The sequence below is a fragment of the Balaenoptera physalus genome, assembly GCF_965194825.1.
Source record: "Balaenoptera physalus genome assembly, chromosome: 2".
NCBI classification, from domain to species: domain Eukaryota; kingdom Metazoa; phylum Chordata; class Mammalia; order Artiodactyla; family Balaenopteridae; genus Balaenoptera; species Balaenoptera physalus.
In genome coordinates, this window is record NC_138883.1 from 171,103,221 (window position 1) to 171,247,399 (window position 144,179).

Here is a 144,179-nt window from a genome sequence, read left to right on the forward strand (position 1 = left end):
CACACTTAATAGACTGCAGTATAGTATAAACATAACTTTTTAAATCATTTTTAAAATTTTTAATTTATTTTAATTTTTTTATTATTTTTGACTGCATTGGGTCTTCATTGGTGCTCACGGGCTTTCTCTAGTTGTGGCAAGCAGGGGCTACTCTTCCTTGCGGTGTGCGGGCTTCTTATTGCGATGGCTTCTCTTGTTGCGGAGCATGGGCTCTAGGCGCGCAGGCTTCAGTAGTTGCAGCACACGGGCTCAGTAGTTGCAACATGCGGGCCCTAGAGCGCGTGGGCTTCAGTAGTTGTGGTGCGTGGGCTCAGTAGTTGTGGCTCACGAGCTCTAGAGCGCAGGCTCAGTAGCTGTGGTGCACGGCTTAGTTGCTCTGAGGCATGTGGGATATTCCTGGCCCAGGGATCGAACCGGTGTCCCCTGCATTGGCAGGCGGATTCTCAACCACTGCACCACCAGGGAAGTCCCTAAACATAACTTTTATATGCACTAAGAAACCAAAATATTTGTGTGACTCTCTTTATTATGGTGATTAGAACCAAACCCACAGTATCGCCTAGGTGTGCCTGTATGTGATAATTAGTTGAAAATATTTATTCTAATATAATTCTGTGAACCTTGTAGGCTGGTTCTTCCTGCCCTCTGGTGGCCGTTTCTCAAAATGCAGACAAAGTTGTGTTAAGATGACAGTTTTAACTGTTAATATAACACAGGTATATGAATCACGCTCCAAATTTTAGATATTTGATGAGCCTGAGAAATCATCTGACTCAATTTTCTAATTTTGATTTTACTACATAATCACAATATCTCAATTACATAGGCTTACTTCGCATTACAGACATAAAGTTGAATTTTGGCATCTCTTGTCTATTTGACTTAGATATTAAATAATCCATAGCTATAGTAACTTCCTGTAAAATGTTTGCAACTATAGTATAATCTGAGGCCCTATAAATATCTCATAAGGTATGCTTTTCTAATTAATTAATTAAATACTTTAAAATTAGTCTCTTTCCTACTGTTAGGAACTATATACTCTACCATTTGAATTTCACAGGTAAACACAGCAATGCTGAGGGTAGCCAAATTAACTTAGTAACTGGTGGACCCAGAACTTGAAAACAGTCTGACTCCTGACTTTGCCTTCCTTTTCCTTTTTCTTTTTCAAATCTGTATAGTTAATTAAGAATAGATTTTAAATTATTTAATTAGAATAAGTTATTAGTGTGTAGCTTGTGAAGTGTCATATAGCATATTTTAAGTCAACATTTGTTTATCATATTTATCATGTGCTAATATATATGTCAGCCTCAAATATCTGGGTTTTTCTATAAAGTTTAAGTACCAATATTCTATTTTGGATTGATGATGGTGGGGAGAATGGATTCAAGTGGGAATAAGACTAAAGCAAGAAACTAATGTTGCAGCAATGCAAGTATTTCATACACTACTTAAGAGGATTTGAATTATTCTAAAAATAATTTTGGAGGCAAAATTCTTATTATTTTCCCTAATCGATTAAAATAGGATAAGGAAAGAGAAGTTTAGCAAATGGGTCCTGATTTCCTTGGTATCATAATCAATGGTATAATAAATGGAACAGGAACCACAAGGGACTGGGCAATAGGAGAAAAAAATAAAATAATGCTATTGGAGCATATTAAACATGAATTGCTTACAGGACATCCAAATGGAACTATCCAGCAGACATAGGCAATGTGTCTGGAGACCAGGTAATATCATTCTATCATTGTCAGACATTTACTCCTCAGCTACCTCTCATTCTTTATTTACTAAAAATCTTTTAATAATAAACATATTACAAATAGTGATTAAGAAAGGATTTTCATTATCTAAAAATTGGGCTTCTCAAATTCTGAAGATTAGTGATACAGTACACATCAGTACTCTTTTTTTTTTTTTTTTTTTACCACTATGCACTTTCCCATTCTTTTTAAAATCAAAGTTCTTTCACTTGGCCGGCCTGGAGAGGGTTGTATGTGGCTCCATCCCAGCCAGCTGGGAGAGGCTGTGTGTTGCTCCATCAAAAAGAAGGCGGTGTGTTGCAGAGGTGGAGATCGAAAGCACCTAGTGACTCAGAAGAATGAATTGGATTCTTAAGAACTGAAATTTGGGAGATTAATGTCGGGACAATGAAGAACTGGGTAAAGTAGGAGTAAAAATCAGATCTATGTACTCTTGGGTAGGATGCATTAGGAGTTGGGCACAGGAGCTTGGAAGCAGGTTGAAAACAATGGGAAGATTCTGGGCTGTGCAGTCTGGCATCAAGGCAATTCCTCGTGATCAAAGCAAACCCCCGTAAGAGAAGTTCTCAAGATTGTCTCTCTGAGGGAGATTAGCTACTGTCTCTGCTAAGCCTCCTGAGTTACTCAAGCTAGAACATAGAGGCAAGATGCATCACACCTCTCATTAATGAACACATCACTACCCACCCCCTTCACCAAAGAATTACAGTATCTGCACTGGGTTGGTCCTTTATTCCTTTAACTTTACAGATGAGCAGATGGAGGCACTCAGAGAGGGAGAACCTGACCCCAGATCCCCCAGTCAGTAGCACATGTGTCAGGACCGGAACCTGGCTTTCTGTCTTGTGGTCCAGTGCTCTTCTTCCTCCCTACTTGGTCCTGATATAAAAAATATTTTATGCAACCCCTTGTTCCATAAATTCCATGTGGAAGGTGCTTACCCCAAAAGAGTTCAGGGAAACTCATTCAGATGCAAATACAAAATATCTTAAGGTAGGCAACTCTTTTCAATTAAACAATACATTGGCATGCATGTAATTTCATTTCTCTCTCATTTTAACACAATGTGGTCATTACCAACAATGAAATGGACTGAAGCAAGGCTTGTCTCCATTTTTAGGTGCTCCTCGTCATGGAACGGAGGATGAACTCCACTGCATTCTCAATGATCTCCTTGCCCACAAGGTTTAGGAATTCGGAGAACTCTGGCTCTGGTTTTTTGCCTGAGCCATCTGGCTTTCCCTCTGGCTTGTCACCTGAAAAACAGAACAGAATCTCAGGGATGATTCTCAGCTGGAGGAAAGGGAAGTTTCTTTCACTGCAGGGAGCCCTAGAGCCTTTTATACCCCCTCTCACTAATTCTATAGCCTCAGATAATTATCCTTATTGCACATTTAATGCCTGCCTAGTTAACATCTTCACGTGCATTATGTCATTTATTCCTAAAACTAAACAGACCAACAGATGTTGCTACTTAGGTAGACATTGGTCCTCTTTCCAGATGAGAAAACTGAAGCTCACGGAGGTTAAGTAACTTGTTCAGAGTTAAACAGCTAGGAAATGCCAGTGCCGGGGCTGAAATTCAGAATGCCTCATTTTAATGTATTTTTCTCATGTAATCCCTGGGCCTGTGGTCATGATAATAATGAGGATGATAAAATCATAGGTAACATTTACTGAGCACACACCTGTGACAGGCAATCTACATGCATTATCTCATTTTATTCTCACAGCAACCCTACGGGGGAGGCAAAATTATTATCCCAAGTTAAACGTAAAGGAATGGAAGTTGTGAGAGGTTTAGGAGCTGGTCAAAGTCACAGAGTTGATAAGTGACAGAAACAGAATTCAATTCCATGTCTGTCTGGTATTAAAATCTGGATTTTTAAACACTCTGTAATGAGCTACATTGTGTTTGACAGAAAAGTTATGATCTAACCACAAGTGTATTATAAGATTGAAAGTAGTATAATGATGATAAGGAGAAATTCTATCACCTGTATATCATCTGATAGTTCTGTAGATAATGATTTTACATCTACTGTGTAATTTCACACTTGACCAATCTTGTGGAGTATGCAGATTTTAGCTCACTGGACTAACAAACTGAGAAGATTAAGCGACTTGCAGAAGATCTCACAAATAGCAAGAGAAGATGGAACTGTAGCTGCAGGTCTCTTACTCTTGACATTTAATCAAGTGCCCACATATATGGACATGACTCTCACATAAAACTCAGGGCAACCACGGTGACCAGAATTGCTTTGTTTTCGTTACAGGAAGGGGAAAGAAGGAAAAGGCCTATTTGTGACGTGCAAGTGCTGGCTAGTGCATTCATCACACGGCCTGATCCTTATTCAGTTCAGTGGTAGGAGTACAGTTTTACAGGAAAGAAAACAGATGCTCAGAGGAATTGAATAACACACCTAAAATCACAAATCTAGCAAGTGGCTGAGTCAGGGTTGGAACCTACATTTTTTAAAAAACTCTACAGAGCATGTTATTTATATGATATAATACTGCCTTCAAGCAATTGTCCCTGGAGACATTTACCAGGTGCAAGCCAGAGATTCCTTGCATGAAAAGTGAGTTCCTTTTTTCTGTGTTTCTATGTGCCTACTTGCATAACAGTTTAATTTTATCAACTTTTTATTTTATCATGACACTAAATGCTAACTTTTCAATATGAAAGGAGCCCTTGATTGGAGTGTGTGTGAAGGTTGAATCCTTGGCCACAGCCCTTGGATCACATATATAATGAGAGGTATTAGAGTGTGGTGGGTCATGTTTTGGAGTCCTACATACCTGAGTTTGAATTGTGTCTTCAACAAAAAATTCACCATGTGACCTTGTAAACAATGCTTAACCACTCTGTTTCCTCATTGTGTTATTGTCAAGATTAAAGGATACTTTATATATCTCTAATATATACCATATATGTATGTATATATATGCATATACATATATCTATATATCTATATTATATAAACCACTTACCACTTAGGCTTACGAGGCCTAAGGTAAGCCCACAATAGATGCTCACTGTAGTATTATTACTATTATTAATAATAATAGCAACAGAATGATTCATAGTAGCTTTCTCCTCTAGTGCTTAGAGATTATGAAAATTTTGAAATGCTGTTAAAATATTAAGAAATTTGAAACTGTTGAAAAAAATAATAAAAATTAAGAAATTTGGCATACCAGAAACAAATCAACAAATACAATAGTTGAATGTTTTCTCCTTTCAAATATAATATGAGGTAGCCTTTATTTACATTAACTGCCTGACTGAGTTTCTTAGTCAATCTAAACACAAAGTTCTGAAAAAGTACAGTAATGCTGATATTTATACAGTTTTTACGGTTTACAAAGTGATTACAAAAGCATGTTCACTTGACCTGGTGAAGCTGATAGTTATCCCATTTTACAGATGAAGAAACTGAGGTTCAAGCTGTGGACTGATTTAACCACTTTCAGAGTTCATGAGAGACCGACCTGGGACTGGTCTCTAGGATACAACACTCACCTTTCACTTTACCACAGTGATGGACACAGTAGTCTCTGAAGCCATCCCTGCAGTAACTCTGTTGGAGTGTCTGCCTGTGTGTCATGCTGGTAGACAGTGGGTGGCCGACGGTGTGAGTTCTGCCAAGTTACATTTAGAACAACTCATAAGGCTCTGTTACTAAATATTTGCACTGTCTGGTTTTCTGACCTATCATTCTGAATGGAGACGGGTTAAGAGCTCACTGCTTCTGCAGAGCAAAAATTAATGGGAATTCTGCAGGCTGCCTTGTGGTCCTCTATGTGCTTAGAACAGACATGAAAGAAGTAGATGCTTTATAACAGAAGGAATTGAAGGACTTCTTAGGTTTCAGCCCCAGGTGTGCCACATCTACCTGTGTCCATGCTCAAGTAACTTTCCCTCTGCAAGATCGATTTATTTACCTGCAAAAGTGAAATGATAATCTGCCTGTTTACTTAAAAGATTATGAGAACTGGATGAGATAATACATGATAACAATAACAGTTAATATTTACTGGGTGCTTATTATGGACCAGATACTTTTCCAATTTGTTTTGTCTCTTTTATTTAATTTTCGTGACAACTAAATGGGAAAGTTAACTATTGATATTCCCTTTAAGTGTAAGGCCCATAGGCGTTAAATAGAATGCCTGAAGTCATATTTCTTTTTTTTTTATTGAAGTAGTTGATTTACAATGTCTTGTTAGTTTCTGGTATACAACGAAATGATTCAATTATATATATACATATATATGTGTACATATATACACATATATATTCTTTTTCATGATGGTTTATTACAGGATATTGAATATAGTTCTCTGTGCTATACAGTAGGACCTAGTTGTTTATTTTATATATAGTAGTTTGTATCTGCTAATCCCAAACTCCTAATTTATCCTCCCCCGCCCCTTTCCCCTTTGGTAACCATAAGTTTGTTTTTCATGACTGTCTGTTTCTGTTTTGTAAAAAAGTTAATTTGTATCATATTTTAGATTCCACATATAAGTGATATCATATATTTGTCTTTTTCTTTCTGATTTACTTCACTTAGTATGTTAATCTCTAGGTCCATCCATGATGCTGCAAATGGCATTATTTCATTCTTTTTATGGCTTAGTAGTATTCCATTGTATATATTACCACATCTTCTTTATCTATTCATCTGTCAATGGACATTTAGGTTGCTTCCATGTCTTGGTTATTGTAAATAGTGCTGCAATGAACACTGGGATGCATGTATCTTTTCAAATTATGTTTTTCTCCAGATATATGCCCAGGAGTGGGATTGCTGGATCATATGGCAATGGTTTTTTTTAGTTTTTTAAGGAAACTCCATACTGTTCTCCATAGTGGCTGCACCAATTTACATTCCCACCAGCAATGAAGGAGGGTTCCCTTTTCTCCACACCCTCTCCAGCATTTGTTATTTGTAGACTTTTTAAAGGCAGCCATTCTGACCAGTGTGAAGTGATACCTTATTGTAGTTTTGATTTTCATTTCTCTAATAATTAGTGAAGTTGAGCATCTTTGCATGTGCTTATTGGCCATCTCTATGTCTTCTTTGGAGAAATGTCTTTTTAGATCTTCTGCTCATCTTTTGATTGGGTTATTTGTTTTTTTGTTATTGAGTTGTACAAACTGTTCATATATTTTTGAAATTAAGCCTTTGTCAGTTGCATCATTCGCAAATATTTTCTCACAGTCCATAGGTTATCTTTTTTTTTTGTTTATGGTTTCCTTTTCTGTGCAAAAGCTTATAAGTTTGATTAAGTCCCATTTGTTTATTTTTGCTTTATTTCTATTGCCTTGGGAGACTGACCTAAGAAAACATGGCTATGATTTATGTCAGAGAATGTTTTGCCTGTTTTCTTCCAGGAGTTTTATGGGGTCATGTCTTATGTCTAAGTCTTTAAGCCATTTTGAGTTTACTTTTGTGTATGGTGTGAGGGTGTGTTCTAACTTCATTGATTTCCATGTGGCTGTCCAGCTTTCCCCACGCCACTTGCTGAAGAGACTGTCTTTTCTCCATCGCATATTCTTGCCTCCTTTGTCGAAGATTAATTGACCATAGGTGTGTGGGTTTATTTCTGGGGTCTCTATTCTGTTCCACTGATCCATATGTCTGTTTTTGTGCCAGTACCATGCTGTTTGTTGTTGTTGTTGTTGTTGCTGTTTTTTTTATTTATCCTTGGCTGTGTTGGGTCTTCGTTTCTGTGCGAGGGCTTTCTCTAGTTGCGGCGAGCGGGGGCCACTCTTCATTGCAGTGAGCGGGCCTTTCACTGTTGCGGCCTCTCTTGTTGTGGAGCACAGGCTCCAGACTCGCAGGCTCAGTAGTTGTGGCTCATGGGCCTAGTTGCTCCGTGGCATGTGGGATCTTCCCAGACCAGGGCTTGAACCCGTGTCCCCTGCATTGGCAGGCAGACTCTCAACCACTGCGCCACCAGGGAAGCCCACCATGCTGTTTTGATTACTGTAGCTTTGCAGTATTGTCTGAAGTCTGGGAGGGTTATGCCTCCAGCTTTGTTCTTTTTCTTCAGGATTGCTTTGGCAATTCTGGGTCTTTTGTTGTTCCATATAAATTTTAAGATTATTTGCTGTAGTTCTGTGAAAAATGTTATGGATAATTTGATGGGGATAACATTAAATCCATAGATTGCTTTGGGAAGTATGGCCATTTTAACAGTATGAATTCTTCCAATCCAAAAGCATGGGATATCTTTCCATTTCTTTAGATCATCTTCAATTTTCTTTATCAGTGTTTTATAGTTCTTAGCATATAGGTCTTTCACCTCCTTGGACAGGTTTATTGCTAAGTATATTTTTTTAATGCAATTTTACAAGGGATTGTTTTTTTACTTTCCCTTTCTGATATTTCATTGTTAGTGTAAAGAAATGCAACAGATTTCTATATGTTAATCTTGTATCCTGCTACTTTGCTGAATTCATTTATCAGTTCTAGTAGTTTTTGTGTTGAGTCTTTAGGGTTTTCTATGTATAGTATTATGTCATCTGCATATAATGACAATTTTACCTCTTCCTTTCCAATTTGGATACCTTTTATTTCTTTTTCTTCTTTGATTGCTGTGGCTAGGACTTCCAAAACTATGTTGAATAGAAGTGGTGAAAGTGGGCATCCTTGTCTTGTTCCAGATATTAGCGGGAAGGCTTTCATCTTTTCACCATTGAGTATTGTGTTGGCTCTGGGTTTGTCATAAATGGCTTTTATTTTGTTGAGATATGTTCTCTCTGTACCCACTTTGGTAAGAGTTTTTGTCATGAAAGGATGTTGAATTTTATCAAGTGCTCTTTCTATATTTATCGAGATGATTATGTGGTTTTTGTCTTTTGTTGATGTGGTGTATCACATTGATTGATTTGCATATGTTAACCATCCTTGTGACCCTGGGATGAATCCAACTTGATCATGGTGTATGATCATTTTTATGTGTTTTGGATTTGGTTTGCTAATATTTTGTTGAGAATTTTTGCATCTATCCTTGTTTTATATAAGGACATTCAAGCTTGGAGAAGTTAAGTAATTTGCCTAGCATTACAAGTCGTGAGTGAACCAGAGCAAGGAATTGAACTAAGGACATGTGACTTCAAACTTTGGGGTCGTAACTATTACATTATTTTGCTCAGTGCTGCTACTGGTAAAAAAGCCTGGGTCAAGCAAGGACCCTGTAGTCACCAGCCTGTTTTTGCACAGATTCATCTGTGTCTGCTCTGCTTTACCCACTGACCCACATCAGTCACCTCTGTTTGAGCTCAGTTTGATATATCAAAGGTGCAGGGTACAGAGTGCCTTCTTAATCCTTGGCAGAAAGTGAGCTAGAGACAGGGCTGCAGAATTAAACACAGGATGGGATGCCTCATGACATTTGAATTTCAGATAAACAGTGAGTAATTTTTTTTAGCATAAGTATGTCTCAAATATTTCACAGGACATACTTTATGAAAAGAAATTTTGTTGTTTAACTGAAATTTAAATTTAAATGGCACCCTGTACTTTTATTTGCTGAATCTGGCAACCTTACCTGGAGAGGCCCTCATCAGAGTTTTCTTACATTAAACCTCAGATCAGAAAGTAAAGGACAGGACTGAGGGAGATCCAAGAAATGATGAAAGGGTACCATGCGAGAAGTTAAAATCATATATGGAAAGTGGAAGTTGCTGAAAAGCCCCAATTCCTCTTTAATATCACATCTGGGGCATATTTCACCCCTGAATTCCTCCTAAGAAAATCATTAGCCCCTCTCTTGTTCTTGGTTCATTCTACCTAAAGTTTCAGACCAGCCATGGAAGGGATTCATGGGGCTACAGGAAGGGCTCCCATTCCCATGGTACCCATATGCTGAGAAGGAGCTACGGTCTTTGTCACCCTAATCCCCTTTCTACATATCGCTTATAACTTAGTCAATCCTCATGCCACTCATCAATTTATTAATTTCTTATTCAGTGGACATTTCTTGAGCTTGCACTATTTGCCAGGTGTTCTGCTAGGCCCAGGGATAAGAAAATGCAAAACACCAGTCCTTGACCTTGCCTTTGCTGAGGAGGCAAACATGTCACCTAACAACTGCAATTTAAATATGAGAAGTGCTAGTGGAGGTATGAACAGATTCCTACTGAAGGCTATCAGGAGGGGTAACATTGCCTGGGGATGCAATCATGGAGGTGTTGTGTGTTTGAGGCCTCGAAAAGTGGGTCTGTAGGTATTCAGTATGCAAGCAAGGCATGACGGAGACACTTTAGGTAGGCAGAACGGCATCTGCAAAGGCACAGAGGTGTGGAAGAGCAGACCGTATATAAGCCCTCAAATTCTTGAGTGTTGAAATTAGAAGGGAAAATGAAAGTGAGCTAACTGAATCTTGAAATATGTTTTAATTAATGAACATGCAAGGGAGAGATAATAAAGAGAGAGGGAGGGAGAGGAGGAAACAGAGAACACTGTGGGGAGTAAGAAATCACAAATCACTAAGTATCAATATTAGCGCTCATAGTTCTTCCTCTGCTTTTGTTTCCCTGTTCCAATCTCAGAATGCACATCACCATCCATCCAATTATCTGAAGTGCAAGTTTTCTTTAACTCTTTTCTTCACCACAGAACTCATTTGCTCACACAGTCCTATCAATTCTCCACTCAGATATCCTTCCGATTTATCAAATTCTCTTCATTTCCACAAGAAGTGTCATAGTTTGGACCATTGTCTTGACTATTACAATAGCATTCTGGTCTTCCTGATGTATGCCTCCCCCATCTCCTCAACATTGCTGTCATTTTTGTCTTTCTGAAACATAATATTGTTTACATCCTCTAATGGTTTTCTTAGAAGGAATTCAGGGGTGAAATATGCCCCAGATGTGATTATAAAGAGGAATTGGGGCAATGTGTCGCTCCATCCAGGTTGGCCAGGAGAGGGCTGTGTGTTGCTCAATCAAAACCAGCCAGACAGCTGTGTGTCTGTGTTCAAAACTGGCCAGGAGAAGGCTGTGTATCTCTCCATCACATCAGCTGGGAGAAGGCTGTGTACCTCTTTATCAAAGCCGGCCAGGAGAGATGGTGTGTCGCTCCATCCCAGCCAGCAGGCAGATGGCAGTGTGTCTCCCTACATTTAAAAAGGCCGGGAGAGAGCTCTATATCTCTCCATCAAAACAGGCAGGGAAAGGGCTGTGATTTGCTCCTTCAGAACAGGCCAGGAAAGGGCTGTGTATCCCTCTATAAAATCTGGCCTGGAGAGGGCTGTGTATGGGTCCATGAAAATGGGCCAGGGGAGTGCACTCTGTTGCTCCATCCAGGTTGGACAGGAGAGGGCTCTGTGTTGCACTTTAAAAACTGGACGCTAGATGGTGGTATATCCCTCCATCCCAGTGGTTAAGAATCCACCTGCCAATGCAGGGGACACGGGTTCAATCCCTGGCCTGGGAAGATCCCACATGCCGCGGAGCAACTAAGCCCATGTGCCACAACTACTAAGCCTGTGCTCTAGAGCCCATGAGCCACAACTACTGAGCCCATGCACCTAGAGCCCGTGCTCTGCAACAAGAGAAGACACTGCAATGAGAAGCCCGCACACCACAACGAAGAGTGGCCCCCGCTCTCCACAACTAGAGAAAGCCTGTGCACAGCAACCAAGACCCAGTGCAGCCAAAAATAATAAATAAATAAATAATTTCCATTAAAAAAAAAAAAAAAGACATGCCTTGAGAGGGCTGTCTATGTCTCCATTAAACCAGCTGGGAGAAGACTGTGTATCGCTCTATCAAAACAGGCCAGGAGAGGGCAGTGTATCATTCTATCAAATACAGATGGGAAAGGATGGTGTGTCACTCTATTTGGGCCGGATGGGAATGGCAGACATGTCGCTCCAACCTGTTTGGCTGAGACAGGGCTATGTTTTGCTGTATCAACACCAGCCGAAGTGTATTGCCGTGTGTTGCTCTATCAAAACCAGCCAGTAGATGAAGGTATGTCCCTCCATCCAGGCCGGCCAGGAGAGGGCTGAGTTCCCTCCATCCCAGCGAGCTGGGAGAGGGCTGTGTGTCACTATCACAGCAGGCAAGGTGAGGGCTGTGTGTCACTCCATTAAAACAGGCCTGGCGAGGTTGTGTTTTGCTCCATCAAAACGTGACTTGAGAGGGCTGTGTATCTCTCCATCAAACTGGCAGGGAGAAGAGTGGGTATCCCTCTATCAAAACAGGCCAGGAGAGGGTGGTGGGTCACTCTACTGTGGCAGGTAGGGAGACGGCTGTGTATAGCTCCATCAAATCCAGATGGGAGAGGGTGATGTTTCACTCTGTTTTGGCCAGACGCAAGAAGCAGGCGTGTCCCTGCATCCCATTTGGCCAGGAGAGGGCTGTGTGTTGCTCTGTCAGAACGGGCCAGGAGAGGGCTGTGTATCATCCGTCAAAACCCAGCTGGGATACAGCTGTGTATCTCTCCATCCAAACCAGCCTACGAGGTCTGTGCATGGCTCCATCAAATGGGCCAGGAGAGGGCGGTGTGTTGCTCCATTCTGTCCACTTGTAAGAGGGCTGAGCATCACTCTATTCCGGCTGGCCAGCCAGGGGCTATGTCAATACATCAAAGAGAGATCAGAGGAGAAATTAATGAGATAGAGACTAAAAAAAGGCCAATGAAACTAAAATCTGGTTCTCTGAAAAGACAAAATTGAGAAACATTTAGCCAGACTCATCAAGAAAAAAGAGGAGAGGGCCCAAATCAATAAAATCAGAAATGAAAAGGTTACAACTGATGCTACAGAAATACAAAGGATCATAAGAGAATACTACAAGCAACTATAGGCCAATAAAATGGACAACCTAGAAGAAATGGACAAGTTCTTAGAGAAGTACAATCTCCCAATACTGAACCAGGTAGAAATAGAAAATATGAACAGACCATTTACCAGTACTCTAATGAATCAGTACCACACGAAAGTCCAGCACCAGATGGCTTCACAGGTGAATTCTACCAAACATTTAGAGAAGAGTTAATACCTGTCCTTCTGAAGCTATTCCAAAAATTTGCAAAGGAAGGAATTCTTCTAAACTCATTCTGTAAGGCCACCATCACCATGATACCAAAACCAGACAAAGATATCACAGCAAAAAGAAATTTACAGGCTAGTATCACTGATGAACATAGATGGAAAAATCTTCAACAAAATACTAGCAAACCAAATGCAACAATTCATTAAAAGGATCATATACCATATCAAGTGGAATTTATCCCAGGGATGCAAGGATTTTTCAGTGTCCACAAATCAATCAGTATGATACCCCACATTAACAAATTGAAGAATAAAAATCATATGATCATCTCAATAGATGCAGAAAAAGCTTTTGATAAAATTCAACGTCCATTTATGATAAAACCTCTCTAGAGAGTGGGCATAGAGGGAACATACCTCAACATAATAAAGGTCGTATATGGCAAACCCACAGCTAACATCATGCTCAACAGTGAAAAGCTGAAAGCATTTCCTCTAAGATCAGGAGCAAGACAAGGATGTCCACTCTCGCCACTTTTATTCAACATGGTTTTGGAAGTCCTAGCCACGGCAGAGAAGAAAAAGAAATAAAAGGAATCCAAATTGGAAAAGAAGAAGTAAAACTGTCACTGTTTGCAGGTGACGTGATGCTATACATAGAAAATCCTAAAGATGCTACCAGAAAACTACTAGAGCTCATTAATGAATTTGGTAAATTTGCTGGATACAAAATTAATATACAGAAATCGGTTGCATTTCTATACACTAACAACAAAGTGGCAGAAAGAGAAATTAAGGAAACAATCCCATTTACCATCACATCAAAAGAATAAAATATCTAGGAATAAACCTACCTAAGGAGGCAAAAGACCTGTACTCTGAAAACTGTAAGACACTAATGAAAAAAACTGAAGATGACACAAACAGATGGAAAGATATACTGTTCTTGGATTGGAAGAATCAATATTGTTAAAATGACCATACTCCTCAAGGCAAACTACAGATTCAATGCAATTCCTATCAAATTACAAATGGTATTTTTCACAGAACTAGAACAAAATTTTTTTTAATTTGTGTGAAAACACAAAAGACCCTGAATAGCCAAAACAATCTTGAGAAAGAAGAATGGAGCTGGAGGAATCACACTCCCTGACTTCAGATTATACTACAAAGCTACAGTCATCAAAAGAGTATGGTACTGGCATAAAAACAGATATTTAGCTCAATGGATAGAAAGGATAGAAAGCCCAGAAATAAACACACACACTTATGGTAAATTAACCTTTGACAAAGGAGGCAAGAATATACAATGGAGAAAAGAGAGTCTCTTCAATAAGTGGTGCTGGGAAAACTGGACAGCTACAAGTAAATGAATGAAATTAGAGTTGGCTGAGAGAGGTCTGTGTATCGCTCCATCAATACAGGCCTGGAGAGGGCTGAGTGTTGTGTTTTATGTTTTGGAAATACTGCTAAATTCAGTGACATCAACAGTTTAAAAGAGATCAAGCAGGATTCAATATTTTCCACCTTCTGCCTTTTATTTTTTTCAGTTTTTGAAATAATTATTATAGTATTTTGTTTAATTAATTAATTTTAAATTGATATAGTTGATGTACAATATTATATAATTTTCAAGTCTGCAACATAATGATTCACATTATTTAAAGTTTATACTCCATTTATAGTTATTATTAAATATTGGCTATATTCCCTGTGCTGTACAGTATAACCTTGCAGCTTATTTATTTTATACATAGTAGTTTGTACCTCTTAATCCCTTACCCCTATATTGCCCCTCCCTACTTCCCTCTCCCCATTGGTAACCACTAGTTTGTTCTCTATATCTGTGAATCTGTTTCTTTTTTGTTATATTTACTAGTTTGCTTTGTTTTTTAGATTCCACATATAAGTGATATTATACAGTGTTTGTCTTTCTCTGTCTGAGTTATTTCACTTAGCATAATACCCTCCAAGTCCATCCATGTTGTTGCAAATGGCAAAATTTTATTCATTTTTATAGCTGAGTAGTATTCCGTTGGTATGTATGTGTGTGTGTGTGTGTGTGTATATATATATATATATATATATATATATACACACACAAACCACAAGATATATATATATATATATATATACACACACAAACCACAAGAGATATATATATATATATATATATATATATATATATATATGTATATATGTATGTATATATACATACAACTTCTTGTTTATCCACTCATCTGTTGATGGACACTTAACTTGCTTCCATATCTTGCCAATTGTAAATAATGCTGCTATAAATTGGTGTGCATGTAGCTTTTCAAATTAGTGTCTTTGGGTTTTTTGGAGATATACCCAGGAGTGGAATTGCTGGGTTATATGGTAGTCCTTTTCCTTATTACTACATACTGGTGGATGGCTACTTCCTAGTGGTATTAAATACTTCAGCCCCTTTTGCTTTCCTTCCTGGGGGAAAATTTTGTTTGTTGGTGTGTTTCTATTCAAGTTCATTTTCTGAAGTGTCTTCCCAAGTGGATCCAGTTCCAGGGCACCTTACGTCAAGCAACCATGAATTATGTATGCATGGTTACCATAAGACTTTGATATTCTTTTCTTTTTAAATAATATATGTTTTATTGAGATATAGTCAACATATTTTATTAGTTTCAGGTATACAACATAATGATTTGATATATGTATTTATTGCAAGATGAGCACCACAATAAGTTTGGTTAACACACACATCACCACACATAGTTACAAAAAATGTTTTATGAGGATGAGAACTTTTAAGATCTACTCTCTCAGCAACTGTCAGATACACAATTCACTATTGTTAACTAGAGTCACCATGCTGTACATTACATCCCCAGGACTTATTTCTCTTAAACTGGAAGTTTGTACCTATGGACCATCTTCATCCATTTCACCTACTCTTCTACCCACTGCCATTGGCAACCACCAAACTATTTTCTGTATCTATGAGTTTAGTTTTTGTTTTCTAGATTCCAGATATAAGTGACATCATATAGTATTTGTCTTTCTCTGACTTGTTGACCTAAAACAGGCAGTTATTTTACTAACAAAATGGTTTATTCAGGAACAGCAAAGAATCGCAACTCAGGAGTTGCAATCTATGGTGAACCACTGGCAAGTCTGGAGAACAAAGGAGAGGAAACTTCTCTTACAGAGGAGAAGGGAGAGTTAGAAGGGGCTGTTATAAACAAAGAGCCCATTGGAGGGAACTGAGAGTTTGGTGAAGTGTAGTGGCTGTTTATTGGCTGATTTGTGACAGTTTATCATCAGCTGGGCTGGTACCAGGCAAGGAGAAATTCTTCCTTTCTTCTGCTGTGTAGTAAATTAGTAACCTTCTTCCTGTTGGAGATGAAAATGTACCTCTCTTCTTGTTGGGTCTGCAACTGACATTGAATGGTTAAGTGTAACAGCTCCCCCTTCTGACCCCCAACTCCATTTTAAATGAGGTTTCTGTTTATTAATTTTCACAGACTTATTTCACTTAGCATAATTCCCTCAAGGTCCATCTATGTTGTCCTGATGGCAGGACTTCCTTCTTTTTTATGGCCATATAATATTCCATTATATATTTATCACATTTTGTTTATCCGTTCATCCATCAATGACCCTTATGTTGTTTTTATATGTTTGCTATTGTAAATAATGCTACAGTGAACATGAGGGTGCAGATGTGTTGTCCAGATAGTGATTTTGTTTCCTCTGGGTAAATACCCAGAAGGGGATTACTGAATCATACGGTACTTCTATTTTTAATTCTTTGAGGAACCTCCATACTGTTTTTCACAGCAGCTGCACCAGTTTATATTCCCACCAACAGTGCACAACAGTTCCCTTTTCCCTACATCTTCCCAGACACTTGTTGTTTCTAGTCTTTTTGATAATAGCCATTCTAACAGGTATGAGGTGATATTTCATTGTGCTTTTGATTTGCATTTCCCTGATTACTAGTGACGTTGAACACCTTTCCATGTACCTTTCAGCCATTTTGTATGTCTTTTTTTGAAAAATGTCTATTTTTCCAAATAGATCCTCTGCCCACTTTTTAAAAAAATATTTATTTATTTATTTGGCTGAACTGAGTCTTTTTGCGGCATGCAGGATCTTTGTTGAGGCATGAGGGATCTTTCATTGCGGCCCGTGGGCTCTTCATTGCAGAGCGCAGGCTTCTCTCTAGTTGTGGCACGTGGGCTCAGTAGTTGTGTCACACGGGCTCTCTAGTTGTGGTGCACAGGCTCTAGAGCACACAGGCTTAGTTGCCCGATGGCATGTGGGATCCTAGTTTCCCGACCAGGGATCAAACCCGCGTCCCCTGCATTGGAAGGCAGATTCTTCCAATTCCAGATTCCCTGGACCACCAGGGAAGTCCCTGCCCACTTTTTAATAGTATTGTTTTTTTTCTATTGAGTTGTATGAGTTATTTATTATTTTGGATATTAACCCCTTATCACATATATGGTTTACAAATATTTTCTCCCATTTATTAAGTGACCTTTTCATTTTGTAGATGATTTTCTTTGCTGTAGAGAAGCCTTTTAGCTTGATGTAGTCCTACTTGTTTATTTTTGCTTTTGTTGCCTTTGCTTTTGGTGTCAAATCCAAAAATATCGTTGCCAAGACTGATGTCATAGTGATACCCACTATGTTTTCTTCTAGGAGTTTTATGGTTTTAGGTTTCATGTACAAGTATGTAATCCATTTTGGGTTGATTTTCGTGTATGGCGTAACATCAAGTGTCATTCTCTTGCACGCAGCTGTCCAATTTACCCAGCACCATTTATTGAGGAGACTGTCCTCTGCCCATTGTATATTCTTGTCTCCTTTATCATAACTTAATTAGCCATATATACATGGGCTTATTTATGGGCTCTCTATTTCATTGAGTTATGTTTCTATTTTTATGTCAAAACCATACTGTTTTGATTACTATAGTTTTGTAATATAGTTTGAAAGCAGGACCTGTGATGCCTCCAGCTTTGTACTTTCTTAGGATTGGCTATTCTATTTCATACAGTTCCACTCTATACTAATGTTAGGATTGTTTGTACTGTTTCTGAGACAAATGCTATTGTAGGGATAACATTGAATCTGTAGATTGCTTTGGGTAGTTGGACATTTTAACAATATTAATTCTTCCATTCTAAGGGCAAAGAACAGCTTTCCATTTTTTTGTGTCTTCTTTAAGGTATTTCATCAGTGTCTCATAGTTTTCAGTATACAGGTCTTTCACCTCCTTGGCAAAATTTATTTCTAGGTATTTTATTCCTTTTGATGCAATTATAAATGGGATTGTTTTCTTAATTTCTCTTTCTGATATTTGCTGTTCATGTGTAGAAATGCAAGTGATTGTTGTATATTGAATTCGTATCTTGCAACTTTACTGAATTTTTTATTAGTTCTAACAGTTTTTTAGGAGTGTTTAGTGTTTCCTGCATATAATATTATGTCATCTGCAAAAAGAGACAGTTTTACTTCTTCCTTTCCAATTTGGATTCCTTTTATTTCTTTTTCTTGACTAATTTATCTGGCTAGGAGTTCCAGTACTATTTTGAGTGAAAGTGGTCATAATGGACATCCTTGTCTTGTTTCTCATCTTAGAGGAAAAGCTTTCAGTTTTTCACCATTTTGTATGATGTTAGCTGTGGGCTTGTCATATATGGCCTTTATTATGTTGAGGTACATTCCCTCTATACTCACTTTGTTGAGAGTTTTTATCATGAATGGATCTTTAATTTGGTCAAATGAATTTTCTGCATCTGTTGAGACATTCATATGATTTTTATCCTTCATTTTGTTAACATGGTGCATTATATTGATTTTGCTGATGTTGAATCATCCTTGCATTCCTAGAATAAATCCCATTTGATCATAGTGTATGACCCTCTTAATGTATTATCAAATTCAGTTTGCTAATGTTTTGTTGAAGATTTTTGCATATATGTTCATCAGGGATATTGGCTTATAATTTTCTTTTCTTCTAGTGTCCTTGTCTAGTTTTGGTATCAAGGTAATGATGGCTTCATAAAATGAGTTTGGAAGAACCCACTTATCTTACATTTTTGGAAAAGATTGAGAAGGATTGATATTCATTCTTCTTTAAATGTTTGGTAGAATTCACTCATGAAGCCATGTGGTCCTGGACTTTTCTTTGTTGGAGAGTTTTCATTATTAATTCAATCTCTTTACTAGGAATTGATCTGTTCAGATATTCTATTTATTCATGATTCATTCTTTTTAGGTTGTATGTTCATAGGAATTTATCCATATCTGCTAGGTTACAGATTTTTTGGCTTATAATTATTCATAGCAGTCTCCTATGATCCTTTGCTTTTTGCATGATATCACTTGTAATGTCCTTCATTTATAATTTTATTTATTTCAGTCCTCTCTTTTTATTGATTAGTCTAGCTGAAGATTTGTCTGTTTTGTTTATATTTTTAAAAAACAGCTCTTATTAGTTTCATTGATCTTTTATATTGTTTTTTAGTTTCTATTTCATTTATTTCTCGTCTGCTCTTTATTGCCCTCCTTGTACTAATTTTGGGCTTAGTTTGTTCTCATTTTTCTAGTTCCTTATTAGGTTGTTTACTTGAGATCTTTTTTTTTCTTAATGTAGATTTATTGCTATAAACTTCCCTCTAAGAACTGCTTTTGCTACATTCCATAAGTTTCAGTATGTTGTGTTTCCATTTTCATTTGTCCTGAGGTATTTTTTTAATTCTCTTTTGACTTCTCATTTGACCCATTGGTTGTTCAGTCACATGTTGTTTAATCTTCACATATTTGTGAGTTTCCCAGTTTTCTTCTTGTAACTGATTTGTAGTTTCATACCACTGTGGTCAGAAAAGATGCTTGATATGATTTCAATCTCAAATTTATTAAGACTTTCTGTGGCTCAACATATTATCTATCCTGGAGAATGTTCCATGTACAGTTGAGAAGACTGTATATTCTGTTGCTGTTTGATGGAATATTCTATAAATATCTCTTAAGTCCATCTGGTCTAAGGTGTCATTTAAGTCCAATGTTTCCTTATAGATTTTCTGTCTGGGTGATCTATCCATTGATGAAAGTGGGGTATTGAAGTCCTCTACTATTATTGTATTGCTGCCTATTTCTCCCTTTATGTCTGTTAATATCTGTTTTATATATTTAAGAACTCCTTGATATTCTTAATATTATTTTAAAAATGCCTTTGGATTCCTTAACATGAGTCAAACAATCAGAATATACTTGGTTCACTGGAATGTGTATAAACATGATATGTTTCCTGCCCTTAACAATATCACAGGTCTAACCAAAAAGACAATGTAGAACTACAGGAAAATTGAAACTTTTTGAAGGGTCACATAGGATAGGAGATCTGTCTTGGCAAAATGTTTTTGAAGGATATTGCCATTCATTCCAGAACCAAGTTGAGACTTGTCTTCTCTTGCTCTTGTCTTCTTTACCAGGTAGTGTTCATTTACTTTTTTTTTTTTTTTTTTTTTGGTTGCTAATATCTATTGTTTAGCTGCTGAGCTACAAAACCTATCACAGCAGTCATGCCAAAAGGTGAGGGTTTCTTTGGTCTGGCTTTTAGGAAGTTAGTAGAAAAAAATAATGTAAGACGTACTGGACCAAAACAGGAGCAAAAAGCACTGAAGCCAGGCAGAGGCCCCTTACATCTAGTCCCCATATGTAAGATTGCCACCCAGAAATATAGAGAATAATGGTGCTCTCTTCTTGAGAAATCCTGAAATAATGCCAGAACTGAGTTTTGTAGTGATTTCCTTCAGTCCCTCCTATTTTTAACCCAAATGGACAGGTTGAAACTGTTTCCTGAGGCTGTATCAAAACAGCTTTCCTCATATCACAGAAATTTCCAGAAGTTTGAGATTTAGAAGTAGAATCTGTGATGGGGCAGTGGTATCAGAGCCCACTGCAGGAGCACAGGGGAGAGACTGGCATCCCATCAGCAACCACCTTCATCCTTGATAACACACCGCACACCTTGTTTAGTTGTTGAACAGGTTACTCTAAATCAGCGGGAAATTCCACACACTATTAGATTATGCAATGATCCAATCAGTATCTGTTGAGAGGTGACGATATGGCCACCACTTTGCAGGGTACAGTGATGTGGGAAGGACAGAAACACCATGCTTCCTGTCCTTGTGTCATTTAAGGCCCAGCAATGTCTGGAGTAATACCTTTTTTGTAAAGAGGCAGAAACTTGGTTTTGGTGGATTTGACTATCAGAACGGGAGACAGTGCCCTTTGGATTTTTCTGCCCTCTGTTTTCTATATCTGTGTTTTTGTATCAATTTGTCCTGCTAAGACTCCAACTCAGACCAGTTATTTAGTGCATGGGGCCAAGAATCCAGCAGTAGTCTACAAATTCACTACAATATCCATTTCTGTGGGTGAAATAGGATAATCCACTGAATCCCTACGGTTTGGTTCTGCTCTGTCATCTGTGGGTGCTGTGGGTGCGCTATGAACTGAGAATTGAGTACTCACGTTAGAAAAAAATAAATTTGAAATCCCAGTGAGGTTGTTCAAGTGTCTGGGTGGTCTGGGTCCCATGTGTTCCAAATCCTGTTCTGAGCTATTCCACTGACTTACTGACATTGAGCCACTGTGTCTTACATCAGCCTGGCCATTGTAAACCAAGGGGTCCTGGTCAAACGTGTGGTAAACATTCCACTGCAGAATCATGATATCTCCCTAAGAGGAATGTTAACTTTGGTTTCCATTACTAATTGAGAAGAACGAATACCAGGTTAAAATGCTGGCTCCAGCATTTACTAGCTGTATGACCATGAGAACTTGGGCAAGTTAATATAACCTCTCTGAACTATTGCTTTAGTTCATTATCAGTAAAATGGGGCTAATAATATTTACCTTGTAGTGTTGTAGTGGTTAAATGATAAAGTCCCCAGTAGAGTGTTGACATATACTGTGGGCAAGTGGTAGCTGCTCCATGAATGGTAGCTGTGAATGACTTAACGATCAGTGTTTTAGTGCAGTGAGGAGTCAGAGAGAAAGGGGACCAAGGGGAAGATTTCATATTATTATGGGATGCGAAGGAATTCCTGATAAGGCATGACAAATGGGAGCCATTCCTGAAGGAAGACATTGAATCTCTTTCTCATTAGATTCTTTAAAATAAGACAATATCCATCTGTTGAAAGAATTCACTACAGAGTGGATAACCCTCTGAGGTGTACGTTGGGTTCTGGGAAATGTCTGTTAACAGAGGAATTGCTGTTGAAATTTACCCATGAACCCAGACCCTGACCCTTGTTATAAGCTCATCCCTAATCCTTCCAGCTTGGTGATAGACCAGCTCACTGGCCTTCAGCAGTTTTGTTTTCAAGTTTGAGAGAAGCAGAGCTGATACTGAAGCAGAATTTATAGGTCCTTTTTATAAAAAAAAAAAAAAAAAAAAGCAAAACAAGATTGCCATGGAAACTGAAGGCAAAATGACAAAACTCCAAGGGGTGGGGGGGGCTATCCTTTGTTAATTGCTTATGAAGATATGAGAAAGGAACAGAAAGTTCAGGCCTGGTAAAATGACTGATCTATTCCAGAGGAGGAAATGAAAGAATAGGTAACAACACCCTTGGGGAGGCCCCAGAGAGCACTGTGGAAGCATTTGATTAGAGAGTTTCAGTTACATTGCCTCTCAGATTCATGCTGAGGTTAAAAAAAAAAAGCTTGAGTTACATTGACTATTATATGATTAAACTGAGACTCTCTGGGGAGGAAAACAAAATGGTCAGCATACATGCTTCTTGGCTGGATTTTAAATCCCTTTTTAAAAATTACCTGTCATTTCTTCAAGGATTAAATAAGAAAGTAGAGTGTTTCTTAAGTTTCAGTGAATTCAAACACTTCAGATTTTTTTCTCTCTATAAAAAAGACATAGCCCAGGTATTAAAAGCTAAGTGTAGACTGCACAGCATTATAAAACATAAAGTACTCTTATTCTTTACAGCTTCCTTTAAAACTTAAACATGTATCAGAGAACAAAATTAAACCTCTATTTAAAAAGTACACCTTTGTTCAAAATGTTCTTTATAGGACTATAGGCCTTTCAGAACTAATTTTTGTAGAACTCTCATACTGAAGCAGTTTGTAAGAGCTATAGGTTATTAAGGCTTCACAAGGAAAGTATTATTGTATATAATTTAAAGCCACACCTAGTTATCAGTGCCTAGTTAGAAAGCTGGTGGGAAAGTGACTATTTATTTCTTCTTTATGAGTAAAGTAAGAAAAGATACGTCAGGCTGAGGGGTGATGTTTTGGTGCTATTAGGATGGTGTTATTTCTATGGACCAGCAACGCCCAAATTCTGTTTTGTGACTAACTCTTCCTCTGCAAAGTATTCTTGACCTGAGAGTGAGACTGAAGGAATAAAAACTAAATAGGAAACAAAACACAGGACTCTTTATATCTGAGGATAACTAATATTAGAAAAAGGTCACTCAAATGGAATCCACTTAAAGTTAGGACCAAAACAGCATAGTAGACAACATAAAACCTAGAGATTATCATATTAAGTGAAGTAGGTCAGACAAAGACAAATATGTGATATCACTTATATGTGAAATCTTTACAAATGATATAAATGAACTTATTTACAAAACAGAAATAGATTCACAGACATAGAAAACAAAATTATGGTTACCAGAGGGAATAACGGGGGCAGGGGTGAAAGGTAAAGTAGGAGTTTCAGACTAACATACACACCCTACTATATTTAAAATAGATAATCAATAAGGACCTACTATATAGCACAGGAAACTCTAGTCAATATCCTGTAATAACCTAAATGGGAAAAGAATCTGAAAAAGAATAGATAAGTATATGTAAAACTGAATCATTTTGCTGTACACCTGAAACTAACACAACATTGTAAACCAACTATACTCCAATATAAAATAAAAATTTTTTAAATAAAAATAATAAAAAAACAGGTTTGATAGGTATGATTTTTGACAAATAAAATGAAAATTTATAAAAATGAGTTTATTTTGTTTTATAATTAACAAAATGATCTTATAATGACAATTGTGCACTAAATCATTTGCTCAACCAAAAATAAATGGAGTGTTGATTTGAAGGATGTGATAGACTGTCACTTTGGTGGCCCTCAATGAACCATGCTTCTTTTTATCTGTACCCCTGTGAGTCCCTTCACACATTGATTCTGGTCTTGGCCACGTGACTAGCTTTGACCAATGGAACATTAGTGAAAGAAGTGAAAGACTGGTAAGTCCTTGTGCGTTGGACCTTGTCTTCTTAGAATGCTTCTTCTTGGAACCCATCCACCATGCTATGAGAAAGCATAAGCAACCATATGGAGAAGCCCACCTGGAGGAGAATCGAGACCCCCTAGCCAAGTCCAACTGGGCTCCCAGACTGTAGCCAGTACCAATTTCCATCCCTGTATGTGAGTCCATTTTAGATCTTCTAGACATCCCGTCTCCAAGCCAACAACATGTGAAGCCCAGTAACCTCCTGGTCAACCCACAGAGTTGTATGAGGTAATAATAAATTGTTAGAAGCCATTAAATTTGGGGTGCTGTGTTATGCTGCAGTAGATTAGCTAAAGCAGAAACTATTACCTCCAAGTGGGGTCCTGCCATCACATGTGGCATTGATTTTGAGTCTGGGAGAGGAATGGAGAAATTTGGAGGAATGATGAAGAGACTGTTTGTTGGAGGCCGAAAGGTAGTGAGGAATATCCTATAGGAAGCTGAAGGAAAGAGAACTTTCAGCTTCCAATAGGATATAGGCAGAAAAATTAGCAAAACTATTAGCAGTATTGGCAGAAAAACTAGCAAAACTATTAGCCTGTGGACATATGGGAAATAGAAAGGGTACCTCATGAACTTGTGGATCTGGCTAAGGAGATTTCTGGACAGAATGTTGAAGGTGCCATCTGGCTTCTTTTAGATGCCTATGGTAAAGTCCAGGAGGAGCCAGTTGAGGCAAAGAGGAGACTATTTAGATTTCAAGCAGAATTAGAAGAACTAAAAAAGCACTAGAACTTGTGGGCTTGATAACAAAATTGCATTCAACCCTAGTCTCTCCAAGAAAAAATTTCTCAATGTAAGAAATGGCCTTGGTTTGCAGATGAAATACAGGGTGCTGTTAGTAAAATATGACCTCAGGGTCAACGTCTCTGTTAAGGCATCAGAAAGATTTAAGTAGTATCTCAAGCATCCTCTCAGCTACACAAGAAGACGTCTAAGAATTTTAAAGGTGTTTTTCCATAGCTTCCTGATTTGCAGCCCCAAACAGAAAAACACTTTATTTATTTATTTACTTCTGCACTCTCTATTCTATTCCATTGGCTTATGTGTCTGTGTTTACACCAAAGCACACTTTATTGATTACTATAACTTTACAGTAAGTCTTGAAACCAGGTAATGTTAGTCTTCTAAATTTCGTCTTTATTTTTTAAGTTGGTTTGGCTAAGTTCTTTGCATTCCATATGAAATCTGGAATCTGCTTGTCAATTTCTACCAAAAAGTCCACTGAGATTTTGATTGAGATTGCATTAAATTTGTATATTAGTTTGGTTAACATTGACACCTTAACAACACTGAGTCTCCTGACCTGTTAGCAAACTATGTGTGTCCATTTTTCACAGACTTCTTCCATTTCTCTCAGTAATATTTATAGTTTTCAGTGTATAGTCCTTTCAGCTTTATTCCTAAGTATTTTATATATTTTGATACTACTGTGAATGGTATTGCTTTTTAAATTTCAATTACCAAACGTTTGTTGTTATATATAGAATACAGTTGATTTTTGTATGTTGATCTTGTATTCCATACTTTGTTAAACTTGCTTATTCTAGTAGCGTTTTTTTGTGGATTGTATGGGATTTTCTATATAGATGATTATGTCAGCTGTAAATAAATAGAATTTATTTACTAAATGAGTTAAAACATTTCATAATATCACTGTCTTAGTCTGCTCAGGTAAATGGTTTATTTATTAAACCTTTTTTTTTTTGAGAGAGAAGATTTTTTTTTAATTTACTTATTTATTTACTTTTGGCTGTGTTGGGTCTTCGTTTCTGTGCGAGGGCTTTCTCTAGTTGCGGCAAGCGGGGGCCCCTCTTCATCACCGTGCGCGGGCCTCTCACTGTCGCGGCCTCTCTTGTTGCGGGGCACAGGCTCCAGACGCGCAGGCTCAGTAGTTGTGGCGCACACGCTTAGTTGCTCCGCGGCATGTGGGATCTTCCCAGACCAGGGCTCGAACTCGTGTCCCCTGCATTGGCAGGCAGACTCTCAACCACTGCGCCACCAGGGAAGCCCTAAACCATTTTTAATGAAGTATAGTTAATTTATAATGTTGTGTTAGTTCCAAGTGTACAGCAAAGTGATTCAGTTATATATACGTGTGTGTGTATATACACACACACACATATATATATACACGTATATATGCAGATTCTTTTGCATTATATGTTATTACAAAATATTGAATATAGTTCCTTGTGCTATATAGCAGGTCCTTGTTGGTTATCTATTTTATATATAGTAGTGTGTATCTGTTAATCCCAAATTCCAAATTTATACCCTTGACTTTCCCTTTTGGTAACCGTAAGTTTTCTCGCTTTGCCTGTGTGGACTCTGGAATCTGATGCTGGGGTTTGAATCCTTGCTCAGTCACTTTCTAGCTCTGTGATCTTGGGTAAGTCAATTAACCTCTCTGTACCTAAGTACCTTATCTCTAAAATGAGGACGATACCAATACCTACTCTGACGTGTTGTTTGGAGAATTAATTAAGATAACATATGCAAAGCCCTTACAACAGTGCTTGACCTGTAGTATGCAATGTATAAGTGTTAGCAGTTGTTAATATTATAATTTGGCAATGCTTGCTTGCTCTAAGTCGGCTTGCCAGGAGTGTAAACCGCTTCATATCCTCTCTCCTTTTTTCTAGCAAACCTGCAAAACACCTGCTAAATAACTGTTATGGACTGAATTGTGTTGCCCTCCCCCCACTCCCCACCCCCTACCCCAGTCCCGCCTCCTTCTCCCTGCCCGAATTCATATATTAAAGCCCTATCCCCCAATGAGGCTATATTTGGAGACAGGACCTTTAGAGAAGTAATTAAGGTTAAATGAGGTCACAAGGTTGGGTCTTAATCATCTTTATAAGAGGACACACCAGAGATTTCCCTCTCTCTCTACATGTACACAGAAAAAGGCCATGTGAGGACACAGCGGGAAGGCGGCCGTATAGGAGCCTGGAAGAGAGACCACACCAGAAAGCAATCCTGCTGGCACCTTGATCTTGGACTTCCAGCCTCTCACTCTGTGGTATTTTGTTATGGCAGCCTGAGCAGACTAAGACAGTGATACTATGAAATGTTTTAACTCATATATTCCATGAGAGGCAAATAAGCAGTCCTGACATACAACGCCTGATGCCAACCTCGGGTACCATTTCCCCGTTGTGGGAGAGTCTGGCATCTACCATGGTTGGGGTGGGGGAGGGCTGCGGAGGGTCATCTACCATTGGGACTACTGCCCACTTGCTTCCCTCAATATAGCTGTTTTTCCTACAAAATTTGTTGAAGCCCCAGGCTGACTACTAGCTATACAGGGGTTAGCTATTAACTGCAAGAGCTGTTACTCTTATTTCTTTCTTCTTTCAGGCTCATCACAGAGCCCACTGAGTCGCTGATCAGATTCTGGACTAGTGTGACCTCGTGTAGGCTGTAGCCTTCCATTCCCTCCCGAGCTGGGCAGCACTGGCTGGGGTCCTGGTCATTCCACTTGTTGGGATGCCCAAAGCCCTCCCGATCTGGGGGGGCATGGGAGGGGAGGCCCAGCCTTGGAATGTTCTCTCCTGCTTCTCTATCCTCTTTTCTCTTTACCTTTCCTTCCACAATTCCCTAAGAACTCTTTTCCCTTCAGTACAGAGAAGAATTCAGCTGGGTTCCAAGGCTTAAACTTGCAGACACCCTGGTTAATAAGATGTTTGCAGAACAAAGAGCCTGCCATTTTAAGGCAGTTTTGCTTGTAAATTTATTATAAATATATATAACATGTATGATATATGTATGATGGTATGTATATTATATGCATGATATTATGTATATGTGTGCTGTATTTAATATATAAAATATACATATTTCTAAGTAATATCCTTTTTTTTCTTCTTCTTACTACATTAGGAACAATTAAAGCAAATTGGAGATAAAAGGAACCTCCGAGTTTAGAAATAAAGAACTGTGAGTTTGGGTCTCCTCAGATTCACTCACTGACTTGTGAAAAGCTGTTTGAAATTTACGTCTGAATTTATTTCTCAGGTGTAGGGTGTTCAGAATCCGAAAGCAGCAATTATGTAAATCATGAAGTCAGGTGGCTGTAGGAAAATCAGAGCACTATTGCTTTGGCTAGTCAAATCTTTTATTAAGACTTTCCAAAGACCATCATTAAAAAATAAAAAGAGAGAGAGTGGAGGTCCAGAAAAGTTTATTAGATCACACTTAATTTCCTAGTTAACCTCTGCGAAGGTAAAGTCAGATTTCTATATATTTGACTCTAAATGAACTACATAGAAAATGCAAAAACATATACAGAGTAATCGTGGCAATTGACAGCGCTCGTTTTAAGGAGGCCGTGGGTCTGCAACAGGGTTTGCGCCTGGAAAGCTCTGACTCAGTCTGTCATCGGGGCGCAGGCAGAGGGCTGGGCCGCCGCTCCCAGCACTGGCTTTCTCGAGCGCTGCCCCCGAACACCGCGCCCCGCCCCCCACCCCCCCCCGGGGCGACGCATCCAGCGCCGCGCGTCTGCCGAGCAACGCGAGCCCTCCACCCACGGCCGGCGTCCCGGCTCCGCCCCTCCCGCCGCGGCCCACGCCCCAGCCCCGGGGAGCAGGAGGAGGCGGCGGGCCGTCCTCCCCGCGCAGCTTTGGGGCGTCACGGGCTGGGACGGGCCGGGTGAGCCTGGCGGCGGAGAGAGCGGCGCGCCGAGCTGAGCGCCCAGGGCTGCGCTTCTCCGGCCGGTGGGGCGGCGCCGTGGGCCGGACGCTCCGGGCTCCCCGACGCCGCCGGCGGCCCAGCTCCGCCCCGGGCCTCCCCGCCCCGCGCCCAGGCAGTGCGCCCCGGGCGCAGCGCCCACCCGGCCGGTCCCAGCCGGCACGCTGCCCTCGCGGCTGCTCGCCGCGCTCGGCCTGGCCGAGCGGCTCGGGGCCGCCTGCGGTTGCCAGCTGCCCTCCGGGTGGAGACCCCTGAGCGAGGGCTGCGGCGCCGAGCTGGCCGAGACCATCTCGTACGCCAAGGTGCTGGCGCTGCACCAGGAGGTGACGGCCTATACAGCTCCTGCCCTGGCAGTACGAGGCCGGCGAGGCGGGGCGCCTGTACCGGGCCGAGATCAAGATGCTGTGGACCAGGCGTGGGGCAGCGTGCTCGAGGTGCCCGCGGGCTCCAGGGTCCACCTCCGCGGCCTGGGCTACTTCTCCTGTCACTCCCGCACCGTGGTCCAGGATTACGCCTGTTTCTTCTTCCTCAGGTGAGCCTGTCACCTCCCGCCCACACCACCCCCTCGGCCCATTTGCGTGACCAACTGAGGTCGCCTTTATCCGGAGCCGGATCGGGAACTCGCAGGGAGTCCTGTCTGTGCGATGTTAGATGATGTCTTGGGCTCCTTCGCGTGCTCTTCGTTCTTTCCTGCTCCTCCCGACGTGTCTACAACATCCTGGGTACCTCTGGCCAAGGCTGTTGGAAAAACAGGGAGGATTCCTGTGCTTTAAGGACAGAAGAGTGTTTCAGGCAAAAGCTCCAGGTGGTTTCCAGCAACAAGTAGCCAGCCTATTCCAGATGGCAGAGGTTTATGCGGGGGGCTCCGGGGGGAGACCCTGGTCGCAGTGCTTTGAGGAGTATAAAGGTAAATCAGGCAGGACCCTCTCTGACTGAGTTCATGAAAGTTGGTCTGTGGTCCACATGAAACGCTTGTGCGTAAGAATTCAGGCGACGGGTTTGACTAAGGTTTGAAATAACAGCAGGTGGAACCCTAATTGAGGTGGAATCCTAGTATACTTGGAACTCTATGTTTTAAACCGGATTTGGTGGGAGTAGTTTGGGATGGGTGGTGGTCAAACCAAAGCAGAATCCCTTTGAAATCAGACTGTGGTTGGAATTCTGGCTCCTCTCTTCCTGTGAGTTTGAGCAAGTTACTGACCTTGTCCAGAATCTCAATAGCCTCACCTTCATGATGTGAGAAACAAGGTTGCTTGAGACTAAAACCCAGTCACTCACACAAAACACCTGGTGCAGGTTAGATGCGGACCAGTCACTATTCTGCACACCTGCTTAAGTGCCAAGATGGCGCTGGTGTGGAATGCAGCCCAGCTGTCCTCCCGTTTCACTCGCGTTAGCTCCTATCAGCTGCTGGCAGACCTCAATGCCAGGCTCTTCCAAACAGATTTATGGAGGAGGGGCGGGGTTTGGGGTGCTAGGCGGGGTCAGGGCCTTGGGGGTCACAGGGCTTTGAAGAATATAGAAGTGAATTAGGCAGGAGGCCCTGTCTGATTGGAGACTTCTGGAATCTTGGGCAATTCCGTGGAAGTTGGTCTGTGGTCAAGATGAAACACATGTGGATAAGAATTTAGGCAATGGGTTTGACTGAAGTTTAAAGTAAAAAAACAACAGGTGGAACCCTAAATGCATTGGTTGTCTCCAGTTGAAGGAGGAGACTGAGAGGAACCTCAAAATGGAATCGAATGCATCTTTCGAGATAGCGATTGAATCTACAGCTGTGATGGGCGATAGATCCAGTCTTCCCAGTCTGTGGAGTAGGATTAAAGATATTTGGAATGACCATGACCTTGGTCTGCAGACTCACTTTTAGCTCTTTAGATTTCATGTCACTGAGAAAGAAAAGAGTGAGTTCCACAGAGGGCTGTCCGTAAGCTCATGGCAACATGTTTTCCATGTTGAAGCCGGAATAGCTAAGATTAGAACACGTGGCGTGCTTTGTGTTGGCTTGGGTGGCTTAGCTAGATTCAGTTGAATTTTTTTTTAATTGCTGGACAAGTACAGTTTCTAAGTAAACTCGTCAAGGAGTGAGACAGTATCTTCTTGATACTGAGAAACTTAAACTAGATTTTTCATGTCTTTATTTAAGGAAAACACTGGGGACCCAGCTACAAAACTAATGAAACTTCATTTTCCAAAGAAAAAAACCAGAGTACTTCAGAAGGTGTTATTTTCTTTTCCGATTTTATCATGAAATACTGTTTTGTCCACTGGTTCTGTGGTGGTCAGCCAACTCTTTCATCTTCTCTCTGACATGTTTATAAAACGTTTATAAAACGTTAGGGCAGAAATACAGAGTCAAATGGTAGTCTGATAGATTTCTATTTCACAGAGTTATGTTGCCCTGATGTGTGTTAACAGCTGCATACAAAGCATTCCTCCTCTGTTATTCTGGGACCCATTGAGAAGAGAACAGATTCTGGTCAGCGTCACAGGAGAAGGTGGCACTGGAGACTCCCTGGTGAGCCCCACATGCCCCCCATGGGCTGGAGAGTAACTCGTATCTCTCCTTTTCCTTTTCTTGACTTCTTCGTCTTGACAACAGGCATTTTCTGCGAGGCTCAATAGAAGTGTTAACTAACTTTTATACTACAGTTACTCTGGCCAGAGACTTTTTTTTTTTAATGCAATCCTTACATCACCATCAAAAAGTAAGGTGCTTTTGTCATCCTCTTTTTATAGATTGTAATACTGAAGCTTAGAGAATTTAAGAAATTCGTTTCCTGTCAGACAGAAGTAGTAGTGGTAGGACTTGAACCCGGGTCATTGCAACTGGCCTCCCTTTCACCAAGAAACAAGGAACACACTGTCTGTGAGAAGGAAGGCCACCTGGGAGATAACACAGATACACAAACGCAGACACATGCACACACTCCCTCTGCCCCCAAACTCACCTTTTTCAACAGCTTAAGAATAGACTCATGAAGTAGGAGGCAGAGAAACAACTAGAAATAATGAGAGCCGTTGGAGACTGTCACAGTCTTCTGTTGACTCGTGATTCAAGATGGTGCACCCCATGGCTGTCCAATCTACAGCTCCACTTTCTTCCCCTTTCTTGTTAGGATGGATGAAAATTATAACCTCATGGAGTCAATTTCCAACATGCCATCTTTCCAGACACTCAAGAGAACAGAAGGATGTTTTCCAGTTTTTGAACTGTTCCCAGTGGCAGCAATGGTGACTTTTTCCAGTGACTGGGAGATCCAAGAAGACAATTGGTAAGAATTGGTACCCTGTGCCAGAGCAAAATAATAGAATAGCTACATTTTGACCCAGAGAGTCAAGAGTGCTCTTCCAGAAGCTCAGACCAAAGAGTATTTTCCTCCGTGCCCCCGACCCCCACTCCCAGCGGTTAACAAACCCTGCTCATAAACTGTCTATTCCTGAGGCTTTACTATTGGGCGTGGAGTTCCTCACAAAGTCAGGGAACAAGATGGGATGAAGGTTGACACACTGTGCCTCAATTGCCTCTTCTGTAAAATGGAAACAATAGTAGCATCTACGCTATAGGGCTGATGCCATAGGATTTAACATTTAGGAAATGTACATGTGTAAAACCCTTAGCATAGCGCTTGACAGAGAAAGTACTCAATACATGTGAGCTGTTATGACTACTACCATTATTATATTATTATTATAATTGATAGCATAGGGCTACTCTTATTATTATTGATAGCATAGGGCTCTGAGGAATTTTCTAAGAGGAAAGAAAAGTCCTCAAGAAAATGAAATGAAAGAATTGTAGTAGCTAACACTTCTATGATTCTTATTTATAGCTATTAAGATGTAGAGGTACAGGGTGACCGAGGTAGTTGTGGAACATAAGGGTCAGGATGATTTGGGGCATGAAAATATAAAAGGTGTATTCCATTCTGAGGCATTAGCCAGAGTTGTGGGGACATTTTGAGGATTGTCACTTTCCCAAAGCAGTGGCATTGACACAGTTGAGCTGGGATGACTGTGGGACCAGGTCGGAGAGGTGGTGGCCCATGGCTCCCAGTCTCCCATCTGAGATGTTTTTAGGACCACATGACAGACTACTGGAGAGGGTTCTGATGTGGGTGTCCCCCAGGACAAGGACTTTTTTTGTGGGTTAATGAACCAATTTGCACATGTTAGGTGGCTTCCTTCTTTCCACCCATCTGTGCTGGCCTTGCGAAGAGTGTCTTTCTCTCGTCTGGTGGGTTGGCCTAGGGGGACGGCCTTGTTCTTCCAAACCTCCTTATCTTCTGCCCTGGGCTCCCTGGCACCTGGAGGCCTTCTTCATGTTCTTTGCACAGAACCTGTTCTCACGATGGGCAGGGGCGTCCAACTAAGGAAAAATGTTGGTTCTTGCTTCCTAGACATTATCAAGGGTCCCTTCCTCAGGCCTACCCTACTGACAGGTCTAGACTCCTCTGACCCCTCCTCCATGGTTTGCCAGAATTTTCTGAACTCTTGCTCCCAGCGTGGTTCCAGGCACCTGTTTGTTTTTCTGCTCTTAATCTGTACTGGTACCCACTCCACATTGAACTGGACCTACCCGGTGTCAGCCTGAGTATCCCCGGCTTGAGTCAGACCTTCGCATGTTCCAAATGAAATCTTTTTAGTCTCTGTCCTTTGGTTCTCCATTTTTATGGGAGTTTGCTTATTTTACTAAATCTTTGGTAACAGTAGATTTGCATCAAAAGATCAGATGTTGTTCCAAAAACACCTTATAGCTTAGCCCCCAAACTCTTTAGGTACATCAGTAATTAGCCCTATGGTCACACAATGAAGCTATTAATATTTCCCTGGAATTAGATATTCCATCATTAGAAAAAAATAGAACAACAGGACCATGGAGAATTGTTTCAAGGTGAAGGCAGTCCTATTTCAGGTGATCAGATGTTGATCTTGGGGAGACTCTCTTTTCCCTTTCATCACCCTGGTCTCTTAGATAACAAGGGGTGGGTGTGTGCGTTGCCCTGAGAGTCAAAAGCTTTGGGGGAGGAAAATTAATTCTTACAGATTGCTGAGCTGCTGTGTAGCTGAATTTACACGTTGGAACTGATGGACCTTGCACTTTTCAACACCTTAGCTCCTTCCATTTTTATCCCCTGTCCTCTTTGAAAGGTACCACATCAGACCTAAGTTAGCTTGTTAGTTTCAGAATTTAAATTTAAACTAAAAATAAATTGGCTTTTTGGTAAATTTTAGCATTTACATTTTATGATACTCCTTGAGAAATTTTTACTTCCTCTGCAGTGAGTAAAGTACTTGTAAATTGAAGATCTGAGAGTTAGATGAAGAATTGACAATTACTTGCTCTCTTCTTCCAAAAAAACCACAAAAACTTCTCTGCCTTTTCCTTTTGAAGGTGAGCATCTTATTTTCTCTCCTACCCAGAATAAATGCATCACGTTACATCAGAAGCAGTCTGTTTGTCCTGTGGTGGTGGGTCCTCAGTCTTAGGAGGGATCAGAGGGGCTGTTCACGTCCCCTTTTGTTTAAAAGTTTATTTTACTGAAGTCTAGTTGATTTACAATATTGTGCTGTTTTCTGTATAGTAAAGTGATTTTGTTATACATATATATACATTCTTTTTCATAGTCTTTTCCATTATGGTTTATCACAGGATATTGAATACAGTTTCCTGTGCTATCCAGAAGGACCTTGTTGTTTATCCATTCTATAGATAACAGTTTGCATCTGCTAATCCTAAACTCCCAACCCACCCCCTCCCCCTCCCCCTCCCCCCCTTGACAACCACAAGTCTGTTCTCTATGTCTGTGAGTCTGTTTAGTAGATAAATTCATTTGTGTCATATTTCAGATTCCACATATAAGTGATATCATATGGTATTTGTCTCTTTCTCACTTGCTTCACTTAGTATGATAATCTCTAGGTCCATCCATGTTGCCGCAAGCAGCATTATTTCATTCTTTTTTATGGCTGAGTAATATTCCATTGTATGTATGTACCACGTCTTCTTTATCCATTCATCTGTCGATGGACATTTAGGTTGTTTCCATGTCTTGCCTATGGTGAAGAGCGCTGCTGTGAACGTAGGGGCATGTATATCTTTTTTGTTTTTGCTGCTGCTGTTGTTGTGTTTGGCTGCACCGCGCAGCCTGTGGGATCTCAGTTCCCCGACCAGGGGTCAAATCCCTGCCCCCTGCAGTGGTAGCATGGAGTCTTAACCACTGGACCACCAGGGAAATCCTAGGAGCATATGTATCTTTTTGAATCAGAGTTTTGTCTGGATATATGCCCAGGAGTGGGATTGCTGGATCATATGGCAACTTTATTTTTAGTTTTTTGAGGAACCTCCATACTGTTTTCCAAGTTACATTCCCACCAACAGGAGGGAGGGTAGGAGGGTTCCCTTTTCTCCACACCCTCTCCAGCATTTTTTATTTGTAGACCTAATGATGGCCATTCTGCAGGTCAGCTTTTTGTTCCAGTTAGATGTTTGCTAATCAGAACACGTGACTCTTCCGCATGCTCTGAGGCCTGTATGAATGGCCCTGGGCGTTGTGCGTTACACGGCTTCGCTGTGTTCCATGCTGTATCCTGGAGGACGATAAATCCTGGAGGAGCACTGCCGAACTCCTGTCCTTTCCACCGCTGCTGCTGCTCTCTAGTCCCCCAGTCAGCCTGGTCGGTGCATCTAGGCCCTGCTTGTGAAGGGCGCATTTCATTCTTTTCCCTCGTAGTTCTCACTCTCTCAGCATCACGTGAATCTGGGACTGCAGTGTCAATCCGGAGGTTAAGAAATGGAACCAGAGGACGATCTTATGTAGGGAAGCTTTTCGTGATGCACACCCAGGGTGACATGCAGCTCCGTCCTCAGCAGGCAAATAAATCCTCCCATTCTCTAGTTCCATCCTCAGACATCCCACCCACGCCTCAGTCAGTGGAAACACAGTCTTGCTTTCAGAAGTTGCCGGGAAGTCAGCATCATCGTTACTAAATAGTCAGCGTCCCTCTGGTGCAGTATCATGGTGTTAATGGGACCGCAGGGGATGTCTGTGGCTAGTTAGAGCATCCATCCCATTTACTGGCAGGGTTCTCTCCACACCAGCCAAGAACGTTTTCCTTCCTCTTTTCTTCTCTGCTGGGTGAGTGTAACACAAAGCAGAAGTTGGCTGTTTTCCCCTCTCTGCAAGTCCTGTCCCCTAGGACCAAAACCCACACTGACCCACACTGACATCGGTCTGTCCTAGAATGTCATGGGGTTGAAACAAAGTCTGTGAAAGACCTGCTGCCATTTTTCTTTTCCTTTTTTGGAATCTGGAAGGGTGGTGGGGAAGTTGTCGTCCTCCGAACTGCATGGGAAGGAACGTCGACTTTTCGTCAGAAGATCGAAATTGACTCTGACATTTCCAGAGTTGTGACCTTGGGCAGGACCCTTTATTTCTCACAACTTCAGTTTTCTCATCTATAAAATGGGGCTAAAAACATGTAAACTGTCTCAGGTTGTTGTAAGGACCTAATTAGAGAATATGTTTGAAAGCACTTAGTAAACTATAAAAAGTGATGCAAGGGTTTATGACTGTGAATTGATAATTAGAGAGTATGGCTTTAAATGTTAAAGAATATGTAGCTTTTGAAAAGCTGCCTGCTTCTCCCCAGGGCGGTGGCAGAGTGGTGGCAGCAGTGATGACGGGGGTGTGTGTTAGAGGTGGGAACGGTGATGGGGAAGCTGTCACGTGTGCTGTAATACATTCAACAGTTTATTGGGCTCTGGCCAGGGACCACTTCTTTAAAAGTTCATCTCTTCAGTTATAAACATATAACACATTCAGGTGGGTTCCCTAATCTAAGTATAAAATGATAGTCAGTAGAGTTTTTTCCCCCACCTCTGACATCCATCTGCCCAGTTAGTTACACCTACCCTCTAAACAAGTAGCCACTGTTAAGTTTCTCAAACATTCAATAAGTATTTTCATCCAACAAGTAATTCAAATGTGATTTACTGTTGTCTTTGACACCTGTGGCACTTCACTATGCACTATGCGCTTTGCTATGCCCTGCTTTATTCACAAGTAGAGCTTGAAGACCTTTCCATATCAGTGCATGTAAATTGCTCTAAATAGTATTCCATTGTATGAATGTCTCACCATATATTTAATCAAGTCCCCTGTTGATGGGTAGTTACGTTGTTTCCAATCCATTGCTATTACTAAAGAGTGCAGACATGTATGACATTATACATACCTCATTTTGTGGGATTGTTGATTCCAATCTTTAGCAGATATTTATTGAGTGTGTACCTTGAGGCAGCTACTGTGTTAGATACTAGAGTTTCAGTGTTGGGCAAAATACAAAGTCCCTGATCATGGAGTTTATAGTCCTAGTGTTGGTGGTTGACACGATCAAAAGACCACATTAATGACTTTATAATTTTATTTTTTAATTAATTTTTATTCGAGTATAGTTGATTTACAATGTTAGTTTCTGCTGTGCAGCAAAGTGAATCAATTATACATATACATATATCCACTCTTTTTTAGATTCTTTTCCCATATAGGTCATTACATAGTATTGAGTAGAGTTCTCTGTGCTATACAGTAGGTCCTTAATAGTATAATTTTAAGTGGAAATAAATACTCCAAGGAAAAGAAAGGAAATCAGGAAGTCTGATGTAAACTTCGGGGTAAAGAAAACGTTTTCTGCTGAATTGATTCTGGGACTAAAATCTGATGGAAGAGAGGTATCCTAGTTAATATTGGGGTAATGGAGTCATGAGAGCAATCCAGAGAAGGAGAAGAATCTGTGCAAAGGCCCTGTGGTAGCAGGGTCCATGGTACCTTTGAGGGAATCAAAGAAAGCCCCTGTGGCTGGAGGAAAGGGAGTGAGTGAGAAGGATGAGGCCAGAGCACAAGGTGGGGCCAGACCATGCAGGGGTTGATAGATCCTGGTGAGGATTTGGGCTTTGTTCTAACAGTAATGGGAAAGCTTTGATGTTTGGAAAGCAAAGGGTGATGGGACCAAATTCACATTTATAGGAAAACAAAGTGACAGGAGTGAGGAACTGGATTGGAGGGGATCCGGGTGATATAGTAATAAGTAGTGGTGGTTAGAAAGCTACCAGATAGATGTTGGACTAGGACGGAGGCAGGGGGCATGGAGCGATGTAAGCAAACTTGAGAGATATTTAGGAAATTAAATCAGTAGATGTTGAATTTGGGTGGTAAAGGAGGTGGAAGGGTCAAAGATTAGTCCTGTGTTCCTGGCTGACGGCATGCCAGGACCAACACTGATAAATGGGAATAGGACAGGTTTGGTAGGAAATTCATGAGTCCGGTATTGGACATCTTGAGTTGAGGTGCCCTTGAGCCGTCCAGGTGAGATCTTGACTAGGTGGTTGGATCTATAACTTTGCAGCTTTGAGAAGAGCTCTGAGTAGAACATACACCTTTGGGTCTGAGCCATAACTAGGTGTCAGCTGAAATGGGAAATGGGTGACATTTCCAAGGGAGAGGGCTTAGAGTAAGAGTAGAAGCCCTAAGGTAGGACCGAGTGGTGTAGAACGCTAACACTGGTGGAGAAGGAGCAGTCAGACAGATACGAGGAAAACTAGGAGTCAGTGGCACAGAATAGCTCCGAAAGGATGAGCGATCGACAGAACAAAAGCTGTTGAGAAGTCAAGATGAGGACTAAAAAGTAACCAGTCGACTTTGGCAGAGATGAGGACAGTTCCATGGAGTGAGGGAGTAGAGTCTAGGCTGTGGAGGTGGGAGGAGGGAGTGGGACAAGAGGATATGGAGATGGTGGGGTGGACAACAACTTCAGGACGTTTGGCTGTGGAGGGTTGAATACAGATGAGGCTGCAGGTACAGGGCGCAGAACGGTTGAAGGAGGGGGTTTTGTTGTATTTAAAGATGGCAGCCATCTGGTCAAACCATCTTGGTCCCTGTTTTCCTGCTTATCAGATGCTGTCTTCCCAAGTAGACTAAACTACTCAAGGGCAGGGATATCTATTTTATTCCCTGTTGTATATTGTTGTGCATTTTTATGGTGTCTTACACATTTATTGAATAAATTATCTCTCATCCAGAGAGCTCTGAGGCCTTAGGAAGCAGAGGTCTTCTCTCTCTCCCTCTCTATTTCTATTTTCTAAATTAATATTTAAAATCCACATACAGTAAAAAAATTTTTAATATTTATTTATTTATATTTATTTTGGCTGCGTTGGGCCTTCGTTGCTGTGCGGGCTTTCTCTAGCTGCTGCGAGCGGGAGCTACTCTTTGTTGCGGTATGTGGCCTTCTCATTGCAGTGGCTTCTCTTGTTGCAGAGCACGGGCTCTAGGCACGCGGACTTCAGTAGTTGCAGCACGTGGGCTCAGTAGTTGTGGCTCTCGGGCTCTAGAGCACAGAGTCAGTAGTTGTGGCACATGGGCTTAGTTCATCTGTGGCACGTGGGATCTTCCCGGACCAGGGATTGAACCCGTGTCCCCTGCATTGGCAGGTGGATTCTTAACCACTGTGACACCAGGGAAGTCCGCATACAGTAAAATTTGCTTTTTTCACGTATAGTTATAAGTTTTGGCAAATACACATGGTTGTATAATCACAACTACAGCCACAATATAGAAAAGTTCCATCATTGCTAAAACCCTCCCCTGTGCTGTCACTATATAGCCAGACCCTTCCCCAACCTCAACTCCTGGGAACCACTGATTGGGAACCTCAGTGTGGACTGTCGTCCATAATGACTGTACCAATTTACATTCCCACCAACAGTGTACAAGGGTTCCCTTTTCTCCATATCCTCAATAACACATCTTATCTTTCAAGTTTTGGATAATAGTTTGGATAATAGTTTTGGAGAAATGTCTATTTGGGTCCTTTGCCCATTTTAAAATCAGGTTTTGTTGTTTTGCTATTTACTTGCATGAATTCCTTATATATTTTGGACGAGATAGATGGCTTTCAAATATTTTCCCCCTATCCATATGTTGCCCTTTCATTTTAATTGATTGTTTCCTTTGCTGTACAGAAGCTTTTTATTTTGACACAATTTTTGCTTTTGTTGCCTGTGCTTTGGGGGTCATATCTAGAATATTATTGCCCACACCAATGTCAGGAAGCTTTTTTCCTATTTTCTAGTAGTTTTATAGTTTTGGGTCTTACATTTAAGTCTTTATTTTGAGTTAATTTTTGTGTATGTGTGTGAGATAAGGGTCCAGTTTCATTCGTCTGCATGTGAATCCAGTTTTCCTAAATCAATTTATTAAAGAAAATATTCTTCCCCATTTTGTGTTCTTGGCATCTTTAGTGAAGCTCAGTTAACTGTAAATCTGTGGATTTGTTTCTGGGCTCTTGATTCTATTCCGTTGGTCTATCTATCTGTTTTTATGCTTGTACCATACTGTTTTGATTACTATAGCGTTGTAATATAATTTGAAATCATGAAGTGTGTTGCCTCCAGCTTTGTTCTTTTCTCAAAATTGCTTTGGCTATTCAGGAGCTTTTGTAGTTCCACACAAATTTTAGAATTGTTTTTTTCCACTTCTGTGAAAAATGCCATTGCAATTTTGATAGTGATTGCTTTGGGTACTATGAACATTTTAACAGTATTCTTCCAATCCATGGACATGGGATATATCTCCACTGATTTTTGTCTTTCTCTCATCAGTGTTTTAAACTTTTCAGTGCATAGGTCTTTCACCTCCTCTGTTAAATTTATCCCTAGCTCTTTTGTTCTTTTTGGTGCTATCATAAATGGGATTGTTTTCTTCATTTCCTTTTCAGATAGATTGTTGCTGGTGTAAAGAAATACGACTGGTATTTTTGATATGTTGATTTTGTATCCTGCAAATATACTGGATTCATTCACTCTAATGTTTTGTGGTGTCTTCAGGGTTTTCTACATATAGAATTGTGACATCTGCAGACAGAGAATTTTACTGCCTTTGTTCTAATTTAGATGCCTTTTATGTCTTTTTCTTGCTAGTACTTCCAGTATTATGTTTAATAGAACTGGGAATAGGGGGAAAAGCTTTCAGTTTTACGAATTGATTATGATGTTAGCTGTGGGGTTTTCGTAAATGGCCTCTATTGTTTTGAGGAAATTTCTTTTATATCTATTTTATTGAGCATCTTTTATCATGAGTGGATGTTGAACTTTGTCAAGTGCTTTTTCTTCATATTGAGATGATCACATCATTCAGATCTTTCATTTTGTTAATGTGCTATATCACATTGATTGATTTGCATATGTTAAACCAACCTTCCATCCCAAGGATAAATACCATTTATTCATGGTGTATAATCTTTTTGATGTGTTGAATTCAGTGTGCTAGTATTTTATTGAGGATTTTTGCATCTATGTTTATCAGAGACATTTGTCTGTAGTTTTGTCCAGCTTTGATATCCAGTGAGGCTGGTGTCATAAAATGAGTCTGGAAGTAATCCCTCTACATCTATTTTTTGGAAGAGTTTAAGAAGGATTGGTATTAATTTTTGTTTGAACGTTGGTAGAATTCAACTGTGAATCCAGTTGGTCCTAGGCTTTTTGCTTTTGGGAGTTTTTTGATTACTATTTGAATCTCCTTATTTGTTATTGGTGTGTTCAGTTTTACTGTTTCCTCTTGATTCAGTCTTGACAGGTTGTATATTTCTCAGAATTTTTCTGTTTCTGCTAGGTTTTCCAATTTGTTCACATAATTGTTCATAAATAGTCCCTTATGATCCTTTTTACTCCTGAGGTATCTATTGTAATGTCTCTTTCATTTCTGTATTTATTTATTTCAGTCTTTTCTCTTTTCTTCTCAGTTTAACTAAGGGTTTATTGATTTTGTTTCTTTCAAAAATTCAACTTAGTTTTTTTCTGTTATTTTCTAGTCTCTATTTGATTTATTTCTGCTCTGATCTTTATTTTTTCCCTTCCTGCTGCTAACTTTGGGTTTGTTCTTTTGTAGTTCCTTGAGGTGTGTAAAGTTTGGTTGTTTACTAGAGATCTTCTTTTATAATGTAGTCATTTATCACTGTAAACTTTTCTCTTAGTACTGCTTTTACTGTGTCCCATAAGTTTTGGTATGTTGTGTTTTCATTTTCATTTGTTTCAGCGTTTTTAAAAATTCCCTTTTAATTTCCTCTTTAACCCATTGGTTATTCAAGAGTGTGTTGTTTAATTTCTGTGTATTTGAATTTTCCTCTTTTCCTTCTATTATTGATTATTCCATTGTGTTCAGAAAAAAATGCTTGGTATAATTTCAGTCCTTTTAAACTTGTTAAGACTTGTTTTGTAACCTAACGTGATATATCCTGGAGAATATCAGTGTGTGCTTGAGAAGAATGTGTACTCTTCTGCTGTTGGGTGAAAAGTTTTCTATATGTCTGTTAGGTTCATTTGGTCTATACTCTTGTTCAAGTCTACTCTTTTATTTAAAAATTATTTATTTATTTACTTATTTGGCTGTGCCAGGTCTTAGTTGTGGCACACAGATCTTCGTTGCAGCATGCAGGATCTTTAGTTGCAGTGTTTGGGATCTTTTAGTTGCAGCATGTGGTATCTTTTAGTTGTGGCATGTGGGCTCTTAGTTGCGGCACATGAGATCTAGTTCCCTGACCAGGGATCGAACCCAGGCCCTCTGCATTGGGAGCCTGGAGCCTTAACCACTGGACCACCAGGGAAATCCCCTGTTTAAGTCCACTCTTAATTGATTTTCTGTCTAAGTGTTACGTCCATTATGAAAGTGGGTTACTGAAGTCTGCTACTATTACTGTATTGCTATCAATTTCTCCTTCAGATCTGTCAATATTTGTTTTATATACTTAGGTGCTCTGATATTGGGTGCATATATATTTATAATTATTATATCTTTCTATTGAACTGACCCCTTTATGATTATGTAATGACCTTCTTTATCTCTGGAGACAGTTTTTTAATTTTTATTTATTTATTTATTTATTTTTGACTGTGTTGGGTCTTCGTTTCTGTGCGAGGGCTTTCTCTAGTTGCGGCGAGCGGGGGGCCACTCTTCATCGCGGTGCGCGGGCCTCTCACTATCGTGGCCTCTCTTGTTGCAGAGCACAGGCTCCAGACGCGCAGGCTCAGTAATTGTGGCTCACGGGCCTAGTTGCTCTGCGGCATGTGGGATCTTCCCAGAGCAGGGCTCGAACCCGTGTCCCCTGCATTGGCAGGCAGATTCTCAACGACTGCACCACCAGGGAAGCCCTGGAGACAGTTTTTAAAACCTACTTTGTCTGATACTAGGATAGTCACTCCTGCTTTCTTTTGGTTACCATTCATATGGAATATCCTTTTCCATTCCTTCGCTTTCAGTCTCTGTGTCTTTGAATCTAAAGTGAGTTTCTTGTAGATAGCATACAACTGTATCTTGGTATCTTGATTTTTTTGTGTCTCTCCAGCTACTCTGTATCTTTTTATTGGGGAGGTTAGTCCATTTATGTTTAAAGTGATTATTGATGCAGAAGGATTTACTATTGTCATTTTGTTAACTGGTTTTTGTTTGTCTTATAATTCTGTTGTCCCTGTTCTTCTCTCTTGCTATCTTCAACACTTTGTGCTATGGGGTTTATTTTTTATTGATAGGTTTTGATTTCTTTGTCTTTTTTCTTTTGTGTAACTTCTGTAGGTATTTTCTTTGTGGTTACCAAGGGGCTTACATAATATATTGTATAGTTATAACATTCTGTTTTAGGCTGACAACTACTTAACTTCACTTGGATACAAGAACTCTTGTCTTTTACCTCTCCTCCTCACTGCATTATGTGTTCCTGATGTCACAGTTTACTTTGAGTTTCACATATTCATTAACATTTAGTTGTTTCTAATGCTTTTGTCTTTTATAGTCTATAGTAATACAGTATGGTCTTTGTTTATATATTTACCTTTACCAACTAGTTTCATACTTTATTATGCTCTCATATTTTTGATTAGTGTCTTTCATTTCAACTTGAACTACCTTTAGCATTTCTTGTAAGGCAGGTGATAGACTTTCTTAGGCTTTGTTTGTCTGAGGAAGTCTTTATCTCCCCTTTGTTTTTTGAAGGACAGGTTTGACAGAATTGTGTTCTTGGTTGGCAGTTCTTTTACTTTCTTTTTCTTCTTTTTTTTTTTTGGCTGTATCGGGTCTTAGTTGTGGCACGCAGGATCTTCATTGAGGCATGCGGGATCTTTCCTTGTGGCGCACGGGCTTCTCTCTAGTTGTGGCATGCAGGGTTTTTTTCCCTCTCTAGTTGTGGCACGCGGGCTTAGTTACCCCACAGCGTGTGGGATCTTAGTTCCCCAACCAGGGATCAAACCCATGTCCCCTGCATTGGAAAGTGGATTCTTTACCACTGGACCATCAGGGAAGTCCCTTCTTTCAGTATTTTAAATACATCATTCCACTCCTTTTGACTGGCAAGATTTCTGATGAAAAATCCTCCGATAGTCTTATTGGAGGGGGTTCAGAGTTCCCCTCTACGTAGCAAGTTGCTTTTCTCTTGCTCCTTTCAAAATTCATTCTTTGTCTTTAACTTTTGACAATTTGAATGTAGTGTCTTGGTGTGGGTCTCTTTAGATTCATCTTATTGGTGTTCTCTAGGCATCCTGGATCAGGATGTCTATTTCTTTCCCCAGATTTAGGAAGTTTTCAGCCATTATTTCTTTCAACAAGCTTTTTGCCCCTTTCTCTCTCTTCTCTTTCTGAGACCCCCATATTGCGTACATTGGTCCACTTGATGGTTCGCCATAAGTCTCTTAAGGTATCTTCACTCTTTTTCACCTTTTTTTTTTGCTCCTCTGATTAGATGATTTCCACTGATCTGTCTTTAAGTGTGTTGGTGCTTTCTTTCATTTTATCTGGTATGCTGTTGAACTTCTCTATTGAATTTTTCAGTTCAGTTATTCTTCAGCTCTATGATTCCTGTCTGGTACATTTTTTATATTTATGTTTTGAGCATACAGATCCTGCCCATATTTTGCTAGATTTATACTTCATTATTTATTTGTATTCTACAATTAATGATAATGCTTTTAATTTTTTATTTTTATTTTTTAATTTTTATTATTTTATTTTATGTTTTTATTTCTAATTATTGATTGCTTGTCTGTGGAAATACAATTTTTTTTTATATTTACCTTGTAACCCACAATCTTGCTAAACTCACTTATTAGTTCTAAGAGCTTTTATAGATTCCATGGCATTTTGTATGTAAGTTGTTATGTCTTCAATGAAGAGAGAGAGTTTTATTTCTCCCTTTCAAGTCTGTATGCCTTTTTTTTCTTATTGCATTGGCTAGGACTTCCTGTATGAGGTTGCATAGGAGTGATGAGAGTGGACAGCCCATTTTAAGTATGCTATTTTTAGTTTTTGGTGTTCATGCCTTTTATCAGGTTAAGGATATTTTCTTCTGTTCTTAGCTTGGTAAGAATTTTGACCATGAATTGAAGTTGAATTTTGTGAGATGCTGTTTCTGCATCTGAGATGATCATGACATCTTTCTTCTTCAGTTTGTGATAAAGTGAACTACATTGATTGTCAAATGATGAACCACCCTTGTATTCTCAGGATAAATCCCATTTTTTATATATTGATGGACTTAATCTGTTAATATTTCGTTGAGAATTTTTTACATTTATGTTCATGAGGAATATTGGTCTGTAGTTTTCTTATAATAAAATAATCAAAAAGTGGGCATCAGGATAATATTGGCCTCACAAAGTAGGTTGGGAAGTGTTCTTTCCTCTCCTTTTTTTTTAGATGAGATTGTGTAGAATTGGTATTTTTTTCCACTAAATGTTTGTGTATCAGTCTTCTGTAGAAAACAAAATACCACATAATGGGTGGCTTAAACAAGAGAAATTCATTCTCTCTCAGTTCTGGAGGCCAGCAGTGCAAGATCAGGGTGCTGGCAGGGTTGGGTTCCTCTGGGTCTCTGTCCGTGGCCTGCAGAAGGCCACCCTCTTGCTGCCTCTTCACAGGGTCATCCCTCTGTGCGTGAACATCTTTAGCATCTCTCCCTTTGTCCTAATCTCCCCTTCTTATAAGGACACTAGTCTGGTTGGATTGGGGCCCACCCTGACAGCCTCATTTTAACTTAATGACTGATTTAGAAGCCCTATCTCCAAATACAGTCACATTCTGAGGTACTGGGGGTTAGGGATTCAACATACAAATTTTGGAGGGACACAATTCAGTCCATAACAGTTTGGTAAAAATTTATCAGTGAATAATCTGGGCCTGGAGTCTTCTTTTGTTGGAAGTTTCTAAACTACTCACTCAATTTCTTTAATAGATAGGACTACTTAGGTTGTCTATTTTTCTTGTGCCACGTGGCAGTGCAGATCTAAGATTAGGGTTGGCCGCAGTGCAAGGCTAGGTGAGGGAAAAAAAGAAAAAAGAAGAAAACCAGGGACTTCCTCCATACTCTCTAGTACACTGGGGCTCCTTTTCTTGGTCTTCTGGATAGAAATAGATTTCTCCTAGAGTTTTTGCTGCATAGGTCAATGACTCAGCCCCCTTTGATTCAGGTCCCATTGCCTTTAGTTGTTTTCAGAGTCTCCGTGTATTATGTGCAGAGATTTTAACATATAGGAATCATAGGCTATGTTCAGTTTACTGCATCTTGACTGGCACTGGAAGCGGATGTTTCTCTTTGGCCCCATTAAGAACATCTGGTCAATCTTGCATAGGACATACTGCAGGGAGGGAAATAACAGTATTTAATTTTTGATGATCAAAAGCAAATAGGAATGGGAAAGAGGATTTGTAGTTTTTAAAGTGAAGTTTGAAACCAAATGGGTCAAGAAAATCATAATTCAGTTCATCAGTATCTTCCATGAAGCCCTAGAAGTATTTGATTTAAAATGTCCCTGGAACTTTGTTTTGCCTAGACAGTCTAGTTAACCAGATAATTTGTTCAAGAACAAAGACATCCCTTAGGGATGGAGGAGTATAACATCAGTTTAACAAGTATGTGTCCACTTGTTAAATGTAAGTTAAATACTTTTTCTGTATTTATTCTTCTTTGATACCACATCAAAACTCGAAAAGTAATAGTTTCTTAAAAGTTAGTTGCAGTACAGAATCTAAAACCTTATCAATGAACTTTTTGAATTCCTACATGAAAATCCAATAGTCTTTCTTGCACTTTGAATGGATTTTTTTTCTTTTTTCTTTCTTTCCTTCTCCCTCTCTCCCTCTCCCTCTCCCTCTCCCTCTCTCCTCCTTCTCTCCCTCTCTCCCTTCTCCCTCTCCCTCTCTCCCTCTCCCTCTCCTTCTCTCCCTCTCCCGCCATCTGTCCCGCTCCCTCTCTCTGAATGGATGTTTTTAATTCGTGTGTGATTTTGTAACGTGATGAATTGACCATGTGAAAAATATTAGTTCAGAGTTATACAGATATTGAAAATGTTGAGATTTTTAATTATACAATATTTTAAAAAGTCCTTTTCATCAATATCACCACTGATCGCATCAGGAAAGTCTCAAAGTAATGGAAAAACATCAAGCACAAAGTTTTCTAAAATTCTAAATTTTGCTTGAAAGCTCAAATTTTATCGCTGGCAACAAATACTGCTTGTTTTCCTTGAAGTGACAGACTTACTTTATTCATTATCAAGAAAATGTCTATCAAACATTCAAATCTACAGTTTGTCATTCATTCTTTCAAGGAAAAATAGTCTTTCACAAAGAAAGCTACTAGTTCAGCTCAGAACTCAATCACCTAAGTGCTTTTCCTTGAGACAACCATTGTACTTTGATAAGCAGCAGAAGTGCTTTGTGTCAGCTTCTGATTTCTTCACACAGAGTATTAAAAACATGTGTCCTCAAGGGTCAGGATTTAATTAATGATTTTTCACTGATTCATCAAGGACATTCTTAAATTAAACTGCCTTCTTCTTTTTCTGCCCACACAAGACACTGAAAATAGGTCATTCATTTGGCCAGACAGAGCCAGAACTATGAAGTAGGCAGGGTTAGGGTGGTGGTCTTTTTCATTTATTCAGACCTTCATAGTACACATATTTATTGAATACCTGCTATATGTCAGGCACCGAGAATACAAAAGAAAACAAGCTCCTGCCCTCCTGGAGCTTATACTGTAGTGGGATGAGGGAGAGATAGTCAATACATCAGTCAGTACATCAGCCCATTAAAAATGGCAGATAATGACGTGTTTGGCAAAGAATTAAAAGAGGGTGGTAATTGACAAAGAGGAACTAGTAACTACTTTAGGTTGAGGAGGTAACCCCTACACTGAAGTCTGAATGACACAGTTCCAGCTGTACAAAGATCAGGCAGCAAAGCGTTCCAGGGAGAAGAAAAAGCCGGTGCCATTGTGCAAGACAGACCCCGCTTGGCAGGCTTTGGGGGTGGAAAGGTGTGAAGGGGAGCGATATTGGTGGGGAAGAACAGAATGAGATGAGTTTGCAGAGGTGAGCAGGAGCCGGACCATTTAGAGCTTTCTAAGCAAGGGTAAGAAGTTTAGATCTTTGTGCTTCGGGGAGCCGTTGAGTGGAATGATGTGCTCTTGAGTGACGGAGTCTGGGCCTAGGGGCCGGCAGGTGCTGGACAGGAATGGCTAAGTTCAGGGGACACTCGGAAGTGGGGCTTTTCCTGTGTTCCTCCAATGTTCCCTGATCACAGTCTACTCTCCTATCCCCACTTTTTAAGGCTTTTCCTCTTCTTGCTCTTCCTAAAGAGCCTCGGCCACCCCCAAGGTGTTGGCCTAGTACCATATTTTGTGCTGCACAATTTACACTTTGTTTTGGGAATATTTGCATCTTAATTTACTAATAATTTGACTTTTTACAAACAGAGTTTTAAAGTGGCAATTTGCCTCTCCATAGGGTTTTAGGATGAGTCTTGGGTTCTAACCTTGATTCAGTACCAATTGTGACTTCGCATATCACTTAACCACTCTGAACTAAGGTTCCTTACCTGTAAAATGGGTCAGATTATACCTCCTATGCTTTATTCATAGCACTGTAATAAAAAAACAACTGAAATGACATATTTAAAAGTACACAGTTGTGATTACGTGTGAGACATTGTGTCTTGGCTTTCATGCCCCTGTGTGTACCCATTCTCCATCACGTAGCTCACAAGAGTGAGAATAAAAGATCTTGAGGCAGGCTTGCCTTTATTCCATCAATAGAGATTTTTGATACTCCCTACATTCTCAGCATTGTGTCGTGTATTATGGGGGATGTGGTAGAGGAAGACGACCTGGTGTCTGAACTCAAGCATCTAGTTAGAGAGGTACAGTTAACCCACGTGGAAAGGTGGATACTGCTGCAGGGCCTTATGACCCAGTGGGAAGGATTTGGATAAGTGGCGAGAAGAGGGAATCAGACAGGGAAGAGCATGAAGGGAAGCCCAGAGATGAGGATGTGTTAGGACAGCAGAGCTGCATGCGGGGGATGGGAGGGCAAGTGAGGACACTTGTTAGCAGGTCCACGCTGGAAGTTCTTGGTTTGTTGTCAGGTATATGCCGTTCATCTAAAGGGACGATTCCCTCCAACATGTTGTAGGGGTGATGGTTTGTGGCTGTACTGTGCAGTCTGTCATTTCCTCTTGACTTCTGCCTTCCACTCTGAGCTTTACTGAAATCCTTCCATTACTTTTGAACATTGGCTAATGCTCTGACTGTATAGTTAAGTTTGTGAGCTTTTTTTTTTTTATTTTGGAATAAATATAGATTCACAGGCAGTTGCAAAGAAATGGAGAGAAGTCTTTGGTACCCCTTGCCCATTCTCCCCAGCTGAACATCTTGTGTAACTAGCGCAACAGCAAAACTGGGTAATGACATTGGAAAATGCACAGAGCTGATTCAGATGCTACCAGTTATACGTGCACTTGTGTGTGTAGCTTCCTGTCAAGACTAACAGAGTCAAGATACAGAACCATCCCATCACCCCAGGCTCGCTCCCTCGTGCTACTCCTCACAGCCACACCTTCTCCACTGCCCATTCCCAAACCCTGGCGGCCACTCATCTGTTCTCTATCTCCAGAATTTTATTTCAGGTGTTACATGAATAGAACCATATAGTTTATGGAACTTTCTGAGATCATCTTCCTTCACTCAGTATAATGTCCCTGAGGTTAATCCAAGTTATTGTATTTCTTTTTATTTACTGAGTAATATTCCATGTTATGGATGGACCATTGTTTGGTTAACCATACGCCCCTGAAGGACATTGGGTAGTTTCCAGTTATGAGCTATAATGAAAAAAAGCTACTCTGAACATTCATGCATAGGATTTTGTGTGGACAGAAGTTTTTATTTCTCTACAGTCAATGCCCAAGAGTGTTGTATGCTGGGTCATCTGATAAACCCATTTGTCATTTCAAAAGAAACTTGCAAAATATTTTCCAAAGTGGCTGAATCATTTACAATCCCACCAATAATGTATGAGTGATCCAATTTTTTGCATCGTTTTTGCAATTTTTTTTTTAATTTTTATTTATTTATTTATTTATGGCTTTGTTGGGTCTTCGTTTCTGTGCGAGGGCTTTCTCTAGTTGCGGCAAGCGGGGGCCACTCTTCATCGCGGTGCGTGGGCCTCTCACTATCGCGGCCTCTCTTGTTGCGGAGCACAGGCTCCAGAGGCGCAGGCTCAGTAGTTGTGGCTCACGGGCCTAGTTGCTCCACGGCATGTAGGATCTTCCCAGACCAGGGCTCGAACCCGTGTCCCCTGCATTAGCAGGCAGATTCTCACCCACTGCGCCACCGGGGAAGCCCCCATTTTTGCAATTTTTTGCAGCATTTGCTATTATCATATTTTACTTATATAGTCATTCTGATAGGTATGTTCTCATTGTGTTTAAATTTTTTTGAGATATAATTCACATACCATAAAACCCTTTTACAGTATATCATTTGATGGTTTTTAGTATATTCTCAGATATTTGCAACCATCATCATTATCTGTATTTCCAAAGTGTTTTCATCCCTCCAAAAAGAACCCAGTACCCATTACCAGTCACTCCCAATTCAGCCCTCTTCTCAGCCCCCAGCAACCACTATCCTCTGTCTCTATGGATTTGCCTATTACAGACACTTCTTATAAATGAAATCTTATACTATATGGCCCTTTGTGACGGCTTCTTTCACTTAGCATAATGTTTCCAGGGCTCATCCACGTTGTAATATGAATCAGTACTTCCTTTGTATGGCTGAGTAATATTCTATTGTATGCATATACCACATTTTCTTTCCATCAGTTGACGGACATTTGGGTTGTTTCCACTTTTGCCTGTTAGGAATAATGTTTCTAACAACATTTATGTACAAGTTTTTGTGCATATGTCTGTTTTCATTTCTTTTGGGTATTTTCCTAGGAGTTGAATTGCTGGGTCGTATGGTACTTATATGTTTAGCCTTTGGAGGAACTGCCAAACTCTTTTCCGAAGCAGCTGCACCATTTTACATTCCTACCAGCAGTGTGTGAGGGTTCCAGTTTCTCTACATCTTTTTCAACACTTGTTATTATCTGTCTGATTGAGTCTAGCCATCCTACTGGAAGTGAAGTGGTCTTTCATTGTAATTTTGTTTTTTCATTTCCCTGATGACTAATGATTTGAGCATCTTCTCATGTGCTTACTGGCATTTGCATAGCTTCTTTGGAGAAATGGCTATTCAAGTCTTTTGCCCAGTTTTGAATTGGGTTGTCTTTTTATTGTTGTGTTGTAACAGTTCCTTACACATTTTAGATACTAGACCCTTATCAGATATATGATTTGCCAGTATTTTCTCCCATTCTGTGGGCTGTCTTTTCACTGTGGTTTAAATTTGTATTTCCCTGATGACTGCTGACGTCGGTTATCTTTTCATCTGCATGTTTTACCATCTGTATGGCCTCTTTGATGAAATGTCTGTTCATATCTTTTGCCCATGTTGGTCATTTCTTCTTACTAGAGCTATGGCTGTAGACATTTTCCTTTAGAGTGTATATGTCTTCAGACTCATCTCTGCAGCAGCACTAAGATGGATCAGAGACACAACTGTTAAGCTACGCATCGCTGTAGATTTTTTAAATTGTGATTAAAAAACCACGTAACATGGAATCTACCCTCAACAATTAGGTATTCAGTACAAATGTTGACTATATGCGTGTCGTTGTACAGCAGATTTCTAAGACTTTTTCATCTTGCACAAACTGAAACTCTAGACCCACTGACTAGTAACTCCCCATTCCCCCCACCTCCCAGCCCCTGGCAAGCACCAGTCTGCCTTTTGCCTCTGAGTTTGACTGCGTTAGGTGCCTTAAACCAGTGGAATCGTGCATCATTTGTCACTCTGTGAATGCTCTGTTTCACTTCACACAGTGTCCTCCAGGTTCATCCATGTTGTAGCCGGTGACCGTAGCTATAGATTTGGATCCATGCGAGGCCAGTTCTCATTTTTAACTCATTAATAATCACGTTATCTCACCATGACTCAGTTTCTCCATCACAGAAAACTTGGCCGTAACTAAACTCAGAGCTTTGTGAATAATCCGTACTCTCGTCCTGTGGACCGCCTCACAGATGGCAGTTACACGCCTTTGCCAAAGAATCAGAAGTCAGCAGGAGAAAGTTCTCATCCTGGTTTGTTGAAGAGGCTTCACTGAGTGGCCTCATTTCTTCATTAATTTTTCATTTATTTTCTTGCGTAAGGAAGTTCACCCTTTAATCCCCAATCCATTCCAGAGTACCTCAGCACGTATATTCTGAAACGCAGAGGGGAGGGCCAACGAGGGGTCTGGTTCTCAGTAAAGGGTCTTCTATGCCCCCGAAGAGGAGGATCCTCAAGCTGGCCTCCGTCTGGCCCCTTGAGGCACCCGGTCCTCGGGGAGTTGCTATGGAAATGTGCTCCGGTACTAGGAGGAAAGGAAATGAAGCATTCCGAGAGTCTCGCAGGCTAGGCAGTGGACATTCTGACGTCTGTTCCCCAAGTCTCCTGCAGTTGCTTTCTTTGTTAAGTTCTTCATGTTTCACTGTTCCCATGTGGACACAGAGGCTGAATGTGTTGACTGTCCTTGTAGAGGCTTCACAAAGCAGCATGAGAGATGTATAAGATCTCTGGCCATCAAGCTGTGGATTTAAATGAGAAAGGATGATCGTTTATTGCCATTATCTTGGCTGCTAAAAATCTGCCACCATCTGAGCTCTCCCTGTAGACATCTTAGCTCATGCAAACTTCTCTTGGGAAGGGAAAACGTGTCTTTGTCTTTATCCTTTTTTCTTCCCCAAACCCCCTCCGCCCTGCAGGCCCTTTGCTTCTGCATCATCCCATCCCGGGAGGTGACCAGCAGCTTCAACTCTCCCCTGTCTCAGCACACACTGTGGTTTTGCACACAGGCGGGGGCCCCTGGGGATGGATCTCAGTGGTCAGAACAAACACCACCTGTGAATTTTGAGCCAAAGGAGATTCCTCCAGTCTCCTCCATACTGCCAGACCCTCAGGGACGCTGTCAAGCTTCAGTTCCCATGGCTGGTTGAAATCAGCTGTGACACCTGGAAGAGCCACGCTTCCCCTGGGGGCCTAGGCAAACCCAGATGCTGCCAGCATGTTCTGGGGTCGGTGTCCCTGGAGCACACTCAAGGCCAGTCCATTTACTCTGCACAGACACAGAGAGAAGAATGTCGGTGCTAGAAGGGAGCCGAAAAGTCTTCTAGTCAACCCCTTAACACAACATCACGGACAAATTTTATAGGAAAACAAAGACCTGCCCCACAGCTACAGCTCTTAGCAGGTGGCCAAGTGATGCTGTTTTGACTTTAAATACAGTAATCATAATTTCAATGATAAAACTATTAAAATATTAGTAGGAGCTAGCATAGGGTTCCAAAAGTGTGAAGCCTCTGTCGCAGCTTTGTAGTAAAGCAAAATAGTCATAATACAGATCAAAGGAAGTAAACCAATGCATGTGTGCATACATACATACAGTACATTCATACACACCTAAAAAGGAAGGACATTCTTGCACAGTGTCAGATGGTAACGCTGTAGGTGCTTTCTAAATTATTTCTGTTTATTTATTTGCCCTGAGAAGAGGGTCATTTTTCAATCTCCTTATTCTGTGGCCAGAGAGAAGGGTTGACTTCTCAGTTTTCTGGGAAGTGGTTGTAGTTGTGTCTGGAGACCAGGGTTAGTCTCTGTGCTGTTTGTCTTTCTGTTTCCATCTCTAGGTTCTCCCTGCAGACCCGGGTTGGGCACCTGCCCGGTGCCCTCGGCTCCCACCTTTCTCTTTCTCAGAGTCCAATTCTCCAGGCCCCGGAGATTTCTTCTGCCCCACCTGTCCTTTGCTGATCTGTGTTGTATAGCCCCGAGGCTCTGCTAGACAGGTGAAGCTGATCCCATACACTAATTCAAGGTGAAGTGGTAAAGGAGATTAGTGGCATTATTTATTGCCTTTCCATAAACATTTACATTTTAAAGTAGGAGGGGAGAGGGCAGTGACATGATAGGGGAAGGGGATTAAGAGGTATAAATTACTAGGTATAAAATAAGAAACAGGGACTTCCCTGGCAGTCCAGTAAAAGACTTTGCCTTCCAATGCAGGGGGTGCGGGTTCGATCCCTGCTCAGGGAGCTAAGATCCCACGTGCCTTGCGGCCAAAAAACCAAAACAGAAGCAATATTGTACAAATTCAATAAAGACTTTAAAAATGGTCCACTTCAAAAAAAATCTTAAAAAAAAATAAGATACAAGGATGTAATGTACAGCACAGGGAATATAGCCAATATTTTATAACTTTAAATGGAATATAATCTATAAAAATATTGAATCACTATATTGTAAACCTGAAACTAATATAATATTGTAAATCAGCTATACTGCAACTAAAAAAAAAATGAGTGGAACAGGCCACTCAAGCAAGAGTGGGAATGCAGCTTTTCTCTTCTGGACAATGCATTGGGTCACTCAAACCACATAGTTGATACCATCCAGACACCATCCATGCACAAGCCCAGGCCCAAGTTTGTTGCTCTGTCCAGTTCTTCCTAAGGAAGATTAAACCTGCTTTATTCCAGGTGTGTCTTTTATGAGTATTTATCTGTCTGTATTCTGGTCATAAGCTACTAATGAAACGGGATCCTCTCCTTTGAATCCAGTGTATTCCTTAGGATTAGGTTTAGGTCAAGGATCAGAAAACCCAAGAGGCTTAGATAGAAGTTTGTTTCTCACTCTTGTGAAAGTCAGGTAGGCAGGCCAGGCTTGAATGGAATGCCCTGGGGTCTGGCCCTTCCATCTGGTTACTCCACTGTGCATGGTCTCCATGACTAACTTCAACTCATGGCCTAAGATGTCCACTCCAGCTCCAGCCATCACATCTGCATTCCTGCCAGTAGGAAGGAAAAAATGTTGAGAGAAGGACATGCCTTTTTCCTTCATGAAGCACTTCCCAGAAGTTGTATATTACTATTCTACCTACCACTTCTACCCACATCCCGTGGTCAGAACTTGTTCACATGGCCGCACTTGGCTCAAGGCAGCCGGGATACGTGGGTTCTCACCTGGGCAGTTACACAGTTCCCTGACTCTGTTACCGAGGAAAAGAGAGAACCAATATAGAGGGGCCACTGGCAGTGGTGTTTGGCTCTTCTGCTATTTAAATAACCAAAAGAGTCTTCCCTCCCAGGGACCCTGAAAATCAAATGTGATGTTGCAGTCCATTCACAGCCCCACTGCTTCCCAGGTGTCCTCATAATGTCACAAGAGATAAACGAACTGGCCTAAGGACAAGGACTTGAGTTCTGACCAGACTTGTTGGTCTTCATTTGGTCACCAGGTGTTTATTTAGTGCTCCCAGACCTAGGGCATATAAGGGCAAACACTGTCTGACAATGACCTTCATTCGCATCATTAGGATTAAAGAGAGAGACCAGCTGCTCTAGGAAGAGTCCTGCCAGTACAGAGAGAGAGGGAAGGGGTCTGAGGTGAAGGTGGCCCCTCCCCTCATCATGTATGTGTGCTGCCTTCCTTACTTCAGCACATCCGATTCTCATCCCCGCCATCCTTTTGACTAGGGAACCACCCTGACCTTAAGGTGACTTCTGCAGACATCTAAGCTCATTCATAACATGGATCTTATTAGCGTAACTCTCAAGGGATCATATGATTCTGAAGTCCTTGCAGACCATTTCATTGCAGTCTTCTGTGAACCAGTAACATATTTGAAATGTAGCAGTTTTCCCAACTGTAAAATCTTATTCCCAGGAGAAACAGTGTACTGGGGCTTGGCTTAGGGGGAAAAATCTCTTTCAGTCACTCTTTTTCCAGATGCCTTGTTTCTCTGTGTGGGTGTCGCTTCTGTAACTGAGATAGTCTGGTGTATTTATGCAATTTTCTTTTCTCTGTAAAACACATCTGCCAGCAGGGTCCTATGCTTTGCCAAAAAAATCAGCCTGTTTTTAGACATTTAAGTCTGCTCTGTTTATTCAGAAGTAAAACTGGGGATAGGGAAGGTCCTGGAATGGGCATTTAATCCATCTGAGCCAGGTCTATCCTCTCTAAATTTAAAGGCCTCCAGTCTTACTTTGATGAACTATGCTGGTACATAACAGTCTTTATTTTCAGGAAATGGGGAGTTAGCCAATTAAGATTTTTACTAAGCCACTGGCTGTAAAGTTATTGATTTTGGTCACTCTAGATTGCTCAGGCTTTGATTTCATAATTCTTTTAGGTAATTATCATGATTTGGTTGGAATCTCTAGTGTGTCTCTGTATGGCCCCGTGTGAGAAAGCTGACCTTCCCAGAGTGTCTAATTTATTCTTTTTATTTTAAAAAATTTTTATTGGGGTATAGTTGATTTATCATGTTGGGTTAATTTCTGCTGTACAGCAAAGTGAGTCAGTTATATGTATACATATATCCACTCTTTTTTAGATTCTTTTCCCATATAGGTCATTACAGAACATTGAGTAGAGTTCCCTGTGCTATACAGTAGGTCCTTATTAGTTATCTATTTTATACATCATAGTGTGTATATGTCAATCCCAATCTCCCAATCTAATTTATTCTTAGAGGCCAGCTGATATCTGGACAGAATCAATCCATTTCTACTATTTATTACATACTAGTAATCTGCATTATAAAATATAAAGCTTCCTTCTCCGGCAGCTTAAAAGCTACAGTTGGATGGGTTGGATGGAAGTTGAGCACTGGAGTAGGAATTTAGCTTACTCCAAAGAAGGACATCTTTTCTGTTGGAACAGGGAGATCAGAAGATGCAGATATGTTTAAGGAATGGGGAAGAAAGTTGAGGAGACTTTATTCTGCCCCCCCGTTTGTTTCTCTCATACACACACACACACACACACACACACGTGGAAGTCTTTATTTCTCCGTAAAGCAGGAAGCAAAGTCGTCTGCCAGGAGTGAAGAAAGAGGCGGTAGGAGAAGGGTTTGCGCAGAGTGCTGAAGGCTGGCATCACTGTTGTGAGTGACAGGAAAGAGTTGACTTGACACACACAAAGGAAGGGCTGGGCAGGGTTGAAGTTGGAGATGCTGAGTTTGTAGTGGAAGCAGTCAGCATCTGGGAGTAGAAGGAGAGAAGATAGATCTTTGGTTAGATCTGGGCCTGCTGTGTTGTTGGGGTTTTTATTAAAAGGACAAGAAGGCAGAGGGGTTGAGGGTATGAGAACATAGTTGAAGTTAGGGATCATTGATTCATTCATCCATTAAGCAAATATTTATGAAGCAGCCATGGGAGACAGGGTGGCCGGCTAGGGAAGGAGGTGAAGTCAGGAGTAAACGGAGAGGTGAGGAGGTAAGAAGCCTCAGGAAGTCAAGGACCAACAGAGGAAGTGAGGGCATGAGCAATCTGGAAGGATGATAGTGGAAGCCGGTGTGTAAATAGCTCAGTATGTGTGCCAAGCGTTATTTTAGATTTTTGGGGTAAATTAACTCATTTAACTCTCACAGTAACTATATGAGAAAGGACTATTATTCTTCATATTTTACACGCATGGGAAGGTTAAGTAACTTGTCCAAAGTCTCCCCACTATTATAGAGCTGAAATTTGAACCCAGATAGTCTGGCATCAAAAAGCCCAGGCTTTCACACACTGTACTTATACTGCCTCTAGAAAGGTGTGGTCAGAATGGGTGCAGAATGTTAAAGGTGGGGTGGTTCCAAGTGATTACCCCATACTGAAGACATCCTTAGGAGAAAGGGGCTAAAGCCCGGTATAGACGAACGTCCCTGAAGGCAAGATCGTAGGTGCGTTATCCATGTGATTCCTGTGGGGAGAGAAGACTGGGCTAAAAGCATTCACGGGTGTAGGCTGGTGATGAGAAGGCCAGTGGATGACAAATGGAGAAGTGGAGATGGCCATACAATCAGATGGCCTGAGTCTGAAAGAAAGCTCCAGGGTTATTCTATGTGAGTAGAGGAGGAATAGTTTGGAAATGCCATTGTTGGGGAAAGAAAAAGCGAATCCCTCCTCCCAGCCCTGCAGCCTGAGGGACTGGGGAGCTGTGTTCTTAGGGACGAGCCAGGCTTCAGCTAAGCAGGCAGATGGAAGGAGGATTCTCCCCGTGAGATGAAGATGCTTGAGGGTTTATTTTCTATACTGCAGAGTTCCAGGGATTTGGGACGGAGGAGGGTGTGGGGAGCCTGGATCAAGGCATAAGAACACAGAGGAAATTGGGATGAGAGCAGGGCCAAGGATGGGAGACGGAAGGGGCCAACATGTTGGGTGATGACAGACCTGGGCGGATTGTTTGCCTTCAAGGGTCCAGGTAGGGCCCTGGTGCGAAGTTGCATGGGCCTCCATGCAGGCCAAGGCCCAGGTCACGATTGTTGTCCAAAGGGCTTGGGTTGGCCTTCCATCTGAGCCAGGCCAGTGAACGTGCTTTCCACAGACCATCAGCTTTCCTTTAGCCATGGCAGCAAGCTGTGAATGGGCTTATTCTGAGTGACACTCTCTCCCTGTCCAGCATAGAGCTCCATGACAGTCTGGTGAAATGCAAGGACCCCTTTTCAGAATAATAATTTAAATGCATAAAATAAGATGCCCAGGGTTACAAAGGCAACCAATTTTATGTGCATAGGTGATCAGAATATGAAAAATGAATTTGTGATATAGAAATATACATGATGTATTATTGACACATTCTAAAATAAGAACTAGCTACAGGTCTAATATAATTTCAAAGTAATGATGAGCAAAAGGAACGAAACTGGGTCATTTATAGAGACATGGATGGACCTACAGACTGTCCTACAGAGTGAAGTAAGAGAAAAACCAATATTGTATATTAACCCTTATATGTGGAATCTTAAAAAATGGTATAGATAATCTTATTTGCAAAGCAGAAATAGAGACACAGACGTAGAGAACAAATGTATGGATACCAAGGGGGAAAGGGGGTGTGGGATGAATTGGGAGATTGATACTATGTATAAAATAGATAACTAATGAGACCCTACTGTAAAGCACAGGGAACTCTACTCAATGCTCTGTGGTGGCCTAAATAGGAAGGAAATCCAAAAAAGAGGGGATATACAGATAGCTCATTCACTTTGCTGAACAGTAGAAACTAACACAACATTGTAAAGCAACTATACTCCAATAAAAATTTTTTTAAAAGGCATCAAATAAAATATCTAACAATAAAATAAACTGAATTAAAAATAATGATGAGCATAAATAATTTATTGAGATATAAGATAAAATGAAGATATCTATGATTTCTACCAGTCATATAAATGCCAGGTATTGTTAATACTGCTGTGGCTTGTTGAATGAATGTGTAACAGGGTGAAACGTGATATTACAGTGAGTGAAAATAAATACGTGATATTTTCCCACCCAAATCCACAGTCTCTGAATTCTACTCACAGACCCTTTGGGGCGTGAGGACCCCAGAGTAAGAACCCCATAGGGGAAACACACACATAGGACCTAATTCTTGATATGCAGACAGTTTAGGACTTCTGGCTTTTCCCATTCTACTATAGATGCCTAAAAAAGTTGAGAATTGTTGCTTTTGTGGGTAGACCTCATTCATAAAGGTTTGTGAATACAGTGTACTTGTCAGATCTGTAAATCAGATCTTCAAATCAATTTGTGCCCCTCACTATGTAGAGTCAAGTCTGGACCAGAGCCTGGGACAGACACATGTCATTGGAGTTCCACTGATGCCCCGTCCTTACAAGCCCCTCCTTTACTCTGCGCTCCAGATCTTCTAGAACGGGCGTTGTCAACCTTAGCACTGTTGGCATTTGGGGATGGATACTTGTCTGTGTGGGGCCTGGCCTGTGCACTGAGAGATTTTTGGCAGCATCCCTGGCCTCTGTCCACTGACGGCAGTAGCTTTATCCCTTAAGTCATGACAGAAATGTCTCCAAACACTGTCAAATGTCCCCTGGGAGGTAAAATCACCCCCAATTTGAGAACTATTGCTCTAGAACACGGTTTCAGCTGTTAACCCAATAGTAGTAGCCACTCTCTGCTATGGCCATTGTCAGCTACAGAGGAAGACAGTTCTGCTGCACGTGTCAAAACGGCATCCCGTCCCCTTAATGTCACATTAACCTCTTACTAATAATACAGAGAAACGTTCACACATTGAAGGGACTTCTCATTCCAGTCATGGAAAGAGAACCTTTTATTTTCTTAACCATTGTTAAATTGAAGTACAGTTAATTGACAGTATTGTGTTTCAGATTACAGCAAAGTGATTCAGTTATATATAAATATTTTTTCAGATATTTTTCCATTATAGGTTATGATATTGAAATGTAGTTAAGATATATTATATCTTATATCTTAATATAAAGATATTGAAATATAGTTCCCTGTACTATATAGTAGGTCCTTGTTTAACTTATATAGTAGTGTACATATGTTAATCCCAAGCTCCTAATCTGTCTCTCCCCCCATCCCTTTTGGTAGCCATAAATTTGTTTTCTATGTCTGTGAGTCTTTCTGTTTTGTAAATAAGTTCATTTGTTTCATTATTTTAGATTCCACATATAAGTGATATCATACGATATTTGCTTTCTCTGACTTACTTCACTTAATATGATAATCTCTACGTCATCAGTGTTGCTACAAATGGCATTATTTCATTTGTTTTTATGGCTGAGTAATAATTCCATTATATATATATATCACATCTTCTTTATCCACTCATCTGTCGATGGACGTTTAAGTTGCTTCCGTGTCTTGGCTGTTGTGAATAGTGCTGCTATGAACACTGGGGTACATGTATCTTTTTGAATTAGAGTTTTGTCCAGATATATGCCCAGGACTGGGATTGCAGGATCATATGGTAACTCTATTATTAGTTTTTTAAGGAACCTCCATACTGTTTTCCACAGTGCCTGCACCAATTTACATTCCCACCAACAGTGTAGTTCCCTTTTCTCCACACCCTCTCCAGCACTTATTATTTGTAGACTTTTTGATGATGGACATTCTGACTGGTGTGAGGTGAGACCTCATTGTAGTTTTGATTTGCATTTCTCTAATAATTAACGATGTTGAGCATTTTCTCATGTGCGTGTTGGCCATCTGTATGTCTTCTTTGGAGAAATGTCTGTTTAGGTCTTCTGCCCATTTTTTCATTGGGTTGTTTATTTTTTGCATATTGAGCTATATGAGCTGTTTGTATATTTGTAAATAAAGCTTTTGTCAGTTGCATCATTTGCAAGTATTTTCTGCCAGTCCATAGGTTGTCTTTTCATTTTGTTGATGGTTTCCTTTGCTGTACAAAAGGTCCCATTTGTTTATTTTTGTTTCTATTTCCGTTACTCTAGGAGGTGGATCCAAAAAAATATTGTTACAATTTATGTCAAAGAGTGTTCTGCTTATGTTTTTCTCTAGGAGTTTTATAGTGTTCAGTCTTACATTTAGGTCTTTAATCCATTTTGAGTTTATTTTGTATATGGTGTTAGATAATGTTCTAATTTTAATTCTTTCACATTAAGCTGTCCAGTTTTCCCAGCACCACTTATTGAAGAGACTGTCTTTTCTGCATTGTATATTCTTGCCTCCTTTGTCAGAGATTAATTGACCATAAGTGCTTTGGTTTATTTCTGGGCTTTCTATCCTGTTCCATTGATCTATATGTCTGTTTTTGTGCCAGTACCATACTGTTTTATTTTAATTATTATTTATTTATTAATTTTACAGTAGGTCCTTGCTGGTTATGTTTTAAATATAGCAGCGTGTACATGTCAATCCCAAACTCCCAATCTGCCCTTCCCCGCTGGTAACCATAAGTTCATTCTCTAAGTCTGTGAGTCTGCTTCTGTTTTGTAAATAAGTTCATTTGTATCATTTTGTTTTTATATTCTGCATATGAGCAATATCATATGGTATTTGTCTTTGTCTGACTTACTTCACTTAGTATGATAATCTCCAGGTCCATCCATGTTGCTGCAAATGGCATTATTTCATTCTTTTTAATGGCTGAGTAATACTCCATTGTACACGCGTACCACATCTTCTTTATCCATTCCTCTGTCAATGGACATTTAGGTTGCTTCCATGTCTTGGCTATTGTAAATAGTGCTGCAATGAACATTGGGGGTGCATGTATCCTTTCAAACCATGTTTTTCTCTAGATATATGCCCAGGAGTGGGATTGCTGGATCATATGGTAGCTCTATTTTTAGTTTATTAAGGAACCTCCATACTGTTTTCCATAGTGGCTGTGTCAATTTACATTCCCACCAGCAGTGTAGGAGGGTTCCCTTTTCTCCACACCCTCTCCAGAATTTATTGTTTGTAGACTTTTTGATGATGGCCATCTGACTGGTGTGAGGTGATATCTCATTATAGTTTTGATTTGCATTTCTCTAATAATTAGTGATGTTGAGCATCTTTTCATGTGCCTCTTGGCCATCTGTATGTCTTCTTTGGAAAGATGTCTATTTAAGTCTTTTGCCCATTTTTTGATTGGGTTATTTGTTTTTTGGATATTGAGTCTCAGGAGCTGTTTGTAAATTATGGAGACTAATCCCTTGTCAGTTGCATTGTTTGCAAATATTTTCTCCCATTCTGTGGGTTGTCTTTTCGTTTTCTTTGTGGTTTCTTTTGTTGTGCAAAAGCTTTTGAGTTTAATTAGGTCTCATTTGTTTATTTTTGTTTTTATTTCCATGACTCTGGGAGACGAATCGAAAAAGGTATTTATTGCGGCAATTTATGTCAAAGAGTGTTCTGCCTGTGTTTTCCTCTAAGAGTTTTATAGTATCCAGTCTTACATCTAGGTCTTTAAATTTAAAAAAAATTTTTTTTTAATTTATTTATTTTTGGCTGCTTTGGGTCTTCGTTGCTGTGTGTGGGCTTTCTCTGTTTGTGGCGAGCGGGGGCTACTCTTCGTTGCAGGTGCGGGCCTCTCATTGTGGTGGCTTCTCCTGTTGTGGAGCACAGGCTCTAGGCACGTGGCCTTCAGTAGTTATGGCACACGTGCTCAGTAGTTGTGGCTCAGGGGCTCTAGAGCGCAGGCTCAGTAGTTGTGGCACATGGGCTTAGTTGCTCTGAGGCATGTGGGATCTTCCTGGACCAGGGCTCGAACCCGTGCCCTCTGCATCGGCAGGTGGATTCTTAACCACTGTGCCACCAGGGAAGTCCACGTTTAGTTCTTTAATCCATTTTGAGTTTATTTTTGCATATGGGGTTAAGGAATGTTCTAATTTCATTTTTTTACATGTAGCTGTCCAGTTTTTCCAGCACCATTTATTGAAGAGACTGTCTTTTCTCCACTGAATAGTCTTGCCTCCTTTGTTGTAGACAAATTGACCATAGGCGCATGGGTTTGTTTCTGGGCTTTCTATCCTGCTCCATTGATCTCTGTTTCTGTTTTTGTGCCAGTACCGTATGGTTTTGATGAATATAGCTTTGTAGTATAGTCTGAAGTCAGGGCGCATGATCCTCCAGCTCCATTCTTTTTCCTCAAGTTTGTTTTGGCTCTTCAGGGTCTTCTGTGTTTTCATACAAATTAAAAATTTTTTTGTTCTATTTCTGTGAAAAATGCCATTGGTAATTTGATAGGGATTGCATTGAATCCATACATTGCCTTGGGTAGTATGGTCATTTTAGCAATATTGAGTCTTCCAATCCAAGAATACGGTATATCTTTCCATCTCTTTGTGTTATCTTCAATTTCTTTCATCAGTGTCTTGTATTTTTCAGAGTACAGGTATCTTGCCTCCTTAGGTACGTTTATTCCTAGATATCTTATTCTTTTTGATGCAGTGGTTGCATTTGATGGATTGTTAACTTCTCTTTCTGATAGTTCATTGTTAGTGTATAGAAATGTAGTAGATTTCTGTATATTAATTTTGTGTCCATTCATGAGCTGTAGTAGCTTTCTGGTAGTGTCTTTGGGATTTTCTATGTATAGTGTCGTGTCATCTGCAGACAGTGACAGTTTTACTTCTTCTTTTCCGATTTAGATTCTTCTTACTAATTTTTCTTCTCTGATTCCTGTGGCTAGGACTTCCAAAACTATGTTGAATAAAAGTGGCAAGAGTGGCACCCTTGTCTTGTTCCTGATCTTAGAGGAAATGCTTTCAGCTTTTCACTGTTGAGTGTGATGTTAGTTATGGGTTTGTCATAAATGGCCTTTATTATGAGGTAGGTTTCCTCTATGCCCATTTTCTGGAGAGTTTTTATCATAAATGGATGTTGAATTTTATCAGAAGCTTTTTCTGCATCTGTTGAAATGGTCATATAGTTTTTATTCTTCAGTTTGTTAATCTGGTGTATCACATTGATATGCAGATATTGAAAAATCCTTGCATTCCTGGGATAAACCCCACTTGATCATGGTGTATGATCCTTTTAATGTCCTGTTGGATTCTGTTTGCTAGTATTTTGTTGAGGATTTTTGCATCTATGTTCATCAGAGATATTGGCTTGTAGTTTTCTTTTTTTGTGACATCTTTGTCTGGTTTTAGTATCAGGGTGATGGTGGCCTCATAGAATGAGTCTGGAAGTGTTCCTTCCTCTGCAGTTTTTTGGAATAGTTTCAGAAGGATAGGTGTTAACTCTTCTCTAAATGTTTGTTAGAATTCACCTGTGAAGCCATCTGGTCCTGGTCTTTTGTTTATTGGGAGTTTTTAATTCACAGTTTCAATTTCAGTACTTGTGATTGGTTTGTTCATATTCTCTATTCTTTCCTGGTTCCATCTTGGGAGATGGGGAACCTTTCTAAGAATTTGTCCATTCCTTCTAGGTTGTCCATTTTATCGGCATATAGTTGCTCATAGTAGCCTCTTAGGATCCTTTGTATTTCTGTGGTCCAAATTGTAACTTCTTTTTCTGATACTGACTTGGGCCCTCTCCCTTTATTTCTTGGTGAGTCTGGCTAAAGGTTTATCAATTTTGTTTATTTTTTCAAGGAACCAACTTTTGGTTTCATTGATCTTTTCTATTTTCTTACTCTCTATTTCATTTATTTCTTCTCTGATCTTTATGATTTCTTTCTACTAACTTTGGGTTTTGTTTGTTCTTTCTCTAGTTGCTTTAAGTGTAAGGTTAGGTTGTTTATTTGAGATTTTTCTTCTTTCTTGAGGTAACCTTATATTGCTATAAACTTCCCTCTTAAAACTGCTTTTGCTGCATCCCATAGGTTTTGGATCATCATGATTTCGTGTTCATTTGTCTCTAGGTGTTTTTTGATTTCCTCTTTGATTTCTTCAGTGATCCATTGGTTGTTTAGTAGCATATTGTTTAGCCTCCACGTGTTTGTATTTTTTGGCAGGTTTTTTTTCCTTGTAGTTGATTTCTAGCCTCATAGCGTTGTGGTTGGAAAAGAATCTTGATATGATTTCAGTTTTTTAAAGTTTACTGAGGCTTGCTTTGTGGCCCAGCATGTGATCTATCTTGGAGAGTGTTCCATGTGCTCTTGAAAAGAACACGTATTCTGTTGCTTTCAGATGGAACACTCTATAAATATCAATTATGTCCATTTGGTCTAATGTGTCTTTCAAAGCATGTGTTTCCTTATGGATTTTCTGTTGGGATGACCTATCCATTGATGTAAGTGGGGTGTTAAAGTCCCCCCTACTATTGTGTTACTGTCAGTTTCTCCTATTGTGTCTGTTAACATTTGCCTTATATGCTGAGGTGCTCCTATATTGGGTGCATATACATTTACAATTGTTGTATCATCTTCTTGGATTGAGCCCTCGGTCATTATGTAGTGTCCTTCCTTGTCTCTTGTAACAGTCTTTATTTTAAAGTCTATTTTTTCTGATATGAGAGTATTGCTATTCCAGCTTTCTTTTAATTTCCATTTGCATGGAATACCTTTTTCCATCGCCTTACTTTCAGTCTCTGTGTGTTCCTAGATCTGAAGTGGGTGTTTTACACAGCATATATACGGGTCTTGTTTTTGTATCCATTCAGCCAGTCTGTGTCTTTCAGTTGGAGCATTTAATCCATTTACATTTGAGGTAATTATCAAAATGTAATTCTTATTGCCATTTTGTTAATTGTTTGGGATTTGCTTTTGTAGGTCTTTTTATCCCTTTCTTCTTTTGTTCTTTTCTCTTCGGAAATTATGACTGTCTTTAGTATTATGTTTGGATTCTTTTTCTTTTCTGTGTGTATATCTATTATGGATTTTTGGGGGGTTTTTTGTTTGTTTTTTTTTTAATAGGAAGTTGTTGGGTTTTTTTAATTAATTAATTTATTTATTTATTTATTTTTGGCTGTTTTTGGGTCTTCATTTCTGTGCGAGGGCTTTCTCCAGTTGTGGCGAGTGGGGGCCACTCTTCATCGCCATGCGCGGGTCTCTCACTGTCGTGGCCTCTCCCATTGCGGAGCACAGGCTCCAGATGCACAGGCTCAGTACTTGTGGCTCACAGGCTTAGTTGCTCCGTGGCATATGGGATCTTCCCAGACCAGAGCTTGAACCTGTGTTCCCTGCATTGGCAGGCAGATTCTTAACCACTGCGCCACCAGGGAAGCCCCCTGGATTTTTGTTTTGTGGTTACCATGGGGTTTTGGTATAGCAGTCATGTATACATGGTTATTTTAAGCTGCTGATCTCTCAATTTGAAATGCATTGTAAATACCCTGCATTTGTACTCTCCTTCCCTCATAATTACTGGCTTTCTTATCATATTTTATATCTAATTGTTTTGTGCATCCCTTAACTGCTTCTTGTGGATACAGATGATGTTACTACTTTTTTTTGGATTCAGGAGAAACATTTATTTGCTGAGGCAGCCTACTTGTAAAATAATGTATAAAGTACTTTACTTGATAACAAGCTAACTTTTACATTACAAATTTATGTAAAGTAGTAATGATTCTACTGTATGCTAGGAACATCAGTAATAATTATAAACGATATTCAAACTACATCATCTACACTGGATATACAATTCCTCTAAAAATTGGTACAGCAATTTTCAGCTTGGAGAGCTCTTAAAAATAAGTTGGATAATCATTTGCCTTTATAATATAAAGTAGCACTAAAAGACCACCCTTATCTTTTCCCCACAGATCTCCCCTGTTTAACAGTCAGTTACCTGGAATTCTATTACTAACGATTCAGTCTTGTTGAAGTAGATTTCTAGGCCCAAGATGGAGTCACTCCTGCTCAGGGTGATGCATCAGCAAACCAAAACTTAGGTTTCTTTTGCATCCCTGTAAATACTCCTCCACTTGACCAAAATGCAGTATATCCACTCAGCCAGTCACCAAACACCAAGCCAACAATGGGCTCTATACTTATCTCCTGTTCCTTCTTACCCTAATCAAGGCCTCAGCCAACATGTTTACTATGTTTCTATTTCTATTTTTTTCTTCCTTGTTCTTTATTCTTTTGTTTTTAACATCTTTATTGGAGCTTTACAATTGGTGTGTTAGTTTCTGCTTTATAACAAAGTGAATCAGCTCTACATATACATATATCCCCATATCTCCTCCCTCTTGCGTCTCCCTCCCACCCTCCCTATCCCACCCCTCTAGGTGGTCACAAAGCACAGAGCTGATCTCCCTGTGCTATGTGGCTGCTTCCCACTAGCTATCTATTTTACATTTGGTAGTGTATATATGTCCATGACACTCTCTTACCCTGTCACATCTCACCCCACCCCCTCCCCATATCCTCAAGTCCATTCTCTAGTAGGTCTGTGTCTTTATTCCCATCTTGCCACTAGGTTCTTCATGGCCTTTTTTTTTTTTTTTCCCTTAGATTCCGTATATATGTGTTAGCATACTGTATTTGTTTTTCTCTTTCTGACTTACTTCACTCTGTATGACAGACTCTAACTCCATCCACCTCATTACAAATACCTCCATTTCATTTCTTTTTATGGCTGAGTAATATTCCATTGTATATATGTGCCACATCTTCTTTATCCATTCATCTGTCGGTGGACATTTAGGTTGCTTCCATGTCCTGGCTATTGTAAATAGAGCTGCAATGAACATTTTGGTACATGACTCTTTTTGACCTATGGTTTTCTCAGGGTATATGCCCAGGAGTGGGATTGCTGGGTCGTATGGTAGTTCTATTTGTAGTTTTTTAAGGAACCTCCATACTGTTCTCCATAGTGGCTGTATCAATTTACATTCCCACCAACAGTGCAAGAGTGTTCCCTTTCCTCCACACCCTCTCCAGCATTTATTGTTTCTAGATTTTTTGATGATGGCCATTCTGACCGGTGTGAGATGATATCTCATTGTAGTTTTGATTTGCATTTCTCTAATGATTAATGATGTTGAGCATTCTTTCATGTGTCTGTAGGCCATCTGTATATCTTCTTTGGAGAAATGTCTATTTAGGTCTTCGGCCCATTTTTGGATTGGGTTGTTCGTTTTTTTGTTATTGAGCTGCATGAGCTGCTTGTAAATCTTGGAGATTAATCCTTTGTCAGTTGCTTCATTTGCAAATATTTTCTCCCATTCTGATGGTTGTCTTTTGGTCTTGTTTATGGTTTCCTTTGCTGTGCAAAAGCTTTTAAGTTTCATTAGGTCCCATTTGTTTATTTGTGTTCTTATTTCCATTTCTCTGGGAGCTGGGTCAAAAAGAATCTTGCTGTGATGTATGTCATAGAGTGTTCTGCCTATGTTTTCCTCTAAGAGTTTGATAGTGTCTGCCCTTACACTTAGGTCTTCAATCCATTTTGAGTTTATTTTTGTGCATGGTGTCAGGGAGTGTTCTAATTTCATACTTTTACATGTACCTGTCCAATTTTCCCAGCACCACTTATTGAAGAGGCTGTCTTTTCTCCACTGTATATGCTTGCCTCCTTTATCAAAAATAAGGTGACCATATGTGTGTGGGTTTATCTCTGGGCTTTCTATCCTGTTCCATTGATCTATATTTCTGTTTTTGTGCCAGTACCAAACTGTCTTGATTACTGAAGCTTTGTAATATAGTCTGAAGTCAGGGAGCCTGATTCCGCCAGCTCCATTTTTCGTTCTCAAGATTGCTTTGGCTATTCGGGGTCTTTTGTGTTTCCATACAAATTGTGAAATTTTTTGTTCTAGTTCTGTGAAAAATGCCAGTGGTAGTTTGATAGGGATTGCATTGAATCTGTAGATTGCTTTGGGTAGTAGAGTCATTTTCACAATGTTGATTCTTCCAATCCAGGAACATGGTATATCTCTCCATCTATTTGTATCATCTTTAATTTCTTTCATCAATGTCTTATAATTTTCTGCATACAGGTCTTTTGTCTCCTTAGGTAGGTTTATTCCTAGATATTTTATTCTTTTTGTTGCAATGGTAAATGGGAGTGTTTTCTTAATTTCACTTTCAGATTTTTCATCATTAGTGTATAGGAATGCAAGAGATTTCTGTGCATTAATTTTGTATCCTGCTACTTTACCAAATTCATTGATTAGCTCTAGGAGTTTTCTGGTAGCATCTTTAGGATTCTCTATGTATAGTATCATGTCATCTGCAAAGAGTGACAGCTTTACTTCTTTTCCGATTTGGATTCCTTTTATTTCTTTGTCTTCTCTGATTGCTGTGGCTAACACTTCCAAAACTATGTTGAATAATAGTGGTGAGAGTGGGCAACCTTGTCTTGTTCCTGATCTTAGTGGAAATGGTTTCAGTTTTTCACCATTGAGGACAATGTTGGCTGTGGGTTTGTCATATATGGCCTTTATTATGTTGAGGAAAGTTCCCTCTATGCCTACTTTCTGCAGGGCTTTTATCATAAATGGGTGTTGAATTTTGTCGAAAGCTTTCTCTGCATCTATTGAGATGATCATATGGTTTTTCTCCTTCAATTTGTTAATATAATGTATCACATTGATTGATTTGTGTATATTGAAGAATCCTTGCATTCCTGGGATAAACCCCACTTGATCATGGTGTATGATCCTTTTAATGTGCTGTTGGATTCTGTTTGCTAGTATTTTGTTGAGGATTTTTGCATCTATGTTCATCAGTGATATTGGCCTGTAGTTTTCTTTCTTTGTGACATCTTTGTCTGGTTTTGGTATCAGGGTGATGGTGGCCTCGTAGAATGAGTTTGGGAGTGTTCCTCCCTCTGCAATATTTTGGAAGAGTTTGAGAAGGATAGGTGATAGCTCTTCTCTAAATGTTTGATAGAATTCACCTGTGAAGCCATCTGGTCCTGGGCTTTTGTTTGTTGGAAGGTTTTTAATCACAGTTTCAATTTCAGTGCTTGTGATTGGTCTGTTCATATTTTCTATTTCTTCCTGGTTCAGTCTCGGCAGTTTGTGCATTTCTAGGGATCTGTCCATTTCTTGCAGGTTGTCCATTTTATTGGCATAGAGTTGCTTGTAGTAATCTCTCATGATCTTTTGTATTTCTGCAGTGTCAGTGGTTACTTCTCCTTTTTCATTTCTAATTCTATTGATCTGAGTCTTTTCCCTTTTTCTCTTGATGAGTCTGGCTAATGGTTTATCAATTTTGTTTATCTTCTCAAAGAACCAGCTTTTAGTTTCATTGATTTTTGCTATTGTTTCCTTCATTTCTTTTTCATTTATTTCTGACCTGATCTTTATAATTTCTTTCCTTCTGCTGCCTTTGGGGTTTTTTTGTTCTTCTTTCTCTAATTGCTTTAGGTGCAAGGTTAGGTTGTTTATTCGAGATGTTTCCTGTTTCTTGAGGTAGGCTTGTATTGCTATAAACTTCCCTCTTAGCACTGCTTTTGCTGCGTCCCATAGGTTTTGGGTCGTCGTATCTCCATTGTCATTTGTTTCTAGGTATTTTTTGATTTCCCCTTTGATTTCTTCAGTGATCACTTCGTTATTAAGTAATGTATTGTGTAGCCTCCATGTGTTTGTATTTTTTACAGATCTTTTCCTGTAATTGATATCTAGTCTCATAGCGTTGTGGTCGGAAAAGATACTTGATACGATTTCAATTTTCTTAAATTTACCAAGGCTTGATTTGTGACCCAAGATATGATCTATCCTGGAGAATGTTCCATGAGCACTTGAGAAAAATGTGTATTCTGTTGTTTTTGGGTGGAATGTCCTATAAATATCAATTAAGTCCATCTTGTTTAATGTATCATTTAAAGCTTGTGTTTCCTTATTTATTTTCATTTTGGATGATCTGTCCATTGGTGAAAGTGGGGTGTTAAAGTCCCCTACTATGATTGTGTTGCTGTCGATTTCCCCTTTTATGGCTGTTAGTATTTGCCTTATGTATTGAGGTGCTCCTATGTTGGGTGAATAAATATTTACAATTGTTATACCTTCCTCTTGGATCGATCCCTTGATCATTATATAGTGTCCTTCTTTGTCTCTTGTAATAGTCTTTATTTTAAAGTCTATTTTGTCTGATATGAGAATTGCTACTCCAGCTTTCTTTTGATTTCCATTTGCATGGAATATCTTTTTCCATCCCCTCACTTTCAGTCTATATGTGTCTCTAGGTCTGAAGTGGGTCTCTTGTAGACAGCATATATATGGGTTTTGTTTTTGTATCCATTCAGCCAGCCTGTGTCTTTTGGTGGGAGCATTTAATCCATTTACATTCAAGGTTATTATCGATATGTATGTTCCTATTCCCATTTTCTTAAATGTTTTGGGTTTGTTATTGTAGGTGTTTTCCTTCTCTTGTGTTTCTTGCCTAGAGAAGTTCCTTTAGCATTTGTTGTAAAGCTGGTTTGGTGGTGCTGAACTCTCTCAGCTTTTGCTGGTCTGTAAAGGTTTTAATTTCTCCATCGAATCTGAATGAGATCCTTGCTGGGTAGTGTAATCTTGGTTGTAGGTTTTTCTCCTTCATCACTTTAAGTATATCCTGCCACTCCCTTCTGGCTTGCAGAGTTTCTGCTGAAAGATCAGATGTTAACCTTATGGGGATTCCCTTGTGTGTTATTTGTTTTTTTTCCCTTGCTGCCTTTAATATGTTTTCCTTATATTTAATTTTTGACAGTTTGATTAATATGTGTCTTGGTGTGTTTCTCCTTGGGTTTATCTTGTATGGGACTCTCTGTGCTTCCAGGACTTGATTAACTATTTCCTTTCCCATATTAGGGAAGTTTTCAACTATAATCTCTTCAAATATTTTCTCAGTCCCTTTCTTTTTCTCTTCTTCTTCTGGGACCCCTATAATTCGAATGTTGGTGCGTTTAATGTTGTCCCAGAGGTCTCTGAGACTGTCCTCAGTTCTTTTCATTCTTTTTTCTTTATCCTGCTCTGTAGTAGTTATTTCCACCATTTTATCTTCCAGGTCACTTATCCTTTCTTCTGCCTCAGTTATTCTGCTATTGATCCCATCTAGAGTATTTTTAATTTCATTTATTGTGTTTTTCATCATTGCTTGGTTCCTCTTTAGTTCTTCTACGTCCTTGTTAAATGTTTCTTGCATTTTGTCTATTCTATTTCCAAGATTTTGGATCATCCTTACTATCATTATTCTGAATTCTTTTTCAGGTAGACTACCTATTTCCTCTTCATTTGTTAAGTCTGGTGTGTTCTGACCCTGCTCCTTCATCTGCTGTGTGGTTTTTCTGTCGTCTCGTTTTGCTTATCTTACTGTGTTTGGGGTCTCCTTTTCACAGGCTGCAGGTTCGTAGTTCCTGTTGTTTTTGGTATCTGTCCCCAGTGGCTAAGGTTGGTTCAGTGGGTTGTGTAGGCTTCCTGGTGGAGGGAACTAGTGCCTGAGCTCTGGTGGATGAGGTTGGATCTTGTCTTTCTGGTGGGCACGTCCACGTCTGGTGGTGTATTTTGGGGTGTCTGTGGCCTTATGATTTTAGGCAGCCTCTCTGCTAATGGATGGGGCTGTGTTCCTGTCTTGCTAGTTGTTTGGCATAGGGTGTCCAGCACTGTAGCTTGCTGGTCGTTGAGTGAAGCTGGGTCTTGATGTTGAGATGGAGATCTCTGAGAGATTTTTGCCGTTTGGTATTACGTGGAGCTGGGAGGTCTCTTGTGGACCAGTGTCCTGAAGTTGGCTCTCCCACCTCAGAGGCACGGCCCTGATGCCTGGCTGGAGCACCAAGAGCCTTTTGTCCACACGGCTCAGAGTAAAAGGGAGAAAAAATAGAAAGAAAGAAAGAAAGAAAGAGGCTATAATATAGTGAAGTAAAATAAAGCTATTGTAAAGCAAAGCTATACAGACAAAATCTCACCCAGAAGCATATACATATACACTCACAAATAAAAGGAAAAGGGGAAAAATTAATATATCCTGCTCCCAAAGTCCACCTCCTGAATTTGGGATGATTCGTTGTCTATTCAGGTATTCAACAGATGCAGGCACATCAAGTTGTTTGTGGAGTTTTAATCCGCTGCTTCTGAGGCTGCTGGGAGAGATTTCCCCTTATCTTCCCTGTTCGCACAGCTCCTGGGGTTCAGCTTTGGATTTGGACCCGCCTCTGCGTGTAGGTCGCCCGCCTGAGGGCGTCTATTCCCCGCCCAGACAGGACGGGGTTAAAGGCGCAGCTGCTTCGCGGGCTCTGGCTCACTCAGGCCGCAGGGAGGGAGGTGTACAGAGGAGGCGGGGTGAGCCTGCGGCGGCCGAGGCCGGCGTGACGTTGCACCAGCCTGAGGCGCGCAGTGCGTTCTCCCGGGGAAGTTGTCCCTGGATCACGGGACCCTGGCAGTGGCGGGCTGCACAGGCACCTGGGAGGGGCGGTGTGGAGAGTGACCTGTGCTCACACACAGGCTTTTTGGAGGCGGCAGCAGCAGCCCCAGCGTCTCACGCCCGTCTCTGGGGTCCGTGCTGATCGCCGCGGCTCGCGCCTTTCTCTGGAGTTCGTTTAGGCGGCGCTCTGAATCCCCTCTCCTTGCGCGCAGCGAAACAAAGAGGCAAGAAAAAGTCTCTTGCCTCTTTGGCAGCTGCAGACCTTTTCCCGGTCTCCCTCCCAGCCAGCTGTGGTGCGCTAACCCCTTCAGGCTGTGTTCACGCCGCCAGCCCCAGTCCTCTCCCTGCGATCCGACCGGCCCGAGCCTCAGCTCCCAGCCCCGCCCGCCCCGGCGGCGGAGCAGACAAGCCTCTCGGGCTGGTGAGTGCTGCTCGGCGCCAAGCCTCTGTGCGGGAATCTCTCCGTTTTTCCCTCTGCGCCCCTGTTGCTGTGGGATCCGCGCTGGTAGCTGCGGCTCGTGCCCGTCTCTGAAGTTCGTTTAGGCGGCGCTCTGAATCCCCTCTCCTCGCGCACCAGGAAACAAAGAGGGAAGAAAAAGTCTCTTGCCTCTTCGGCAGCTGCAGACTTTTTCCCCGGACTCCCTCCCGGCTAGCTGTGGTGCACTAACCCCTTCAGGCTGTGTTCACGCCGCCAACCCCAGTCCTCTCCCTGCGATCCGACCGAAGCCCGAGCCTCAGCTCCCAGCCCCGCCCGCCCCGGCGGGTGAGCAGACAAGCCTCTCGGGCTGGAGAGTGCTGGTCGGCACCGCTCCTCCGTGCGGGAACCTCTCCGCTTTGCCCTCCGTACCCCTGTGGCTGCGCTCTCCTCCGTGGCTCCGAAGCTTCCCCCCTCTGCCACCTGCAGTCTCTGCCCGCGAAGGGGCTTTCTAGTGCGTGGAAATCTTTCCTCCTTCACAGCTCCCTCCCACTGGTGCAGGTGCCGTCCCTATTCTTTTGTCTCTGTTATTTCTTTTTTCTTTTGCCCTACCCAAGTACGGGGGGAGTTTCTTGCCTTTTTGGAGGTCGGACGTTTTCTGCCAGCGTTCAGTGGGTGTTCTGTAGGAGCAGTTCCACGTGTAGATGTATTTCTACTGTATCTGTGGGAAGGAAGGTGATCTCCGCGTCTTACTCTTCCGCCATCTTCTCTCCTGGCCCCCATTTCTTTATTTTTCTTTTTATTTCCAATTCTCTAGGAGGTGGGTCAAAAATGTTCTTGTTTTGATTTATGTCAAAGAGTGTTCTATGTTTTCCTCTAAGAGTTTTATAGTGTCTGGCCTTACATTTAGGTCTTTGAACCATTTTGAGTTTATTTTTGTGTATGGTGTTAGGGAGTGTTCTAATTTCCTTCTTTTATATGTAGCTGTCCAGTTTTCCCAGCACCACTTCTCTCCATTGTATATTTTTGCCTCCTTTATCAAAAATAAGATGACCGTATGTGTGTGGGTTTATCTCTGGGCTTTCTATCCTGTTCCGTTGATCTATATTTATGTTTTAGTGCCAGTACCATACTGTCTTGATTACTGTAGCTTTGTAGTATAGTCTGAAGTCCGGGAGCCTGATTCCTCCAGCTCCATTTTTCTTTCTCAAGATTGCTTTGGCTATTCGGGGTCTTTTATGTTTTTATACAAATTGTGAAATTTTTTGTTATAGTTCTGTTGAAAAATGCCATTGGTAGTTTGATAGGGATTGCATTGAATCTGTAGATTGCTTTGGGTAGTATAGTCATTTTCACAGTGTCATTTTCACAGTGTTGATTCTTCCAATCCAAGAAGCTTCTGATGTCTCCATCTGTTTGTATCATCTTTAATTTCTTTCATCAGTGTCTTATAGTTTTCTGCATACAGGTCTTTTGTCTCCTTAGGTAGGTTTATTCCTAGGTATTTTATTCTTTTTGTTGCAGTGGTAAATGGGAATGTTTCCTTAATTTCTCTTTCAGACTTTTCATCATTAGTGTATAGGAATGCAAGAGATTTCTGTGCATTAATTTTGTATCCTGCAACTTTACCAAAGTCACTGATTAGATCTAGTAGTTTTCTGGTAGCATCTTTAGGATTCTCTATGTATAGTATCATGTCATCTGCAAACAGTGACAGCTTTACTTCTTTTCCGATTTGGCTTCCTTTTATTTCTTTTTCTTCTCTGATTGCTGTGGCTAAAACTTCCAAAACTATGTTGAATAATAGTGGTGAGAGTGGACAACCTTGTCTTGTTCCTGATCTTAGTGGAAATGGTTTCAGTTTTTTGCCATTGAGAATGATGGTGGCTGTGGTTTTGTCATACATGGCCTTTATTATGTTGAGTTAAGTTCCCTCTATGCCTACTTTCTGGAGGGATTTTATCATAAATGGGTGTTGAATTTTGTCAAAAGCTTTTTCTGCGTCTATTGAAATGATATGGTTTTTATCCTTCAGTTTGTTAATATGGTGTATTACATTGACTGATTTGCATATATTGAAGAATCCTTGCATTCCTGGGATAAACCCCACTTGATCATGATGTATGATCCTTTTAATGTGCTGTTGCATTCTGTTTGCTAGTATTTTGTTGAGGATTTTTGCATCTATGTTCATCAGTGATATTGGCCTGTAGTTTTCTTTCTTTGTGACATCTTTGTCTGGTTTTGGTATCAGGGTGATGGTGGCCTCATAGAATGAGTTTGGGAGTGTGCCTCCCTCTGCTATATTTTGGAAGAGTTTGAGAAGGATAGGTGTTAGCTCTTCTCTAAATATTTGATAGAATTCACCTGTGAAGCCATGTGGTCCTGGGCTTTTGTTTGTTGGGAAATTTTTAATCACAGTCTCAATTTCAGTGCTTGTGATTGGTCTGTTTATATTTTCTACTTCTTCCTGGTTCAGTCACAGAAGGTTGTGCTTTTCTAAGAATTTGTCCATTTCTTCCAGGTTGTCCATTTTATTGGCATATAGTTGCTTGTAATCTCTCATGACCCTTTATATTTCTGCAGTGTCAGTTGTTACTTTTCCTTTTTCATTTCTAATTCTATTGATTTGAGTCTTCTCCTTTTTTTCTTGATGAGTCTGCTAATGGTTTATCAATTTTATTTATCTTCTCAAAGAACCAGCTTTTAGTTTTATTGATCTTTGCTATAGTTTCCTTCATTTCTTTTTCATTTATTTCTGATCTGATCTTTATGATTTCTTTCCTTCTGCTAACTTTGGGGTTTTTTTGTTCTTCTCTCTCTAATTGCTTTAGGTGTAAGGTTAGGTTTTTTATTTGAGGTGCTTCTTGTTTCTTGAGGTAGGATTGTATTGCTATAAACTTCCCTCTTAGAACTGCTTTTGCTGCATCCCATAGCTTTTGGGTCGTCGTGTTTTCATTGTCATTTGTTTCTAGGTATTTTTTGATTTCCTCTTTGATTTCTTCAGTGATTCTTGGTTATTAAGTAGTGTATTCTTTAGCCTCCATGTGTTTGTATATTTTACAGGTTTTTTTCCTGTAATTGATATCTAGTCTCATAGTGTTGTGGTCAGAAAAGATACTTGATACAATTTCAGTTTTCTTAAATTTACCAAGGCTTGATTTGTGACCCAAGATATGATCTATCCTGGAGAATGTTCCATGAGCATTTGAGAGGAAAGTGTATTCTGTTGTTTTTGGATGGAATGTCCTATAAATATCAATTAAGTCCATCTTGTTTAATGTATCATTTAAAGCTTGTGTTTCCTTATTTATTTTCATTTTGGATGATCTGTCCATTGGTGAAAGTGGGGTGTTAAAGTCCCCTACTATGATTGTGTTACTGTCAATTTCCCCTTTTATGACTGTTAGCATTAGCCTTATGTATTGAGGTGCTCCTGTGTTGGGTGCATAAATATTTACAATTGTTATATCTTCTTCTTGGATTGATTCCTTGATCATTATGTAGTGTTCGTCTTTGTCTCTTGTAATAGTCTTTATTTTAAAGTTTATTTTGTCTGATATGCGAATTGCTACTCCAGCTTTCTTTTGATTTCCATTTGCATGGAATATCTTTTTCCATCCCCTCACTTTCAGTGTGTATGTGCCCCTAGGTCTGAACTGGATCTCTTGTAGACAGCATTTGTATGGGTCTCGTTTTTGTATCCATTCAGCCAGTCTGTGTCTTTTGGTTGGAGCATTTAATCCATTTACATTTAAGGTAATTATCGATATGTATGTTACTATTACCATTTTCTGAATTGTTTTGGGTTTGTTATTGTAGGTCTTTTCCTTCTCTTGTGTTTCCTGCCTAGAGAAGTTCCTTTAGCATTTGTTTTAAAGCTGGTTTGGTGGTGCTGAATTCTCTTAGCTTTTGCTTGTCAGTAAATGTTTTAATTTCTCTGTCGAATCTGAATGAGATCCTTGCTGGGTAGAGTAATCTTGGTTGTAGGTTTTTCCCTTTCATCACTTTAAATATATCCTGCCACTGCCTTCTGGCTTGCAGAGTTTCTACTGAAAGATCAGCTGTTAACCTTACGGGGATTCCCTTGTATGTTATTTTGTTCCTTTTCCCTTGCTGCTTTTAATATTTTTTCTTTGTATTTAATTTTTGAGAGTTTGATTAATATGTGTCTTGGTGTGTTTCTCGTTGGATTTATCCTGTATGGGACTCTCTGTGCTTCCTGGACTTGATTAACTATTTCCTTTCCCATAGTAGGGAAGTTTTCAACTATAATCTCTTCAAATATTTTCTCAGTCCCTTTCTTTTTCTCTTCTTCTTCTGGGACCCGTATAATTAAAATGTTGTTGTGTTTAATATTGTCCCAGAGGTCTCTGAGACTGTCCTCAGTTCTTTTCATTCTTTTTTCTTTACTCTGCTCTGCAGTAGTTATTTCCACTATTTTATCTCCCAGGTCACTTATCCGTTCTTCTGCCTCAGTTATTCTGCTGTTGATTCCTTCTAGAGAATTTTAAATTTCATTTATTGGTTTGTTCATCATTGTTTGCTCTTTAGTTCTTCTAGGTCCTTGTTAAACGTTTCTTGTATTTTCTCCATTTTATTTCCAAGATTTTGGTCATCTTTACTATCATTACTCTGAATTCTTTTTTGGGTAGACTGCCTTTTTCCTCTTCATTTGTTTGGTCTGGTGGGTTTTTACCTTGCTCCTTCATCTGCTGTGTATTTCTTTGTCTTCTCATTTTGCTTAACTTACTGTGTTTGGGGTCTCCTTTTCACAGGCTGCAGGTTTGTTGATCCTGTTGTTTTTGGTGTCTGCCCCCCAGTGGCTAAGGTTGGTTCAGTGGGTTGTGTAGGCTTCCTTGTGGAGGGGACTAGTGCCTCTGTTCTGGTGGATGAGGCTGGATCTTGTCTTTCTGGTGGGCAAGACCATGTCTAATGGTATGTTTTGGGGGTGTCTGTGACCTTATGATTTTAGGCAGCCTCTCTCCTAATGGGTAGGGTTGTATTCCTGTCTTGCTAGTTGTTTAGCATAGGGTGTCCAGCACTGTAGTTTGCTGGTCGTTGAATGGATCTGGGTCTTAGCGTTGAGATGGAGATTTCTGGGAGAGCTTTTGCTGTTTGATATTATGTGGAGCCGGGAGGTCTCTGGTGGACCCATGTCCTGAACTCAGCTCTCCCACCTCAGAGGCACAGGCCTGACACCCAGCTGGAGCACCAAGACACTGTCAGCCACACGGCTCAGAAGAAAAGAGAAAAAAAAGAAAGAAAGAAAAAATAAAGTTATTAAAATAAAAAATAATTATTAAAAATTAAAAAATTTAGAAGTATTAAAAAAAGAAGAAAAAGAAGAGAGCAACCAAACCAAAAAACAAATCCACCAATGATAACAAGCACTAAAAACTATACTGAAAAAGAAAAAAAAAACCTGACAGAACCCTAGGACAAATGGTAAAAGCAAAGCTCTTCAGACAAAATCATACAAAGAGGTATACACACTCACAAAAAAAGAAAGAGGAAAAATATATATATAACTATATATAGGGAAAAGAGGAAGAGAGCAACCAAAAATCAATAAACAAATCTACCAATGATAATAAACTCTAATTACTAAACTAAGATAAACATAAAACCAGAAACAAGTTAGACATTTGCAGAAAGCAAAACTCAAGTCTACAGTTGCTACCGAGTCCACTGCCTCAATTTTGGGGTGATTCGTTCTTTTCAGGTATTCCACAGATGCAGGTACATCAAGTTGATTGTGGAGATTTAATCCACTGCTCCTGAGGTTGCTGGGAGAGATTTCCCTTTCTCTTCTTTGTTTCCACAGCTCCTGGGGTTCAGCTTTGGATTTGGCCTTGCCTCTGCGTGTAGGTTGCCTGAGAGCATCTGTTCCCCACCCAGACAGGACGGGGTTAAAGGAGCAGCTGATTAGGGGGCTCTGGCTCACTCAGGCTGGGGGGAGGAAGGGTTACAGAATGGGGGGGCGAGCCTGTGGCAGCAGAGGCCAGCGTGACGTTGCACCAGCCTGAGGCGCGCCCTGTGTTCTCCCGGGGAAGTTGTCCCTGGATCACAGGACCCTGGCAGTGGCAGGCTGCACAGGCTCCCAGGAGCGGAGGTGTGGATAGTGACCTGTGCTTGCACACAGGCTTCTTGGTGGTGGCAGCAGCAGCCTTAGCGTTTCCTGCCCGTCTCTGGGGTCCGCGCTGATAGCCGCGGCTCTTGCCCATTTCTGGAGCTCGTTTAGGCGGTGCTCTTAATCCTCTCTCCTCGGGCACCCCGAAACAATAGTCTCTTGCCTCTTAGGCAGGTCCAGACTTTTTCCCAGTCTCCCTCCCGGCTAGCTGTGGCGCACTAGCCCCCTTCAGGCTGCATTCACGCAACCACCCCCAGTCCTCTCCCTGCAATCTGACCTCCGAAGCCTGAGACTCAGCTTCCAGCCCCCGCCCGCCCCGGCGGGTGAGCAGACAAGCCTCTTGGGCTGGTGAGTGCTGCTCGGCGCCGATCCTCTGTGCGGGAATCTCTCTGCTTTGCCCTCTGCACCCCTGTTGCTGTGCTCTCCTCTGTGGCTCCAAAGCTTCCCCCCTCTGCCACCCGCAGTCTCCACCAGTGAAGGGGCTTCCTAGTGTGTGTGTGGAAACTTTTCCTCCTTCACAGCTCCTTCCCAGAGGTGCAGGTCCTGTCCCTATTCTTTCGTCTCTGTTTTTTCTTTTTTCTTTTGCCCTACCCAGGTACGTGGGGTTTCTTGCCTTTTGGGAGGTCTGAGGCCTTCTGCCAGCATTCAGTAGGTGTTCTATAGGAGCTGTTCCACATGTAGCTGTATTTCTGTTGTATTTGTGGGGAGGAAGGTGATCTCCACATCTTACTCCTCCACCATCTTGAAGGTCCCCTGATGTTACCAGTTTCGTCTTTTAACTTCCCTATTAGTTTACCTGTTGGTGATTTCCTACCTTTACTGTATGTTAGCCTTTACTGATGAGCCTTTCCATTTCATAATTTTCTTGTTTCTAGATGTGGCCTTCTTTATCCACCTAAAGAAGTTCCTTTAGAATTTGTTGTAAAGGTGGTTTGGTGGTGCTGAACTCTTTTAGCTTTTGCTTATCTGTAAAGCTTCTGATGTCTCTGTCAAATCTGAATGAGAGTCTTGCTGGGTAGAGTATTCTTGTTGTAGGTGTTTTCCTTTCATCATTTTATATATGTCCTGCCACTCCCTTCTGGCCTGCAGAGTTTCTGCTGAAAAAGCAGCTGATAACTTTATTGGAATTCCCTTGTATGTTATTTTTTGCTTTTAATATTTTCTCTTTGTCTTTAATTTTTGTCATTTTGATTACTGTGTGCCTGTGTGTGTTCCTCTTTGGGTTAATCCTGTATGGCAGGGGTCCCCAACCCCCAGGCTGTGGACCAGTATCAGTCTGCGGCCTGTTAGGAACTGGGCCACACAGCAGGAGGTGAGCGGCGGGCCAGAGAGCAAAGCTTCATCTGTCGCTCCCCATCTCTCCCCATCACTCGTGTTACTGCCTGACCATCCCCCACCCCCCCCACCTCCATACATGGAAAAATTGTCTTCCACGAAACTGGTCCCTGGTGCCAAAAAGGTTGGGAACTGCTGCTGTATGGGACTCTCTGCACCTCCTGGACTTGGGTGACTGTTTCCTTTCCCAGGCTAGGGAAGTTTTCAGCTATTATCTCTTCAAATATTTTCTCAGGCCTTTTCTTTCTCCTTCTGGGACCCCTCTAATGTGAATATTAGTGCACTTGATGTCATCCCAGAGGTCTCTTAAACTGTCCTCATTTTTTTTTCATTCTTTTTTCTTTGTTCTGTAACACTGATTTCCACTACTCTTTCAGCTCACTGATCCATTCTTCTGCCTCATTTATTCTACTGTTGATTCCTTCTAGCACTCCATTTCAGTTATTATATTCTTCAAGTCTGGTTTTTCTTTATATTTTCTAACTCCTTTAAAAACTTCTAACTTCTTGCTCTGTGCATCCATTCTTCTCCTGAGTTCTTGGATCATCTTTATGATCATTACTCTGAACTCTTTCTCAGGTAAATCACCTGTGTCCACATTACTTAGTTCTTCTGTTGTTTTATGTTGTTCCTTTGTCTGAAACATATTCCTCTGCTACCCTCATTTTGTTTAAATCTCTATTTGTATTTTATGTATGTGGTGGGTTAGTTACGTTTCTTGACCTTGGAGAAGTGGCCTTCTGTAGGGGATGTCCTATGTGTCCCCTCTTGTTACCCAAGGGCCAGGGGCCAGCTGGTCCCAGGGTAGGGTCTGGCCTGTGTTTGCGGACTCCATTCCGTAGGCTTCAGGATTGTAATTTCCTCGCTTCTGGTGTCTGTCCCCTGGTGGGTGAGGCTGTTCTAGAGGCTTGTGCAGGCTTCCTGGTGTGAGGGGCTGGTGCCTGCCCACTGGTGGGTGGAGCTGCATCCTGGCCCTCTTGTGGGCAGGGCTGCGTCTAGGGGCATGTCTAGAAGTGGCTGTGGTCTCAGGAAGTCTTTAGGCAGCCTTTCTACTGATGGGTGGGGCTGTGTTCCTGCCCAGTTAGTTGTTTGGCGTGAGGTGTCCCAGCACTGGAGCCTACAGGCTGTCGGGTGGGTCCAGGTCTTGGTGCTAATGACCCAAGCAAGATATCATCCTACAGGAGAGCGCGTGCACATGAATACTCCCCAGTATGTCCGCCACCAGCTTTTATGTCCCCAGAGAGAGCCACAGCCACCCCTTTCCTCCCCTGGAGACCCTCCAAGACCAGCAGGTATGTCTGTCCCAGGCTCTGTGAAGTTACTGCTTTTGCTTTTTGTCCCATTGAGTGTGAGATTTTTGTACACCTTTAACAGTGAAATCTGTTTCCCCCAGTCCTGTGGAGCTCCTGAAATTAAGCCCCACTGGTCTTCAAAGCCAAATGCTCTTGGGGCTCCCCTTCCTAGTACCAGACCCCCAGGCTGGGGAGCTGACATGAAGCTCAGAACTCTCACTCCTGTGGGGGAGCCTCTGCACTATAATTATTCTCCAGTTTGTGGGTCACCCACCCGGGGGGTATGGGATTTGATTATATCACCAGTGCTGTCTTATTGTGGTTTCTCCGTAATGTCTTTAGTTGTAGAAGTTTTTTGGTTTTTTTTTTTTGGTAGGTTCCAGTCTTTTTTACTGATGGTTGTTTAGCAGTCAGTTGTGATTTTGGTGTGTTTGTGAGAGGAGATGAACACAAGGTCCTTCTACTCTGCCATCTTGGTCTAATCCCACTATTGTCTTTTTAGTCTCTATTTCATTTATTCTGCTCCAATCTTTGTTATTTCCTTCCTTCTACTAACTTTGGGCTTCATTTTTTTCTTTTTCTAGTTCCTTGAGGTGTCAAATTAGGTTTATTCATGGTCTTTCTTGTTTCATCATGTAGGCATTTATCACTATGAACTTCCCTCTTACAACAGATTCTATTGCATGCCATAAGTTATGGTATATATTATTTCTTTTTTAATATTTATTTATTTATTTATTTATTTATTTATTTAGGCTATGCCAGGTCTTAGTTGCAGCACTCAGGATCTTCGTTGTGGCATGCGGGATCTTTAGTTGAGGCATGTGGGCTTCTTAGTTGTGGCATGCAAACTCTTAGTTGCAGCATGGATGCGGGATCAAGTTCCCCGACCAGGGATTGAACTCAGGTCCCCTGCGCTGGGAGTGCGGAGCCTTACCCACTGGACCACCAGGAAAGTCCTTGGTATGTATTATTCCTTGACTTCTCTTTTGACTCCTTGGTTGTTCAGGAGCATGTTTATTCTCCATATATGTGTGAATTTTCCAGTTTTCTTCTGTAATTGATTTCTACTTTTATACCATTGTAGTCAGAAAAGCTGCTTGACAAGATTTCAGTCTTCTAATTTATTAACACTTGTTTTGTGACCAAACATATTACCTGTCCTGGAGAATGTTTCCTGTACATTTGAGAGGAATCTATGTTCTGTTGCATTCAGACGGAATGTTCTGTAAATGTTAAACTACATGTTAGACCAGATAGACTTAAGCCCAATGTTTCCTTATTTTTCTGTCTGTATGATCTCTTCATTGTGGATGGGGGAGTACTGAAATCCCCTAATATTACTGTATTGCTCTCTATTTCTCCCATCTGTTAATATTTGCTTTAAATATTTAGATGTTCCTATGTCAGGTGCATAAATATTTACAAATGTTATATCCTCTTGATGAATTGATCCTTTATCATTATATAATGACATTTGTTTGTTAAGGTATAAATACAGCTACTCCAGCTTGCTTTTGTTTTCCATTGTGTGGAATATCTTTTTCCATACCTTTACTTTTAGTCTCTATGTGTCCTTAAAGCTGAAGTGAGTCTCTTATATTTTATATTTTATTTATTTTTTTCCCCATGCTGCTTGGCTTGCTTGATCTTCGTTCCCCAACCAGGGATCAAACCCAGGCCCTGGCAGTGAAAATGCTGAGTCCTAACCACTGGACCATCAGGGAATTCCCCTGAAGTGAATCTCTTTTAGGCAGCATATAGATGGGTCATTTTTTATATCCATTCAGCCAGTCTGTCTTTTAATTGGAAACTTTAGTCCTTTTACATTTAATGTAATTACTTGTAGGTATGTACTTATTGCCATTTTGTTAATTTCTTTCTGGTTGTCTTGTAATCCCTCTGTTCCTTTCTTCTCTTGCTCTCTTTACTGTCTGATGATTTTCTGTGGTGGTATGGTTAGTCTTTTCTCTTTATATTTTGTGTATCTACTATAGGTTTTTGCTTTGTAGTTAGCAAAGCAAAACTACTCACTTTATATAAATGAGATTTATATAAAACAACTTACAACAGTCTATTTTAAGTTGATAACTTATTTTCCAATGCTTTTGATGTCACAGTATACATCTTTTATGTATCCATTAACAAATTATATATAGTTATTTTTACTACTTTTCTCTTTTAACCTTCCTACTGGCTTAATAAGTAAGTGATTAACCACCCCACTGCCTTTATGAAATTAGATTATTCTGAATTTTACTGTATACTTACCTTTACCAGTGAGATTCATAATTTCATATGTTTTCTTATTACTATTTATCACCTTTTCTTTTCAGCTTGAATAACACCCTCTTAATGTTTCTTGTAAGGCTGGTCCAGTGGTGATGAACTTCTTTTGCTTTTGCTTGTCTAGAAAACTCTTTATCTCTCCTTCAGTTCTGAAGGACAGTTTTCCTGGGTAGAGTATTGTTAGTTGGCAGTTTTTTTCTTTCAGCTCTTTATATCTATATATCACGCCACACCCTCTGGGCTGTGAAATTTCTGCTGAAAAATCTGTTCATAGTCCTGTAGGATTCCCTTGTACATAACAAATTGTTTTTTTCTTGTTGCTTTTAAGATTCTCTCCTTGTCTTTAACTTTTGACACTTGAATTACAATGTATCTTCCTTTGGGTTCATCTTATTTAATAGTCTCTGGGCTTCCTGGATCTGGATCTAGGTTAGGGAAGTTTTCAGCCATTATTTCTTCAAATGAGTTTTCTGCCCCTTTCTTCCTCTTTTGGGATCCCTTTGCTTGATGTTGTTTCATAAACTACCTTCATTCACCCTTCTTCATTCTTTTTTCTTTTTGCTGTTCTGATTGGGTGAGTTCCACTGCCCTGGCTTTGAGTTCAGTGATCCTTTTTTCTGCTTCATCTAGTCTTCTGAACACCTCTATTGTATATTTTTCAGATTATTCTTCAGCTCTGTCACTTTTATTTGGTACTTTCTTATATTTTCAGTCTCTGTTGAAATTCTCATTCATGGATTGCTCTCCTGAGATCAGTGAGCATCTTTATCACCATCTTTTGAGCTCTTTATCAGGCAGATAACTTATCTCCATTTCATTAAGGCCTTTGTCTGGGGTTTTATCTTGTTCTTTCCTTTGGAACATATTCCTCTGTTTCTTCATTTTCCTTGCCTCTCTGTGTTGGTTTGTATACGTTAGATAAAACAACTGCCTCTCCCAGTCTTGAAGGAGTGGCTTTGTGTGGGAGATGTATCTTATTGTTCAACTCTGCCCTAGCTCTTGGTTGTCTCTCAAACCTTCGTGATTGTCCAAGAAGCCTACTTTATTCTTAACCAGTAGTTGAGTGTGTTCCGACCTGCCAGGGGGAGGATTTCAGTCAGCACTTAGATTCAGGCTGATTGGAAGCCAGACCCCCAGGCAGCAGCTTTTATAGCTTTCAAATACATCTCTTTCAGGAGAAGACTGGGAGATGGGCATTTCTGTCTGCTCCCTCTGCTTTTGAACCTTATGATGATAGCCAGTTAAGAACTATTTCTTTGTTTGATACCATCCTGATGAACCCATGAAGACAAGGCCCATTGGCCACAAGAGCCACAGTATCAAAGGATGTGTTCTCTGGGTGGCGGACACAAAGGCTAGGGTGTCAGGTATATACATAAGCCCCTTTCTTGGAGACACCACGACCTGGAGTGGGCAGAGGGAAAGCATGATGGTGGCACCTGCTGGCCATAGTCTTTGGAGAGCATTTCAGTTGGCCTTTAGTTGTGTGTTCAGTTAGAAGTCTGCTCCTCAGGCCAAAGCTTTAAGATAAACAAATTGGGTGCTTTTCAGCTGGCTGCCTCTGCACTGGGCTGTTGTGGGTAGCCAGGTGAGTCTGTGTGAGCCCTTTAGGAACTGTTTCTCAGCTCACTCATAGCCTCTGGATCTCATGTACGCAAGCCCTGGTGTCTTTCAAACTTGGATATTTCAGGGCTCACCTCTCAGGTGCAGGTCTTGAAAGTTAGGGTGCCTGATGTGGGGTTGAACCCCTTTGCTCATCAGGGATAAGCTCAGAGTTGTCAGTTCCCTCTTGATTGCAGGTTGTTGCATTAGGTTTATGATGAGATTGTCTCAGCTTTTCCTACCTCCTACGATGTGGGTTTTTTCTCTGTTGCCTCATACGTAGAAGTCAGCTAGTTTTGGGGTTTCTTTCAGGGGAAGAAGTTCTGTACGTAGCTGTAGATTTGGTGTGTCCATGGCAGGAGGTGAGCTCAGGATCCTCTTAGGTCACCGTCTTGAACTGGGACCCTATCTCTCATTTTTTTGATGAGAATCATCCTAACAGGTGTGAGTGATATCTCATTATGATTTTGATTTCTGTTTTCCTGATGATTAGTGATACGTAGCACCTTTTCATATATCTGTTGGCCATTTGTATATCTTCTTTGGAGAAATACTTGTTGAGGTCCTTTGCCTGAGAGGGGCTGGAGGCAGCTCACAGACCACTGTAGGGTCCACAGCCAGGACTGATGTCTGTCGACATCAATACATGGGTGGGCAAGGCTCCTCCTGGGTCCCTTGGTAGACCCCACAGTTCTCTCAAAGTCACTTTTGTTCATGGATAAATGCCAACTTTTTGTTGGTGGACAGGGGAGTGAGGGATATTTTATATGGCCATGATGCTAATGTCATTCCTCAACCTTCTTATTACAGTGCTAGTTGTAATATATATACACACACACACACATGTAATTTGCTCACGTGGGAGTATATCTATCAGATGAAGTCCCAGAATGACTAGATCAAAGGGTATATGCAGTTTTCATTTTGATACAGTCAAATTTCTCTTTATCAAAGTTTACACTCTACCCCACAGTATATGAGGAATGCCTATTTCCCCAAATCCTGACTCTGATTTTACCAAAGAGTAAAATCAAAATTTGATTTTGTGAAAAGAAAAAATTCATTGTGGATCTACTTTGCAATTATTAAGAGTAGGCCTAAGCTTTTCCTCCATTTAAGAGAGATTTACATTCCCCTGCGTGTGGACTATCCATATTCCCTGTGCATTTTTCTATTTGGGGTTTTGGTCATTTGCTTATTGGGTCACTGGAGCTCTGTCCTTTTGGATAGGGGTGACAAATAGTTAGAATATCTTTTTTTTTCTGTTAGAAACCAAGGTGGCTTAGGTAAGAAACAAAAAACTCAATTTTTCAAAAGAGACAGTCACTTCCAGCCCATCTGGTGAGGACTAGAAAGGGTTCCAGAATCCGTGTATTTGCACCTCAGTGCAGGCAAAGCCCTTTCGTGGAAATATGCTAAAGGCCCTCTGTGGATCCAGTTTCCCTTCCAGCTGGGTGATCCTCAAGCTTTGGCTTTACTGGAAAATGATTTGGACCCAGATTACAACTTAATAGGCAATATCGCTAAATGAAAGCAGAAAGTGAAGAGTGACCTGCCCCAACAGGGAATCAACAGTATACAAACTGATAAGCATGTAGGAAGATAAAACATGGAGTATCTTTTTTTTTATTTAATTGGTATTTTATATAGGAGTATAGTTGATTTACAATGTTTTGTTAGTTTCAGGTATCCATCCAGCATAGTGGTTCAGTTATACATATATCCATTCTTTTTCAGATTCTTTTCCCATATAGGTTATTACAGAATACTGAGTAGAGTTCCCTATGCTATAGAGAAGGTCCTTGTTGATTATTTTATACATAGTAGTGTGTATATGTTAATCCCAAACTCCTAATTTATCCCTAACCCCCCCCACCTTTCCCCTTTGGTAACCATAAGTTTGTTTTCAAAGTTCCTGAGTCTGTTTCTGTTTTGTAAATAAGTTCATTTGTATCATTTGTTTAGATTCCACTTATAGTGATATCATGTGATACTTGTTTTTCTCTGACTTACTTCACTTAGGATGATAATCTGTAGGTCCACCCATGTTGCTGCAAATGGGCATTATTTCATACTTTTTATGGCTGAGTAATATTCTATTGTATACATGTACCACATCTTCTTTATCCATTCCTCTGTCAATGGACATCTAGGTTCTTGGCTATTGTAAATAGTGCTGCCAGGAACATTGGGGTGCATGTATCTTTTCGAATTATGATCCTCTCCAGATAGATGCCCAGAAGTGGGGTTGCTGGATCATATGGTAGTTCTGGTTTTTTAAGGAACCTCCATACTGTTCTCCATAGTGGGTGTACCAATTTACATTCCCATGAACAGTGTAGGGGGGTTCCCTTTCTCCACATCCTCACCAGCATTTACTGTTTGTAGACTTTTTTGATGATAGCCATTCTGAGTGGTGATACCTCACTGTAGTTTTGATTTTCATTTCTCTAATAATCAGTGATATTGAGCATCTTTTCATGTGCTTTTTGGCCATCTGTATGTCTTCTTTGGAGAAATGTCTATTTAGATCTTTTGCCCATTTTTGATTGGGCTGTTTGTTTTTTTTGATATTGAGCTGCATGAGCTGTTTGTATATTTTGGAGATTAATCCCTTGTTGGTCACTTAGTTTGCAAATATATTCTCCCATTCTGTGGGTTGTCTTTTCGTCTTGTTTATGGTTTCCTTTGCTGTGCAAAAGGTTTTAAGTTTAATTAGGTCCCATTTTTTTACTTTCGTTTTTATTTTCATTACTCTAGGAGGTGGATGCAAAAAGATACTGCTGCAATTTATGTCACAGAGTGTTCTGCCTATGTTTTCCTCCAGTATCCAGTAAGTATCCAGTCTTACATTTAAGTCTTTAATCGATTTTGAGTTTATTTTTGTATGTGGTGTTAGAGAATGTTCTAATTTCATTCTTTTACATGTAGTTGTCCAGTTTTCCCAGCACCACTTATTGAAGAGACTTTTCTCCAGAACACTCCCAAACTCATTCTGTGAGGCCACTATCATCACCCTGATACCAAAACTAGACAAAGATACCACAAAAAAAATATTATAGACCAATATCACTGATGAACATAGATGCAAAAATCTCCAGCACAATAATAGCAAACCAAATCCAACAATACATTAAAAGGATCATATACCGTGATCAAGTGGGATTTATCCCAGAGATGCAAGGATTTTTCAATATCTGCAAATCAATCAGTGTGATACACCACATTAACAAATTGAAGAATAAAAATATGATCATCTCAATAGATGGAGAAAAAGCTTTTGATAAAATTCAACACTAATTTATGATAAAAACTATCCAGAAAGTGGGCTTAGAGGGAACTTACCTCAACATAATAAAGGCCATATATGATAAACCCACAGTGAACATCATTCTCAATGGTGAAAAATTGAAAGCATTTCTTTTAAGATCAGGAACAAGACAAGGATATCCACTCTCACCACTATTATTCAACATAGTCTTGGAAGTCCTAATCTAGACAATCGGAGAAGAAAAAGAAATAAAAGGAATCCAAATTGGAAAAGAAGTAAAATTGTCACTGTTTGCAGATGACATGATACTATACACAGAAAATCCTAAAGATGCTACCAGAAAACTACTCGAGCTCATCAATAATTCAGTAAAGTTGCAGGATACAAAATTAATACACATAAATCTCTTGCATTCCTGTACACTAACAAATAACAGAAGATCAGAAAGAGAAATTAAGGAAACAATCCCATTTCCCACCCCATCAGAAAGAATACAATACCTAGGAATAAACCTACCTAAGGAGGCAAAAGACCTATACTCAGAAAACTAAAAGATACTGATGAAAGAAATAAAAGATGACACAAATAGGGACTTCCCTGGTGGGGCAGTGGTTAAGAATCTGCCTGGGGGACACAGGTTCAAGTCCTGGTCTGGGAAGATCCCACATGCCGCAGAGCAACTAAGCCCATGCACCACAACTACTGAAGCCCGCATGCCTAGAGCCCGTGCTCCGCAGCAGGAGAGGCCACCACGATGAGAAGCCTGTGCACTGCAAGGAAGAGTAGCCCCCGCTCACCACAATTAGAGAAAGCCTGCGTGCAGCAACGAAGACTCAATGGAGCCAAAATTAAAAATAAATAAATAAATTTAAAAAAAAAAAACAAACCTAAGGGGTAAGCTCCTTGGCATCGGTATTGGCAAAGTTTCTTTAGATTTGATCCCAAAAATAAAAGCAACAAAAGCTAATATAAACAAGTGAGACTACATCAAGCTAAAAATATTTTGCACAACAAAGGAAGCCATCAGTGAAATGAAAAGGCACCCAGTGGAATGGAAGAAAATATCTGGAAATCATACATCTGATAATGGGTTAATATCCAAAAAATATAAAGAACTCATACAACTCAATACAATAAAAAAATCAGATTAACATACATACAGAGGATCTAAATACACGTTTTTCCAAAGAAGACATACAAATGGCTGACAGATACATAAAAAGGTACTCAACATCACTAATCATCAGAGAAATGCAAATCAAAACCACAAGATATCACCTCACACCTGTTAGAATGACTATTATCAAAAAGATAAAAATTACAAATGTTGGCAAGGATGTGGAAAAAAGGGAACCCTTGTGCACTGTTGGCAGGAGTGTAAATGGGTGCAGCCACTATAAAAAACAGAGAGGTTCCTCAAAAAATTGAACATAAAACTACCACATAATCCAGCAATCCCACTTCTGGATATTTATCTGAAAGTAACAAAATCGCTATTTTGGAAAGATACCTGCATGCCCATGTTCATTGCAGCATTGTTTACAACAGCCAAGATATGGGAACAACCAGAGTCCATCAATGGACGGATGGATAAAGAAACTGTATATATATATGCATATGCATGTATATATATGCATGTATATATACGTGTGTGTGTATGTACACACACACACACAATGGAATATTATTCAGCCATTTAAAAAAAGAAGGAAATCTCACCATCTTGCGATGTGGGTCAACACAGATGGACCTTGAGGGCATTATGCTAAGTGAAATAAATCAGAGAAAGATAAATACCATATGTTATCATTTATATGTTGAATCTATATTTTAAAAGATAGATACAGAGAATAAATTGGTGGCTGCCAAAGGTAGGTGATGGTTGTAATGGATGAAAGTGGTAAAAGGCACAAAATTCCAGTTGTAAGATAAACAAGTCCTGGGGATGTAATGTACAACATGTGACTCTAGTTAACAATACTATATTGTATATTTGAAAGTTGCCAAGAGAGTAGTTCTTAAAAGTTCTCATCACAAGAAAAAAACTGTGACTATGTCTGGTGATGGATGTTGACTAAACTTATTGTTGTAATCCTTTCATAATATATATATATATATGAAATCCTTATGTTGTACACCTAAAACTAATACGTTATATGTCAATTATATCTCCAAAAAATCAGTTGTCTTTCTATACACTAAAAACAAACAATCAGAAATAGAAATTAAGAAAACAATCCCATTTATATTTGCATCAAAAAGAATAAAATGCCTAGGAATATCTTTAACCAAGGAGGCAAAAGATCTGTACAATGAAAACTATAAGACATTGATGAAAAGAAGTGAAGACACAAATAAATGGAAATATATTCTGTGCTTTGGGACTGGAAGAATTTATACTGCTCAAATGTCCACACTTCCCAAAGTGACCTATAGATTCAATGCAATTTCTCTCAAAATTCCAGTGGTGTTTTTCACAGAAATAGAACAAACAATCCTAAAATGTGTATGAAACCACAAAAGACCTGAATAGCCAAGGCAATCTTGTGCAAGAACACAAAGCTGGAGGCATCACATTGTGTGATTTCAAAGTATATTACAAAGCTATAGTAATCAAAGCAGTATGGTATTAGCATAAGAACAGATATTTAGACCAATTGAACAGAATTGAGAGTCCAGAAGTAAATTCATGCATTTACAGTCGACTGATCTTTGACAAAGGTGCCAAGAATACATAATGGGAAAAAGATAGTCTCGTCAATAAATGGTGTTGGCAAAAACTGGATAACCACATACAGAAGAATGAAATTGGACCCTTATTTCACAACTGATACAAAATTTAATTCAAAATGGACTAAAGACTTGAATGTAAGACCTGAAACCGTAAAACTCTTAGAAGAAATTATAGGGGAAATTTTTCTTGAAATTGTCTGTGCAGTACTTTTCATGGTGTGATTAAAAGCAAGACAACCAAAGCAAAAATAGACAAATGGGATTGCACGAAAACTAAAAAGCTTCTGCACAGTAAGGAAAACAATCCATAGAGTGAAAAGATAACCTACTGAATGGGAGAAAATATTGGCAAACCACATTTCTGATAAGGGTTTAATATCCAAATTTTATATGTAACTCACACTATTCAATAGTAAAAAAAAAAAAAAAAAAAAAAGATTAAAAAATGTGCAGAGGATCTGAATAGATATTTTTCTAAAGAAGACATACAGATGGCCAACAGTTATATGAAAAGAGCTGAACATCAATAATCATCAGGGAAATGCAAATCAAAACCACATCAAAAAGACAAGAGAGAACAAGTGTTAGCAAAGAGGAGGAGAGAAGGTAATCTTTGAGCATTGTTGGTGGGAATGCAAATTGGTGCAAAAATTTAAAATAAAGCTACCATATGATCCAGCAATCCCACTTCTGGGTGTATATACAAAGGAAATGAAAACAGGATCTTGAAAAGATATCTGCACTCCCATGTTCATTGCAACATTATTCACAATAGCCAAAATATGCAAACAGTCTATGTCCATGGATGAATGGATTAAGAAGATGTGGTATGTACACACACACACACACGAATAATATTCAGCCATGAGAAAGAAGGAAATCTGCCATCTGCAACAACATAGATGGACCTTGAGGGCACTATGCTAATTGTGATAAATCAGAGAAAGACAGCTACTGTATAATATCACCTATACGTTAAGTCCAAAAATTCAAATTCATAGAAACAGTCTAGGATGGTTGTTACCAGGGGCTGGGAGGGTGGGGGGACTGAATGGAGAAATGTTGGTCAAACAAACTTCCAGTTATAAGATGAATAAGTTGGGGATCTGAAGTGTACAGCATGGTGATTACAGATAATACTGTATTCTATATGTGAAAGTTGCTAAGAGAGTATATTTTAAATGTTTTCACCACAAAAATGTAATAGTATATATGTGAAGTGATGGAGGTGTTCGCTAACACCATGGTGGTAATCATTTTGCAATATGTAAGTGTATCAGTTCAACACATTGTACACCTTAAACTTACACAATGTTGTATGTCAATATATCTCAATAAAGCTGTGAAAAAAGAAAACGAAAATGAAAAAGTCTTTAGCATCACTATCCTTAAAAGTGAAGCCATCTTCAGAAGGTGAGAGATGAATGTGGGAGATGCCATTGAACTAGTCCTGTGATTTCAGTGTAGAATGGGGTCCTAGGGTGCAAAGACCATGTTGCAGTGCTCATCTTCAAGAGAAAAAAATGTGTGTTTAACCAAAAGAAAGCATGACCAAAGAGGCCATCCAAATGATTGATCATGGAGTTCCCAGAACTGAAAAGTTGATGGACCTCCTACTAAATATGTACATATAAATATTTGGGCTGGCCAAAAAATTCATTCGGGGTTTTCCATAAGATCATATAGGAAGAGAAAGGAACCAAGATGGCAGAGTAGAAGGACGTGCTCTCACTCCCTCTTGCAAGAACACCAGAATCACAACTAGCTGCTGGACAATCATTGACAGGAAGACACTGGAACTCACCAAAAAAGATACCCCACATCCAAAGACAAAGGAGAAGCCACAATGAGATGGCAGGAGGGGCGCAATCACAGTAAAATCAAATCCCATAACTGCTGGGTGGGTGACTCACAGACTGGAGAACACTTATACCACAGAAGTCCACCCACTGGAGTGAAGGATCTGAGCCCCACGTCAGGCTTCCCAACCTGGGGGTCCGGCAACGGGAGGAGGAATTCATAGAGAATCAGACTTTGAAGCCTAGTGGGAATTGATTGCAGGACTTCGACAGGACTGGGGGAAACAGAGACTGCACTCTTGGAGGGCACACACAAAGTAGTGTGTGCATCAGGACACAGGGGAAGGAGCAGTGGCCCCAGGGGAGACTGAAACAGACCTACCTGCTAGTGTTGGAGGGTCTCCTGGAGAGGCGGGGGGGGGGGGTGCTAAGAGGGAAGTTTGTAGCTATACAAGCCTACCTCAAGAAACATGAAAAATCTCAAGTAAACAATCTAACCTTACACCTAAAGGAACTAGAGAAGGAAGAAAAAACAAAACCCAAAGTTAGCAGAAGGAAAGAAATCATAAAGATCGGAGCAGAAATAAATGAAATAGAAACAAAGAAAACAATAGCAAGGATCAATAAAACTAAAAGCTGGTTCTTTGAGAAGATAAACAAAATGATAAACCATTAGCCAGACTCATCAAGAAAAAGAGGGAGAGGACTCAAATCAATAAAATTAGAAATAAAAAAGGAGAAGTTACAACAGACACTGCAGAAATACAAAGCATCCTAAGAGACTACTACAAACAACTCTATGCCAATGAAATGGACAACCTGAAAGAAATGGACAAATTCTTAGAAAGGTATAACCTTCCAAGACTGAACCAGGAAGAAACAGAAAATATGAACAGACCAATCACAAGTAATGAAATTGAAACTGATTAATAATCTTCCAACAAACAAAAGTCCAGGACCAGATGGCTTCACAGGTGAATTCTATCAAACATTTAGAGAAGAGCTAACACCCGTCCTTCTCAAACTCTTCCAAAAAATTGCAGAGGAAGGAACACTCCCAAACTCATTCTACAAGGCCACCATCACCCTGATACCAAAACCCGACAAAGATACTACAAGAAAAGAAAATTACAGACCAATATCACTGATGAATATAGATGCAAAAATCCTAAACAAAGTACTAGCAAACAGAATCCAACAACACATTAAAGGGATCATACACCATGATCAAGTGGGATTTATCCCAGGGATGCAAGGATTCTTCAATATACGCAAATCAATCAATGTGATACACCATATTAACAAATTGAAGAATAAAAACCATATGATCATCTCAATAGATGCAGAAAAAGCTTTTGATGAAATTCAACACCCATTGATGATAAAAACTCTCCAGAAAGTGGGCATAGAGGGAACCTACCTCAACATAATAAAGGCCATATACCACAAACCCACAGCAAACATCATTCTCAATGGTGAAAAACTGAAAGCATTTCCTCTAAGATCAGGAACAAGACAAGGATGTCCCCTCTCACCACTATTATTCAACATAGTTTCGGAAGTCCTAGCCACGGCAATCAGAGAAGAAAAAGAAATAAAAGGAATACAAATCGGAAAAGAAGAAGTAAAACTGTCACTGTTTGCAGATGACATGATACTATACATACAGAATCCTAAAAATGCCACCAGAAACCTACTAGAGCTAATCAATGAATTTGGTAAAGTTGCAGGATACAAAATTAATGCACAGAAATCTCTTGCATTCCTATACACTAATGATGAAAAATCTGAAAGAGAAATTATGGAAACACTCCCATTTACCATTGCAACAAAAAGAATAAAATACCTAGGAATAAACCTACCTAGGGAAACAAAAGACCTGTATGCAGAAAACTATAAGACACTGATGAAAGAAATTAAAGATGATACCAACAGATGGAGAGATATACCATGTTCTTGGATTGGAAGAATCAATATTGTGAAAATGACTATACTCCCCAAAGCAATCTACAGATTCAATGCAATCCCTATCAAATTACCAATGGCATTTTTTATGGAACTAGAACAAATCATCTTAAAATTTGTATGGAGACACAAAAGACCCCGAATAGCCAAAGCAGTCTTGAGGGGAAAAAATGGAGCTGGAGGAATCAGACTCCCTGACTTCCGACTATACTACAAAGCTACAGTAATCAAGACAATATGGTACTGGCACAAGAACAGAAACATAGATCAATGGAACAAGATAGAAAGCCCAGGGATAAACCCACGCACCTATGGTCAACTAATCTATGACAAAGGAGGCAAAGATATACAATGGAGAAAAGACAGTCTCTTCAATAAGTGGTGCTGGGAAAACTGGACAGCTACATGTAAAAGAATGAAATTAGAACACTCCCTAACACCATACACAAAAATAAACTCAAAATGGATTCGAGACCTAAATGTAAGACTGGACACTATAAAACTCTTAGAGGAAAACATAGGAAGAACACTCTTTGACATCAATCCCAGCAAGATCTTTTTTGATCCACCTCCTAGAGTAATGGAAATAAAAACAAAAATAAACAAATGGGACCTAATGAAACTTCAAAGCTTTTGCACAGCAAAGGAAACCATAAACAAGACGAAAAGACAACCCTCAGAATGGGAGAAAATATTTGCAAACAAATCAACGGACAAAGGATTAATCTCCAAAATATATAAACAGCTCATGCAGCTCAATATTAAAGAAACAAACAACCCAATCCAAAAATGGGCAGAAGACCTAAATAGACATTTCTCCAAAGAAGACATACAGATGACCAAGAAGCACATGAAAAGCTGCTCAACATCACTAATTATTAGAGATATGCAAATGAAAACTACAATGAGGTATCACCTCACACCAGTTAGAATGGGCATCATCAGAAAATCTGCAGACAGCAAATGCTGGAGAGGGTGTGGAGAAAAGGGAACCCTCCTGCACTGTTGGTGGGAATGTAAATTGATACATCCACTATGGAGAACAGTATGGAGGTTCCTTAAAAAACTAAAAATAGAATTACCATATTATCCAGCAATCCCACTACTGGGCATATACCCAGAGAAAACCATAATTCAAAAAGACACATGCACCCCATTGTTCACTGCAGCACTATTTACAATAGCCAGGTCATGGAAGCAACCTAAATGCCCATCGACAGACGAATGGATAAAGAAGATGTGGTACATATATACAATGGAATATTACTCAGCCATAAAAAGGAACAAAATTGAGTCATTTTTTGAGATGTGGATGGATCTAGAGACTGTCATACAGAGTGAAGTAAGTCAGAAAGAGAAAAACAAATATCGTGTATTAACGCATGTATGTGGAACCTAGAAAAATGGTACAGATGAACCGGTTTGCAGGGCAGAAGTTGAGACACAGATGTAGAGAACAAACGTATGGACACCAAGGGGGGAAAACCGCGGTGGGGTGGGGATGGTGGTGTGCTGAATTGGGCGATTGGGATTGACATGTATACACTGATGTGTATAAAATTGATGACTAATAAGTATATACCTGCAGTATAAAAAAACAAAGAATAGAACAACTTATACTAAACTTTCTTTGGGTTATTTGTATGGAAATATGTTAATATAAATGTTTCAGACATTACATGAAATTTCTAACAATCTTATATGTTCTGGTATAATGTTATAAGTCATAATTCTAGTTATTACTTTAAAATGTATATCTCAGAAATAACTAAATTTCCTTGTCAATTGCATTATTATGAACTTTCATCAAATCTTTAACCATGGTCATTTTTATGTTTTTTGTCATTTACAGACAGTTCTGGGTGTACTCTGATGCTTTCGCAAAAATGTTCCTATGAAAGGGTTTCATCTTCAAGGAATTCATGGAAAAGACTCTGACAAGTACAGGTTTCTGGTAACTGACCATACTGCTGAACTGAATGAAGAAGCATTTTCAGAACTCTAATGAAAAACTGATGAACTCATAAAAGTGCTAACAAAAGATCAAGATGAAAAAAAAAATTATATGGGACTGAGTGAACTGATGAGGATGATTATAATTTTTGTGACTTTCTGTTTGAACTAAAAAAAAAAATCCCACAAGGACTCAGAGGCAAAGAATATACAAATCAATTTTCACTGCAAAGTAAAGGAGCTGTTACAGTGGAGGATTACTGGACTGAATGTCAATATTATGACATAGTATGAGTGTGTTTGGTAATTGCAATCATTGTTGCTTTTGTTGTGGTCATCTATTTACAATGCTTGGTGTCAGCCTATTTATCTCTTGTAAAAATAAAATACAGTGTGTGTGTGTGTGTGAAAAAGAAAAACTAAGAAAAAAAAGGGGGGGGGGATTAAAAAAAATCGTATGGGAAAAACCCGAATGAACTTTTTGGCCACCCCTGTATATACATGAAACAGAGGCCTGCCTTGAGTCTCTACTTATACGTTAGTCATGGCCCTTCAACTGATTCCAAGACCTGAGAGAGTTCATAGAGCCCTTGATTAAAGGGGAGATCAGAAACCCTGAAGAAAACCTGTGGTAACATTACAGGATGTTATAAATCTTCCTAATGTCTACAGGTGCTCACTAGTGTAAATGTGCACCAGAGAAAGGGAAATCCTAAAACCTGAATAGGATTCGATGATGGCACTGAGCTATCCCTGAGCTAACAGTCAGAGGAGATGCTTACTGGGGGAGGGGGGTGTCTCATAGTAAACGGTATTCTGGCCCAAGTCCCTGTCAGTCACAGTAAGTCTCATGGGTCTGTGAACCCATTCTGTGTTTACTTTCCCCAGCTCCCAAGTATATAGTTGGAATAGACATTCTTGGCACCTGTCCGATGCCCACATTGGATCCCTGAACCATGCAGTTAAGGCTAGTATGGCAAGGAAGGTCAAGAGGAAACCCTGAAGCTTCTCCTCTTAAGTAATGTGAAAATATATAAAATAGTAAACAAAACGCCATTAGAACAATATCTTACCAAATAGGGAATATCTATAAGCAAAACAAAATACCTTCCCTATGATGATAATATGCAGCAAGAATTGAGAAGTCACTGCTCTGAAGGTAAAATAGGTATCTTCAGAATAAACACTTTAGGAGTAATTATCTTGGGGAGCCCCCTGGGTAAGAGGATAAACATTGAGGTACCTGGAGCACCTCTGAACATCGGTAAACTGATCCAAATGCAAAGAGTTTAGACTGATATGTTAGCCACCTACTGCTATGTAACAAAGTACCACACACTTAGTAATAACTGTGTAATTACTAATGACTTAGTAAAACTGTGAGATAGCACATGCACATTGTTTTATTGCCTCAAAGAAAGACGCATTTATTATCTCACATTTTCCATGGAGTCTGGGCATGGCTTAGCTGGGTTCTCTGCTTCAGGGACTGTCACGAGGCTGCAATTGAGGAGCTGGCCAGGACTGGGGTCTTATCTGAAGGCTCGACTTTATTTCCAGGCTCACACGGTTGTTGGTAAGATTGGTTCCTTGTAGGCTGTTGAACTGAGGCCCTTGGTTCCTAGCTGGCTGTTGGCTGGAGGCTGCCCTCAATTCCTTGCCACGTGGGCTGCTCCAGCATGACTGTTTACTTCAAAGCATACAAGCCAAGAGGGCAACAGAGAAAGTCCACAAGTAAGATGTAAGTTACAGTCTTGTGTAACCTAATCAAGAAAGTCATATCCCATCACCTTTACAATATTCCATTGGTTAGAATGAAGTCACAAGGTCCTACACACACCCAAAGGGAGGACAACACAAAAAACATAAATACCAGGAGTTGGGGATCTGTGGGAGCTGTCTTAGAATTTTCCTGCCTCGACTTGGGTTCAAAAATTCAATTTAATGGTATAAAATCATGTCCTGTGGTGAGAAGGGTACATCCCAACGGACACATTTTTCTCCCAGCTTTACTGAGGAATAATTTAAAAATAAAAATTTTATATATTTAGGGTGTACATGATGTTTTCATGTATGTATAGATACATCATGAAATGTTTACCACAATCAAGCTAGTTAAGATATTCATCACCTCATATAGTTACCTTTTTTGTTTTGTTAAGAACAATTAAGAACTACTCTCAGCAAATTTCAAGTATACAATACAGTATATTTAACTGTAGTCACTGGGCTGTACATTAGACATCCAGAACTTATTCATCTTGCATATTTTAAACTTTGTACTCTTTGACCAACATTTTCCCACTTCGCCTACTCTCCAGCCCCTGGTAAACACCATTCTACTCTCTGTTTCTAAGGGTTTGACTATTTCAGATTATTATATATAGGCAACATCATGCAGTATTTGACTTTCTGTGTCTGGCTTATTTCATTGAGCATAATGTCCTCCAGGTTCATCTGTGTTATCACAAATGACAAGATTTCCCTTCTCTTTAAGGATAATATTCCATTGTATAATATGAATATTATATATTATATATATATATATATATATATATATATACACATACACACACATATATACACCACATCATCTTTATCCATTTATCTCTCAGTGGACCCTTAGGTTGTTTCCTTGGCTGTTTTATCAATAAATGCTGCAATAAATGTGGGAGTGCAGATCTCTTTTTGAAATACTGATTTCATTTTCTTTGGATATATCCCCAGAAGTAGGACTGCTGGATCATATGGTAGTCCTGTTTTTAATTTTTTGAGGACCCTCCATACTGTTTTCCATAATGGTTATACCAATTTACAATCACACTAACAGTGCGCAAGTGTTCCCTTTTCTCCATATCCTTGCCAACACTTAATCTTTTGTCTTTTTTGTGATATCCATTGTGGCATTCACTTGCATTTCCTGATGATTAGTGATGTTGAGTACCTTTTCATATACCTGTTGGTTCTTCGTCTTCTTTTGAGAAATGTCTATTCTGGTCCTTTGCCCATTTTAAAACTATTTGTTTTCTTGCTTTTGAGTTAGTTGAGTTCCTTATATACTTTAGATATTAACCCTTTATCAGACGGCTCTAGTCACAACTCATTTTTACCATTTTGGTTTCATGTTATAGAGATGATTTAGCTTCTCTATACTAGTTTCCCCATTAGTAAATTTAAAAACCAATCAATCTATTATCTTTATATCTATATTTGCTTTCCAACATAGCCCTGAAATATACATGAAGAGGATTGATTTTTTTACATTTGCTCAAGTACGTGAATCTCTTCCAAAGAGTGGTTCTACCTACACGCCCCACCCCAACCTTTTGTGTGGGTAGCACTAAAAACGGACTTTCTTCGTTAAGTGTGACTTTGCTTTGGATCCCCCAAGGCAATTTTTTACTTGGAGTTAATAACTCAGACCCAAGTGTTTAGTTTGGAAGACGGAAGTTATTGTCAATCTTGGGTTACCTAATCCAAGGCCAAGTGGAAAGTTTTTCTAAGCAGCAGATGGAGGGAGGGGCCAGCCCAGCCCTTCCACCGCTCTCCTCCAGGTAACCCCTGTCGGTGTCCCAGAGGCATACGCCTTTACACCCACCCAGTCTGCCTGCTTGCCAAGAACTGAACACCATGGGGACTTCTGAGAGGAAAACAACATGATCAGTTTGAGAGACGTGATTTCCTCTAATCTCCATAGATTTTTTCTTGTTTTGATCATGAACATCAATGATGGGTAGAATATTTGTCCTGCCACCGCCACAGAATGTTCATCCATCCATCATCCACCCCAGCAAGCGGTGTGAGGCTGGGCCTTCAGCGTCGCTCCCTCATCTGCATGTGGCAACGGATGCCCACCAGGGACATTCAGCGGGGCCACTGATGCGGGGGGACGCCTACAACTGGCTTTCAGCTACAAAAGAGGAGGAAAGAATGGGAGGATTCTCCCACAGTCCTAACTCCCATCACATAGAACCTATTTCTACTTTTAAAATCATGTCAGTCATGGTTATACATGTTTTCAACCCATGCTATTGGCCATTTTAAAATTTTACTTTTGCACTGGGACTTTGAAGGATTGGATTATTGTCTTTTTTTTTGGAGAGTTGTGGTGGGGAAAAAAAGGAACATTATAACCCACAGAGCACACTGAATGTGACCACACAGCATTTCACAAACAACTACTCTTACATCTCTGAGGGAAAGGCTCTACTCTCAACTCATTTTCACCATTTTGGTGTCAGACACCAAGTGCCAACAAGCCAACAGGTTGCACACATCAAGTGCTTCCCATTTTCTGGCTCTCAGATAATCAAATATCAGGAAGGTTTTGGCTAGGAGGGTCACCAGCTCCTCTCTCCTGGAAACTCAGACTGCAAAGATTTAAGCCCTCCCTTTTCTGATTTTCCAAAATACAGTGATTGATATATACAGATGTTTCCAGAGCTTTATTACACTGTTTAGTGTGAAAGAGTTTTTCATCAGACTAAAAAGAGGCATAAACAATATTTCAAAAGAAGAACAAATTCTAACATGCGTAGATCATGATGTGTCTCAAGCTATGAACTCTGACCTCCTCTAGAATAAAGGAAATTTTGACAGGTTTTCCCTTTGCCTTCATGCCTCCCTGTTGGCTAATTCACATGTATAAATTAATACTCTTAAGAATACCTTTAGTTCAGATTAACAAAAGCCTTTACCATTTCATCTGCCCTTTATAATATTTCTGCCACTTCACTGTATATATATCTATGTGTGTATGTGTATGTGTGTGTGTGTGTGTGTGTGTGTGTGTGTGTGTGTGTGTGTGTATATATATATATATTTTTTTTTTCCCCCATTTTGGCCGCAGCGTGGTATGCGGGATCTTAGTTCCCAGATCAGGGATCGAACCCGAGCCCCCTGCAGTGGAAGCGCAGAGTCTTAACCACTGGACCACCAGGGAAGTCCCAGTATATTTTCTTAACTGGACCCACTGTTCCTTCTTTCTGCCTCAGGAGATTTGGAGGCGAGATGTTGCTGGGAAACAGAGAGCTCTGTGATATTTTCAGCTTCCTCCTTAGGAGGAGAGCTAGCACTTAGCTTCTCATTCCAGTCCCTCTCATAGAAGTTGGATACTTGCTGCATTCCCAGAACTCTGCAGTGTGTTGGGATGGAACATAAAAATAGCCTTCTCTCCTGCAGGGGACGCATCTTGATTAGAAATCTTGAAATATTTTCTCAGTTGCATTTTCCATGGAAGGGACTAGATTTCAAACCAGGCAGCTGGCAAACAGTCACATGGTTTTCCAGCTTGCTGGCCCTGACATCACATGAGAACAACTTAAAATGCTTACAAAAAATCTTTCATTTCAGGAGCTTAGCAGGGTGTTAGAGTGGATCCACCCATCTCTGGGCCATAATTCTGCATATGCCATCGTGCTCAGTGATTGAAGCAAACAGCACTCACGGGTCTTGGGATTCCACCATGTTGTTTGCCTCTACGTTCCCTGGTAATTATTCCAGGTGGGGGTCTTTAAGATCCAGTTCCTCCCTCCTACACTGTTGGTGGGAATATAAATTGGTACACTCACTATGGAGAACAGTGTGGAGGTTCCGTAGAAAACTAAAAATAGAGTCACCATATGATCCTGCAATCCCACTCCTGGGCATATATCCAGAGAAAACTCTAACTCGAAAAGATGCATGCACCCCAATGTCCAGAGCAGCACTATTTACAATAGCCAAGACATGGAAGCAACCTAGTGTTCATCTAACAGATGAATCAATAAAGAAGATGTGGTATAGATACACAATGGAATATTACTCAGCCATAAAAAAGAATGAAATAATGCCATTTGCAGCAACATGGATGAACCTAGAGGTTATCATACTAAGTGAAGTAAGTCAGAAAGAAACAGACAAATATCATGTAATATCACTTATATATGGAATCTAAGATAGAATACAAGTGAACTTATTTATAAAACAGAAATAGACTCACAGACATAGAAAACAAACATGGTTACCCAAGGGAATTGCAGTGGGGTGGGGGAGGGGCAGGAGGGGGAAGAGATAAATTTGGAGTCTGGGATTAACAAATACACAATACTGTGTGTAAAATAAATAAACAACAAGGACCTACTATATAGCACAGGGAACTATATTCAATGTCTTGTAATAACCTATAATGGAAAAGAATCTGAAAAAATATATTTATGTGTGTGTGTGTATAACTGAATCACTTTGCTGTACACCTGAAACTAACATGATATTGTAAATTAACTATATATTTAAAAAAAAAAAAAAAGTTTAAATAGGGACCCCCCTGGTGGTCCAGTAGCTAAGACTTCATGCTCCAAATGCAGGGGGCCCTGGTTTGATCCCTGGTCAGGGAACTAGATCCCACATGCCACAACTAAGAGTTCACGTGCCACATGCCACAACTGAAAAAAAGATTCCACATGCCACAACGAAGATCCTGCAAGTGGCAACAAAGACCTGGTGCAGACAAATAAATAAATAGTTTTAAAATACATAAATAAAAATTTTAAAAGGTTAAATAAAATCCAGTTCCTCAGACCTGCTTTATCTTGCATAACTGAAAGTTTATACCCATTGAATAGCAACTTCCCACATCCCTTTCACCCTGCCCTGGCAACTACCATTCTACTCTCTGCTTCTACGAGTTTGACTATTTTGTTAAGAGGGTAGATCCCATGTTAAATGTTCTTATCATAATAAACAAAACAGAATAAAACCCATTCCTTGTCTTGGGCAGAGGGCTTGGTGATCTGGAGTAAGGCTACTCCAGCCCATGCTTAGAACATCAGTTAATCCACTCATGATATCTCAGACAGGGGCAGCTTGTTCACGTCCTCAACAAATATTTATTGTGCACCTACTATGTGCCAGGCACAGTGCTAGTTCTGGCTGACAATGATGACCACGCAGGCACGTTTCCTTCCATCATAGAGTCTAATTCTCTCTCCAGTGGAGGGGAGAAACAAAAAACATAAACTAATTATTATAAATGAATGATACAAATAAAATTAACAGTGTGCTGGATGAGGAAATGGTGCAGTAGGGGTGGAAACCAAGCGAGGAGACCTATTTTACATAGGGAGGCTAGAGAAGGTCTTTCTAAGAAGGTGACCTTTAACATGAGACCTGAAAAACGGAGTTAAATGGAGTCTGAAAATACATATGATGCCGCAGGAAAGAGAAATATTCATAGGAATGTGGTGATTGACTATCAGTATCGAGTGAGAACCATCTCTGTGCTTGCCTCCCCTTCCAAAGCCCCTAGACTTTGCTCCCTGTAGGCATCTAGAGACACTGAACTGGACCTTAGAGGGAGACAGGAGAAATGGTGGCCACTGCGATTTCAAGGAGACGTAATAACAATACACTCTATGCTGCTACAGACATTTCATTGTATCTTGAGCCTCGATCTTATCCCTGAGCTCCAAACTATCAGATTCTGTTGTGTGCATGATGTTTCCATATGGCTGTCTAATATACACCTGAAATTTTTCAGGTCTAAAACAGAACTCAATTTTCTGCCTGGGATTCCCTTACCTTAAATATGATACCAACATCTACCCATAGCACAAGTCAAAACACATAGTCATTCTTGATTTTTTTCTTTTTCTCATCTCCTTCATGAAATACATTAGCAAGACTCTATCACCAGTATATATCCAGAACTATCCACTTCTCTCCTTCTTCAAGACCACCACCATGGTCCAAGGCCACCACCATGGTCCAAGCCCCCAGTGCCTGTACTGCTGCAACAGCCTCCTTCAAGTTTCCTTCCTTCTGTAATTGTTTCCTCTACAACTAATTTTCCACAGCATAGACAGAGTGATTATTGTAATGTTAAATCAGGTCTTCTTAATCCCCTTTGTAAACCTTTCAAGAGCTTCCATGGCCTTCATAATCCCTGAAAAGCCATTGATCCATACCTTCCTCAGATCTACTTCAGACCATTCACCTTGCTCCTGACTCTCAGCTTTGCTCACTACTCTCCGGTCATACTGAGCTTTTGTTCTTTACTATTCAGGCTCATTCCAGCCTTTTAGTAGGTGCTCAGCCAATGGTTTTAACATTTTCAACAATACATTAAAATGATCCTACGCCATGACCAAGGGGGATTTATTCCAGAGATGCAAGGATGGTTCAATATCTGCAAATCAATGTGATATACCACATTAACAAATTGAAGAATAAATCATATGATCATCTCAATAGATGCAGAAAAATCTACTGACAAAATTCAACATCATTTATGTTAAAAATCCTCGACAAAATGGGTATAGACGGAACAAACCTCAACATAATAATGACCATGTATGACAAACCTACAGCCAACATCATACTCAATGGTGAAAAGCTGAAAGCATTTCCTCTGAGATCAGGAACAAGGATGCCCACTCTCGCCATGTTTATTCAACACAGTATTGGAAGTCTTAGCCACAGCAATCAGACAAGAAACAAAAGGAATCCAAGTTGGAGAGGAAGAAGTAAAACTGTCACTGTTTACAGATGACGTGATACCATAGATAGAAAATCCTAAAGATGCCACTAAAAAACTATTAGAACTACTAAATGAATTCAGTAAAGTTTCAGGATACAAAATTAATATACAGAAATCTGTTGTGTTGCTATACACTAGCAATGAACTAACAAAGAGAGAAATTAATAAAGCAATCCCAATTACAATTTTATCAAAGAGAATAAAACACCTAAGAATAAATTTAACCAAGGAGGTGAAAGACCTGTGCACTGAAATATATAAGACACTGATGAAAGAATTTAAAGAAGACACAAACACATAGAAAAATAGTCTGTGCTCTTGGATTGGAAGAATTAATATTGTTAAAATGTCCAACTATCCAAAGCAATCTACAGATTCAGTGCAATCCTTACAATGGCATTTTTCACAGAAATAGAACAATCCTAACATCTGTATGGAACCACAAAGACCCCAAATAGCCAAAGCAATCTTGAAAAAGAATAAAGCTGGAGGCATCATGCTTCCTGATTTCAAAATACATTATAAAACTAAGTAATCAAAACAGTATGGTATTGACATAAAAACAGACACATAGATCAGTGGAACAGAGTAGAAATTCCAGAAACACACACATATTTGGTCAATTAATTTATGCCAAAGGAGCCAAGTATATACAGTGGGGAAAGGATGGTCTCTTCAAAATATGGTGTTGGGAAAACTGAACACATACAAAAGAATGAAACTGAATCACTATCTTCTACCATACACAAAAATCAACTCAAAATGGATTAAAGATTTGAATGTAATACCTGAAAGCATAATACTCCTAGAAGAAATCATAGGGAGTAAGCTCTTTGACGTTGGTCTTGGCAATAATTTTTGGACTTGGCACCAAAAGCAAAGTCCACAAAAGCAAAAAGTAAAGAGTGGGACGACCTCAAACTAAAAAGCTTCTTTGTAACAAAGAAAACCATCAACAAAATGAAAGGCAACCTACTGAATGGGAGGGAATATTTTCAAATCATATATCTGATAAGGAGGTTAATATCCAAAAAATATAAAGAACACAACTCATTAGGGCAAAAAACGATCCACTTAAAAATGGAACTGAGGCAGGGTGCACATCTATGATGGCGAGGAGAAGATAAAATTTGATGCTGGGAACCTCCTTCTTAGTACGCACCATCTAATTTGGAGAGATCAGAAAAATCATGAATGCTGCATGGCCATTCCTCTTTCCCAAATCGTGTTCATTGAAGAACAGGCAGCTGGAATTGGGAAAAGTGCCAAAATAGTGGTTCATCTTCACCCAGCTCCTTCTAACAAAGAACCTGGCCCATTCCATAGTAGTAAGAACTCCTACATCAAGCTTTCCTTCAAAGAACACGGCCAGATTGAGTTTTACAGGCGTTTATCAGAGGAAATAACACAGAGAAGATGGGAGAATATGCCAGTTTCCCAGTCATTACGAGCAAATAGAGGACCCCAGCCAGGAAGAATAAGGGCTGTAGGAATTGTAGGTATTGAAAGGAAACTGGAAGAAAAAAGAAAAGAAACTGACAAAAGCATTTCTGAGGCCTTCGAAGACCTCAGCAAGCTAATGGTCAAGGCTAAGGAAATTGGTGGTGTTATCAAAATCCATTGCTAATAAGATTAAAGACAAGCAAGGTGACATCACAGAAGATGAGACCATCAGGTTTAAATCCTATTTGCTGAGCATGGGAATAGCTAACCCAGTTACCAGGGAAATCTACAGCTCAGGAACACAGTACCACATGCAGCTGGCCAAACAGCTGGCTGGAATATTGCAGGCGCCTTTGGAGGAACGAGGGGGAATAATGTCACTCACGGAGGTGTACTGTTTAGTAAACCGAGCTCGAGGAATGGAATTGCTCTCCCCAGAAGATTTAGTGAATGCATGCAAGATGCTGGAAGCACTGAAATTACCTCTCAGGCTCCGTGTGTTTGACAGCGGCGTCATGGTAACTGAACTTCAGTCCCACAAGGAGGAGTAAATGGTGGCCTCAGCCTTGGAGACGGTTTCAGAAAAGGGATCTCTAACACCAGAAGAGTTTGCTAAGCGTGTGGGAATGTCTGTCCTCCTGGCTAAAGAAAGGTTGCTTCTTGCCGAGATGATTCAGTGGAAGGCTTGCAGTTTTACCCAAATTTATTTATGACACAGAGCTAAGAGTTTTGTATTTGAAATAACTTGTTACCAGTATACTTGCCTCATGCAGAAGTTGTATGACATTGAGCTAAGGGTAAACCCTGATAAACTGAGAATTTACTGGAACTTCACAGTATAATATAAAATGCTTTTAATTTCTACGTAAATATTATGATCCAGGAAGCTTCTTTAGGATAAATATAGGAAAATATAGAAAGATGAATGCCAATATGAATTTGAAATCATGCTACAGTTGTATAGAAACCCTCAGAGTTTAACTTGAAATATGGTGGATTTTAACTTGATCTTCAAACCTGACCATTTTTTAAAGAAGAGGATTTAGTTCATGGGGGAAAAAAGAGAGAAGTTACATGTTTGGACAGGTTAGATCATTATTTCGGTGAGATGAAAATTCACCTGAATTATAAATGAGGTTTTTCTCTGTATTTAGTGTGCACATTTTGGGGGATTTTCATGCAACAACTTATACCTACAGTGTAGTTTAAGAACCTGACAACACTGGAGCAAAATATCCAACTGCAGGATATCATCTGAGGCTCTCCCTAAGGGCTTTTAGAAGCAGCCATAGACATGTCTTCAGCAGACCAAATACAGCACCTTAAAAAGAGAGAGAGGGCTTCTCTGGTGGCACAGTGGTTGAGAATCGGCCTGCCAATGCAGGGGACATGGGTTCAAGCCCTGGTCTGGGAAGATCCCACATGCCATGGAGCAACTAAGCCTATGTGCCACAACTACTGAGCCTGTGTGCCACAACTACTGAAGCCTGCATGTCACAACTACTGAAGCCTGCACGCCTAGAGCAGTTGTGCTCCCCAACAAGAGAAGCCACCACAATGAAGCCCACGCACCGCAAGGAAGAGTAGCCGCAACTAGAGAAAGCCTGTGCACAGCAATGAAGCCCCAACGCAGCCATAAATAAATAAATTAATTAATTATTTAAAAAAGAGAATTTTATCTGACTTACGTATATATAATCTGACTGGTTTCTTTTTTTTTTTTTTAAGTGATGATTTCATGGATGGCATTTAAAGAATGCAACTATGTCATTTTGTTTTAAAAATGCTATGGATTTTGAAAGTGAATTAAAGAGCTGTATAGACATGCCCAGAGATACTGTTACAGATTTGGGAAGTAGACGCTTCAGGATTTCCCTAGGATTGTTTTGTGGGTAGAGGGACTGGGAGAACCTTTAACACGCTTTACAGGAAGCTTGGTGCTCTTGTACCTCAAAGCCAAGGATGGAAAATAGAGAGTGGGAACATAATATGTCTCCTTTTCCTTCCCTAAAGAAGGAGTTTCAGTGCTGAACTTTTAAAATCTTTCTATCATATTCTAGCAATATTATTTTCCTTTACCCCACACATTATAAGTTGTGTGGAGAAACTATCTCGCTAACAAGTATTACTGAGATAACAGAAACAGGCTAATACATTGAATCTAGATTGCTTGAGCTTTCCAGTGGACTGCCTGACTTTGTTACTGCCACACAGCGTACGGTACGTTGGCATTACTTCAAACTCAGGGACCGCACAGAGACAGAAGGAGAACCCCTTTCTAAGACCGAGTTGGCAGTGGAAGGTAGTGATGGGTTTTGGCCAAGCCTCTAGAAGGGATAGTATCTGTACTGAGAGAACCTTTGAGACCGGGAGGCAGGGATACCCAGGCTCAGACCCTGGGATCCGTGAGACATCCTGGCTAAGAGGTGGAGGGCCACTGCCCGTGCCCTTTGGGGAAGGTCCAGGGATCCGCAGCTGCAGACCCAGGGAATCCCTCCAAGTGCAGCCAGTCAGTCCCCGACCCCTGCCTGCTCCCTGTCGCTGCTCCGTACCCTCCAGTGTCACGGGAATGCTGTGGCCGAGGCATCCTGCCTTAGCCTTCGTTTTCCGAACCTGTCACTGATTCCACGTTGTGAGGACAGATCCTTTAATTCCCCCATTGCTCAGCCTCAGGTTTGTTTGGGGGGAAATTTGGTGTCTGGCTACCCAAGTCTTTCGGGCCATTGTGTACGGCTGCTTGTATGTCACTCCTCTCTCTGGGATGCACTCACTCTCCCACTGCCCTGGCAAACTTGTATGTGTACAGGCACGCACACACACACACACCCCTCATCTAGCTAAGGTTTTTTAAAACTACACAGATAAATAATGTGTTTCACTAGTTGGAATGAGCTGCAACTAAGATTGTTTGAGCTACTGGGTCTGGCTCCAATGGTCTGGATTCATTATGGCAAACTCCTATAATTCAGAATATTTATTTACACTAGTGTGACAACACATTAACAAAAATGGAGCAGTCTGAATTGTAAAAGTGAACTAAAGAGGAAGAAAAGTGACATGGATATATTTTGCAAATGTCACATTAGTTAAAAAACAGGTATGATTGATTATACTGTTTTAAAGTGGGCATTCTTCAGTTTCCAGACCTCAGTGTGTATATTTTTATCCTTTTTTTTTTCTTTGTTTTTACCAAATAAGGTGTCATTTTGGTCCTTTTTGGTAGAGGTTATGTTTAAATACAACCAATCAGGCCCTAAGTGCAAAAAAGTTCTGTCTTGGTGCTTATCAGTATTATACTATTATTTTTGCTTTTCTAACTTTGCTCTTAGGAGCATAAATCTGTTTGTAGCTTTATGGAATATTTCTAGTCATATACTGTCAAAAAATTTTTTACATTATACAAGAATGCTTTCAGTGTTAAATGATTGGTATTAACATATACCAATAATTTTGCCAATACTACAAAATTTAAAAATGATTTTTTCTTAACTAGGTGTTCTTTTTAAATACTCTTTGAAAAATTGATTAAAATGATAACCCTTTAGTCAGAATAAGCCCATGTGTTAAGATTTTTTTTTAGATTTTATAATCAGGAGTTGATTATAAATATTTATGACCTCAAGCTCTTACTATTTTATTTCTTTTAAAACAATGGGAAATGGCTCACAAACTTTTTTAAAATTCTTGACGTGAATTCCACTGTTGATTGACTGTGTATGTTTATGTGAATGTACTATCTCTTGTGCCCTGTTACCAGACTAAACCGACCAGCCGTGGATTTATCATGCTGTCACTCTCATGCTCAAATACTTAAAATGGTTCTCCTTTGCCCAACAGTCTCAGAGTTTCCATTGTGATACAACAGAGTCACAGCTCAGAAGGTGGGTTGGTTTTTAGGGCTGTGCTAAGGATGGAATCGAGCATGCTCAAAATGGTCCTTGAAAATCTTTATATAATCTTACAATTCAAATGCCTGTAGAGTTATACATGGGTATGAATATTTTATGAATATAGTAAGTAGAATATATAATAAAAAACTACATATCAACAGTAGACTTTTGTAGTACCAATAATTAAACTATTTAAATGTGTCTTTTTCACTTTGCTGATAGGTATGGTTGAATTTATGTAAATTTATTGCTAATCCCATCTCTTATGATAGATCTTAAATGTAAGCTCCACAGGAGCAGAGATTTTTATCTGCTTTGTTCATGGATGTGTCCTCAGAGCCTTCAGTAAGGCCTGGCACACAGTAAGCATTCAATAAATGGCTACCGAATGAATGACAAAAAAAAAAAAAAGGTCAGATAGACTCATCCACCAGAGGGCAGACAGCGGAAGCAAGAAGAACTACAATCCTGCAGCCTGTGGAACAAAAACCACATTCACAGAAAGACAGACAAGATGAAAAGGCAGAGGGCTATGTACCAGATGAAGGAACAAGATAAAACCCTAGAAAAACAACTAAATGAAGTGGAGATAGGCAACCTTCCAGAAAAAGAATTCAGAATAATGATAGTGAAGATGATCCAGGACCATGGAATAAGAATGGAGGCAAAGATCGAGAAGATGCAAGAAATGTTTGACAAAGACCTAGAAGAATTAAAGAACAAACAGAGATGAACAATACACCAACTGAAATGAAAACTACACTAGAAAGAATCAATAGCAGAATAACTGAGGCAGAAGAACGGATAAGTGACCTGGAAGACAGAATGGTGGAATTCACTGCTGTTTGTTCCACAGAATAAAGAAAAAAGAATGAAAAGAAATGAAGACAGCCTAAGAGACCTCTGGGACAACATTAAACGCAAAACATTCACATTACAGGGGTCCCAGAAGGTGAAGAGAGAGAGAAAGGACAGGATAAAATATTTAAAGAGATTATAGTCGAAAACTTCCCTAACATGGGAAAGGAAATAGCCACCCAAGTCCAGGAAGCGCAGCGAGTCCCATACAGGATAAACCCAAGGAGAAACACGCCAAGACACATAGTAATCAAATTGGCGAAAATTAAAGACAAAGAAAATTATTGAAAGCAGCAAGGAAAAAATGACAAATAACATACAAGGGAACTCCCATAAGGTTAACAGCTGATTTCTCAGCAGAAACTCTACAAGCCAGAAGGGAGTGGCATGATATACTTAAAGTGATGAAAGGGAAGAACCTACAACAAACATTACTCTACCCGGCAAGGATCTCATTCAGATTCAACAGAGAAATCAAAAGCTTTACAGACAAGCAAAAGCTAAGAGAATTCAGCACCACCAAACCAGCTCTACAACAAATGCTAAAGGAACTTCTCTAAGTGGGAAACACAAGAGAAGAAAAGGACCTACAAAAACAAACCCAAAACAATTAAGAAAATGGTCATAGGAACATATATATCGATAATTACCTTAAACGTGAAAGGATTAAATGCTCCAACCAAAAGACACAGGCTTGCTGAATGGATACAAAAACAAGACCCATATATATGCTGTCTACAAGAGACCCACTTCAGACCTAGGGACACATACAGACTGAAAGTGAGGGGATGGAAAAAGATATTCCATGCAAATGGAAATCAAAAGAAAGCTGGAGTAGCTATACTCATATCAGATAAAATAGACTTTAAAATAAAGAATGTTACAAGAGACAAGGAAGGACACTACATAATGATCAAGGGATCAATCGAAGAAGAAGATATAACAATTATAAATATATATGCACCCAACATAGGAGCACCTCAATATATAAGGCAGCTGCTAACAGCTACAAAAGAGGAAATTAACAGTAACACAATAGTAGTGGGGGCCTTTAACACCTCACTTGCACCAATGGACAGATCATCCAAAATGAAAATAAATAAGGAAACAGAAGCTTTAAATGACACAATAGACCAGATAGATTTAATTGATATTTATAGGACATTCCATCCAAAAACAGCAGATTACACTTTCTTCTCAAGTGCGCATGGAACATTCTCCAGGACAGATCACATCTTGGGTCACAAATCAAGCCTCAGTAAATTTAAGAAAATTGAAATCATACCAAGCATCTTTTCTGACCACAACGCTATGAGATTAGAAATGAATTACAGGGAAAAAAACGTAAAAAACACAAACACATGGAGGCTAAACAATACGTTACTAAATAACCAAGAGATCACTGAAGAAATCAAAGAGGAAATCAAAAAATACCTAGAGACAAATGACAATGAAAACACGATGATCCAAAACCTATGGGATGCAGCAAAAGCAGTTCTAAGAGGGAAGTTTATAGCTATACAAGCCTACCTCAAGAAACAAGAAAAATCTCAAGTAAACAATCTAACCTTACACCTAAAGAAACTAGAGAAAGAAGAGCAAACAAAACCCAAAGTTAGCAGAGGGAAAGAAATCATAAAGATCAGAGTGGAAATAAATGAAATAGAAACAAAGAAAACAATAGCAGAGATCAATAAAACTAAAAGCTGGTTCTCTGAGAAGATAAACAAAATTGATAAGCCATTAGCCAGACTCATCAAGAAAAAGAGGGAGAGGACTCAAATCAATAAAATTAGAAATGAAATAGGAGAAGTTACAACAGACACCGCTGAAATACAAAGCATCCTAAGAGACTACTACAAGCAACTCTATGCCAATAAAATGGACAACCTGGAAGAAATGGACAAATTCTTAGAAAGGTATAACCTTCCAAGACTGAACCAGGAAGAAACAGAAAATATTAACAGACCAATCACAAGTAATGAAATTGAAACTGTGATTAAAAATCTTCCAACAAACAAAAGTCCAAACCAGATGGCTTCATAGGTGAATTCTATCAAACATTCAGAGAAGAGCTAACACCCATCCTTCTCAAACTCTTCCAAAAAATTGCAGAGGAAGGATCACTCCCAAACTCATTCTATGAGGCCACCATCACCCTGATACCAAAACCAGGTAAAGATACTACAAAAAAAGAAAATTACAGACCAATATCACTGATGAATATAGATGCAAAAATCCTCAACAGAATACTAGCAAACAGAATCCAACAACACATTAAAAGGATCATACACCATGATCAAGTGGGATTTATCCCAGGGATGCAAGGATTCTTCAATATACGCAAATCAATCAATGTGATACACCATATTAACAAATTGAAGAATAAAAACCATATGATCATCTCAATAGATGCAGAAAAAGCTTTTGACAAAATTCAACACCCATTTATGATAAAAACTCTCCAGAAAGTGGGCATAGAGGGAACCTACCTCAACATAATAAAGGCCATATACGACAAACCCACAGCAAACATCATTCTCAATGGTGAAAAACTGAAAGCATTTCCTCTAAGATCAGGAACGAGACAAGGATGTCCACTCTCACCACTATTATTCAACATAGTTTTGGAAGTCCTAGCCACAGCAATCAGAGAAGGAAAAGAAATAAAAGGAATACAAATTGGAAAAGAAGTAAAACTGTCACTGTTTGCAGATGACATGATACTATAAATAGAGAATCCGAAAGATGCCACCAGAAAACTACTAGAGCTGATCAATGAATTTGGTAAAGTTGCAGGATACAAAATTAATGCACAGAAATCTCTTGCATTCCTATACACTAATGATGAAAAATCTGAAAGAGAAATTATGGAAACACTCCCATTTACCATTGCAACAAAAAGAATAAAATACCTAGGAATAAACCTACCTAGGAAAACAAAAGACTTTTATGCAGAAAACTATAAGACACTGATGAAAGAAATTAAAGATGATACCAACAGGTGGAGAGATAGATATACCATGTTCTTGGATTGGAAGAATCAATATTGTAAAAATGACTATACTACCCAAAGCAATCTACAGATTCAATGCAATCCCTATCAAATTACCAATGGCATTTTTTACGGAACTAGAACAAATCATCTTAAAATTTGTATGGAGACACAAAAGACCCCGAATAGCCAAAGCAGTCTTGAGGGAAAAAAACGGAGCTGGAGGAATCAGACTCCCTGACTTCAGACTATACTACAAAGCTACAGTAATCAAGACAATATGGTACTGGCACAAAAACAGAAGCATAGATCAATGGAACAAGATATAAAGCCCAGAGATAAACCCACACACCTATGGTCAACTAATCTATGACAAAGGAGGCAAAGATATACAATGGAGAAAAGACAGTCTCTTCAATAAGTGGTGCTGGGAAAACTGGACAGCTACATGTAAAAGAATGAAATTAGAACACTCCCTAACACCATACACAAAAGTAAACTCAAAATGGATTCGAGACCTAAATGTAAGACCGGACACTATAAAACTCTTAGAGGAAAACATAGGAAGAACACTCTTTGACATAAATCACAGCAAGATCTTTTTTGATCCACCTCCTAGAGTAATGGAAATAAAAACAAAAATAAACAAATGGGACCTAATGAAACTTCAAAGCTTTTGCACAGCAAAGGAAACCATAAACAATACAAAAAGACAACCCTCAGAATGGGAGAAAATATTCGCAAACGAATCAACGGACAAAGGATTAATCTCCAAAATATATAAACAGCTCATGCAGCTCAATATTAAAGAAACAAACAACCCAATCCAAAAATGGGCAGAAGACCTAAATAGACATTTCTCCAAAGAAGACATACAGATGACCAAGAAGCACATGAAAAGATGCTCAACATCACTAATTATTAGAGAAATGCAAATCAAAACTACAATGAGGTATCACCTCACACCAGTTAGAATGGGCATCATCAGAAAATCTACAGACAACAAATGCTGGAGAGGGTGTGGAGAAAAGGGAACCCTCTTGCACTGTTGGTGGGAATGTAAATTGATACAGCCACAAGGAGAACAGTATGGAGGTTCCTTAAAAAACTAAAAATAGATTTACCATATGATCCAGCAACCCCACTACTGGGCATATACCCAGAGAAAACGATAATTCAAAAAGACACATGTACCCCATTGTTCACTGCAGCACTATTTACAATAGCCAGGTCATGGAAGCAACCTAAATGCCCATCGACAGACGAATGGATAAAGAAGATGTGGTACATATATACAATGGAATATTACTTAGCCATAAAAAGGAACGAAATTGAGTCATTTGTTGAGACGTGGATGGATCTAGAGACTGTCATACAGAGTGAAGTAAGTCAGAAAGAGAAAAACAAATATCGTATATTAACGCATGTATGTGGAACCTAGAAAAATGGTACAGATGAACCGGTTTGCAGGGCAGAAGTTGAGACACAGATGTAGAGAACAGACATATGGACACCAAGGGGGGAAAGCTGCGGTGGGGTGGGGATGGTGGTGTGCTGAATTGGGTGATTGGGATTGACATGTATACACTGATGTGTATAAAATTGATGACTAATAAGAACCTGCAGTATAAAAAAACCAAAAAAAATGGAACTGAATAGACATTCTTCCAAAGAAGACATACGAATGGACAACAGATAGATGAAAAAGTGTTCAACATCACTAATAATCAGGAAATGCAAATCAAACCCACAATGAGATGTTACCTCATACCTGTTAGAATAGCTATTATCAAGAAGACAAGAAATAAGTACCGGAGAGGATGTGGAGAAAAGGAAACCCTTGTGCACTGTTGATGGGAATGTAAACTGGTGCAGCCACTATGGAAAACAGTATGGAGTTTCTTCCAAAAATTAAAAATAGAACTACCATGTGATACAGCAGCCCCACTTATGGGAATTTATTCAAAAGAAACAAAATCGCTATCTCGAGCGGGTCCCCAGCAGCTCGGGCAGCAGGAGGAGAGGCAGCGGCTAGGCAACCCAGCTTCGCGAAAGGTCAGCGCCACCGAGGGGGTGGAGAAGGAGGAGCATAAGAGGAGATCGGCGAGGTTGTCAGCTACACCGGCTCCTGCAAAAGTGAAACGGAGCCCAAAAAAGGCGGCAGGAAAGGATTAATCTTCAGACAAAAAAGTGCAAACAAAAGAGAAAAGGGGAGCAAAGGGAAAACAGGCCGAAGTGGCTAACCAAGAGACTGAAGACGACTTACCTGCGGAAAACACAGAAACTAAAAACGAGGAGCCCCCAGCCTCTGACAAAGCAGGAGAGAAAGAAGCCAAGTCCGATTAATACCACACACCTGGTCCTATCAGTGGTCCCTGTATCCCTTCTTGTACAATCCAGAGGAATATTTTTATCAACAATTTTGTACATGCACGTTTTTTAGTAGTTCCAGAAACATTTTTAAAAAGGAGGGAATCCCACCTCATCCCATTTTTTAAGTGTAAATGCTTTTTTTTATTTTTAAGAGGTGAAATCATTTGCTGGTTGGTTATTTTTTGGTACAACCAGAAAATCGTGGGATATTGAATATGGGAGGCTTTGATTGTCTTGGGTGTCAGCTTAACATTCCATAGATGGGGGGTGGGTAGCCTTTATATCCTATAATACAAAGCACACTAAATGGCAGTTTGGAGTCAGTTGTGCATTTAATGTCCTGAACACTTTAAATTGCTTCTCTTCCCGTGTTGTTTCCGGTAGAATTGTTTCCTAAAGCGAACCATTCACTCCTTGATCTTGGCTCTCCTGGTCAGGATTTTGTGCGCCCTGTAACATCTTTGGTGGAGGCAGTCCAGTTTTCCTAGTAACTTTGTTAATGTGCTGTGAATGATTGACAATTTGACTATGTAGGGTATATGATATTAAATTGTGAATTAGTGGGACTTACAATGTAACAACGTACCAATATTTGAAGATGTTGGTACTTGATATCCTGTTAAGGAAAATTTGCCTCCAAATTTTAAGCAGGAAAGTCACTGGAATAACTGTTTAGAAAAGAATCGCAGCTACATGATTTTTTAGATTTTTGGTACGTATGTTAAGATTTGTGGACAAATTGAAATGTCTGTGCACTGATCCTCAAAACAACCAATAAAATCTCAATTATGAAAGAAAAAAAAATCACTCTCTCGAAAAACTATCTGTACCCCCGTGTTCACTGCAGTATTATTTACAATAGACAAGACGTGGAAACAATCTAAGTGTCTATCAACAGATGACTGGATAAAGAAGATATGATGTGTATACAAATACATACATATATATACACACATATATATGAATATTATTCAACAATAAAAAAGAAGGAAATCCTGCCATTTGGGACAAGCATGGACCCTGAGGATTTTATGCTCAGTGAAATAAGTCAGACAAAGACAGGCAAATACTGTATCATCTCACTTATAGATAGAATCTAAAAAGAAATTGAACTTATAGATACAAAGAACAGATTGGTGGTTTCCGGAGGCAGGGGCTGGGAGTGGGCAAACTGGATGAAAGTGGGCAAACTGGATGAAGGTGGTCAAAAGGTACAAACTTCTATTATAAGTAAGTCCTGGGGATGTAATATACAGCATGGTGACAATAGTTAACAATGGGATACTGCATATTTCAAAATTAAGAGTAAATCTTAAAAGTTCTTTTCACAAGAAAAAAGAAAAATGAATAGTCTAAATTTACTGTGGTAATCATTTGACAGTCTATGCCTATATCCAATCACTCAGAGAACAAAATGCATCACTTTCCAAAAGGAAAAGAAAAACTTCTCCAGATATCAGAGAGCTCTCTTCAGTGTAGAACCAGACTAAATGTTTAAAATTTTTAATTTAGGGCAGCTGGCCTTGTTTGATACTGCCAAGTAGTTCTTTCCTTAAAAAGTTACTGTGAGGCACAGAAAATGAAGGCTAGGCTATGGGGAGCATGGTTATAAATCCCATGTTATTAAAAAGAAGATGTTCAGCACCACTGAAGAGTTGCACTCGGAGTGGCACACAACTGTCCTGTGAATACAGAAGCATGCCTAATGGCTTGTGACCCACGTGGAGAGGCCTCGCCATTGTGAGGTCTTGAGCTGTTTGTTATTTACTCTGCACCAGACTCTGGGTTAAGTGCTTTTCCTACGTTGTCTCATTGAATCCGCATAACCATCCTGGAGCAAGTATTTTACAGATATAAAATGGAACCTTATTTTACAGATGAGAAAAATAAAGGTCAGAAAGGCTAACTTCCTCCCACTCAGACAGCTAGTAAGTGATGGGCCCTGGCTTGTGAACTTTTAGATATCTGATTCCCAGGGATTCTCTTGGCCCTCAAGTGAATTGCAGAGTAGGAATACTAATAAGAGCTTCTATCTCAGGAGCCCTCACATGTACTAAGGCATTGCAGCACACACTCTAGGTGGGTGGAGATTCCCACATGTTGGAAGATTGTAGAGCTGAAACATTTCCCTTTGGGAATTGGGCAGGAACAGGAATATTCCATTGAGGGGATTCCCTGGTAAGGCTTCACTTCTTAACTATTTTCCTCTTGGACTTTGAGGAAAGTCATATTTAGCACATAATTATAAGGTACTGCGCCCACCCCCAGGATGAAATTCCATTTAATTACCCAAACCCTTCAGTAAAAGGCACCAGGGAGCAGGTGGTAATATGAAGAAATCCATACAGAACTCACTATGGAACTAAAAAGAAATAAGTAACATTGAGTGTTTCATATGTGAGAAACAGATACCTGCCTTGTGGACAGAACAAACTAAATATATAGCCATAAGGATAGCCCAGTCAAGTTTCTTTGGTTGCAAATGACAGAAAATCCAGCTCAAGCTATGTTAAACAAAAACTAATAACTTTAGCTTTAATTTTTGAATTATTAATACATTCACATGATCCCAAATTCAAAAGGTGGCAAAGGATGTATACTGAAAAGTCCTACCCAAATACCCCAGCCATCTGGTTTCCTCTCCAGAACCAACCTAAATTATCAGTTTCTCGTGTATCTTTTCACATGCACACACATGCACACACATGCACACACACACACAGAGTACTATTCTGTACTTTACTTGTTTAAAAATACATATTGGAGATTGCTCCATTTCAGTACATTAAAAATATTCCGCATTCTTAAAGCAGGTAATTTATTGTCCATGGAGGGTTAAGTTTTGAGGTATTTTTTCCGTCAACTATGAGGGAAGTCTTATTTAGTGATCCTCTTTCAGGTTGTTAGGTCAAGTCTAATGAAATGGTTTTGTGAAGACTTCAGTCTTGTGTGGTGCTGGTGTGGACCCTAATGTGATGGTGCAGTGAGGGGAATTCTGACTGATTCCACATCCCTCCTTCCACTGGTACCCAGGGGCAGGGAATGGCATCCTATCAAAAAGGTGCATCCATGCCAGCAGGAAAGTGGGATCCCTGAGGGATGGAAGAGCTCTCAGACTCCAGGAGTAATGCCAAAAGTCCCCTCAGGAGACACCAAAGCTAACACCTACACCTTTGCCATATGCACTGGAAAGAGGGGAGCCTTGAAAAGAAGGGGGCTGATGCTTGAGTTCAACTTGTAAGTAGAACTTGGTTTTATAATAGCTCCACTCTCTACTTGAGATTGTGAAACAGTACATTTCCACATGAGAAAGTCAGCATCATTCCACTATAGTGCATTGCAGAAGTCAGTGTGTGAGCCCATACCATGGAGGGTCCCTAACTCCTCATTACAAGGTTCTTAGGAAGGTCCACAAACAGGAACTCCAACCCTGGGAGCTGGTCAGGGCTGCACTGAGCCAAGTGCCTAGGAGTGAGAAATGGTTGCTCTTCAGAAGAAGGACTTCCCTAAAAGGCAAGAATACTGTTGGTGTTTTAAGGAAAGGGAGAAAAAAAAGGTGAGTTGAAGGGCAATGGGGAGGCTATCCTGATTAAGACAATTTAATTTCCATCTTTGATAATCCTAGCCATGCAAAATCCACTACAACCTTTCTTAGCATTCTATGAAAATGAAAAGGAGAAAAATCATTTGAATGTCCACAGTTTTAAACAACAGCCGGGACTTCCCTAGTGGTCCAGTGGCTAAGACTCCACACTCCCAATGCAGGGGACCCGGGTTCAATCCCTGGTCAGGGAACTAGATCCCACATGCATGCTGCAACTAAGAGTACGCATGCCGCAACTAAAGAGTGTGCATGACGCAACTAAAGATCCCACATGCCTCAACGAAGACCCAGCGTGGCCAAAATAAATAAATACATATTTAAACAACAGCCAATTATCACTTCTCATCCTTCAGTTCTTTTGTACTTTGGCTCAAAACCAACTACCAGGGGCTTCCCTGGTGGCGCAGTGGTTAAGAATCCGCCTGCCAATGCAGGGGACACGGGTTCAAGCCCTGGTCCGGGAAGATCCCACATGCCTCAGAGCAACTAAGCCTGTGAGCCACAACTACTGAGCCTGCGCTCTAGAGCCCACGAGCCACAACTACTGGGCCCACGTGCCACAACTACTGAAGCCCGTGCACCTAGAGCCCGTGCTCCGCAACAAGAGAAGCCACCACAGTGAGAGGCCCGTGCACCGCAATGTAGAGTAGCCGCTGTTCGCGGCAACAAAGACCCAACGCAGCCAAAAATAAATAAATAAATTTATTAAAAAAAAAAAACCAACTACCAGGCAACTCAATAACAAAAAAAACCCAAACAACCCAATCAAAAAATGGACAGAAGACCTAAATAGACATTTCTCCAAAGAAGACATACAGATGGTCAATAGGCACATGAAAAGGTACTCAATATCACTAATTATTAGAGAAACGCAGATCAAAATTACAATGAGGTAACACCTCACACCGGTCATAATGGCCATCATTAAAAAGTCTACAAACAATGAATGCTGGAGAGGGTGTAGAGAAAAGGGAACTCTCCTACGCTGCTGGTGGGAAAGTAAGTTGGTGCAGCCACTGTGGAAAACAGTGTGGAAGTTCCTCAAGTAACTAGAGTTGCCATATGATCCAGCAATCCCAATCCTGGGCATATATTCAGACAAAACTATAATTCAAAAAGATACATGCACCCCTATGTTCATAGCAGCACTATTTACAATAGCCAAGACATGGGAACAACCTAAATGTCCATCAACAGATGAATGGATAAAGATATGTTATATGTGTGTGTGTATAAACACACATATACACACATACACACACAATGGAATATTAGCCATAAAAAAGAATGAAATAATGCCATTTGCAGCAACATGGATGGACCTAGAGATTATCATACTAAGTGACATAAGTCAGAAAGAGAAAGACAAATAACATATGATATCACTTATATGTGGAATCTAAAATATGACACAAGTGAACTTATCTACAAAACAGAAACAGACTCACAGACATAGAGAACAGACTTGTGGTTGCCAAGGCGGAGGGAAGTGTGGGAGGGGAGGATTGGGAGTTTGGGATTCAACTGAAAGAGTAGCTGTGAAGTAGGAATTTTAGACATAGTAACAGGTTAAGGGCATGTATTTGTAGACAAGTTGGACTTTTAGCATCTTCCCGAGGGACCACATAGGCAGTAACTACAGATCGTCATTTACAGAGAACATCAGTCAACTCAGAGTGAAAAGAAAGCATCACCCTTGTTCCATCTCCTTGCATCCTCTGACTCTTGACTCCTGTGACGTCTCATTGCAGAAAGTTGCTTATTGAGCAAGGCTCTCTGATCCCCTCAGGGGGCTTTCTCAGTAATGATTGGTATATAACTCACAAGGCACCAAGAGCATATAAAGAAAATGAATCCGAGGATTAGATCCCTGAAGTAGAAACATACTTGAATTGGATGGAGCATTTCTCTGGCCTCCTCTGAAATCACTGTGGCTTCTTATGAAATTTGGGGTGATGAGCTGAGGGTGAACACAGAGGCCATGCAATGTGGATGGGGATCAGGGAGAGTGGCCATTTAGTTTACTGTCCAAACATGGACACTTCTGAGAGTGAATAGGGACACTCTGACCTAATTATGCTAGGACAACAGTTATAAACTGGGACTGTCCCAGGCAAACCAAGACATAGGTCATCCTACTTCCTCCACGTTGCCTCTATAATGCATTAGGAACCTGCACGACTCGGGGGTCATCACCCTCACCACACCACTTTAGCAACTCCAGGGCCCATTTTAACCACTGGAAGGGAGCTGGCAACTGGGAATAGCATGTAAAGTTCAAAATCACCCACTTGGATGTTACAGCAATGTCAACTTGCTAAAAACTCTCTGGATGTTTCCACTATTTTTCTCTTCTCAGAAACCACACTTTGAGTAGCACTGAAGGCTACTCATATAGTAGATTTGAGGGTCCTTATTACGCAAAAGTGAGCCAAAAGCTCTTTTTAGCAGGGATTATACCTGGGAGAAGAGGCGCGAGAGGTGAGCTGAGTCCGGGGCTCTTGGGAGTGACGTGACGCTAATGGGGCAGATACACTGCCTTCAGAATGATGAAAGGATACATAAGAAAAAAGTCACCGAAGCCAGAAATTGAGACAATTTTTTGTGGTCGCGCCAGTCCAATGAGACATGGAGTTAGCATGGAAGGAACAAATGGAAAAATCCAAAGTGTAAAGGAGAGAAAAGCTACAGATTGGGAGAACAGGTGTCCAGGGGAGGGACCGTCTGTGGACGCTCCCCTCTTCTCGACGTGCCCATCCCTCCCCAGAGATGATCACTCTCCTCACACACGACCGTTCACTTCAGGAAATGATTCCCTTCAAGATGTGTGTCTCCCACTCTACAATTTGTTGTAATTCAGTTTTATTCTATTTAGGAGTAGATTTATCATTTGAATAGCTCTAAGTCACCTAGAGACATTTGTCAATGGAAATAAAATTATATATGCCCCCCTCTTGTGAAATTCCCAGAATTGGAAAACTCTGTGAAAAATCTGTGACTTGACACCCATTTTTCTAAGAATTCCCAGAGGACGATCATGCCGCTTGAGTCACTCACCTTCTGCTTCACTTTGGTGCCCAGGGCAGCTCAGCCATGTTCCTGCAGACAGTCCCGGCTCCCCGTGGCTCATGTCACCCCACACCATCAACCTGGAGCTGCTCCTCTGTCGCACAGGCTGAGGTGTGGGGCAGGATTGGGCTCCCTGCCTCTTCTACCTACTCTCGCCTCTGTGTGTCCCTCCCCAAATCCCAGCCTGTCCCTCCCCAAATCCCAGCCTGTCCCTCCCCAAATCCCAGCCTGTCCCCTGGGGTCGTTCAGCACAATAACGCCCAGCCCGATGCTACGTGGAAGAATCCACCTTGGTAGGTGAGAGGTCTGGGTCTTGAGGCGCTTGTGCTGAAGGATCTCATGATGGGTGGACAGTCATAGCCCTTCTAAGACAGAACCAGGCATAGGTGGCCCAGACTTGGACACAGGAACAGAGGCAGATGGGGTCCGGGATCAGGTCAGGTGCACAGAAGGGCGTAAAGGAAGGAGAATGAGCAAGTGACCAAGAAAAAATGGTTTCCAGGAGCCCATCTAAGAGGATACCGTGCGTATAGAAGGACACCTGATGGGGAGCCTTGCACTGTTCTCTGAACCCCCTGTGTGCTGACCATCAGCCTGTCGTCTTCCTGGTGGGGATTCAGCTGCCAGATTACAGCAACCAGCTCAGTCCGGATTCTAGCGGACTTCAAAATGGCAACTTTCTGCCCTTCTACCTGTTTATTTTACAAGAAGAGGGACACCTGAGGCAACAAGAGGGCACACAAGGGGTGGGAACCACTCCAGGGTGTTCCCACATCCCTCAGTAAACCAGCCCCCAATTCGCCACCTGTCCCCTTGTCCCTCTTGTCCCTTCCTGTTGGCAGCAATATCAGGGCATTAGATATGGCCCTGGGCACAAAAACAGAAATATAGATCAATGGAACAGGAAAGTCCAGAGATAAACCCACGCACCTATGGTCAACTAATCTACGACAAAGGAGGCAAGAATATACAATGGAGAAAAGACAGTCTCTTCAGTAAGTGGTGCTGGGAAAACTGGACAGCTATATGTAAAAGAATGAAATTAGATAATTTTCTAACACCATACACAAAAATAAACTCAAAATGGATTAAAGACCTCAATGTAAGGCCAGATGCTATAAAACTCGTAGAGGAAAACATAAGCAGAACACTCTCTGACATAAATCGCAGCAATGTCTTTTTTGATCCACCTCCTAGAGTAATGAAAATAAAAACAAAAATGAACAAATGGGACCTAATGAAACTCAAAAGCTTTTGCACAGCAAAGGAAACCATAAACAAAATGAAAAGACAACCCACAGAATGGGAGAAAATATTTGCAAAGGAAGCGACCGACAAGGGATTAATCTCCAGAATATACAAACAGCTCATGCAGCTCAATATCAAAAAAAAAAAAAAAAAAAAAAAAAAACCCATTCAAAAAGTGGGCAGAAGATCTAAATAGACATTTCTCCAAAGAAGCCATTCAGATGGCCAAAAAGCACATGAAAAGATGCTCAACATCACTAATTATTAGAGAAATGTGTATCAAAACCGCAGTGAGGTATCACTTCACTCCAGTCAGGATGGCCATCATCAAAAAATCTACAAACAGTAAATGCTGGAGAGGGTGTGGAGAAAAAGGAACCCTCCTACACTGTTGGTGGGAATGTAAGTTGGTACAGCCACTATGGAGAACAGTATGGAGGTTCCTTAAAAAACTAAAAATAGAGCTACCATATGATCCAGCAATCCCACTCCTGGGCATATATCTGGAGAAAACCATAATTTGAAAAGATACATGCACCCCAGTGTTCATTGCAGCACTATTTACAATAGCCAAGACATAGAAGCAACCTAAATGTCCATCAACAGAGGAATGGATAAAGATGTGGTATGTACACATAATGGAATATTGGCCATAAAAAAGGACGAAATAATGCCATTTGCAGTAATGTGGATGGACCTAGAGATTGTCATACTGAGTGAAGTCAGAGAAAGACAAATATCATATGATATCACTTAAATGTGGAATCTGAAAAATGATACAAATGAACTTATTTACAAAACAGAAACAGACTCACAGACAGAAAACAAACTTATGGCTACCAGGAGAGGGATAAATTGGGATATTGGGATTGACATATATACATTACTATATATAAAATAGATAACTAATAAGGACCTACTGTATAGCACAGGGAACTCGGCTCAATACTCTGTAATGGCCTATATGGGAAAAGAATCTAAAAAAGAATGGATATATGTATAAGTGACTCACTTCGCTGTACAACAGAAAGTAACACAACATTGTAAATCAACTATACTCCAATAAAAAAGTTTTAAGAGATAAAAATAGAAAAATTTTTTGAATTTTTATGTTTTTTTACAGCAGGTTATTAGTTATCTATTTTATACATATTAGTGTACATATGTCAATCCCAATCTCCCAATTCATCACACCACCACCACAACCCCCGCTTTCCCCCCTTGGTGTCCATATGTTTGTTCTCTACATCTGTGTCTCTATTTCTGCCTTGCAAACCAGTTCATCAGTACCATTTTTCTAGATTCCACATATATGCATTAACATACAATATTTGTTTTTCTCTTTCTGACTTACTACACTCTGTATGACAGTCTCTAGGTCCATCCACATCTCTACAAATGACCCAGTTTTGTTCCTTGGTATGTCTGAGTAATATTCCATTGTATACATGTACCACATCTTCTTCATCCATTCGTCTGTCAATGGGCATTTAGGTTGCTTCCATGACCTGGCTATTGTAAAGAGTGCTGCAATGAACATTGGGGTGCATGTGTCTTCTTGAATTATAGTTTTCTCTGGGTATATGCCCAGGAGTGGGTAAAAATAGAAAATTTTTTTAAAAGATCTGGCCCTGGGGACAAGAGAAGTTGCTCAGAAAAGGGAGCAGAGGGGAAGCTGGGACAGATGTGGCACCTGAAATAGGAATCAGATTCACCGTTGTGCTTTTTACTCCCAGGTGGCTGGATTGTTTCAGAGGATTCTAGTTTCTAGCTCACACCCTAAATGGTCTTTTAGGATGTACAAACATTTCCAGAAGGCTCCTAGGGCAGGGTGACATAGTTCTGAGCGGTCAAAGTTGAAACATAGTCACTGATGGGTCATAGTGACCTTTGTCACCCTATCTATGAGCTTGTGAAGTTGGGTTTGCAAGACATGGGGTGTGTGCTCTCTACAATCTACACCAGTGGTTCTCAGCCTTGGTGGTCCCTTGAAGCTCCCTGGGTGACCCTAACATTGAGAACCCATGTTCTACACCTTCTATTGTAGGTGGGCCAGCCGCATTTTCTAGTCTCTCTTCCTTTCCCCCAAGCAGCTTCATTTTCCGAGGCCAAAACCCAAATATCGGAAAAATTAAAACTAGAGTTCTGATGGCTCACCATGCAACCAAAGGATGAAGGCCATAGAACATGATGGGTATAACCTGCCGCAAGAGGTCCTTAGGTTTTCCATGGTTCCTACTTTATAGAGCCGTGGGGGTTCTGATAGAACTTACCTGAGCTATTCCTGAGGGCCTGATATCCAAAGGGCTAGCAGAACCTGAGAAGGAGATAAGAGCAGGTACAGGAAGGGAAGAAGAAAACTTACAGGGGAAAGTGAGACCAGAGGCAGAGGCAGGATGAGGTGCCTGGTGATCTCTTAATGTCGTCACCAGGCAGCTTGGCTGAGTACCTGTGGAAATACTGTTTCTTGACTCCCAACAGATCTCCCCCCAATTTCTTCCTTTCATTACTAGAACCCCTCAGGTTTTAGCCCCCCAGGTAAAGACTACAATTCCCAGCCTTCCTTGCAACTAGGTGTGACCACATGACTAAGTTCTGTCCAATAGGATGAGTGCAAGTGATGTATGGAATTATGGTTGGGCACTTACATAGGAGCTGTATGCCCATCACTCATTTTTCCCGCCTTCTCATTGGCTGAGGGTGGTCGTGTTGAGCTCTTCCTGGTCATGCAGATAGACATAGCACTAGTGGGATGGTGAAGCAACAGAGTAAGCTTAGTGCTCTGAAAAAAGAGATCCCAGAGAGCTCTCTTGCCCCTTCTGCCATGTGAAGACACAGTGAGAAAACAGCTGTCTATGAAGTGGGCCCTCACCAGACACTGAACCTGCCAGCACCTTCATCTTGGACTTCCCAGTCTCCAGAACTCTGAGAAATAAATGTCTGTTGTTTAAGCCACCCATTCCATGAGAGTTTGCTATGGCAGTTTCAAGTAGACTAAGACATATGTCTTTTTATTATATAATAATAATTTGCTTCCTTCTTTCCCTTTACCATTAGCCTTCAATGGGACCTAGCAGATGCCTAGAAGGGCATTCAAGACTTGCCATCTTCCAGTGCACTGTGTTGGGTTACAGGAAGTTTCCAGCAACCAAGAGAAGGCAAAACACTGGCTAGAAAGAGTGGGCCCAGGACATTTACAAGTATCTGAGGCTGGAGAGGATAGTACAGGACCCCATATACAACCCAGGCAAAATTTCCCCTCTTCTTCCTGCCTCTTTAAGCCTCAGAGAAATGGAAAGAATCTCTACACTCCGTCTTTAAATTAGAGCTCAGAATGAAGAGGAATAAAGTGATTCCAGAGAGGTTTAAAGGATGTCAAGCAAAATTCATGAGAAGATCACAGTAAACATAAAATCTATACTAAGGCGCCCATATTAACCATAAAGAAGATTTTTTGTTAATGGCAAAGCAACTATGCTAATAAACTTCAAGGAAGAGATAAAAAAGAAATACAGGGAAGTTTATAGCCTTAGATGCTTCTATTAAAATATTCAGTATAAAGAAATCTGAAAATCAACAACAAAAAGACAGTAAAAGAAAATCGGCAAAGGACTTAAGTATTAATACTTTACAAAGAAAAAAGTCAAATGGGCCAAATAACCTAAGGAAAGGTGCTCAAGCTCACTAGTAATCAGGAAACTGCAACCTAAAACTATAATGATACATAAGTATACAAACACTATTTTGGTAAAAATTTTAAAGTCTGGCAGTTCCAAGGATGGCAATAATATTGAGTAACAGGAATTCTCAAAGCTGCTGGGGTTCCATGTAAATGGAAATAATTGGAAAATTTGACATTATCGACTACGATTGAACATGGGCATACCTTATGACCTAACAACTTCCCTCCTGAGGGATAGTCTAGCCTTCAGAAATGTGAGTACATATGTACCAGGACACAGGTAAGAATATTCATTGGCAAAAACTGGAAACAAACCAAATGTCCATTTACTGTAGAACGGATAAATGCATTACAGTAGATTCAGGGGCATGCTGGAAGATGTTTAACAACAGTAGGGGAAACCCCTGGTTTGTAGCATTTGCCAATTTCTGTGATGTAAATACTCCCATTCGTGGCCAATTTCAAGTTCCCAACATGGTATCAACCAGCTTGCAAAAGTCCTGAACATTCAACAGTCAGCTCCTCTGAGCCGGTACAAGCCGGTTCCAGCACATCACTGAGTAGATTCAGACTTTGGAACACTAGACAACCGTAAAAATGAATGAACTCTAGCTCCGTGCACCAACATGGGTAAATCTCACAAATGTAACATTGAGCAAAGTAAACAAAGGACAAAAGAAGATATAGGGTATGATTCCATTTACATAAAGTTCAAAATAGGCCAAAATAAGTCAGAATGTTTAGGGATGTATACCTAGGTTGTAAAAGTATAAAGAATAGCATGGGAGAGATCACCATAAAAGGGAGGGTATGGTTAACTCTCACGGGGAAGAAGAGATTATAAATGGGAAAGGGCATGTGGTAGACATCTGGGGCGCTGGCAGTGTTCTATTTCCTGACCTTGGTGGAGTTATATGGGTATTCTCTCTAAAAGAATTTGCTAAATTGTATGTACAGGTTGTGTGCATCTTTCCGTATAGGTTAACATCACTGCTGTGCTAGAGTCTGCTGGTCCTGCCTCCTCATACCAGCTTGTGCTATTTTATCCCAACTTGCTATTCAGTGATGCGTGTTGACAGCTAGAAATCAGCCATGGTGGGCCTATTTATACCACTGTAATTGGCAAACAACATGTCGGGGCTTTTTTAAAAATAGTGCACCACTGGTTAAATGTAATAATAAATTTTTTAAAATATCTCAAATTTGGTTTATTTAGGCAGATATTTTTCCAAGGCCGGACACTCTCAACAATCTCAAGGCAAAATTGCATTAAAAAAATAAACCTAAACATGACAAGATCCCTGCAATGAAAAAAGGCTTGAGAGTTAAAGAGAATGAATTGAGAGAACTATAAAGTGTTCGGGACTCTTAATTATTTGATGTGTAATAAAAATCATCACACTGATGGTAAAATTAAGGACACTATCTAAGGACCCACCATCTTTCCTTACAGAAAATATTGATGAATACTTTGCAAGATGGTGAAGATATAGTGGATCAGGAACGTTTTCAGTCTACCATTCAACCCCACTGTCTCAGTAAATTTATACCAAAAGTGGCCCCAAATGTTATACTATAGCAAGTCTTTGACGCTATTCTGGGCAGCTCTCCTTAGTAATTACCAATCATGACTTGTATAGCAGTGAGAAAACACTGTTATTTTCTACATATTTATGTGAGTCTATGTTCTTAAATTTTTATAACCCTAATATATGATATCACTTATGTTCATTTCAGCTTTCCTAATAGTTAATGGTTTAAAATCTTATTTTATATTAACATAAGCTCAGATCTATTATGATGTAGAATAAGAAAAACTTCAGTGGTTTTCAAGGTAAATCATAGGTCTGTGGGGAAATTTGGGGCTTGTGAATGACTTCTTTAGACAATGACTTCAAATCCCGTGGGAGGGTGGGGCACAGACGCCCTATAGCTGTATTTCGGTGGAAAAGTTTCCACCGTTTAGGGAAGTAATCTAATGGGAAAAAAATTTAATTATAAAGTATTATTATCATTTCAGTTCACGTATGAATCTGAAAATAATGGATTTGGTTAGCTGTTAATATCCTCATGTATAGGACTTCCCTGGTGGTGCACTGGTTGAGAATCCACCTGCCAATGCAGGAGACACGGGTTCAAGACCTGGTCCGGGAAGATCCCACATGCCACGGAGCCACTAAGCCCATGCACCACAACTACCGAGCCTGCGCTCTAGAGCCCGCGAGCCACAACTACTGAGCCCGCGTGCCACAACTACTGAAGCCTGCGCACCTAGAGCCCGTGCTCCACAAGAAGAGAAGCCACCGCAATGAGAAACCCACGCACCACAATGAAGAGCAGCCCCCGCTCGCCGCAACTAGAAAGGCTGCACGCAGCAACCAAGACCCAACGCGACCAAAAATAAATAAATGAATTTATTAAAAAAATATCCTCATGTATAAACCTGCAATGTGGAAACTTATCTTGACTGGAAAATACTGTTTTTATTTGGGGGAAGGGGTGAGAGGAGCAGGGGTGGGAGAGGCCCCTGACTTCTTGAATGATTCTGATTCATTTGTTGTCATTTAAAACCTAAGCATGGGGACCAGATAACCATTGAGTTTAGTTATGTGCCCACTGGTTCTGGAGAGGAGTGGTTTACCTTGAGCTGAATGGGACGGGGATGGAGGAGACCTGGGTGTGGGAAAGCTCTTCTGTGGTTGCCGATAGCCGGGACACTGGAATAAGTTCAGAGTCGACAGGTGGAATCTCCATCACAGGCGAGTCAGAGTCCTGGGTTTTAGGTGTCTCTCACCCACAAGCTGCTACTCACCACTTTCCTTTCCTATTCTGCCAGCCTGGCAATCCCACACCGAGCCCCTCTCACTGCTATTGTTCGACTTCATGCTTCCCAGCTCCCAATTCTTTTTGACATTATTGCGCAGGATGTGATTCTTATTCATTATAACTTGAAGTAAAGCAAACGGAGCATTCCTTCATCCCCATATTTAATATCCATGTTGCCAATAGTAGTTCCATCCCCAGACATCATGGGGATCACTGTCACAACATGTTTTTCAGGAGCCAGAGGAAAAAGAACTTTAAGTTCCACCCTCAAGCTCTGTCAGAACTAAACCTAAGTCATCGTAAGAAGGGGAACCACCTCCCCCAATTAAGGAACCTCTTTTTCTAGAAATCTCCTTTTGTGCTTGCATGAAAGTACTTCTAAATATAAGACTAGAATTGGTTAGTGACATGCAACTTTATTCGGCTGACGTTTCTACTAAATTATTTCCAACACAATCGTGGTATACCACGTAGTGTGAAGATGTGTTGAAATCAAACCACAGGTATTGTTGCTCCAGACTTAGTTTTGATATTCTAAGTCATAGGGGAGAATTGTTTCAGAACTATTTTCCGTTGAAGGTGGTTTGTGGGAAGAAGAGAGCAGCTTATCAGAATTATTGGTGGAGCTCTTCAAAAACCAAACACACATTCCAGTCCAACCCAACATCCCCACCTTCTCCATCACAATTTCCTGAAGCATGAGATAGGCCATTTTGTTTGAAAACATTGATTCTGATAGACGCTCCCTGATGGAGAGGTGTGTTAAATAGAAATGTTGGTTTATGAGAACTGGGGACAAGAGGATAACAGAGCCTTCTTCCCCACCTTTCTAGTAATTTAATACATCCAACAAAGCCCCACGCTGGGCCCAAGGAAAGAAGAGAAGAAAGAATCTCTGCCTTTAAGAAGCCTATGCTCTAGCGGGGCAGCCGAAAACTCAAACATGAGTCCCATGAACAGAAAGGTCATGACGCAAAGCAGAATGGGGCAACTCTCATAGCTCTCCTCCTCCCTCTGGAGCGTCACCAGCCAGCCACCCACCGGGCCAGAGAATTTTCAGGTGTCACCTTGGTGAGGTGACCAGGGCACAGTGCAGTCAGAATGTTGTGGATGAGCCATTCAGACATCAGAAGTGGGTGTCTTCAACCATAGCAGATTGAGAGGTTCCCCCTTTCCGTAGAGCCAGAGGGGTACACAGAGCTGGAGGAAGGATGCCCCCAGCAAGGCAGCACTGGCCCTCTAGCCCCACCCCAAACGACACACTAAAGACCTTGGTCTCTTCTTCATGCACGAGCCCCCGCTGGACGGCAGAGAGGTAAGGTGTGTGCGCTCTCCTGCTAGAACAGCTGAGCAGCTGTGAAGTTCATTTAGAGACCCTCAGGGGGTCGCCCACTCTTTCTGACCTCACAGCCATCCTAGCTAATTCAGATCCTCCCTTCCTTAGGCAGTGGATGCGCACGTTTGGGATGAGCAAGAAGTGCATTCCCTCTTTGCATGTAGTAGACATACGCTTGTTCAAGATCCTTTCGCTTGGAAAACCACGCATATTCCCATCTTTGTAATGCTGATCAATCTATGTGATTGGGGTGGGTGGGGAGTAACCGCCCCTCCAGCCATAGGGACCAGCATGGGATAAACAGGCAAGAGCAAACCCACTACTCAACTTCTTTGGTCACAGTGGTTCAAGGGTAGATGTGTGGCCTCAAGCCAGAAAAATCAGCCTTGCCTGTTTCTGCAGCACTCAGGAGAGACTTTCTCTTCCACTGGGATCACATGCTGTTAGGACTAGGCAAGGCCAGAGCCCCCAAAAGCCTTCTTTCCCTCTATTTAGAAAGACCTGGATGGACAAAAGAGGAGCTAAGAAATATGGAGAGAGCTCCCTGGACGCATCTAAATACAGCCCCAATAAACAGACTTTTCAGTTACAGAAACCCATTAATTTACTTTTTTTTTTTTTTGCTTGAATTAGTTTCAGTTGGGTTTTGGTCATCTGTAACAAAAGAATTCTGAGTAATTTATCTATTACAATCTCCCAATTTTTCAGACAAAAATACAGGATTCCCAGTTGAATTTGAATAATTTCTTAATATAAGTATATCCCAAATATTGCATAGGATATGCTGATACTAAACAAATTCACTGTTTTCTGAAATTCAAGTTTAACTGGGCATTCTGTATCTTATCTGATATATAACATGTATCAAAAGTGTTTTCAAATCCTTTACTCAAAAGATAAGATGGGCTTCCCTGGTGGCGCAGTGGTTGAGAATCTGCCTGCCAATGCAGGGGACACGGGTTCGAGCTCTGGTCTGGAAAGATCCCACATGACGCGGAGCAACTAGGCCCGTGAGCCACAACTACTGAGCCTGCGCGTCTGGAGCCTGTGCTCCCCAACAAGAGAGGCCGCGACAGTGAGAGGCCCATGCACCATGATGAAGAGTGGCCCCCGCTTGCCGCAACTAGAGAAAGCCCTCGCACAGAAACGAAAACCCAACACAGCCAAAAATAAAACTTAATTAATTAATTAATTTAAAAAAAAATAAGAGATTGGTCACCTGGTGGATTTAGCCTTAAAGAACATGGAGAGAAGATAGGAGGGTTTCCAGAGAAGCATCCTAATCCAATCTTTCTTCTCCAAGTCACCTCTGCTTTGTACAAACCAGATGAGGGCAGTAAGGAGTTCCAGTGTCAGGCTATTTAATCCTCATCAGATCTAGAAATGCTTCAGCTGGGCCACTGAGTCCCCGCCTTTTCCCAACACTCGAATCATCAGAGGGAGCTTTAAAGATTCCCACTGCAGAGGTCACACCCCCACCAATTACATCAGAACCAGCGAGACTCATACGGGTGATTTAATGTGCAGCCACATCCTACAACCACTGAGCCAGGTCCTTAAGCAACTCAGCCAAGACATGCAAACAACCTAAATGTCCATCGACAGAGGAATGGATAAAGAAGTTGTGGTATATATATATACAATGGAATATTACTCAGCCATAAAAAAGAATGAAATAATGCCATTTGCAGCAACATGGATGCAACTAGAGATTATCATACTAAGTGAAGAAAGTCAGAAAGAGAAAGACAAATACCATATGATGTCACTTATATGTGAAATCTAAAATATGACACAAATGAACTTATCTATGAAACAGAAACAGACTCACAGACATAGAACACAGACTTGTGGTTGCCAAGGGGGAGAGGGGGTGGGGAAGGGAGGGATTGGGAGTTTGGGTTTAGCAGATGCAGACTATTGCATAGAATGGATAAACAACAAGGTCCTACTATATAGCACAGGGAACTATATTCAGTAATCTGTAATAAACCATAATGGAAAAGAATATGAAAAAAATGTATATATATGTATAACAGAATCACTTTGCTGTACAGTAGAAATTAACACAACATTGTAAATCAACCATACTTCAATTAAATAAATTTTTTTAAAAAAGGAAATTCAGCCAAATTGTAGGAGTTCAAACAAGACGTGAGAAAAGTCATCTCGAAGGGTCCCCCCCCTCCCCAGCCCCCAGCGACCAGGAGTGAGCAAATCACCCCAGGTGAGAATTAGCCAACCGGGGCAGCCTGAAGTCTTGGACACCATGGTGGGGCCCTACCACAGGGCCTTCATTCCAGGCTTGCCCATGCCTGGCCATGTGGCCAGCCAGTGTTTGGGCCACAGGGAAGCAGACAAGGAGGTCCAACCTTGCTCACAATCGGCTCCCGAATAAACTAAGCATCTGACGCAGAATGTGAGTTTCCAGCCTGCACACAGCTCAGCGTCTGTTCCCCAAGAGGGAGAGAGGGAGGGAGGGGACAGGCGAGGCAGGGTGGGGGAAGGAACCCTAGATGAGTTTCTGTCATAACCAACAGCAGCCTCTCTTTCCTGTCCCCGTCGTGTGCAGACAACCCACCCGTCACGTCCAGATCGGCCAGAGCGTGTCCCCGTGCCTCCAAGTCCTAGTCCATGACTTTCTCTCCCTGTACCTCTTTCTCAGAGGAGCAGAGCCACATACCGGCAACGTCCCCCCCCAGAGTGAGGCATCCGCTACAACTGATGGACCTACACTGACACGCCATCATCCCCCAAAGTCCGCAGTCTACATTAGGGGTCACTCTTGGTGTTTGAACACGTATATAATGACGTGTATCTATCATTACAGTATCATTCGGAGTATTTCCACTGCCCTGAAAATCCTGTGCTCCACCTGTTCATCCTTCCCACCTGGCTAAACCCTGGCAACCACTGCCTAAGCATGTCTATTGTTGAGTAGGTCCTCAGAGCCCCTGGCCTTCTCCTAGGCATCCTGAATGCATCACATACACACAGTCGGCCAACTGAAAGGAAACGTCTGGAACTGTCTGATTAAATTGACTCGGAACATTGTCCGTTCCAGCTGTTATGAATACTGCTAGAGGGCCAGGCTTGGTTAAAAGTGAATACTGGGTGAACAACCATCCTAGTGGTGGGATGACACTAAGATGACACAGAGATGACACCAGGCAAGGTCCAGGGCAGGTTGGTGACTCGTGTCCCCATTGGCTCCAGGTAGGTTCTGGCCATTTCCCAGAAGCCATCGCTGCCCTGACATGCTAGGCTGGGTTGCTCAGTTCTGAACCAATACCTTTTCCAGTTTAAAAGTCCCTCTGCCTGGGCACAGAGGGAAGACGAACAAAGGGGTTAAGGCAGTAGAGGAGGGTTTTGACCTCTACTCCAACTGGGCTTCAGGGCCATGGGGCAAAGCCCTGCTTTCTCAAACCCTCCCCTTCTGACGGCCCCCGCCAGCAAGTTAGGCAGTGGGGCTGGTGACAGCACACCTGGTGAGGGCTCTCAAGGCTCCTCCTGCCCGTCCTCCGTAAGCAGGAAAGCAGAGCTAGTGTCCGGGTAGTTTCTAAGGGGGCCCTGGATCTACCAGGCTAATGAACGGCCAGAGGGAGAGCAGAGCGTAGACAAAGGGAAAATGAACCAGCACAGCTGAGACAGCCAGCGCCCAAACAAGCAGGGTCCAGGTGGAAGAAACCAAGGGGAGCTGCGTGGCGGGACCACGTGCATTCGCCCAGGACATGTCATTGGCAGAGAGGCTGACCTGCCAGTTCCATTTACTAACCCAGTAATTTGGAGATTCATAAATTCGTACAACAAAGAGTGCTGACTGCTGTCCTGGGGATGAGAAGGGGAGCAAAATAGTCCTGGCATTTGCCCTCAGTCGTTCAGATCCACCCTCCACGGTCGCCATTCGTAACGAGTAACCAGGGGTCGGTGAGGGGAAGCAGGAGGCTCCTGCAGCGCTTCCTAAGTGGGGAAATCAGCCTCCCGAAACGATTCACTGGCAAGTCTGCTCCAAGTGTGACTCTGCGGGCAGATGCCTTTAAGAGCGTCACAAAATAATTCAGTCAGTCGCTTTAGGAAACGTTTCAAAAACTGCCTCATTTCCTCTGGGAAAAACAGGGGTGCACACGTTTACCTGGGGGCGGTTGGGGCACCTTGCTCTGCTTCAACCAAGCCTAACAGCTTTTCTCGCTACTGAGAAAATCTTTTTCCTTTACGTCTTCTCTAGTGAAAGACAACAGCAGTTTCTAGCCGCTTCACAGGAGCGCGGGGGCCAGAGTATCGCCTTGAAATCCCAGAGGGCAGCTTCCTTCAGAAAAGGAGAGGAAGAACCACAGTGGTCCCGACCGGAAGCAGTGGCTGCCCCCGGGGCTCCTGGTCTTACCTTTGAGGTGTGGGTGCTGGAAGCAGTCCTGCCCAGCACGTGAGAGCTGGCTTATTCCCGCTGGAGTTGCCTCTCTGGCGGCTCAGGTCACAGGGGCACTTTCCACGAAGGGCTACCCTGGGAGGGCTTTGTGCAAACAGCCCAAGCAGAGATGCAGCCCAGCCTCATCTGTCTTTAGCGCCATCTTTGGCTGCTCAGCTGCTGCCTCTTCCCCTAAAGAGCGTCTTGCCTCCCGCTGGAGTGCCCGCCCCTCGGAAAGCAGGGGAAGTGGATTTAAAGAAGTTTAACGCGAAGGTGCCACCTGATTTGGCTGGAAGTAATACTGAAGAGTAGTTGGCTGGGCAATCAGCCTCCCGGTACTATTTACTACCTTGGTTAGTTACTACCTTTAACCTCTCTGCTTTAGGCAGAGCTCACCAGTGCCGGCCTTTAGTGGAGGCCACACCTGCTGGACTGCTGCCAGCTAGCCGTGACAGGCTCGGGAAAGACCGGACTCCCCTGTTGAAGACACACCGATGGGAGGGTCTCGTTACTCAAGGTGTGGTCTTGAACCTGCAGCACCTGCGTCTCTTGGGAGCTTGTTAGAAATTTAGAATCTCAGGCCCCATCCCAGGCCTATTGAATCGTAATCTGCGGTTTAACCAGATGCCCAGGTGTTTCTCATGACCGTTTAATTTTGAGAACTGCCCGAGGGGACGTCCTAGCATCTCAATTAGACCACAGATGGTCCTCTTTCAGTGCAAGCGTTGTAGCTATACTCCTCTCCGTTTTCTCACTTCATTGTACCTTTTGGCTCCACGAGGTCACAAGTCTCGCTCAGCACCCCGACTGGAACTAGGAGAGGACTTAATAATTTCACGATGCCTGCTTTCCCACAAGGCCCTTTGGTTAGGATAAGGAATGTCACATGTGATAAGCTTGGGTTTTCAAGACAATCACTAAGAGGTCTGGATGTTTATTCCCAAGTGCTTTCCCTCCCTCTAGGGGAGTGTTTTCATGGGGGCTTGGCTGTGGTCGAGGACTGCAGTTGCAGCGTTGCCTAATTCCTTGCCTGTGGACTGATGAGATACGTCTCCTACGTGTATTTACTATTGCCACTTGGAGTAATTAAATACAAATCAGTTTTTACAGCTTTGGTGAGGTACAACTGGTTTACAAAGAACTGCACATATTTAATGTATACGGTTTGATGAGTTTGGACATATGCAAACACCCATGATACCATAACCACAAGCAAGGTAATAAAAATATCCAATACCTCTCAGAGTTTCCTTGTGTCCTTTTGGTTTGGTTTGTTTTGGTTTTGGTAGGAACACTTAACATGAGATCTACCCTCTTAACAAACTGTGTCCTGCACAAGATTGTATTGTTAACTATAGCCATGATATTGTACATCAGATCTCTAGAATATATTCATCCAGCATAACTGAAACTTTATACCCACTGAATAACAACTCTCCATTTCCTGACTCCCAAGCCCCCGGCAGCCACTGCTGTATTCTCTGCTTCTATGAGTTTGACTATTTTAGATACCCCGTATAAGTGGAATCATACAGTATTTGTCTTTCTGTGACTGGCTAATTTCACTTAATGTCCTTCTGGTTCAGCCATGTTGTCGCCAATGGCAGGATCTCCTTTTTTAAGGCTGAATAATATTCCGTTGAATGTAAACACCACATTTTCTTTACAAATTCATTTTTTAAAAAGCTATTTGCACTGTGTCTTCTTTTCTTAGTCCATTCTACTTGCTAGTATGCTGAGTGCCACAAACAGGGGCTACATCCTCTAAGAGTTTGGGGACCATTACTCTAGTGGTCTGAAGCCCCAAGCTCCCTGGATTGTCTTAATCAAGAGAAAGTCATTAATACATATTTCCATTCAGCTGTGAGTTTTCAAAAAATTTCAGTGTTTATTAAGAGTTAAATATAAACATTAACCTACTGTTTTACAAGAAATATAGGGTCTTTGGGAAATTGTTTGTACCTGGATTATAGTTCTATATTTGTGTAGCATGATTTAGTGGGGTACAGGGTCTTTGGCAGGAAGGGTAGAAGAAGGAGATTGGAAAGAAGGGATGTCCTGTAATGGCACCACCTTCAGTCTTATAAGTTTCCAATTTGGATTTGGTCAAGTCCCCAATTACAAGCCCTCCAACAATGGATTTCTTCCATTTAGATCTACATATTTTTGCATTGCCACGTTTTCAGCTACAACAGTGCTTAGAGACCAAGAATTTAGACAAACTAGACTTGGAATCAGACTTGCAAATCACTGTATTACAAAAATAAACAACCTACTAAATCACATTAATGTAACAAAGATAAACAATTTGTTCTGCTGACAAGAGTTTCTTTGTTTTGATCTTGTCCTTTTAATTTTCTTCCTTTGTGTATGCTTTATATGTTCATTTGTAGGTATAATTCTACATGCCTATAATTTCCAAAAACATAAATATTCACATATTAGGAATGCTTGCATGTTCAAAAACACTATATCAGAAGGGTGCACCATCAAAACTGTTTGGAGATCACTGAACTAGATGAATGATCTCTTGCTGCCTTTTGTCAACAAATGGATCAGAAAAGTGCTTTTATTGCCATTATTTAAAGCCAGCATCATGCTACGCCTTTCTCTAGGCCTGAATCATCCTTGTTAACATTCATATTTGAGCTTGTTCATTTAACACCAGACTTGGAAAGAACTGACAGGAAGTGTGGGTTTCATAACCACTATAACAATTCTAACTCATGTTCTCCCTTGCCTCTGGGCTGGGATCCAGAGCTGGAAAGCCTGAAATTCACAGGTTCAACTGAGACGCTTTCCCATGTTTCTCAGGAAGCAAACAGGGTACACCGGACATGGCAACAGTCTCTTCCAGACAGAGAGCAAAACCCAAAGAGAGGCACTGGCACCCAGCGCAACTGTAACACGGGGATTCGGTGACGTCTGGGTGTCAGAGGGTTCTAGAGCTGGAAGCTACCTTGGGGATCCATCACGGTGTAAATGAAGATACAGAAGACAAAGATTAGAATGGTTCACCCAAGATTATACAGCTCGTTAGTGGCACATCCGGGACCATGAGCAAGTCTCTGGATTCCACTTGGGCTCTGGGACTCTCTAATATCCCCTCAGGGCTGATCTGGGGGGATGGGGGGAAACACCATGAAGAACATGGAGAGTTGTTGGCCTCTGATGAGACACGGCCAGGGGATGTCTGGTGTTCAGTGATCCCAGCCAGTGTCTTACCAGCAGTCTCCTGGGCACACGTCACGGCGTGCCTGCGCGGGGTCCATCATGAGAGGGCCGCCCACTGGGAAAGGTCACTCTGCACAGCCCTGCCCCTGGAGAGGAGAAAACTTACCTGCTGCTTCTTCGGCAGATGATGAAGACGCGGATGATGGACTCACAGCCCCCGCTCTTCTGACCACACCTCCAGCCCCAACACACACTGAGGGGCTGAGGAGAGATGAAGGGGGGCATGGAACCTCGAGGAGGGCAAGGTGTGTCGTGCGGTGTGTCGCTCGCGGCTGTATCCTCAGTGCTAGGACGTGCCTGGCACACAGGAGGTGCTCAGGAAATTGTTGGTGAGTGAGAAAGCCCTCACCTGAGAGGGTGGAACAGGACAAGTGAGAGGGCCGAGTTTTCAGCCCAGATCACGCTGGGCTTGTGGGTGGCCACGGAGGTGAGAGCTGGGAGTCCAGCCCGGAGAGTAGGTCAGGAAGGACCCAAGAGACGTCCTGCTCGGCCTCCTTCTCTTATGCCTTGACCTGCTCATGGGCTGTATTATATTTCCTGCCGGCCCAGGAGGCCTCCGTGAAAACACATTTTTCTTCCAAAGCTGTGAAATGAGCCCACTTATTACCCTGCACTTGGCCGGGTTTCCGCTGCCCCTTCCTCATTTGCTCAGCTGTGAGGGTGAGTCGCTCTGGGCTCTGAGGAGGGCAGGTCTGCATCCCAGACCCGCTCAGGCCCAACTCTGCCCCTTACACAACTCACTTCCTCCCTCTGAGTCTCTGTTTCCTCGTGTACGAGGCAGAAATCAGGACCATTCCCACTCACCCCACAGGCTGTTGTGAGGACTGAGTGGTAATTCACCGTCAAGTGCTTCAGGCACTGTGAACCCCTCTGCACATGAGCGTTGGCCTTAGAGAGAAGGCGCCACGTCTACCGGGTCCACTGGTGGATTTCGCCCCTGAGGGCGTTCCCGCTCATCTTCAGGTGGAGGGGAGCCACTTGACCTGGTCCAGAGGAAGAGCCCTTTCCAGCCAGTCTCTGTGCCCGGGTTTAACCTCACTCATGAGGACCAGCTGCTGTGGGCACGGCTTCATTTCCCACCTCCACGTGGAGCATCGGAACTCGTGAGTTCTTTAAGAAGGACCACGTTGACACCCTTTGGTAGATGGGGTGCACCCGTGGATTTGAGGCATTTGACCAAAGCTTGTTGTTGTTGTTGTTTTTCCCCCACTCTGAGGAGTTAAAAGCTTCTCAAGACACGTAGGAAATGTTGTGTCTTGAAGCTTGCAGTTTCCCCAGGGCAGTTTGCTAATGCTTTGGTGTTTTGTGCTATATTCTTACAGCAAATAAAAGATTTTAAAGACATGAATTGAGTGCATATCGTTTTGAGAACACCTTGGCTCTTTCCAGCATCCAGCAGCTCTGTTCCCACGTTGCCTCTCCCTCAGCACGTGGACTTGGGCCACAAATCACAGCCCAGCCTCACCCTCTCTGTCCGGTCGGCAAGGGTGGCTGAGTGGTCGTGAGAGCGCCAACAGAGGGACAATGCTGTGGGGTGCCCCCTACGGTCCCTACTTCCTGCTAGTCAAGCCCTTGGGTAATCCTCACTTCTAATGAATGGAATATGGGAGAAGCAGCGGGGTACCATCTCCAAGATCAGGTTATAAAGAGACTGTGGTTTCCATCCTGGTACTTTCATGTTCTCTAACTGCCTGTCTGTCTGTCTGTCTCTCCCTCTAGCATCACTCACGTCGTCAGCAGCCCTAGAAGAGGCCCACATGGTACGGCCAGGAACGAAGCCCTCAGTCCATGAGGGCACCTTTTCACCAGCGATCCTGGTGAGGTTGGCCTGGGCATTAGTATTTCTGAAATGTTCTCAAGGTGACTTGAACGTGCAGGGAGGTGAGAGAACCAGCGGAGGAGGCTGCTTGAGTCCCTGTCCAGATATCCGCGGCAGCAGTGTCACCTGGGAGCTTGTTAGAAACACAGCAGCTCTGACCCCACCCCGGACCTGCTGACTCAGAATGTGCATTTTAGCAAGATCCCCGGGAGAAGGAGTGAGAAGCCCTGGGATGCAGCTATTGGAGCGGTGGCAGGGACTGTTTGCAGGGAGCACAGCTGAGGGGCGGGCTCCCCTTTAGGCCAGTCT

The 144,179-nt window shown here is 40.8% G+C and overlaps 1 protein-coding gene and 2 pseudogenes across 3 annotated transcripts; all 3 read left to right on the forward strand.

The window, feature by feature from the left end:
* Positions 1 to 27,268: 27,268 nt before the first annotated feature.
* On the forward strand, positions 27,269 to 98,980 carry LOC309655637 (coiled-coil domain-containing protein 3-like; the record flags this gene model as incomplete). Its single annotated transcript, XM_082450966.1, has 5 exons — positions 27,269 to 27,281; positions 28,829 to 29,360; positions 31,948 to 32,103; positions 89,616 to 89,688; positions 98,476 to 98,980. The coding sequence occupies 5 exons, from the start codon at positions 27,269 to 27,271 to the stop codon at positions 98,494 to 98,496; spliced, it is 795 nt and encodes a 264-aa protein (XP_082307092.1). The 3' UTR covers positions 98,497 to 98,980.
* A 7,342-nt stretch (positions 98,981 to 106,322) lies between these two features.
* On the forward strand, positions 106,323 to 113,250 carry LOC309654428 (vacuolar protein-sorting-associated protein 36 pseudogene; annotated as a pseudogene). Its single transcript has one exon. The product of its transcript is annotated as a vacuolar protein-sorting-associated protein 36 pseudogene (transcript).
* A 3,056-nt stretch (positions 113,251 to 116,306) lies between these two features.
* LOC309654927 (non-histone chromosomal protein HMG-14 pseudogene) lies at positions 116,307 to 120,215 on the forward strand (annotated as a pseudogene). The gene has a single exon. The product of its transcript is annotated as a non-histone chromosomal protein HMG-14 pseudogene (transcript).
* The last annotated feature ends 23,964 nt before the right edge of the window (positions 120,216 to 144,179 follow it).